Raw genomic sequence first — 121,896 nt, forward strand, 5'->3', positions numbered from 1 at the left:
TCTTTCTTTCTTTCTTTCTTTCTTTCTTTCTTTCTTTCTTTCTTTCTTTCTTTCTTTCTTTCTTCTTTCTCCTGTGGTATCCTTGTCTGATTTTAGTATCAGGGTGATGTTGCCCTCAAAAAATGAGTTCGGAAGCATTCCTTCTCTTCAGTTTTTTGGGAGAGTTTTTTTTAAAAAGGCTAGGTATTAAATCTTCTTCGAATGTTTTGTAGAATTCACCAGGGAAGCCTTCTGATCCTGGACTTTTGTTTATTGGAAGGTTTTTGATTACTGATTGAACCTCCTCACTAGTAATTGATCTATTCAGATTTTTTACATCTATCTTTATGATTCAGTCTTGGAAGACTGTATGTTTCTAGGAATTTATCCACTTCTTCTAGGTTGTTCAGTTTATTGGCATACAATTGTTTGTAGTAGTCTCTTGTGATCCCTTGTATTTCTTCGGTATCAGTTGTAATTTCTCCTCTTTTAATCTGTTTCTGGGGAGGCTTACTGAAGATGTAGGTTGCTGAAATATCTCTTAAGTAATCTTCCAGATTTTTAGGACAAACTTCTAGCTTTGTTGAGATTGGCTTTTTCTGTTGCGTGGGAAAAATGTGGCCTGAACTTCCTTTTTCCAGACAGATGGGGCAAACTTCATCAAAGCAGCAGACTGAGCAGTTTCTGGAATGTGAGAGGACTTCCTGGGCTTGGTTGCATTAAGTGGGATGACCAGACTGGCAGGTGCCTGCAATTAATCTTCCTATTCCTCAGTAAAATGCAGATGACCCAATGAGATACATAGATCTCTAAATACCCTTGGGCTAATCCAATCCTGGCCAACAAAATAGTCACTCATTATTGTGAAGGAATACCAAGAACCAATTTCACCTCTGCTAGGAAAAATTACTTCCTCTTTCTTCCAGCAGGCCTCTCACTTATCCCTCTCCTCACCGACTTTTCTTGCAAGACTAAAAGTTGCTCTTTGGAATCTTGGGAGTGGACCTTGACACCTCTGATTCACAGCCATTTAATCCTGTGGAATTTGACTAACATCTCTCTTATGGCCAGCTGTCATCCATTCATCTCTCCTTTGGCTTTGTGCCTTCTTTCAGCTTAGCTGCAAAGTGGGAAACAAGAGCAGAGCAGAAGGTAGAGCTTGTATGTGTGGAGTTCTATGTACTAAGCACTATATTGGGTACTTCACATTATCTCATTAAACCTCACAGTAATGGTAGAAGATGATAGATAAATAGATAGATAGATAGATAGATAGATAGATAGATAGATAGATAGCTGGATCTTGTAAGCCAGTGAGTACTATCTGAAGTTTAAAATAATACCAAATAGCAGACTCCTGGTGCAGAGTCCTAGAATATAGCATTATGAGGCTGGGCGCCCACTGAGCGTGATAATGTGTCTAGAAGATCAGTATAGGATAATACATATCTAACGCACAGATTCTGTTTTTCAGATGGATCCTCAAGAATCATTGTGACCCAGGCAAGACTTATTCTGCCTACGTGACTTTAATCAAGACTAGTTCTGGAAAAGACTCCATATTAATGACTATCAGCCACAGTTTAAGTGTCTATCATGAGCCCTAAAATATAGGTATGGGAAAAGATTTAAAAAAATGCGTCCCTCTTTCAGAGAATTTATATAGTCTAGTTAGGAAGATAAGGTTAACATACAATACACTTTTATGGACATTTATTATTCTTTCTCCTGTTATAAAAGCAATACAAGTTCACTATATAAAATATAAAAAAATTAAATAGAATAAAATAAAAATCATCCCAAATCTCACTACTCAAATTAACCATAGTTAAAATTCCAAATTATAAATCTTTACACACATACATCCCCTTCACCGGCCCTCCACAAACAGGCATACTACCTCTACTCTTGCCTCACACTTAGTCATAGGAGGAGGTTCTTATGCAAGTGGGTCATAAATTCTGCCATTTCCTCTTTCCCTTCTAGAGATGTCTGCCTGGGAATGTGATTTGGCTTAAAGTACAGAGAGAGTTTTTTTTTTTAAAGCTACTTTATGTTCTCAGTGTATCCATCAGTCAACTGTCAGCTCTGTAAAGTCTCCTGTTTCTTGTGCAGGTAGGCATCTTGGGCTTATATTACCATTTAAGGTGAGGGGGGAAAGGAAGTGACTGACATAGTTCTGCACCAACAACATAAAGCTATTCCCATTTGGGCAGAGAAGGTCAGTAAATACTATGTTGCATATGGGGAAATGGTTTTCTTCCATAAAGTAGCTACAAACTGGGCGCCTGGGTGGCTCAGTTGGTTGGGCGACTGCCTTCGGCTCAGGTCATGATCCTGGAGTCCCAGGATCGAGTCCCGCATCGGGCTCCCTGCTCAGCGGGGAGTCTGCTTCTCCCTCTGACCTTCTTCCCTCTCATGCTCTCTCTCTACCATTCTCTCTCTCTCTCAATAAATAAATAAAAATCTTTAAAAAAAAAAAAGTAGCTACAAACTACATTTGAGAGTTAACATTAGTCAGGTATGCATGCATGCATGTGTGTAAGGCAGAGAGAGAGATTCTGGATGACTAAGAAGAAATCCTCATTCTGTATTTCTCAATGGCGGTGAGATCTTTAAAAAATCTCACAGCCTGCTTTAGACTCATCTGCTGAAGGGAAGGCCCCCTGTGGTGGTAATCTAGGCTAGAGGTCCTAAACTAGGAGCCGCATACAGTGTTGGCCTGTACAGTGTTTAAAGTTTAAATTTGTAGTCAGTGTGAAACCACCAGGAGATATCACATAAAATGTAGGATTTCCAGCTTTTTTTGAAAGAAAGAGAAGTAAATAAATAAAAAAAGATCTGGCAATCCTGGGCTTTTTTTTTTTTTTTTTTAATTAAGGAGATTAGCCCTTCTGGGTATCGTACTTTTCCCCCAGATTATTGTCTTTTTAATTTGTTTTTGTTTTTTTTTTTAAGATTTTATTTATTTCTTTGACACAGAGAGAGAGTACAAGCAGGGGGAGCGGCAGAGGGAGAGGGAGAAGCAGACTCCCCACTGAGTAGAGAGCCCGATGTGGGGCTTCATCCCAGGACCCTGGGATCATGACCTGAGCCCAAGGCAGATGCTTAACTGACTGAGCCACCCAGGTGTTCCTTGGGGGGGTTTTAAATTGTTGCATGTTTTTATTTTTGTGCAGAAATTTTAAATGGTTATGTAGTCAAACTAACCAATCATTTCTTTTATGGCTTCTGAATTTCGTATCTTGATGAGAAAGAATTTAATTTCTTGTATTTATTGCTAGGGCTGTCGTAACAAAGCACCACATAGACCGTGTGGCTTAAACAACAGAAATTTATTTCCTCTCAGGTCTGGAGGCCAGAAATCTAAGATCGAGGGGTCAGCAGGGTTGGTTTCTTCTGAGGCCTCTCTCCTTGGCTTGTAGATGGCGGCCCCTTCCCTGTGTCTTCACATAGTCTTTCTTGTCTCTGGGTCCTAACCTCCTTTCTTCTATGGACAGCAGTCAGATTGGATTAGGGCCCACTACAACGACCTTATTTTAACTTCATTACCTTTATGAAAACCCTATCCCCCAAAATAGGATCTGATTTTATTTTATTTTCTAGATAGTAACTTAATGTCCCAACTCTATTTATTAATCATATTTTCCCCCAAATTTTGAAATTCTTTTCTCTTACAGTCAATTTGTGTGTATACTTGGGTCTATTTCTGGATACTATTTTATACCACCAATCTGTCTATTCCTGTGCCACTACCAAACTTTTAATTATAGTAATTTTATAATCTATTTTAATTTCCTAGGGCAAATTTTACCCTGTTATTTTTCTCTTTCAGAATTTTCATCACTATTTTTGCATATTTGCTTTCAATATTTACTTTAGCATTACTTTGCCTTGTAAAAAAAAATCTAACGGCATTTTTATTGTGATAGGGTCAAAGATATAGATGAATTTAGGAAAGACCTTACATGTTCATATTATTGAGACTTTACATGTCTATATTATTTCTTAGCATTGTATACTTTTTTGTACTGCTTAAATTTTTAACCATGTACATGTATTCTTTTTTATAACCAGAAAAAAGTTCATTTCCATTCTAAAAAAAAATTAAAAAAATAAAAGAATACAACAGGGGTAAACAATGATTAGCAGAGATAAATTTATCTAGAGAAGCATTTGGGAGCTCTTTAAATCCTAAACCCCACAATTCTATCTTCCTTTCTGTTTATGGACGTCTTGCTTTCTCACGGTTGGAACAGAATAGATTCAGCAACACAATTGACATAGTCGGCTTGTTATACTAATGAGAAATGTTAGTTCTCCCTTCTGCTCTCATTTCTGCAAATTCAAAAGATATGCTACTCTCTCCAATGTTGTCTAGGCTGAGAGAGGCAGACCGTAAACTTGGCAGGCATCCCTAACATTCCCCAGCCAAGGCCGTCATTGTCTGACTAAACTGAAAAGTGTCAGGTTTCTAGTGACAAAGGGGCAGCTTTGGGTCCTGCTCCGGCCTCACCGGCAACCAGCTGCTTTTCTCTGGTGAGCTCAAGTGTCTTCCCCGCCCCTCCTGAAGACATGCACGCCCAAGGAGAGACCTGTGGCGAGCAATCAAGCACCTTAAGTGGGTCATTATGCCTTTTTAATGTAGTGAGAAAGTGATCAGGTGTTACACTTCTTTTTAAGAGATCGTTTCTAGCGTTGTTTCTTGGTTTCCCAGTTAAGTGAAGGCCTCCTAGTTCTATTTTCTTTCTTGCCCCGTTTTCTTTCATTCATTCATTCATTCACTCATTTCAGCACATAGTGAGAGTAATCATTCTAAAATATGTCAGAACCGTGTCACAACTCTGCTCATAACCCTCCGCTGACTTTGTACCTCACCTGGAGTAAAAACCGAAGTCCTTACAGTGGCCTACTTTGGGCTCTCCCAGATCTAGTCACTGATTGCCAACACCTAGGACCTCATCACCACCTTTTCTCCCTATCATTCACTCTACTCCAGTCACATTGATCTCCAGCATGCTGTTCCCTTAATGCTGGAACTCTCTTATCTCAGCTGGCTACCTGGGTCACTCCCTTACCTCCAGTGCTTTATGCAAATGTTACCATATGGGTGAGGCATTGTCTGGTCACCCCACCTAAAATTGTAAGCACTGTACTCCCAGCCCCCCTCCTGGCTTAATTTTCCTTCCTCGAGCTTACCACTATCTAACATAGTATAAACTCAGTTTTTATTTACTATCTATCTCCTAAATATAATACTAAATATAATACTAGAATATAAGCTCCATGAAGACAGGATTTTTTGCCTGTTAGTTTTATTGTATCCCCAGAGCCTGGAACAATGCCTGCTACAAAAGCATTCACAAACATTCGCAGAATGAGTGAACAAATTAGTAATCACTCTAGGTTGGGATCAGGGCATTCATCCACCTTCCAGCTGCCTTTCCCCAAAGCCACAGAGGTTTTGGAGTCTCTGGTTCTGTCTCATAGAGCAAGAGTTTAACTTTCATGGAGCCATTATATTAAGATGTGGGGATTCCCAGAGGCACCACTGACCTTAGAATTTTTTTCAGCGAAATTGCTTTATTTGCAGAGTAAATAATTAAGATCTCTTCAAAAAAGAAAGATAGGGGCACCTGGGTGGCTCAGTCGTTAAGCGTCTGCCTTTGGCTCAGGTCATGATCCAGGAGTCCTGGGATCGAGCCCCGCATCGGGCTCCCTGCTCTGCCAGAGACCTGCTTCTCCCTCTCCCCCTCCCCCTGCTTGTGTTCCCTCTCTCACTGTGTCTCTCTCTGTCAAAAAAAATTAATAAAACATTAAAAAAAAGAAAGAAAGATAATAAACAATCTAACTGTGCCTACATTCAAAACTTTCTTTGGTTAATAGGAAGAATCTCTTCTAGCATTTAGTATTTATTTATTATGTAGTATTTAGTATTTAATAGGAAGAATCTCTTCTAGCATCTAGTATTTATTTATCATGCATTCATTGTCATTCGATACACAGCACTACCGAAATCAATTTGCTTCTTAGTTCCCTTAATGAGGGTGTGGGGGACGGTGCTCAGATACTCTTTATTTAACAAATATTTATTGAGTGTCAACTAGAGCAGAATCAGTCTACAGTGCTGGAGATAATTCTTTTCTTCATAAAATTTACAGTCTAATAGGGGAGATAGACAGTAAACTGATTAATAAATATATAATCACAAACTGAAGAAAGCACACTGAAGGTAACAAACAGAGTACTGTGCTAAATGATAACTAGGTGGACCTTCTCAGATACAGGTAGGGAAGGCTTGTCTGAGGAGATACTATTTGCGTGGCAATTTGAGGATAAGGAGCCAGCCATAGACGTCCATGGAGACCGAGAGCTGGTGTGTTCTCAGAACTGAAAGGAAGCCAAGGCGGCTGAAGCAAAACCAACAAAAAGAAAAAGGACCCCAAGGATGTTGAAAGGATATGGCTAGATCACGCTGAGGAGCTTAGATTTTTTTTTTTAAGATTTTATTTCTTTATTTGTCAGAATGAGAGAGAGCGCGCACAAGCAGGGGGAGCGGCAGGCAGAGGCAGAGGGAGAAGCAGGCTCCCCGCTGAGCAGGGAGCCCGATGTGGGGCTCGATCCCAGGACCCTGAGATCATGAACTGAGCCGAAGGCAGATGCTTAACCGACTAAGCCACCCAGGAGCCCCTGAAGGGCTTAGATTTTATTCCAAGTGCATTGTGAAGCCATTGAGGAGTTATTAAGCAGGTGATGACCTAACCCAACTTACTTTAAAAAGATCGCTCTTGGGGCGCCTGGGTGGCTCAGTCGGTTAAGCGTCTGCCTTCTGCTGAGGTCATGATCTCAGGGTTCTGGGATCAAGCCCCTTGTAGGCCTCCCTGCTCAGCAGGGACCCTGCTTCTCCCTCTCCCTCTGCTGCTCCCCCTGCTTGTGCTCTCTCTTTCTCTGTCAAATAAATAAATAAAATCTAAAAAAAAAAAAAAAAAAAAGTCACTCTGGCTCCTTGGAGTATGATAGCCACTAACCACATGGGGCTATTGAGCACTTGAATTATGGTGAGTCCAAATTGAAATAGACTATAAGTGCAGAATATACATTATTTTGTGTACTTGAAATTTTTCATTTAAAATCACATTAAAATGTAAAATATTTCACTAATATTTATATTGATTACATGTTGATATATTTGAATACTTCGGCTAATTGTCGAAATTAATTTCACCTGTTTCTTTTTAATTTAATGTGGCTACTAGAAAATTTGAAATTACATATGTGGTCACATTATATTTCTATGAGACAGTGTTGCTCTGGTTATTTATGAAAAACAGGTTGGAGGGAGAGCAACAGAGGAAGCCGGAAGACCAGGGCTGAGGCTATTGTCATTTAGAACTGATGGACTAGTTGGATTAGGGTGTTATCGTGGGAAATGGGGAGAAGTAAATACATCTGAGATATGGTGGGGGTTTCCATAGAATTTACTGATGGATCAAGGATGATTTCCACATTTCTGAATTGAGCAACAGGTTACATGATGGTGCTAAATACTGAGATGAGGAAAACGAGGGAAGGACTGGCTTTGGGGTGGCAAAGTCATGCCAAGCCCAGTTTTGGACCTACTAAGTTTGAGCTACCTGTGAGCCATTCCAGTGGAGATGCCAAGCTGGCAGATAGTCATCTGGGACTGGAGCTCAAAGGAGAGGTTTGGACAGGACTAAAGAGAAAATTCTGAGTTCTCAGCACATACATGGTATGGGGGGTTAGGAAGATAGTGTCAACAGAGAAGAGAAGAGGCCCAAGGACTGAGCCCTGTGTGGCTTACTTAGCTCATGTGCCCCACAGTGACTGTTGGGGGGTGAGTAGGAGACAAGGGGCCTGCAAAGGAGAACAAAAGAAACACAGACCTAAGATCAACACAAGGAAGAGATGGTGTCCTTGAACCAAGAGAGGAGCTTGAAGAAAGAAGAGTTCCCTGCTATGGCAAATGTTGCTGAGAGGTCAGAGAGATAAGCACTGAGCAGTACTCACAGGTTCAAGCCACAAGGAAGCCATATACTAGGGATAAGCACGACAAAAGCCATTCCTCCCTGGCAGGTGGGAAAGGAAGCAAGGTAGTAAATGGAAGGTGAAGTAGCAGTGTGTCAAGTCTTCACTCTTTAAAGAAATTTGGCTCTGAAGAGAGAAGAGACAAGGAAGTCACCCAGAGAGAGATGAGGAATCAAAGGGGAGACAGGAGTGTGGGAATGGTAACAGATGGAGTGAGTTTAATGACGAAGGACAAGAAAGGTATAACCAGAGGAGCAAAGTCCTTGGGAGCTGAGAGGAGTTGAGAGCTGGGACAGGGGTGCAGGGAGAGAAGGATTTACCCCAGAGCTAATGAAAATGAAGCCTCAGGGCTCCTTACTTGCATGGTCCTCTTTCAAGACCTAGTTTGTATTTGTAATTTTGTATTTTATTTTCTTACAAAGGGGCTTCAGAACCCCGCTACCCCCAATCTGGTTTTGCTCTGGCAAGGAAGGAGTGACTTTGGTTAGGAGGAGAGATAGCCCCCAGTGTTTCCCAAACTTGAGTGATGACAGTAAAGTAAAACAATGAAACAAAGTCTCAATACACCAAAAAATTTATCAGAGGAACCACAGGAACTTGTGTTCCCAGCTTGAGAATCACTGATCCACTTGAGACATTCACATAGGAAAATAAGAATCTGAGCTCTGTGTCTGGCTTCATCTATGCCATGTGTGGGGCTGGCTTCATGGGTATGTGACCTATACGGTCACATTGGGCCACATGCTTAGAAGGACCCTGTGCTTGGGTTAATGTTCTGCTGTCACCATCTTGAAATTCCTCATAGTATTTGAATAAGAAGTCCCACATTTTCCTTTTGTATTGGGCCCTGCAAATTATGTAACTGGTTCTGGCCAAAGGTTGACATTTGACTTTTTCTAAAAATTGAGATATAATTCACATACCATAAGTACTTTACTTATTTGTGCCTTGGTTTCCTCATCTTCAAGTAACCATAATAATTCTCACTTAGGTAGGTGTTATGACAATGAATGCAAAGTTCTGTGAGTTCCTCCAATGAGGTGAATCTTTCCGTTAGGTAAACTATCATACTTGTTTTGCATTCCACTACTTACCATGCCTTGGTTTCTTGCAGCTGCAGCTGAGACTTTCTTTTTTTTTTTTTTTTTAAGATTTTATTTATTTATTTGAGAGAGAGAGAGAGAGAGAGAGAATGAGAGATAGAAAGCACGAGAGGGAAGAGGGTCAGAGGGAGAAGCAGACTCCCTGCTGAGCAGGAAGCCCGATGTGGGACTCGATCCCGGGACTCCAGGATCATGACCTGAGCCAAAGGCAGTCGCTTAACCAACTGAGCCACCCAGGCGCCCTGCAGCTGAGACTGTCTATCCTTAACCCATACCGATAGGATTTTTTTTCTTCCATTTCACACCAACGACCTTTTCCAAATGAGATTTAAATACATTGATCACAGCATCTTCTTTCTGAAGCTCTCTCTGCTTGGTGGGGTTTGGATCTATCAGTGATTGTCCTCTGTGGAAGGTATAAGCAGATACAAATGCAAGAGTTGGTTAGGCAAAGTCAATGCTTTTATCCCCATCTTACGAGAGTGCTCAAGATAGCAGATCAGCAAAATTAATGAGAAAAGGGAAAAAGAGAGGCTGGTCTGTTTCTGACATTTGCTGGGCCCGAGGCACAAATACAGACAAGGAAACACACTATAGATTTAATATTTAAAATTTATAATTTATGGTAACAAACTTAAAAGTCATATATCCTTCTACCTTGACAAATATATTTTTATAATGTTGGTTTGGTTTAAATAGAAAATTTGGACTCCTTGGATTTCTTGCTGGAACACAACAGTGTGAGGTGAGCCAGCTTCCAGTCCTCCCCATGTTTTCTTCCTATTTCTGGCTCAGAAAGTTTTAGGGGCTGATGGAGCAGTAGCTACAGAGGGACTGGAGGCAGAGGACATAGAGAACTTCCCGATCTCGTCCTTGAGCTGAGTTGAGCATGTGAGGAGATCCTAGTTTTTATTATCATTAGGGATTCATTTCTCAGAATTGGAAAAGATGTAGGAATGCTGGGGTCAACTGAGGACAGAGCTCAGGTTGTGTGTCCTAGCCAATGCCCTGCACACTATTGGGTTTAACCTTACCTACCACTTGAGGTCCTCTCCCACGAATGGCTGTCCAGCAGTACCAGGCCCCTTTCCATTGGGCTTGACAAGATCAAATCAAAGGTACAAATGGAGATAGAAATGCATGGCAAGGAGTTGTAAAGAATGGGTCCTGAGACACTGTATTTTCTAATCATCCTACAGCATATGTTCCTTTACAAGCACAGGATCAGGTACTTGCAGTCTGAACATGCAGTGCAGGTTGGTGCACCAAGAATTTCTAGAGGAAGTGGTGGTGGGGAGAAGTAGTGGCAACTATCCCTTTTTTTTTTTTTAAGATTTTATTTATTTATTTGAGAGAGAGAGAATGAGAGAGAGAGAGAGCACATGAGAAGGGGGAGGGTCAGAGGGAGAAGCAGACTCCCTGGCAGAGCAGGGAGCCTGATGCGGGACTCGATCCGGGGACTCCAGGATCATGACCTGAGCTGAAGGCAGTCGCTTAACCAACTGAGCCACCCAGGCGCCCCAGTGGCAACTATCCCGATAGGTGGATATCTGGACTCCGAGAGTATCTCCAGAGTTTCCATCCAGATAAGAAAATAAGCTTCAGCCTGATGTTAGGCTCCTTTGTCACCAGTAGGATGGTAAATTGAATTTATCCAATCCTGGTAGCTGCCTTGCTTTCTAGTATTTATGTCAAAGAAATAATGAGAAGCAAAGGGAGCTGCCAAGGGACATGGTACTGCCAGGTAGAAAGAGTCTTTCTGAAAATAGAGTCAAAACATGGGGTGCCTGGGTGGCTCAGTCAGTTGAGTGTCTGCCTTTGACTCAGGTCGTGGTCTCGGGGTCCTGGGATGGAGCCCCACGTCAGGCTCTCTGCTCAGCAGGGAGTGTGCTTCTCCCTCTCACCTCCTCTGTGTTCTCTCTCTCTCTCTCTCTCTCAAATAAATAAATAAAATCTTAAAAAAAAGAAAAGAAAAGAAAGTCAAAACATAAAACAGAGCCAACAGACTCAGGAAGACAGTGAGCATGAGCAAACAATGTGATGACCATGGACCCAGCCTTGCCCAAAGCTTAGGAACTAACATTTACAGCTGACAAATTCCTCCTCCTTTTTCCTTTCCTTTCCTCTTCTTTTCTTTCTTTTTTCCCTTTTTCTTTTTTTTTGCATGAGTTACTTTAAGTTGGCTTTCTGTCATTCACAACTGGAAGAGTCCTGACTAACCCCCAGAGTAAGGCCCTATATTCATGAATGGAGAGTTGAGATGAGTTGATTAGTACAGGGAAAATATTTCCAAATTGTTGCCAGTCCATAAGTGTGGTTTAAATTGGATACATTACTTTGAGTAAGAACTGATAAACATTCTCTGGGAATCTGTATAAGCACTTGACCAGAAGGATTGGGTAAGCCATTCTCTGTAATCCCACTCCTTACATACAATAACAGTTGCCTGAATTTTTCCAGAGTGGAAAGCAAAGAAAGCAAAAAAGCCAGATATATCTGTAAATATCCACCAACCAGCTACAATAAGACTGTGTTTGCTACTGACTCCCATGATTAAGTCCATATTGTCTTCATTATGTGATCACACACAAATACTTGAGTTCCTACTAGGTGCAGAGCATTAGGATCAATATGGTGGCAGATATAAGGAAGTAGAAAACATTGGTCCTTCTTTCAAGGAGTTCATGAAGTTAATTGGGAGATACAACCTAAATAGTGTACATATAAAGTTGAAAAAATATGAGTGTTTGGAAAAGAGTTTGGCAGTTCCTCAAAAAGTTAAACATGGAGTTACCATTTGATTCAGCAGTTCAATTTCTAGGTATTTACCCAAAGAGAAAGAAAACACATGTCCACACAAAAATTGTACATGAATGTTCGCCGCAGTACTATTCATAATAGCCAGAGGTGGGAACAACCCAAATGTCCATCAATAGAGGAATAGATAAACATAAGTGGTATACCCATAAACTGGAATATTTATTCAGTCATAAAAAGGAATAAAGTATTATGGTACAAAAAGAAATGTAGATATGGTCTTTTTTCCTGGTTCCTGGCACAGAGCTCCTAATACCCTTGGATTTTCCTATGTGATGGGGTGATAGGAGAGTCTTTTGTTATTCATAATAAACGCCTTTCAACTAACCATACCTGAGTTCATACTAATGGGGTGACTCTTGGTGGGCCCCTAGATAGCTTCATGATGGGAGCTGGTTGCAAGCAAGATTAGCCATGATTAAAGTTGGAAGTTTCAGTCCCACTCCCAACATCCAGGGAAGAAAAAGAGACAGAAGCTTGAGTTCAATCACCAATCGCTAATGGTTTAATCAATTAGTAATGAAATGTCCATAAAAGAACCCTAAACAGCGGGGTTCAGAGGGCTTCCAAGTTAGTGAACACATCAAAGTGCTGGCATGGAAATTCTGTACCTCCTCTCACGATATTTTCCCCATGTATCTCTTCCATTTGGCTGTTCCTGAGTTGTATCTTTTATAATAAACTGGTAACAATAAGTAAAGTGCTCTTGTGAGTTGGGGTTATTCTAGTGAATTATCAAACCTAAGATGTGGGTTCATCTTAGTTGGCTGGGCAGAAATATGGATAGCCTGGGCACCCCATTTGCAGGTGGTGTCTGAAGTGGTGTTTAGTCCCACAGGACTAACACCTTAACCTTGTAAAGTCTGATGTTAACTCCAGGGGTTAGAGTCAGAATTGAGCTGAATTGTAGGACACCCAGCTGGTAGCAAGGAACTGGTCCATGTCAAGAAGAAAGGAACTCAGGAGCACTGACGCATGCTACAACATGGATGAACCTTGAAAACATTATAGTAAGTAAAAGAATCCAGACAGAAAAGGCCACATACTGGGGCGCCTGGGTGGCTCAGTTGTGAAGCGTCTGCCTTCAGCTCAGGTCATGGTCCCAGGGTCCTGGGATGGAGCCCCACATCGGGCTCCCTGCTCAGTGGGGAGCCTGCTTCTCCCTCTCCCGCTCCCCCTGCTTGTGTTCCCTCTCTCACTGTGTCGCTCTCTGTCAGATAAATAAATAAAATCTTAAAAAAAAAAGAAAAGAAAAGGCTACATATTCTATGATTCCATTAATATTAAATGTCAAGAATAGACCAGTTATATAATCAGAAAGTAGATTCATGGCTGGCAGGGACTTGAAGGAAAGGGAGAACTGGAAGTGGCTGTTAATCAATATGGGCTTCTGTTTGGAATGATAAAAAATGTTTGGGAATTAGATAGTGGTGATGATAGCATAACTTGGTGGATATACTGAAAACCACCAGATTGTATGCTTTAAAAATAAACAAATAAATAAACTTTTTGTTTAAAAGAGCAAGGGGAAGGAGTGTGACACGGTTATACGTGAGAACTTATCACACCAGTTCTCCCTGCATAGAGCAATGCATTGTGAAGGAGGCACTATAATGACACACAGGACAAATAATAGCTTCCAGTCAACTGACAGTGACTTCAAAATAGCTGATTCCATAATGGCTATTTTCAGGCTATTACCTTAGCTTAGCCTAATACAGAAACCAAGAGTTTCTATCTTAATCACATAGCCAAATCTTTGCTGACTCCCAACATCTACTTTCTTCTTAGTCTTTTTTAACTGGTTATAAGAAATCAATTGTTATTTTCAGCTAAAAATAGATACAAGAGATCTCAAAAGACTAAGGTTGATGTATTAGCCCATGTTCTTCCTGGAAAGCAAGGATTGAGACCAAGCCTCGAGTAAAAGTATTTGGGGGTCGGGGACAGTAATCCCATAGAGGTAGGGAGAGTAAAACAGGAAAGGAGAGAAAACCAATAGGTGTAATCTCAAAATGGTTGTTATCGGAAGCTGCATTTCTATCTCTTTCGGGCTTTTTGAGGAGCTATGTGGAATGGCCTCAGAATTATCCACCTTAGAGCAGGAGGGATTGGTTCTTGATCACATTGTCAAGGTTTGCTTTGTGGGGCACAGATTCCCCTGCACTTCTAGGTTGTGTATGCATGAGTGCCTGGTGGATTTTGTAGGAATTCCCTCACCTCAGACTGAGTTCTGGGGCAGAACATAAGAATTAGGCCAGAGAGGAGTTGGTTGCTCCTCCATGGGACTTACACCATTGGTTTTCCTGGTTTTTAGGCCTTTAGATTTGGACTGAACCTACACCACCAACTTTCCTGGGCCCCCATCCTGCACACAGTAGATCATGAGACTTCTCAGCCTCCATAATCGTATACTCCCTTTGATGATACTGTACTAGAGGACCTCAAATGCATGTGACATCATGCCTAACATGGATCCTTAACTTGAAGTTAAGAGAGTAACAGTAAGCTGTCCAGCTACTGAGAGATCGTAGGAACCTCTTTCTTGGTCTCTTAGATTACTCTCTCTCAGGATAGCTGACCACCATATTGTGAGGATATTCAAGCAGCCCTATGGGGTAAAGAAGACCCTATGGGGAAGAGCTGATGCTTCCTGCGAACAACCAGCATCAATCTGTTAGCTATGGATAAGGTGCAGTCTAGGAAGCAGGCCTTCACTGAACACTGAAAATGCTGATCTTGAACTTTGCAGCCTCCCAAAACTGTGAAAAATAAGTTTCTATTGTTTATAAGCCAAAAAAAAAAAAAAAATTGGGGCTAAAGTAAGAGGTGAACCAATTAATAATTTTAAAAATATTACAACACCTTAAATTTACACAATGTTAATGCCAAATATATTTCTGTAAAAGAATTGATGCAAAATTTAAAAAATATTATAGACAATGAAGGCTAAGAGATCAATAAAAGAAAGAATCTTTTCAGGTTGCTGACATATGGATTATAACAGGTGAAACTTGGATTTGTAACATTAACATAGTTCTGTATCATAGTTATCGGGTTTTATTACCATATACTTAAATATATTTTACTTATATATTGCCTACAATTTAAGTAGTTCTCACTTTCTTTACCATGCGGGGAGTCTAAAATCGTGTAAACATAAAAGAAAATAAGATGGGGAAGGAAGTCTTTTAAACAAATGGTGCTGAAAAAACTAAATATACACAAGCAAAAGAATGAAGTTGGACCTTTACCTTACACCGTATATAAAAACTAAAAAAAATGGATCAAAGACCTACCTATAAGTGCTAAAACAAAAAGTGCTTAGAAAAGACTTTTGAGAAATTTCCATGACATTGGATTTAGCAATGTTTTCTTACATTTGACACCAAAAGCACAGACAGCAAAAGAAAAAGCAAATAAATTGTACTTCATCGAAATTAAAACATCTAGGGGTGCCTGGGTGGCTCAGTCGTTAAGCGTCTGCCTTTGGCTCAGGTCATGATCCCAGGGTCCTGCGATCGAGCCCCGCATCGGGCTCCCTGCTCCGCGGGAGAAGCCTGCTTCGCCCTCTCCCACTCCCCCTGCTTGTGTTCCCTCTCTCGCGTGTCTCTCTGTCAAATAAATATATAATCTTTTAAAAAAATTAAAACATCTATGCATCAAAGAACACGATCAAGAGAGTGAAAAGACAGCCCACAGAATGGAAGAGAATATTTGCAAATCATTTTTCTAAAAGGATTTAGTATCCAGAATATACAAAGAACTCCTACAATTCAGCAACAACAAAAGACACTACCCAATACAAAAATGGTCAAAAGACTTGAATAGATATTACTCCAAGACGGATAACTAGATGGCCAGTAAGCACATGAAAAAATGATCAATATCACTAGTCATTACAAAAATACAAACCATATTAAGATACCACTTCATACCCATTAGGAAAGCTACTATTTAAAAAAACTAAAACAGCTGAGAAAAACAAAAGTTGATAAGGATGTAGAAAAATTGGAACCATTGTACTTTGCTGATGTGAATGTAAAATAGTGCAGCCGCTATGAAAAACAGTTTGAAACAAAACAAAACAAAACACATTTTGGCAGTTCCTCAAAAGCTAAACATAGAATTACCATATGATCCAGCAATTCCACTTCTGGGTATACACGCAAAGAATGGAAAGCAACAACTCAAATAGATACTTTACATCCATGTTATAGCAGAATTATGCACAATAGCCAAAAAATAGAAAGAACCATGTGTTCAAAATATGAATGGACAAACAAAATATGATATACCTATGATGCAATATTATTCAGCCTTATAAAGAAAGGAAGTCCGTACAAAAAGAATGAACCTTAAAGACATACTATGTGAGGACAGATATTGTATGAATTCACTTTTATGATGTACCTACAGTAGGCAAATTCATGGAGACAGAAAATAGATAAGAGGTTACCAAAGTCTGAGGAGGGAGGTATGTGGAGTTATTGTTTAACAGGTGCAGAGATTCTGTGTGGGGTCACAAAAACATTTTGGAAATAGATATCGGTAATAGTTGCACAACACTGTGAATGTAATTAGTGTCACTGAATTGCATACTTTAAAATGATGAATTTTATATTACATGTACTTTGCCATAATAAAAAAGTACAGTAAGGAAGGGAGGAGGGAAGGGAGGAGGGAGGGAAAGGAGGAAGGGAGGATGGGAGGAAAGGAAGTAAGGAAGGAAGGAGGGAAGGAAGGAAGGAAGGAGGGAAGGAAGGAAGGAGGGAGGGAAGGAAATAATACAAAAAGTTCTTCAAAGGGACCCCTTTGGTAACATCCAGGGCAAATCTGTACCATCTTAAATTAATAAGACCATTTTCAGGGGTCTCTGGGAAAGACAAGCAGGTGGATTTGAGCAGGACAGGTAATTCTCACCTGCGTGTCAAATAAGGCACCTACCACCGCTGCAGAGCTGGATAGCAACAATGCTTTGAGAAAAGTAGTTTCAGGCTGGGCAGTTGGCTAGCGTTACTCAGAAATCGAAGCCCTACAAGGTTTAGCTTTCCTTTCCACCTGTTTGTTTGGCTCCTCTTTCTTTGTGATGAGCCAAGGTCATGAGCCAAGTCCAGATAACCACCTGGCACCCAAGGATTCAAGGGAGACTTTGATGCGCTATCACAGCGTCTCTTCAGCTCCTGCCATGGGCTGCCAGAATCCTCCGTCTGATACCCTATCTGTCCTGCACTGCCATCTTTGCTTTTAAAATGTCAGTCTTTGAATCCTTCTAGGCATTTATCCCCAGAGTTGCTGAATGGGGCTCAAGAACTGTTTTTCTGGTTCTTCCTGTTTAGCACCTGCCATTATGATTGTCTTCTGAGATGCACAACAAAAGGTTCTTCCTAGCAGTTTCCTCTGGCTGTGGTATGCAACCAGCTCCAGCTGGTTTGGAGCCATGAACCCCCGCCCTCTCTCCACTCTCTTCCTTATTCTGCCTTCAGATCTTCTTTGTGGGACCCAAGAAGTGCCTGTCCCTGCAGCCACCACGTGTCAAAGCTTGTGGCAGGCACTCCTGTATTTGGCACCATTTCCCCTGAGAACTTCCTGCTTGTTCTTTTCCAGGATTCTTCAAGGCTTTGTCTTTCTCTGCTTGACTATACTTTCAGGGATCATTTCTACGGTTTGTCTTTCTCTGCTTGTATCCTGTGGGGAAAATTTACCTCTCTGCCTCAAAGGCTTACACTGGGCAGGATCTCAGATCTATGATCATTTTCGGAGAACTGTGTACACAGGAAAAGTTTGAGCAATGTTCTCTTCAATGCTGCTCTACCAAAACTTAATTTTGACATCTTACCACATAAAAATTTTCTTTAACTGACATAAAATTTACCATAAAAATTACCATCTTTGGGGCGCCTGGGGAGCACAGTCAGTTAAGCGTCCAACTCTTCGTTTTGGCTCAGGTCATGATCTCAGGGGTGTGCGATCAAGCCCCATAGCCACTCCGCACTCAGTACAGAGTCTGCTTAAGATTCTCTCTCCCTGGGCACCTGGGTGGCTCAGTCGGTTAAGCGTCTGCCTTTGGCGGCGCGAGTCATGATCCCAGGGTCCTGGGATGAGTCCTGCCTCCGGCTCCCTGCTCAATGGGGAGTCTGCTTCTCCCTCTACCCTCCCCCCCGACTCGTGATATCTCTCTCTCTCTCTCTCACTCTCTGTCTCTCAAATAAATAAAATCTTAAAAAAAAAGAATATTCTCCCTCTCCCTCTGCCCCTCCCCTTCCTCTCTTTAAAATAAATAAATAAATCTTTTTAAAAAGTTACCATCTTAGCCATTTTTTAGGGTACAGTTCAGTAGTGTTGAGTACATTCACATTGTTGTGCAATCTCCAGAACTCATTTCATTTTGTAAAACTGAAACTCTACCCATTAAACAGCAACTCCCCTGTGTCCTCCCCACCCCCAGCCCCTGGCAGCCACTGGTCTACTTTCAGTCTTTATGAATTTGACTACCCTAGGTACCTCACATAACTGGAGTCACACAATAGTTGTCTTTTTGTCTTTGGTCTCTTTTGCTTAGCGTAATGTTTTCAGGTTTCATCCTTTTTCTAGCATGTGTCAGAATTTCCTTCCTTTCTAAGACTGAATAATATTCCACTGTATGTGTGTATTTCATTTTGTTTATTTATTCATCCATCAGTTTTGGATCTTGTGAATAATACTGCTATGAACATGGGTGTATAAATCCTCTTTGGGACCCCGTTTTCACTTCTTTTGGATATATACCCAGAAGCTGGATTGCTGGATCATATGGTAATTCCATTTTTTAATTTTTTAAGGAATTGCCATATTGTTACATAAAAGTTTTAGAGGATAACAAAATCTCTCAGAAATGATGAATGGAAACTTGGTCTAAAGTGATGCAAGATGAGGAGCGCCTGGATGGCTCACTCAATTAAGTGTCTGACTCTTGATTTCAGTTCAGGTCATGATCTCAGGGTTGTGGGCTCGAGCCCCACATCGGGCTCCCCTCTAGGCATGGTGCCTGCTTGGGATTCTCCCTCTCCCTCTGCCCCTCCCCCCCGACTTGCATGCACATGTGCTCTCTCTCTGTGTCTCTCAAAAAAAAAAAAAATTCATGCAAGATGATAAGTCTGGAATCTTTAAAATTTATCATCAATATTTTCTTTGTTCTTAGATTTTCCATAAGTCTGCCTCTTTCCTTTCATTTCAGTCTACAGAATGAAGATTATGTTCTTTTTCATGTGCCTGAAGCCTATGGTAATGATCTCAGTTTATTAGAGAGTGTCTTTGGGATCAACAACTGAGGATGAAAGGGGAAGGAAGTAAAATTGAATAGAAGGAGAAGCTGAGTTGCCATGCAGGCCTGATGACAGCCACTTCCCAATCTACATGGAAGTGTAGAACTAAGATGGCTTATCAAGTAATTCGATGTTTGACCAAAACAGCAGTCTTAATACCCTTCTTGGTCATTGGATAGGGGCTGCCTGAGAAGAACATGACCTTGAGCTAGGCTCAAGAGAGTTAGGCTCTCTGCAGTTGAGATAATCTCCGAAACCTGTAGCTGTCGGTCACATTTCCAATAGCTGGGGCCATTAATCCATCTTCGAAGGGAGGTCTGAGCAGCATACCACCACATCCATCACAGTAGTTTTTGTGAAAGCCTGCTGAGGGAAGTTTCAGAAGCACAGAAAATCATGGGCCACAGGCACCAGTGAGAATGTGGCCGTGCAGTGCTAATAGAAGCTGTGCCATTCACTGTAAGAGAGTCTACGTGTGGTGGCAAAGAGGATGGACTCTAGAGCCAGAATAGCTGGTTTGAATCCTTGGTCCTATACTTCCCAGAGAGGTGAACTTGGTCAGGTTACTTGTCCTCCCTGTGCTTTAGTTTCCTCCTGGGACTAGGGGTCTACTAGAATCTATCTCATATACGTATTATAAGAATTAAATGAGTTAATGTGTATAAAGTGCTTAGGATAATGTCATGCCCAGAACAACTGTTATTATAACATATTATAGACATACAAAGTTTTATAAAAACTTTGAGTGACCACAAGGGTTTTAGAACCAAGAGAAACAGTGGGAAGGGAAGTTGAGAGATTCAGAGGGCTGGTAAAAAGAGTAACAAAAACGAGCAAGGAAGAACAAGAGGTTGAGAAAGGAGACACACCAAGAAAATAATAAAAATGGGAAAAAAATTGTCCAATTGAATATTAAATCAAAGGGCAACAAAATAAACAGTTTGAGAACATGACGGGGGAGTTGGTTCTCTGAATACTCTGAATATTTAAAGGATCTTACTTTCAGCAAAATTGCTTCTGATTCCCACTCCCTCTTTCCAATCATCCCACCATACTTTACCTTCCTCCTAGTCACTTTTCAAGTCCCAACCCCCTCCTGACCAGTTATGAGGAACAGTCATTGTAGGAATATTTCTAATGCAAACATAGTGCACTCTATTAATAGAATGTGAATGTTGCCATGAAGCAGGTCAAGCAAAAGATGAGACAAGATCAACACACGAAAGATGAGTATAAGCACATCATTCCATCATGTGGTGGCTAAAGGCAAAACAAATGTACTGTAAGAGAGAATGGAATTTGAACCCATGATCCTAGGGGCACCCGGCTGGCTCACTCAGTGGAGCATGCAACACATGATCTCAGGGTTGTGAGTTTGAGCCCCATGTTGGGTGTAGAGATTACTCAAAAATAAAATCTTAATGGGTGCCTAAGTGGCTCAGTCGGTTAAGTGTCTGCCTTTGGCTCAGGTCATGATCCCAGGATCCTGGGATCGAGTCCCACGTCGGACTCCCTGCTTGGCAGAGAGCCTGCTTCTCCCTCTCCCTCTGCTCATCCTGCTTGTGTTCTCTATGTCTCTCTCTTTCCCTCTCTCTCTCTCTCAAATAAATAAATAAAATTTAAAAATAATAATAAAATAAAATCTTAAAATAAAAATAAACCCACAAGCATAATGTTAGGGAAATAGACACTCCAATCCCTTTCACACCATGCCATCAAGTAACCCAGAGGAGAAGCTGTACCTAGTTGGAGCATAATAGAACTGCCAATAGCACACAGAATCTCTCTTGATTCTGTGACAAACTGAAGACTGATGAAGTATATAAAAATCACACATTTTTCAAGCTAGAACATATAAAAAAAGAGTACCTTGTATACTTAACTGAAAATGATCTTTAATTGTTCTGACTCAGTGACAGTCCTGTCACTGTCTCATCCATGTGGCTGGAAGTCTCTTCCCCAAACATTTCAGTCCTACTATGCTTATGCAGAGGACTGTGGGATTACATAGAGCTAACCCCACCCAAACCTCTGAGAAGAGAGTTCTCTTTGTTAAGTATGGTCTGAGTTTTAGGCCAATTATTTGCACTTTTCGTGTGTGTATGATTCTGTGTTGTATTGGATACTAGCTTTCTCTCCTGCTTCCCAGCATAACAGCACATCTTTGAAAAGTGGCCAAGCTCCTGAGAAAACTCAGAATCAAAAGCCAGGAGCAGGAACGGATCCCCAAGTTCAGAGCTCCATCTTCAGCTGCTCTACCAACAATGGAAGTATTATTCTCATCTCTCCATCAGCAGGATCCATTGTTCTCTGGTTACAACAGGAGTGAGATAAATAGCAGCTGTAAGCCCCTGCCCTTCTTCCTCCAGGTCTGGGTACTGAATGTGAGAAGCCTGGCATTAGTGCAAAGGGTTCTGACAGTTCTCGAAAGACAGAGCTAATGAAGATGTGGGCATAAAATTCACTCTTTAAACACCATATATTATCTGCAAGGAGACAGTAGGAGAAGGCTGAGATGTTACAAAACTATCATCACTAATATTTTCCTATATGCTGCACATGAAATAACTAGAGAAACAACATAGTTTTGTCTGTAATTCATATACATATATTTGCATTTGCCAAGCCTTACATAGTCTTCGAGCCAATTTTCAAGCTTTTCTCCTTCTTTTCTTGCCTTGATTTTTATGGTTCCTTCCTGCACCTTACCACCTCAGATTCCTTACAATACACACTCAATTCTCAGTTTTCATGGTACTTATGTTCTATGAAGTCATTGTGAATGCTGAATTAGTGAATACTGAACCATTGCTCCTAGGGGAAATACAGGGTTCTGTTCCTACAAGTCTCTAGTCACAACATTTGCACTAACTGATCATTCATGTGTGTTTCTGTTTAAAGACATCTTATCTAATATATATTATTGATTCATTAACATTGAGCTTACAGCCAACAGCCACTATAATTCATGCCTGAATAAAGCTTATCTAACACATTTTTTCTCTGTAAGGCAAGTCATATTCTTCTTGCACTTAAAAACACTAGACAGCACTTCAGCACTATACTTGCAGGTCTTTTAAAACAACAAAATCACCAACAAAGGGTACAGAACCGTGAAAAACATGGCACTACATGGACCTTGAATAGGACATTTATTTACCAAATGAGAGCTGAAACAAGAAGGCGGAACTTCACATCGTTTGACCTCAGTTGGGAACACGCATGTGCTTCAGGCAGCTCACATTTTTCACAGCTCTACATATGTGTACATATGAACTCAAAAGCATTGCTAGAGGGGCACCTGGCTGGCTCAGTCGGTAGAGCATGCGACTCTTGATTGCAAGGTCATGAGTTCAAGCCCCATGTTGGGTGTGGAGCCTATTAAAAAAAAAAAAAGCATTGTTAGATTGATTTGGGGGATTACAGATCAATTTTAGCAGATAGACAAATTCACAAGGACAAAATCCTGTAACTGTACACATTAGTGAATGAGAATGTTTTGTTGGTGAAATCTTGCCATGGAATCAGATATCAAGAAAACATGGTTCTTTAAGCTTTCCGACTATGGAGAATTCTAAGTCCACTTTGGGATGTGTCAGCCTTCCTATAGAAGAATGACACTGGCACATGCCCTAACTCCTGTCATGAAAACATATACTGGGAGATGTTTTTCCACTATTGGACATGTATTAACTCTAAGCCAATGATTCTCAAGTACTGCCCAGGATGGACTGGCAGCAACAGCATCTCCTGGGAATTGGTTAGAAATGAAAATTCTTGGGCCCCACTCCAGATGTGCAAAATTGGAATCTCTGGGGGAGAGGTCTAGCAATCAGGGTTTTGAAAGTCCCTCCAGAAGACTCAGCTGCACCCTCAAGTTTGAGAGCGCTGCTCTAAGTCTTGCAGTTTATATGGTCTGCCCCCCCACCCCCACCCCCACCCCTCCACAAGGTAATGGCCCATTGTCCTTTGGTATAGAAAGAGCCAGGGCTTGATAGTCAGAAGGAGGGGTCAAATACCACTTCTGCCTTTTATTGTGGGGAAACCTGAAGTTACTTAAATACTCTGCCCTCTAGTTTCCTCATCTGTAAAAATGTGGAGATTAAAAGAAACAGTAGTAGATGAAAAATGCTTAGCACACAGAAGGCCCTCAGTAGACATCAGCATTCTTTTATTTCACTCCCTTTATTATTCATTCCTGAATAAGACAAGAATGGTGAAGAAAAAAAAAAAATCCCAGAGAGACAGTTTTCTTTCTTTAGAATAGAGTAGAGCTTGGGGTTTTATCTCAGAGAAAACAATGATCATTTTCACCATGCTCTGTCCTCCATCTCTCCCCCCTCCCTCCCCACCAAAAGCTGGTACTCTGGTCTCAGTGTAGCCACAGTGGGGGAAACTCACTAAAGTCCTTCAAAGAGAACCCGGACGATTTCACTGAGTTCCTGTACCTTGATATACATCTAAAAAGTAAGTCGTCTGGACTCATTCCATTCTATTTTACTTCTATCTTCTACTTCCATCCGGAGACTTTTTGTTCTACTCTTCCTTTAGCCTAAGACACAAAGATTTCCACTCAGTTGGCTTGGTAGGATCCTCTGAAGACTTTCTTTGAAAAACAGATGAGTATGGGCTACTGCCAACTAGACTCCTGACTCTCCCCAGATACAGCTGAGGGACCACTCGTGGTTCAACCTGCCAGCCCTTCATCTTGAATCATGCAGTCATTAAAATCAAAACAGAGCCCAGCAAATTGTTGTGTTCAGAGATTGTAATTCTGCATATTGTAAGAATTTTTTCTTTGAAATTGCCTGTTTCGCTTCCTCCCTAGAATTGTAGTTCATCTTCTTTGGTTGCCGGCAGTGACATTATCTTCCTGTTGTTAAGGTCTACTGGAGTCATCTTGTAGACCTGCAGTTGTTGCCAATGCATAAAAGAGTTGTCCCAATCTTGAATCCCTTCCCCTGAGCAATTGGTAATGTTCAAAGGGTTCATCAACATTTATGATGAGGAAGAGAGACCACCAATCCTGGAATTTTAATGGGAAAAACCAAGGAGAATTTAATGGGAAAAACCAATTGCTCTGTTCTATGTCAGGGAAATTCCTTAATATGGGTTTCAAAACACCTCATCAGCCTTCCTCCACTCCAACCCACCTTAACTTTTTTAATACTCAACTCAGACTCTTGTTTCACCTAGACAAACCCGAATGCCATTTCCTTCCCTGTGAAATTTTCTTCTTTGAAAAACAGAGCTGGAAGAAGTTGAGACCCAGAAAAGAGAAATGATTTATCCAGATCATAGTTGGTCCAGGGCTTTTTATCCAGGATTATACTTCCCTCCCTACTCCTAAGCCATTATCCTAGTCATTCCTTGTTACCCCAAACCTTGCTTTTTCCTTTCTACCAAAACCTGTGTTCAAACTTTTCAACTCTTTCTGAAAATTTATCTTCTCTAAGAACCTAAATCTTTCTGGTCTTCATCTGGCTCTAGTCACACCATTTCCTCCAAGAATTTTTTTCTCCTCCAGGGATAGGATTATAGACTGTAGGGCCATAGAAATTTCTGACTTAGATGGCCATCCTAGTTTTTATAGATAAGGACCCAAACTAGCTCAGTCATTAGTCTGAGATTACTAAGCTAAAGAACAAAGCCAAGCCTTTGAGTCCTTAGTTCAAAAGTCTTCTTTACTACATGATAATATCTATTTATGCTTCTTCTCTCTATCCATATTCTTATGTCTTTTCATGAGGTTCATACTTCTGATTTCTTTTTTTTTTAAGATTTTATTTATTTATTTGAGAGAGAGAGAATGAGAGATAGAGAGCACGAGAGGGAGGAGGGTCAGAGGGAGAAGCAGACTCCCCGCCGAGCAGGGAGCCCGATGTGGGGCTCGATCCCGGGACTCCAGGATCATGACCCGAGCCGAAGGCAGTCGCTTAACCAACTGAGTCACCCAGGCGCCCCCATACTTCTGATTTCTTTTGTCACCATTACTATCACCATAATCATAATCGTCATCACTCAACAGGCCCCCAGAACTCCTTGCACAGTGCCAGTGGGTACTCTATACCAAGTACTGATTGTCCACCTCCTTAACTCTTTTTCCTTATATCCCAGATGATCACAGCTTTATCACCTTGTGCGTGTCCATCACCCACAAGCCTCAAGGAAACCAAAGTTGGTACAATGAAAGAAACATTGCTACTGATGCAGGAAATCCACTTGTTTCTTAGAAACACCAAGTATCAAAATAGAACTAGCTGAACTAAAAGAGCGGCAAAGATGGGGGCCACAGGACATATAATTTCATGGATGTTGACCCAAGTCTTGTCTATTAGAATTCACAGGACCCGATGCCAAGTAGTGCAGAGATGCTGGATTTCAGAAGAGCCCCTGATACCTTGGCAGCAATGAATACACTGGACACAGTGGATGACAATGAATTCCTGATTCAAGCTGAGCTGACCCGATTCTCTTATGGCAATTTATTAAAAATTTTATTCATTTGTTGACAGATAGAGATACAGTGAGAGAGGGAACACAAGCAGGGGAGGTGGGAGAGAGAGAAGCAGGCTTCCCGTGGAGCAGGGAGCCCGATGCGGGGCTTGATCCCAGGACCCTGGGATCATGACCTGAGCCGAAGACAGAAGCTTAATGACTGAGCCACCCAGGTGCCCCATTATGGCAATCTTTTTTAAAGATTTTATTTATTTATTTGAGAGAGAGAGAAAAGTGAAAGAGATCACAGAGGGAGAAGGAGAAGCAGACTCACCGCTGAGCAAAAAGTCCGATGCAGGGCTCAATTCCAGGACCCTGAGATCATGATCTGAGCCAAAGGCAGACACTTAACCGACTGAGCCACCCAGGTGCCCTTCTTGTGGCAATTTATAATTAAGACCTAGAATTACTGGTACTTGTCCTTTAGGAGCAGAATTGTGAAGGATATAAGGCTAGAGCCCAGATGGTCATGAATGATGATGCTCTCAAAGAGAGAGGATGAAGCAGAATCTCAGGGAAGCAGAGATGAGACCCTCACAGAGACAGACAGCAGTCTTGGGTCCTGATCATCACTCCTGCTTCCATTTCTTTGTGGTCTCTAAGAAACCCAGTCAATCCACCAAACCCCTCTGCTTATACTTCTTCCTCTTTTTCCCCTTGGCTTGAACCATTTGAGTGGGTTTCTTTTGCAACCAAGAAGTGTTAACTAAAGGCTTCTTCATAGAGACAACTGCACATAGTTGGGAGACCTGCCAGGCACCTGCACGTAGTTGGGAGGTCAGGGAGAGGGTTGCCAAGGATTCGAAGGCATTGTTTCCTTCTCTGTAGGAGGCAGTACTTGTCAGTGTGTGATTTTCTGTGATTCAGATCGCACAATCATAGATATTTTCCTTGACCCCACCCCCACCCCCACCCAGGTAAACACAGCAGCCATCGCCATCCTTCAGCATTCACAGAACATCATTCCCTGGCTTGCACTTCCTTCTGAAGAACCTCCAGGACACTTTTGTTTGGGTGGAGACAGAAACAAGCTCAAAGCCCTGTTGCAGTGAATCCCACTGATTTTTGGCTTTTTGCCTCTAATGTCTCTGTTGGGAGGTAGAAGGGGATATTGCAGAGATTCTCCAACATCTTATGATTTCTGACATTTCCACATACCACCTATCATATTAATATTTTTTAAAATATACACTTTTTATTTATTTATTTATTTTATTTTTTTTAAAGATTTTATTTATTTATTTGAGAGAGAGAGAATGAGAGACAGAGCACGAGAGGGAAGAGGGTCAGAGGGAGAAGCAGACTCCCCACCGAGCAGGGAGCCCGATATGGGACTCGATCCCGGGACTCCAGGATCATGACCTGAGCCGAAGGCAATCGCTTAACCAACTGAGCCACCCAGGCGCCCCAAAATATACACTTTTTAAACTTTTTTGCTTATCCTCACCTATAATATTCATTCAAGATACCATGGGTTTGCTATGCATATTGTATTTTTCTAATATACATTAAAATGCAAAACTATTGCAATAAAAAATATCTTTTAGTACCCAAGATCATCTCATGTGTGCCACTTAAGGAGACATGAGTGGAGCATGGGCTCTGGAGTCAGACAGGCCTGTGTCAGTTCTTAGCTGGGCCGCTCAATACCTGTATGACCTTGGACAAGTCACTTAATCTTTCTAAACTTCAATTTTGTCATAATGAATATGTCATCATTGGGATTTTGGTATGGATTAAATAGGATAAGTTTAAATATAGTTGGTTTCAACTGCGTAGCACAATACCTAGCACGTGGTTAAGTACTCAACAGATGTTAATCTTCTTGCTGTTGCCATACCCTCTATTTCTTGACTTTATCTACCCCCCTTTACTTCCCCCTTCTTCTCTTCTCCATATGTGTTTGAAACAGGCACCAGCATGAAATGGGTTTGCTTGCTAAAGTGTATGGAATTTCTATAAATCCTTTCAGAGACCAGGGTGGAAAGCTAAGTGTGAAGCATCTGCTAGGTCCAGATTTGTTGTAGCTAATGATCTGACTTATTATCCTATTGTGCTGATGTGGCTGAGATAATGGCATTGTTTCTATAGAACCTGGTTTCCAGGGTGTTCAAAGCCTTCATGGACATTATTTAACTTTTCCCTGTTAAATGTGGACAAGTGTTATCTTCCTCAGTTTTCAGGTGGTGGACTCAAAACCCCAACAGGCCTGGCCCGGTTACTCAGCAACACGGACAGACCACACAGCAGAGGCCAAGCTATTGCCTTAATGCAGCATTCCCCATCTGACGTGGAAGAGGTAAGCGCAGAAAGTGTTCCATTCTCAAGTAAGATTTGTACAATGAATCCGGTGTTGAACAAATAAAACCACTTTCTTTTCTGCAAGACTTGTCAACCTTTAATGCCCTAATATGTATTATGATTCTCCACCAGAGATGCAGAGAACATGTACTTTTCCAGATTGACCACTATGTATATGTACTTAGCAATTCTTAAGATCGTTTTCTTCAGAGGACTAGTTTGGAAACAGGGCCTTCGTTGATCCTATTGGCATGAATTCTACTCCACTAATTCCTTTCCGTTATAAAATCAAGCTGCTCTTGGAATGCTGAAAAATAACCGTTTCTGAAGTTATTCTGCCCCCACATCACCCTTGTCCCACCCTGGAGACTGAGATTTCTTTCCTGTATCACAAGCCATTACATGCCTGAGGAACCAATTTCCTCCACAGCCTGTCTTCGATCACGTGCTTGCTCATGTGTCATATTTTAACTCTTTATTTGGTTCCTTGGTTCTTTCTGAAATGTGTATCATTTTTTAAATTTTGAGACCTTAAAATAATATAAGAAAATAATTATTTCTAATTTTTTAAAATAAGATCCTGAGAGAAAGTAAGAGTTAGAATTATACAGGAATGAAGCCAAATCCTACCGCAGCCAAGTCACACAGCAAAAGCATCGCAGTCCTAGAAATAGAAGTGAGTTACCCCGTTTCCTGACACTAGGCTGTTTTTCACTACTGATGTGATTCCTTTACTTACAATGACGGGTTAGGTGTCTTACTGAGCCCTTCGAATTATCTTGATTCTGTGTTTCCCATTTGGATGTTTAGTATAAACTACTGTGTGGGAAGGAGAGGAAGAGATGGTAGTAGAAACACCCACTTTAAAAATATGAAGTAGACCCAAAAATATCTACCCACAGAGAGAACCTCCCAAGTGGGAGATCAGAACTAATCCCAGGTGATAGACTCATCTTGGTTATACTGGACTTTTACTTAGCATAGTAGTTGTGTAAGGATTGATGAGGACACTTCTCCTGGGGTTCCCTGGGTTGGGGTTCCCTTGCTGTGGGAGAAATAAAGCACAGTCAACAGAAAGAGCCCAAAAAGGAAGAAATCTGACAAAGAGAAGGTTCATGCTTTAATCACTTTTGTTTTCTGAAGAGGTTTGAGATAGCTTAAACAAAGGATATGCATACAATAAAGTTAGTATCAGGATTGTTTAAAGTAAAAGGAAGGTTTACTTCAAAAAACCAGGAAGGCGACCATGCATACTGAGGACACATTTGTCTCTGAGCTTCCTGGCAACCATAACCAAAAGGGAAACAAGTTACAAAGAAAGGTGGATGCCTACCAATTATCCATAATAGAGAAAGATTTTCCTGGGGGCGCCTAGGTGGCTCAGATGGTTAAGCATCTGCCTTCGGCTCAGGTCATAATCCCAGAGTCCTAGGATCCAGTCCTGCATCGGGCTCCCTGCTCCTTGGGAGCCTGCTTCTCCCTCTGCCTCTCTCTCTCTCTCTCTCTCTGTCTTTCATGAATAAACAAATAAAATCTTTGAAAAAAAAAGAAAAGAAAAAGATTTTCCTGGAACCAAATTTTAAAAATTATTTTTCTCATATAGGACCTTATTTTAGGGGCTATTACACAATCTAATGGGTGATGTCTTGGATGCAGAAAATCTTCATAGGACTATTTCCTGTAATAAGCTTGGATTGGAGTCAAGATTATTATAGCAAGACCTAATGGCTGTGGCATTAGATTGGTCTTTTTTTTTATTTTTTTAAAGATTTTATTTATTTGACAGAGAGAGAGACAGCGAGAGAGGGAACACAAGCGGGGGGAGGGTCAGAGGGAGAAGCAGACTCCCCGCTGAGCAGGGAGCCCGATGTGGGACTCGATCCCGGGACCCTGGGATCATGACCCGAGCCGAAGGCTGTTGCTTAACCAACTGAGCCACCCAGGCGCCCCGGTTTTTTTTTTTTAATTTCAAGTTTTTTGTTTAAATTCCAGTTAACATAGAGTGTAATCTTAGTTTCAGGTATAGGATTTAGTGATTCAACACTTACAACACCCAGTGCTCATCAAAGTGCACTCCTTAATCCTCATCACCCATTTAACCCATGTCCCCCCCCAACCCCTCAGTAACCATGAGTTGTGTTCTCTATAGTTAAGTACTTCTTTCCCTCTGCTCCCCCATGTTCATCTGTTTTGTTTCTTCAATTACACAAATGAGTGAAATCATATGGTATTTGTCTTTCTCTGACTGACTAATTTTGCTTAGCATAATACTCTCTAGCTCCATCCATGTCATTTCCAAATGGCAAGATTTCATTCTTTTTGATGGCTGAGTAATATTTCATTGTGTATATATGTGTATTTTCTTTATCTATTCATCAAACCATGGACATTTGGGCTCTTTCCAAAATTTGGCTATTGTTGATAACACTGTGAAGAGTAAGATACTTATTATTTCTAGGCCTCAGTTTCCCCTTCTATAAAAGGGAGGAACAGCCTTATACATCAGAGAATAGGTTAGGGAAGCATTATCAAATTCATCCGGAGTTTTTTCTTTTCTTTTTTTTGAAGATTTTATTCATGGGTCACCCGAGTGGCTTAGTTGGTTAAGCATCTGCTTTCAGCTCATTGTCCCAGGGTTCCGGGATGGAACCCCACGGAGGGCTCCCTGGTTGGCAGGGAGTCTGCTCCTCCCTCTCCCTCTGCCATACCCCTATTTGTGCTCTCTCACTCTTCCATGCTCTCTCTCTCAAATAGATAAATATAATATTTTAAATATTTTATTCATCCATTTGAGAGAGAGTGAGCACACAAGCTGCACACACTCATACTCAAAGTGAAGAGCTGTTAACATTTAGTTACATGTTCTTTAGACCTTCAAAGTAAAAAGAAGAAATAAAACATTACAGGTAAAGATGAAGCCCCTGTACCAGTTAGGATGGGCTAAGCTATATTGCAGTAACATACAATCCCACCCTTTTAGTGACTGAAAACAACGAAGCTTTATTCCTCAATTGTGCCTCTTGTTCACTGTGGGTCATTTGGGAACTCTGCTATGCATTGTCCTCACTCCAGGATCCCGGCTGAGGAAGTGGCCTGAAACAATGAAATCTGAAACATCACTGGTCATTTTAGCAAAAGGAAAAAGAACAAAGCAAATTCTACAATTGGTTCTTAAATCTTCCACATCCAAGTAACACTACTCACATTTTATTGGTCGTGCCCAACTTCAAAGAATGTAAGGAAGTACATCCTACCATGAGCATAGTAGGAAAGCCAGAACATTCATGAACAAACCCAATGACTATTATAGTTCCCTATGCTTCTCTCCCCAGATGGATTACCCTCTCTACTCAGAGGTGGCCACTATCATGAGTTTGGTGCATATCTAGACCTTATTTTGTATTTTTACTATGAAACGAGCACTTATAAATAATATATAGTATGAGTTTGTGCATTTTATAAAATGTTTGTTAATGAAATTATCCTTTTATAATGTCCTACAATTTTTTAAATCAACTTTTTGTTTCCAAGATTTAGCTATGCTGAATCATATCCCTGGTTCATTTATTTCAACTGCTACATAAAACTCCATACTATAAATATGCTGTGATTTATTTATCAATTCCTTTACACATAAACAAACTATTTCCAATTTGTTATTATTACTGGTAGTGTGGTATTGTAGATGTTTGAGAGATTCCTTGTCAATCTTTCTCAATTGGATTTAACAAGATAAATTCCAATGTCATAATGCAAACACAGTATATAACGAATTAACTTCTCTCCTATGCTTCTAGTATGATACTAGTTATGTACCTTCCTTGGGAGAGTTGGTAAAATTGTTACTCAAATAATTATCTGTGCTCTGTAGTTCAGATGAAGGCTCTCATTTGAGAAAGGATGCTTGGAGTATAACCTAGAAGTAGATTGCAAGGTTTTAAAATATGGACATTTTCTACTTTTCTAGATATTGCTGAATTATTCTCTAAAACATATCTTGAAATTTCCATCAGATGTGTTTGAGAGTTCTCTTTTCCTTACATCTTCACAGCACTTGCTATTGTCAAACATTTTACTTTTGGCCAATCCCATGGGTGTGAAATAGTATCTTATTTTTGTTTTAAGTCGCATGTCCCTGATTATCAGTGAAATGGACTGTTTTTTTTTTCCATAGGTAGCAACTGACTTTCTTTTTTTTTAAAGATTTTATTTATTTATTTGAGAGAGAGAGAGAGAGAACAAGAACAGAGGGAGAGTGACAGCGAGAAGCAAGCAGAATCCCCACTGAGCAGAAAGCCCGGCATGGGACTTGATCCCAGGACCCCTGGGATCATGACCTGAGCCAAAGGCAGATGCTTAACTGACTGAGCCACCCAGGTGCCCCAGCTACTGACTTTCTTTTCTTGTGTATCATCTCTTAAAATTCTTTGTCTATTTACTTTCTGGGTTGTTTGTGTTTTTCCTGTTCATTTATAGTAGTTCTTTATACGTTTTGAATCTGATGGTCTGGGGCACCTGGGTGGCTCAGTTGTTAAGAATCTGTCTTCCGCTCAGGTCATGATCCCAGGGTCCTGGGATCGGGCCCCGCATCGGGCTCCCTTTTCAATGGGAAGCCTGCTTCTCCCTCTCCCACTCCCCCTGCTTGTGTTCCCTCTCTCGCTGTGTCTCTCTCTGTCAAATAAATAAATAAATAAAATCTTTAAAAAAAATGAATCTAATGATCTGTTACACATGTAGCCATATGTAATCCAGATAACCCTGGTATATCTTCCACCTACATATCCCTCCCCACCACCAACACCACTAATGTCATTTCTATCTCTAACATTTTATGTATCCATGTCATGACTCCACACAAATATAAATACACATCCAAGCCTAGGAAATTTTAAACCAAGCTAGGAAGAGTTCTACTAAATATATAGATGCATTTTATATAGTCTTCTACCCCTAAGTAAACTCTTCCTTGAACAAAGGACATATTCTGAATTAGCCTAAACTGCAAAGAACTTTTGAATGGTAAGATCTGGACAATGCTATGTTTGGGTAAACACAGTTATTGTTACCCAAAGATCAGCCAGTCCAAATGGTCTCCTCAGAGAGACCTTCTTTGACCTAGTGGGCAACAGAACTGTTTAAAATAAGCTGACCAGGGGCATCTGGGTGGCTTAGTCTTTAAGCACCTGCCTTTGGCTCAGGTCATGATCTCAGGGTCCTGGGATCGAGCCCCGCATCGGGGTCCCCCTGCTCAGCGGGAGGCCTGCTTCTCCCTCTCCCACTCCCCCTGCTTGTGTTCCCTCTCTTGCTGTGTCTCTATCTGTCAAATAAATAAATAAAATCTTAAAAAAAAAACTTAAAAAAAATAAGTTGACCAGTCCTTTATTTATTTATTTATTTTTTAAGATTTTATTTATTTGACAGAAAGACAGCGAGAGAAGGAACACAAGCCGGGGGCATGGGAAAGGGAGAAGCAGACTCCTTACAGAGCAGGGACCCCGATGTGGGGCTCGATCCCAGGACCCTGGGATCATGACCTGACCCGAAGGCAGACACTTAACAACTGAGCCATCCAGGCGTCCTTAAAAGACATTCTAACTGCAAAAATAGTGTAGTAATTACAGGAGTAAATGGAGAGTCAAATTTTTCCTAAAACATCATCATTTTTAAATTGCCTATGTATAGGAATGTGTTAAGATCGTGAAGTTATGGGGCGCCTGGGTGGCTCAGATGGTTAAGCCTCTGCCTTTGGCTCAGGTCATGATCCCAGGGTCCTGGGATCGAGTCCCACATCCACTCCCTGCTCAGCGGGGAGCCTGCTTCCCCCCTCTCCTCCGCAACTCCCCCTGCTCATGCTCTCTCTCTCTCTCTCTCTCTCTGTATCTCTCTGTCTCAAATGAATAAATAAAAAAAATCTTAAAAAAAAAAGATCATGAAGTTATTTATGGTATTTTCCCCTTCTCTCTAGTGCCTAAATATTCTATAATAGAATTATACTATATTAATAATTACAAAATCATAATGAGAACCAAAATCAAAATGTAACCACTGTGATTACAAGGATTCTCAGTTTCTCAAGTAGGCGTTCACCCCGAGTAGGGGGAGACATCAAAGGCAGAAAAGTTTAAGGGTCTTTCCTATCTGCAAGCTTTTCAGAGTAAATTTGAAAGTGCTAGCAAACTGCAGACTTATCTAGGCTCAGGGGAGGAAGTGGCCAAATGCTTTGACGAATGTAGAGAGAAATAACTGGTGATGGAGTGGGGAACAGAATGGAGCAAGGAAGTAAAATGGTGGCTCAGCCAAGTTCAGAGGGATCCGCACATGGTCTTCCTTTTAACTACAGTTCACGTGTGGGAAGAAGTGTGTACAGTGATAGGCCTTACTCCTTCCCCAGTTCTTGATCCCAGGGACCACACACATGATTGAAGTTTTCATTGAGGAATTAAGGCCTCCAAAGAAATTTTAATTTGCAGTAACAGAAGGTTGGTTCTTGGCTTAGAAATCCCTGGCTCCGAGAAAGACCTACCTACTATGCCCTTTCTTTATTACGCTACCGAAGTAGCTCTTGAGCTCCATGTTACAGATGTGGCTATTGAGACTTAGTGAGATTAAGTAAATTTCCCAGAATATGGAGTGGTATATAGTAAGGCTGTTAATATTAAGTTCAGAACTGTAGCTCCATGATTGTTGAGGGGGAGAGGGTGAATGCACACTCTCTATAGGGATATTTGAGTGTGTGTGTATGTGTGTGTATGAGTGTGTGTGTCTAAGAGGGAGGTTGAAATATGCAAAGAAATCTTCTCTAAGGTGGAGGACATTCAGAGCAGGGGGAGTGAGGTGTTTATATTCCATTTATCAGATGGGGGTGGTTAAGTCTCTATGGCTACACGTTCCTGCTTTGGCCCATTGGTGCTTTATATTTAATATAATTTTGCAATGGAATTATTCTCAGTTCTTTGTCATCTGGAACTTCACTATTTCTCACAAGTAGCCACTATTTTTCTTCTATATTTAATGCCATAGTCTATGATCTGAATGTTTGTGTCCCCCACCAAATTCATATGTTGAAATCCTAACTCCCAAAGGTGATAGTATTAGTAGATGGGGCCTTTGTGGGGTGATTAGTTCATGATGATGGAGTCCTTATGGATGGGATTATTGCTCTTATAAAAGCACAAACCTCCCTAGCCCCTTCTGCCATGTGAAGATACAAAGAAAACTCTGTGGCCCAGAAGAAAGGCCCTCACCCAACCCTGCTGGCACCCTGATCTCAGACTTCCTGCCTCCACAACTGTGTGCAAGAAATTTCTGTTGTTCGTAAGCTACCCAGTCTGTGGTGTTTCCTTATAGCAACCCAAATAAACTAAGACGCAGAAGGGAAAAAAGCATTCATGATATAAAATGGAAAATAATGCAATATAAGATTTTATATATATTATAATCTCTATTTTATTTTTTAAAAATATTTTATTTATTTATTTGACAGAGACACAGCAAGACAAGGAACACAAGCAGCAGGGGTGGGAGAGGGAGAAGCAGGCTTCCTGCCGAGCAGGGAGCCTGATGCGGGGCTCGATCCCAGGACCCTGGGATCATGACCTGAGCCGAAGGCAGACGCTTAATGACTGAGCCACCCAGGCGCCCCTATAATCTCAATTTTATTAAAATTTTTTTTACTAGTTCATGTTAGTACCAGAAGCAGTGCACTGTAGTTGGAGAAAGCAAGGGCTTGCAATCAGAAAAACTAAGGTGTGAGTATGATCTCTGCACTAGCTATATAAATTCAGCGAGTCTCATCTGCAAAATGGAGGGAGGTGGGGAAAAGAATTACATTTATTTTAGGGAAGCTGAATTAAATAAGAACTAATTCAAGTAAAATACTTGACACATGGAAAGCACTCAATAAATGATTTGATTACTATTTTGAGGAGGGAGTATAACGAGCCAGCTTCATGGTTGTATGACTGTGTAGTCACATAGGATATAAAGCAAATTGCTTGCCTGGTCCTTGGAAGGGCTCTGTACCTTGCTTGAATGCTCAGCTGTTGCCACCTTAAAATTTGTAATAACTTTTGAACAAGGGGATCTACATTTTCATTTGGCAATGGGCCCTGCAAATTATGTAGCTGGTTCAGGGAAAAGACACACACACACACACACACACACACGTGTGCACATGCACGCGCGCGCATGCACACACACACAAAAGAGATTGAAAAGCAATAAAGCAAAATGTTAATAGTGTTTATCTTTGAGTGATTTTTTTAAAAAGATTTTATTTATTTATTTGACAGAGAGAGACACAGCGAGAGAGGGAACACAAGCAGGGGGAGTGTGATAGGGAGAAGCAGGCTTCCCGCGGAGCAGGGAGCCCGATGCGGGATGCGGGCTCCATCCCAGGACCCTGGGATCATGACCTGAGCCGAAGGCAGACGCTTAACGACTGAGCCACCCAGGCGCCCCTATCTTTGAGTGATTTTACAGATTCTTTTTATTTCATCCTTTATTCTTCTGTATGTTCTACATTTTTCATACTTTAATCAGAAAAAAAAGTGAATACATGTTCCTTTAGAAACTGTTCTCCCCATTTTGCAGATGAGTGAAACCAGAGTAACAGATAGGAAATGAGTCACCGAAGATCACAAAGCAGTCGATGTCGCATTATGACCAGGGCTCAGGAAACTGCACTTCCAGTTCTGCACCCCACTGACGTGGGTCTGAGTTACCCAAAGTTTTTCTAACAAGAATCTCTTTGGGCGTCTGGGAACCCAACAACAAGCACACTCTGCAGAGAGGGGACCCCCTCCAAAGCCTGGAGTCACCCACTCTGTGCTCATCTGCATGGGCTGACTACCATGGGAGGTTCAGAAGTAGAAACCCCCATCCCTGTTCTCAAACGGCTTATAGACTAGTTGTATAGGAAATAGTGGTATCAATACACTTGTGCGAACTCCAAATGTAAGAAGGCCGGGGCGGGGGGGGCAGGAACTGGCTGTCAGAGGGGAAACTGAGATCATTTAGCACAAAATCATTTCAGTACAGCTGTTTGTTCACAGAGCAAACATGAGGCGTGCTGGAGTTTTGCTCCTTTTGATTTCCCCCAGCTACTCTCCGCAGGGCTTTCCAGAGGCGAACAGTGTGAGGAGAGGATCTAAATGCACAGGATAATTTGGTTCACGTGTTTCATAGTTCACGGGATTAAAGGTCTCTTTGACAAACTCCCACTGAAAAGGACTCTTCATGTCCCCTTCACAGTAGCTCAAGCGACAGCTCACCCTGCACGTTGAGCTGATTTTTCCCTTCTGCGCTTTCTCTTGCCCTTCTGCTTCTCCCAATCAGAGCCTTTTGTTCTGCGGCCCACCTTGAGGCTTCTGCGAACATCCACACGTTTTATCCCCGCTTCACCTATCCCTTCCTCCTCCAAGAACCAAACTTAGCATTTAAGTTCCTCTCAGCAGCACAGAACATCTTCATAGCTGAATGCCTTTTACCAGCCTCTAGGACTCACCTCTGGCCGAATTATGTAGTCCCAGACTAGAGGTTCTGGGCTGAGATAAAGGAACTCAAGAGAAAGACTCAGAAGTGTCATACAGCCAGGCTTATAATGACGATATTCATAGGAAATTTAATATTAGCTCCATTTTTAAAAAAGATTTTTCTTTTTAAGTAATCTCTCCATCCAACATGGGGCTCAAACTCACAACTCCAAGATCAAGAGTCGCATACTATACCAACTAAGCCAGCCAGGCACCCCAATATTAGCTCCACTGAATGAGTATTTCTTACTCTGCTCCAGACAGGCAATTTCCTTTACATCCATGATCTGACTTATTTTACTCCTCACATGATCTTTATAAATGAGATACTAAGATCCCCATTTTTACAGGGAGAAAGGAGGCCAAGTGACTTGCTCAAAAATACAGCTCGTCCAAAGCCATAGAGCAAATCCTAATGTACACTCTGGACTTTGGGTGATTGTAATGTATCTATGTAAGTTCCTGAATTATAACAAACATACCATTCTGGGCCCCCACACTGATGGGGGGAAACTGTGCATGTTTAGGGGTATGGGGCGTTTGGGAACTCTCTGTATTGTCTCCTCAATTTTGCTGTGAACCTAAAACTCCTCTATAAAATAAAGTCTATATTATAAAACACACACAACTAGTAAATAGCAAGGCTAGGGGTAAAAACTAGGTCTGTCTCCTTGGGTTGATGATGAATTTCTGTCATCAACAACATACTCAGCCCCACAGCATGGGCAGCAATAGCAATAGGGTGTGTGTGTGTGTGTGTGTGTGTGTGTGTGTGTGTGTGTGTGTGTGACATCTATCGTACATCACACTGGTGTATCACTGTGGGTGGCAGGGGTTGGGGGTGTGTGTTAAGTAGTACCATGTGGAGGAAAAAGAAAGGATTGGAAAGAAGAAATCTTGAATTGAGTCTTCACTCCATCACGTGGTGGCTGAGTGATCTTGGGCAAGTTATTTTGGTTTTAGTTTTGTCAATTGTAAATTGCAACTGGGTCATTGTGAGGGATAAATGAAATCAAATATGTACAGAGTTCCTTGAAATTCTAAGCCACTCTTCCCATGTTAGTTGTCGTTCACACACTCCCACACTCACATGTATGCACCCCTGTGAATAAAAGGGTAACCAGGAAATTCAGTTTCTATTTCTCTAATTTCACCTTCACCACTAAGCTGCCTCTGTCATCGGTCAGGTGAAGTGCTGGGACCGCGACCTCCATCTCAGAGGGTTTGTTCCGTCCCTGAGCTCTGACTTTCACTCAGAACCCCCCTGCTGTGCCGCCGGAGCCTCCTGCCCCGCCCCCTCCTCCAGGCCTCGGAGCTGTGTGTGCCGTCCTCATGCCCCTTCCCCCATGGCACCTTCCAGCCTTCATCCTCCCCACACACCCAAGCCAAAGTCCTTTGTGCTCTTTGGGAAATGGCGCAACAGCAACTCTCACTTCGCAGAACCCTGTTGGCTGAAAAGGCCCCATTGGCCAGCATCCCATGTGCTGCTAAGGTAAGCGGCCATAATTTTGACAGTGCTTTTTAAATCTTCTTCCTATGCTTTTATTTTTTTTTAATATGTCATTTCATGTGACCTAGGATTGCCCAGCCCTAATACACCCAAAGGCCTTTAGAGGCTTATAAACTATGCCACCTGCCCGAGGATACCAGTGGTATCCAAGAGGTCCCTTAAGGGATAACTTGAGAAATAGCGGGTGGGACAAAAGTGAATGTGACTCCAGGATCTGAGCAGCTTCATTTTAACCTGTCTTTTTTCTTTTTAGGGGTGGGGAGGGGTAGAGGGAGAGAGAGAATCTTAGGCAGACTCCACGCTTGATCTCCCATGACCTGAGCCGAAATCGGGAGTTGGATGCTTAACCGACTGAGCCACCCAGGCGCCCCTAACTTGCTTTATATTAACGTCCGCATAAGATTTCATTTTAAAAAGTGAAAAAAGAGTTCCTTGCTTTAAAAAGTTTGAAAACCATCAGTGTCTCTCCTGTTACTAAGAAGAGATCAGCTAATAGCCTCCCTTAAGCCACCAAGAAAGTGCCGGGCACCTTTTAACTTCATCACAGAGGTGAGAGGTGGCCAGTGTTCCATATCAACATGAAGAGTCTCCGTTCTTAATCATTCATCAACGAGTGAGTCACAGTTAAAATCCCCCTACCCTGAATGCAAAAGAACAAAGGGAAATTTTACTCACCACAACCAAGAGCATCCCCGGGGCTCATGGGGGCATTCCCATGAGAGCTGTGTGCCCTGAGTTCCTATTTATGTCAAATCAAGCTTTTGCTTAATGAACATCTATCAAGAGATGAGTGGCCAGAATGGGAGTGTTAAATATGTTATGGCCAATGTTAAGCAATGTGTTAAATATACTGTATTTTGGCCTCGAGCTCCATTGTCCAATATGGGAGCTGTTAGCTATTTAAATGTAAATCTATTAAAATTAAATGAAAGTTAAACTTTAGATCTTCAGCCACACCACCACATTTCATATGCTCCATACCTACATATGGTTGGTGGCTTCCAGGCTGAACAGTGAAGATGAAAATGTTCTTAACACTTGGGTCATTGCAGAAAGTTCCAGTAGACAGGGCTAACATCACCCAATCTAATTCTGAATTACCATTTGGCCAACCTGGGCCCCTCATCAATCCCTGAACTGGTAGCTCCCCAAAAGTTTCCCTTTCCATCCATCTTGGCTCTAGGGTTCCTGGAGCTGAGTCTGGAAGTGGGTGAATGAATGTGTGAATGAGCATAAAGGATTTTGTAGGCATATTCTGAAGTGTGCCTTTAGTCTCACTTCTGTATCTTGTTTGTTCTATGTCTGCCCTGCCTGGTCTCATTAGCAGAGGTAACAGGGGTCATTTTTCCTAATAGTTTTCTTTTTTTCCTAATAATTTTCTAACTATATAAGTACTCCATTAGTGATCCTTAACTTTTACATATCAAAATTCAGACCAGGATCTGAGATGTTATATTGTCACGCAGGAAATGACTAATAGTATTAATAGAAACACACATTAGAAACAGACTTTTAAGAGCTAAAGGCATCTTAGGACGCATCTTTTTTGACAGCTTCACTTTTCACAAAGGAGAATATAAGACCCAGAGAAGTCGAGTGACTTGCCTAAGAACACACAGTGCCTCAGAGCACACAGAGGAACCTATGTCACCTGGGTTTCACCCTGGGGTTTTCCTCACTATTCACCATTGAGGATCTTCTTATTGCTGGTATCTTCAGTACACTGCCATTCTTTGCTCCTCCTACCTGGCAAGACACCCCTAGGGTCTCACTGTAGATCACGCATTCCATGACTACTTTCTGAGTCGCTCTGCTCTGAGTGTTTATGCCTCTATCTGTTCAAACATACTCTAAAAAATATCCTCCCCAAGAGGCCGTTTCCCTAAAAATGTCCCCTGGGCTTCACACTGCAAAAGTCACCCTAGCAATAAAGAACAGCAGAAACCTTTCCTATCTAGATTGGATAACGTCCAGGTAGGGAGAGTTTCAGTACCACAGCCAAATGTCAGAGCACACTTCACAAAGGTTAACTTTCCATGCCTGTGTCTCACAAAGGCAGGCATTTTGTGATTTTATATCCCCATAGTTAGTGTTTAACATAGTATCCTTACAGTAACAGCTCAGCTTGACCTCTCAAGTGGGAATCAGGTTTAAAAAAAAAAAAAAGACATGGTCTGAAAGACTGGACATTGGTTGTGATAATTAGACCTCCAGATTCTCTTTCTGTTTATATTCTAGAACAGAAGTCAGCAGACTATGACCTGTGGGGCCAAATCTGGTCCACTATCTGTTTTTGTAAATAAAGTTTTATTGGAACACAGCCATACTCATTTGTTTATATACTGTCTATGGCTGCTTTCATGCTACAATTAGCAGAGCTGAGAAGTTGCAACAGAAACCATTTGGCCACCAAGGTTAAAAAATATTTGCTCTCTGGCCCTTTACAGAAAAAGTTTGCTGACCCCTCCTCCAGAGTCACAGTAGATCAACCACTTTCCAAATCCAAATTTACTTCCAAATGATACTTATGAGGTAGGGAAAGGTCCAAATCTGGAAAGGCCAAATCCAAGCAGTTTCCTTTTAAAATCAATAGGAAATTGGGGCGTGGGGGGTGGGATGGGAATATGTTCAGATGCTTTTCTGTTTGGCATTTTCTCCTTCTGATTTCCTCTCTATTTAGCCAGATGCATCCATATTATCTAAAGGATGATTGGGATTATCACAACGGGAATGCAAAGAGAAAGAAAGAATTGGTATTTTGCTTCTGACATCGAAAATGAGGTTTTCCAGCAAGATGATATTTTGGTTGTGTTTTGTCAAGAATGAGAATTTTGTCAGGTTTTGCTGAGAATGGGGATTTTCTAAATTTCTTTATTTCCTCTTAGAATTATTACCATAACGTTCCATATAAGGCATGTCCCAACCAAACAGGAAGGGAAGGAAGACAAAGGCCGCCTTTTCTGATTCTGGATTATGGGAATTATGGGAAGAACTAAAACAGAGAAAGAGAAAGCAGGTATTCAGACATGTGTCTCAGTCTCTCTTCTCTGAGCCAAAATCATGGATAAGAGCATGGGCTCTGAATACTAACTGCTTGGGTTTGAATCTCGGTTCAACTTCAGGCAACTTAACCTCGTTGTGCTACCGTTTCCTCATCTGTAAAACAGGGATAATAATATTACCTATCTCGCAGAATTGTTATGGGAACTAAGAAAGTGATGTGTGTTAAAGTGCTTAGAATAGCACTTACCACATGCTGTAGTTTTGGGGGATGGGAGTGATGGTTATTACCCGTAGATCTTTGAAGGAATGCTGACAAGAGAGTTGGCTCCGTCTGTCACTCTTATTTTGGAGTCTAGAAAGAGATCACCTTAAAGGCTACGCTTGCACTAGCTGGAGCAGCCACATCAAAGCAAATTCTTTACCAGAAATGAGGTTGAGCTTGCCTCTCTCCAGTGTCAGTCAGCAGCTCTCAGTTCCCATGTACCTAAGGGAGAAGAAGAGCTGTAGCCCAGTGTCTGTCTGGTAGGAGAGTTTAGAGGGGATCGGCTTAGAGGGGTGCTCCACTGAGCTGGTACCACAGGGACGGGAACACATATGAGTCTTAGCAGATGTCGGGATGGTCCGCATCACCATGGGAGCTGAGATAGGGCCAAGTCAACAAGGGAGCCCACAGGGTCCTGACGAGCAGAGAGAGAACAGACCATGAGTTATCCTGGCCACAGACATCAGCCGCCAACAGGAGTGGGAGGCCCAGGAACAGGCCCAGGAACAGTGTCTCCCCAGCAGTCACCAACTCAGGGGGCAGCCCAGCCCCATCCAGCAGCTCCATCGCAGAAATTAGCAGAGGCTCCAGGGTACATCGAAAAGCCATCACCCCTCCACCTCCAAGTCTATATAAACCATACCCCTGTTCCACACACCCTAGATGCTTCTTTGGGGGAGAGGAGTGGAAATTGGAAAGGCTAAGCATTCTCTCTAAACTGGACTGTTTACCGTTTAAATTAAATCCAACTGTGTTTATCAGACTAGACTGAAATGTGATCCTCATCACATTTGGTTGGTCCGTTGACCAACCCTCCCACTCACCACATGTCTAGCAGGGAGGGGACATTACATCATTTAATAGAAACAAAGAATTGCACCCCCCCCCAAAACACACATCTTGGGCAGCACATTTAAGTGTGGTGAGAGTCAATTTGTGACTCTGCTACTCTCCTTGCTCCCTTGAAACTCTGAATTGGATTATTCCCACTTAACACTGCCCCCACCCTGCCTCAGTCGCAGACATACCACGCCCACACGTACACAAGCTCGTGTCTAAAACTAGCTTCAGGAACCAGCCAGAAGAGTTTTAGGCTCTAAGGTAAACAAGAGAAAGAAAACCTTTCCAAAAAAAGACTCACTCCTGGTAGCTTTATTTTAAAAGTAAGGAAAAATGCAAGGACTTGCATAAACAGAATTTGAAGGTATAACTTTTCCTGCTCTCTTTCTATTCAATCAAGGGAGAAAATGAGGACATCAAATAACCTGTCAATAAAAATGTATTGCTTACTCTGTAGAATAAGGCTTATGCTTCAGAGCCTATTAAGTCAACTACAATTTTTTTTTTTTTTTTAACTTTCAGGGATAAGGGGAACGAGAGGAAGAAGTCTCTAAGCCTCAGTCTTGGGAACAGGCTGGAATCCACCCAACCTTGGAGACTGGCAACCTTATTCAGCTCCACCAGTGTGAAGTCGGACAGCATCCTCAGGCTGTTTTTCAATTTCCTTGATAAATCCACAGGGTTTCTATGCCATTAAGTAAAACTACTAACTCAAAGCAGGCTGAGTGACCTCGGCTGGCCCCTCTGGGGCTGGAGGGGCATTGGCACCACTAGAGAAAACAATGCTGTCACTACCAACTCAAAAGGCCACCTATCAATGTACCCCATGCCACCCCCAGGAGTGCACATGCATGCACGCGCGCACCCGCACGCACACGAGCACACAAGTGTATGCATGTGTATGCTTCCCTCAGGGGCTGAGGCCGGGACAGGCATCCCACATCCGATGGATGAATAGCAGGTCTGTCCCGCCAGCTGTGTGCTCTCTCCCACCCCAAGAAAGCAGGCGAGACTCAGACAGCAAAGCCGGGAGTAGCCCACGCAGTCTGTTAGCAGCGCCGGTGCGTGTGAAGGCACTTGAGGGCAGCAGGATGGAATCAGAAAGAGAAATCATCGACCTCCAAGTAAGTTCTCTCTGGGAGAGAGCAAGGAGAGGGTGGAGATGGGGAGCAGATGTAACGTTGAAGAAAGGAAGGATTAGTATTTTGGTCACTTGATATTCTCCCCCTACCCCCCCTTTCTTTCTTTCTTACTCACCCCCTTCTCCAAATGTTCCCTAGGCTTTGTCTCTTTATTCTCTTTCCGTTTCTCTGTCTGGTTCTTTGCTTTGTTTTGAAATATGTGAGAAAGGGATTGTTTAAATCCCTCTTGGCCTCTGCTTCCTCTTGTCAGTCAAAGAGCTAATTAGATTCGCGTTACCAGAAGATGATTTTACATTCGGCACAGATATTTCCTCCAAACCCCAGCACAGTCGAGACTTATTTGAGAGCTGCCGGGCGGTTCTCTGGAGACAAGGAAAGATACGAGTTTTAGAGTTAAAAAGAGAGGCAGCTGGCCAACTTTGCCTTTTACAGGTTGGAAAAAACTGGAACCACTCCTCGGCTCTCTCCACAAAGCTCTGCTGTGTAGGACAGAGTGTCTTACTTCGCCAGGGCAAAAAAAGGGAAGCCAGTATAATCGGCTAGAAGGAGGCAGAGATGTGTGTCCCTGGCTACCTGGGACAGGCTTGGAGGGCAGCAGATGTTCCGATCCATCATTGTAGGGGAAGGCAATGGGTGGTTCTGGTGAGAGAAGAGACAGGTCCCTGGAACTGGCATTCCCTGACTCTGTCTAGTGGATGAAGTCAACCCTTCTGTAGGAATCATAGAAGTTGTACGGTAAAGTTTCATAGAGCTGGACAATTACAGAGTGGAGAAGGACTTCTGAGACCAAGGTTTTTGATCATGGCATCTGTCCTTCAGGCAAAAGCTTCAACAACACCTCAGTGTATGCTTCAGGTGGAAAAGGAGATGCTGTGTGTGTTGGGCAGGGTGATGCGGGCCTGGCAGAGCCTCCGCCCCCAGCCCCACCACCCCTGAGACACGACCAGGGAAGTCCTAAGATCACCCGGAGTACTGTGTCAAAACCACTGGTCCAGGACAATAGCAACACAGGGTCATTTTCCCTGACTGTCAGACAGCCCCAAACGTGGTCCCAACTCAGGGCTTGCTGGTCCTGCTGCCCAGGATACTCTTTCCCTTGGCTGGCTCCTTCTAGTACATTCAGATCTCAGCTCAAATGTTACTGTCTCAGGGAGACCTTCCCTTCACCCTCTGTAGAGGAACCCTCCTTTCAATTTGTCTTTATCACTTGCTTTATTTCTTCCATAGCCCTGCTCACTATTTGAAGTTACATTGTTTGATTACTTATCCAATCTAATCAATCTCAGAACAGAAATGCCATTAGAGCAGGACCTCCTCTGTTTTTTCCACTGCTATATCCCTAGTGCCCAGGGCAATGCTTGGTACACAGTAGTTGCTCAGAAAATAAGTGTAAGTGGTTGACTTAAGGAAACCATGAGTTAGAGGGGATCCCCTGACTCAGAACCTCAACCCAGGTCTTCTGACCCTGGGGTGTATTTTTTTTTTAAAGATTTTATTTATTTATTTGAGAGAAAGAGAGAGTGCGTGAGCGCACAAGCAGGGTGAGGGGCCGAGGGAGAGGGAGAAGCAGATTCCCCACTGAGCCGGGAGCCTGATGCCGGGCTCCGACTTGCTCCACAGTCCCAAGATCATGACCTGGGCCCAAGTCAGACGCTTAACTGACTGAACCACCCAGGCACCCCCCTGCGGTGTATTTTCTTTTTCCTTCCTCTAGTTCTTGTCTCCATTGGATCCTTAGTAGCTAAGGAAACAGTATTGCTCATTTTCAGTCTCTGAAGTACAAGTTTCTTGTGCGCCATGAGTTAAACAATCCTGAGTTATTGGGCTAAGGACTCGACATTTGAAAGAACGGTTCAGAAAGAAAGAGGTAGGTGGAACTAAGGAGGAGACAATTGCTGGCCAGGCCTTGATAAATGTCTCGATTTCTGGCAGGTAACTGAAGTGTTAGGGTGCCCTTCTCTTTGCTAGAGTTATGCTCTCTTCTCCTATTACACTCTTTTATTCTGGTATCTTATTCCCACCTTCCTTTGGTCATTTCTTTGGTTGGCCAGAAGGTCATCCATGAGTTTCCACATCTTCTTGTCCAGCTCTCTGGATCCGATTAAGTCTTGGACCCTTTTCAGGAACAGGCACTTCGATCTTCTGGGAAGAAGGCACGTGAGGATTAAGGAGAGGCGGCAGCACCTGTCCCCTAGTAGTATGATTTTACCCTCTCCTCACGTGGCAACTACCACAGGAAATCCAGAGGAAACACATATATAAAGACCCTAGAATATTATGTACAGAGTAAATACTAGTCCCTCTGTTTCTGAGAAATGTTTTCCAGGGATGGTAAAGATATATTGACTGTAGCTAAGCCATTTCATTAACAGATATTTACTGATCAATGACTCTAGCTCCCTCTGTGCTGGCTAGTATGGAAAAGTGTTCTTATTTCATGAGGTCATTATGGTGGGTTGAATTCTGCATGAGCTAAATAGTGTTACTCTCTTTTAAAGCCCCAAGACTAATTCTTAAACTTGCAAATGTATTTATTATTTACCCCAGGAAAGACAGCTAGAAAGTATGTGGATGATTTACTGTTTTCCACCCTGAACACCTCAAAACCCAAGTCAAAATAATGATGGCACAGTATTTAAACAGGGACAACTCTCTTTACCGTATAAATATCGATCTCCCTCTTATAATCCTGATCTTGGAGACTTCATTTATGTTTAGTATATAGATTAATTCCTATTCCTCACCATCCCATTACCCAGACGAACCAAACCAAAGGGAGAACAAATATTTATTGAGCTTCAACACTCTACGAAGCACCCAATAAACTATGATACCTGACCTTTGAAAGCTTATAATTAAGCGGAAGAAATATATACAACTTTAATATAGAGAAACTGTTCAGATAAAACAGTATTTCCCAAAAATGTGGTACAATACCACCAATGGGGACTACCACTGGCTGAGAATTTTTTATTGGAATGGCCATCTTTATAGTTTTCGTGAGTATTACAAAAAAGGTAATGAATCCATCAAACCTGTGATTTCAAAATTTTTATTGCTCAGGTTGAGGCTAAAATAAGTGGCATGATAGGTTTTAAGACATTATTCAGACCTTGTGAATGTCATGGGCACACCCTGAACGTTTTAATAATTGTATCTGCCTTAACTGTTCAGAAGTGTCACTGGCCTGGATGATATGAATCCCAGGTGTGTGTGTGTGTGTGTGTGTGTGTGTGTGTACAACTGACATTTGGGAAACTCTAATCTAAAAAACAAAAACAAAAACAAAAACAGCAGTTGAACCCTTTATAATCAGTGTTGGAGGTGTTTCCGAGGTCCAAACCTGTGAGACTGGGATGGCTTCCTCTCCTTCCTCGCCCTGAGGCTGTGGCCTCCAAACTTCTGCCCTCTCTCTACCCTGAGTGGCAGCCCTACCAGGGGGCTAAGGTGGCTCCTCTTCTAGGCTCTATACTTGACTAGTTTTCCATCTTTCCCCCACTCCCAGAGTCTGGATGTATAAAGGGTGGAAGACAATCGCTTTCTTCCCCTTCAACCAGTGTCGCAACCCCACCCCAAAGTAGGGAGTTCAAGCCACTCTCCTTGCTCCTTCCCAAAATGGAGCTCTTCTTCTGCTGACAGATTTACCTAAGTAGATGCAGTCCGCTGGCCCTTTGCTTGCTGGATGTTGAGGGTCACATGAAGATGGTCAAAGATGGCCTCTTGGGAGGGGAACGAAGACTTGTACACACTGAATGCAAATTCAAGGTAGAAAGGGTTAAGTACAGCAAGAGACAATGCAATGGGAGTGGAGGTAAAAATTACGTATGAGTAGAAGGAGGGTGATAGAAAAAGTACTCTGGAGGTATTTCCAAATGGAAATTCCAGAAAACAGTTCGGTAGTGTATATCAAGAGACTTAAAAATGACCCAGAATGGGGCACCTGGCTGGCTCAGTTGGTGGAGCATGTGACTCTTGATCTCAGGGTTATGAGTTCGAGCCCCCATCGGGTGTAGAGGTTACTTAAAAAAACACAATCTTTAAAAAAGAAAAATGACCCAGTAATCCCACTTCTAGAATGGGCCTAATAATAAGACATGTGTTCAGATATATAAGGATGTTCACTGAAATATTGTTTATAGCAAAAAGGAGTATCTAACAATGAGGGGATGATTAAATAAATTTTGGTACATCTGTAAGGGGATATCATGAAATAATTTTTTCCAGTGTTTGGCAATAATATTTAAAGGAATACCAAAACGTTAATCATATGTAAATCAAAAAAGTAGGATACAGAAGTATATAAACCTTTTATCCCAATTTCCTTTAAAAATTACATAGAGTAAATAATGTTCAGGAAAACTAGTTACAACAAAGACACCAAAACGTTAATACCGGTTATTTTTGGGTTATGAATGACTTACTTTCTTCTTTTACTTTACTTTTATTTTTACTTTTTATTTCCTTTACACATTTGCACCAACGCATATATTTAGAATAGGAAAAAAACCCTGTAGTTTAAAAAAGAAAATTAGAGAAGCAGATGTGCCTATATGCAAATGAGTAAATCTGTGACTATGAGCAGATATATACACACATATATATTTATTCCCGACTCTGATTACCATAGAAAATAAACAGCTGACTAGTCTTTTGTGTAAGTAGGCATCTCCTTGTAAGTGGCCATCCCTCTTTTTAAAAGTTTTACATAGTATCTCCACTCTTGTTTTTTATGTCTCAGCATGCTTCAAGAACAGACTTTAGGAATGTGAAATCCAGGGACAAACCTGCAGACCACTGAGTTTCTATGCAGCCCCTTCAGAGGGACAACATCAGATACAAGTAGGGGGTGAGGTGGTTGCATCCTGATTGAAGTAGATCTCATACCTGACAACTGCAGTAACTTGTCCTTCTATCACCTGAAGAAAAATATACAATCATGTGTATTCAGTAGAGACACAGAATCAAAGATAATAGCTAGCTAACTAGCCGGATGGCAGAAGGATCTGGGATGACTTCTTGGAGGAGGTAGTCATTGCTTAAACTTTGAATAGGACTTTGACCAGTAGAAGATATTCTGGTGGTGAGAACAGCGACAACAAAGGCTGGAAGCAGAGCATCACAGGGTGTATTTGGGGAAGGACGAGTAGTCCAATTTGCTTAGGCTCCACGGTGAATGGAGGAAGAACAGTGGGAAATATGATTATAAAGGTACGTGGGAACCAGATCATGATGGACGGTGAAGGCCACGTTACTCTCCTCAAGGATGAGCTGACCAGTGACTCTGGTGACTGATGTTCTTTGCTCCGCCGAAGCACCTGAGCTTGCAGGTGGGGGTCCTGGAAAGGGGTGGGCAAGGAAAAGGGATGAGGCTATGCCTCCCAAGACCTAAGGTGCCTCCCAGTGTTGAGCTTCTTCCTCTGTGGGACCTGGAGGGGTCATTAGTCTAGTAGACCAAAGGCCTTATTTTATAGAAGAAAAAACTGAGTCCGGAGTTGTGATGTTTAACTAGGTCTTAGAATCCTCACATACAATCTGCCCAAAGTCAGCCATGACATTGGGCAGAATAGGCAATGGACAACAAAATCCTCAATCTATACTATATTTGTTGACTAATTCATAATTCAATTTGCCGTGAACAATGAGAGGCTCTTCCAAATACATGATGGAATCTAATCCTCCTAACAACCGTCCAGTGGTCCTTACTCCACCTTTAATGGAAGAGGAAGTGAAGCTCAAAAAGGTCAAGTACAAGATAGCAGAGCAAGAAAGTGGCAGGGCAAGGACTCAAACCTAGTTTTTCCATTTGCTATACTCTAGCTCCGTGGTTTTCTTTTCTTTCTTTCTCTTTTCTTTTTTTGAATTCTTGAATCATTTTTTTTAAATTCAATTAGACAACATGTAGTATATCATTAGTTTCAGATGTAGTGTTCAGTGATTCATCAGTTGCATATAACACCCAGTGCTCATCACATGATGTGCCCTCCTTAATGCCCATCCCCCTCCGTGGTTTTCCAACGTGGTCGCTGGAGCAGCAGTACCCCATCATGTGGGAACGGGTTAGAAATGCAAATTCTCGGTTCCCACTCCAGACCTACTAAGTCAGGAACCCTGGCGACCGGGGCCCAGCAATCTGTATTTTAACCAGTCCCTTGGTAATTCTGATACTCTCCGAAGTTTCAGAACCACTGCCCAGAAACATTGCTGACTCGTGTGGGGGGTTGGGATGGAGGCTCCAAGCCTGGGCCTCCTTCCTCCCAGGCAATCCTAGATAAGCCAAGGAGTAGCACTTGTGCTGGACCTGGAGTAAGGCAGGGATCGGAATCAGGCAGGGTTGCCGGCAAAGCAAGAGGCCCAGGCTGGATGGGATGCCAGGCACGAGGAGCTCCCTGTCACTTTCTGAGAGCACAAAGGATCTGAGTCCCTTGTTTCAATATGGGGGCACTGCCACCCTGCCACATACCTGTGGGGATTTCTACCCACTTGATGAGAGATGGTGTGGGCTGACTCCAGCCTGGGGAAGAGCGTGTTAGACAAGCCTCGGGAGAGAGGAAGCGGAATGAAGGGCCCAGGTGAAGATGGATGTTTCTGTCCTGTCACCTGGCCTTGCCTCACACGGAGGGAGAAGAGCAACCGTGGGCAAGGGTGGGACTTGCGCACAGGGCACAGACACCCGGGGTGGAGGTGAGGGAGGACTCCCTTCCTGTAGGGGTGGAGCAAAGAGCGCACAAGAATGGCGGGGGGTTGGGGAGGGGGCAGCCGCCAGGTGGGACCTAGCTGCATTCTGCAATCTGGAGCGTCGGACGCGAAGGCTAACCCGAATCCTAAAGCCGTGAGCCTCAGAGCCGGCGGTCCACCAGCCTCCACGCCAAGGGAACGGAAAATCCTATTCCGTTTCCAAAGCCCGGTGCAGGGAACTGGGACTGCTCAGCCCCAGGCGCAAGACTCAGGCCTTGTCTCCCAGGCACTGAGCCCAGGGACCCATCTTCTGCCTGGGCACCCATTTTCCGTCCTCATCTGCACACAGCTGGGCTGGTGTCATTGCCGCAGTCACGACCTCCACTCCCACCGCCCTTCAGCGGCAGTTTCCTAGAGATGTGACCGCCCCGTGATTGGATTCAAACAGGGCTGGGTCCCGGCCGAGGGAGAACAGGGCAGGGCGAGGCAGGGCGGGCAGTGTTGGGCCTTTAATGCCGAGTCCTGTCTGTGTCTGCTGCTTTTCACAGCTGTCTGTGTCCTTTAGTGCTCATCCACATGCCTTGCGCTGAACTGCCTTCAACAGGGTTTGGGGTGGGAGTGGGGAGCAGCTATCCTGCAAGGCCCGGGACTTGTCCTGGTTGCCACAGCAGAACCTCTGGGAACCGGATCCCGGGCTGCTCCCAGCAATCGCTGCCAAGCCAGCACCTTCCCAGCCCCGTGGAAACTTCAAGCCGCAGAGCTCGGTGCTTTCAGGCCCTTGAGGAGCAGGAATTGGACAGGAGCCCCAAATCCTCTGTCCAAGCTGAGATCTCTCCTCTCTGCATAGGAAGACATATCCCGCTGGTTGTGGGGGTACCTGAAGAGGAGGCCGGATGGGACCGAGGAGAACTAAGGGTGAGATGCGGTTTCCAGTGGCGTCCCAAACCCCAAGAGTTAAGTGTGGCCTGTGGGGTCCCCACGTGCTTTTCCCAAGAGTAGCCACTGAGACCTAGAGATGGAGAGATAGAGAGAAGCAGACAGATAGAGAGCAGCCCTGTTATTTTGTTTTCCACTCTCCACGTGATCTGCAGTACTTTTCCTCCTTCCCATTAGAAGTCGGCCTCCTCCCCTACCATCCTGATGTGACCTACTTATCTACTCCCTTTAAAGGGAGGTACTCTGGAAGGCATCCCAGTCTAGGGCGGTTCTGTCTGATTCGCAAAGAGACAAGCTGTCTCTTTAATAAGGGAAATCCAGAGGCGGTAAAATCAGGGGTGGGGGCGGGGTGGGGGTGGGGCAAGGTAGCAGGGAGGTTAGGGAAAGGGGAAGAAAGGCAATGGTGGAGCCCCAGGAGAGTGGCTCCGCGGTGTGGCTTTGGCATCATGACGGATTTGTGCCATGACTAAGGGAAATGGGTTCTGGACCGGTTAAAGACTGGTGGAAGCAGCAGATGTTGACGGCTGGAAAGAGTGCGCACAAAGAAGTAAAAATAAAACAAAATTCCAGCTCTTGCAGGTTTCCCACTTTCTGCTGCTAGTTCACTGAGCTGTCTAATCTCTGAGCCCCAGTCTCCTTATCTGCAAAATGGGGATAATAATTTCTACCACAGAAAATGGATGAAAAGATGAAATTATTTATCCCAGCCTCTGTTCCTGCCTCACGAAAACCCAACCAGGTCTCAGAATAATGGCACATATATGATTAACAGCTGCCTCTTGTTTAAAAGTACCTATTCTGTGGGAGGCACTGTATATAAAGTTTAAATTCCATGAGGAATGTGTTATACCCAATAAGGAATCTGAGGCTCAGAGAAGTTAAAGCACTTATGCAAGGCCACACAGCCAGAAAGTAGCGGAGCCGAGGCAGTCTGCTTCAAGTGTGTGCTCTTAACACACCTCCCCCAGACTGTAACAACCCTTAGTGAGAAGGGATTTGTCCCCAAATCTTAAGTAAATCTGGAATGCTGAGTCAGATAGGGGCTGGAGGAATCAAACAATAATTGGGTTGTATAAAGCTATCATTTTATGCTAATCTTGGCACCAAGCAGAGATTGTCTTGCAGTCTGGAAGTCTATAAACGCCTATCTGGTCTCCAGCCACTGGCCCTCCAGTCTGGCCTCCCTCGGATCCATTCTCTTCACTGTAGCCACAGAGAACATTTTCCTGCTTCTATCAGTGGTTCCCAGCTGCCCCCAGGATTACATCCAAACCCAGTGTGGCCAGGGCTATCTTGTCCTTAGTAGGCCCTAGGCTTGGGAGGCCCTACTCCATTTTTATCAAATGTATTAAAGTAGACCCCTATCGTTCACTAAATATGATTTTTTTAATGTAAAAATTTTGAAAGGGTTTTTAATGATTTGAGTGTTGAAATGACTCACTTAAACGCTCAGTTTTCGCATGTAGGTGCCAATACATTTTTTTCAGTTCTCAAATATTTGGGGCCTTTGGAAAGCTCATGAGTACTACACACATGGTGTCTAACAGGTGAAGCAGCCCTCGCTGCAGCCCCTTGCCACTTTCCCTGCGTGCCAGGCTTTTGTAAATACTGTTTTCCTTGGCTTAGAATTGGGTTTCTTCTTCCACAACTATAGCTGCTCACACCATTCCCCCCTCCCTCATTGCCCTGCAGTTTATTTGACCTTAGTTCATAAGTGCTTAACCTCTCAGCTTCCTTGTGTATAAAATAGGAATAGTGATACCTACTTTATAATGCCTTTAAGAGGGTAAAATCAATTAACACACCAAAGCCTTGCTATGCAAAGTATGATTCCTGCACCATCACAGGGGAGCTGGTTAGAAATGCAGAATCTCAGGCCCCACCCAGATGTACTGATCAGAATTCTCCAGGTAACAAGAGACCCAGGTGACTGGAATGCACATTTAAGTTTGGGGAGCACTGGACTACAGCACTTAGAACGATGCCTGCTACATGATAAACAATACATACTAGCCATTGTTATTATTATTGCTGTGCTTCTGAAAGGTCAATTTTTTATAGTTGTCTCCAGTTTCCCTTCCGACCCTACTTTTAATAACCTCCAAACTCTAGTTCAGTACTTTTCAAATGGAGCCCCTTCTCCACACTTGCATCCTGGGAGCTGGACCACGCCTGGCAGGTCAGCCAAATGCTGAGAATACAGTCAAGATCTCTTTCCTACTACACTCAGGTAGCTTCCCGCCCTCTACAGAGGGAGATAGCTAAGGAAATTGCAACAGGCGGTGTCATAAGGACTACCAAAAAAGGGTTACAGGGGTGCTGTCAGGGGCAGATGACTTACACTTACCTAAGACTTAAAAGGGGAGTTGGCCAGGGGTCTCCACAGTGGACTGACTGCTCCTACGGGGTAAAAAGGGCCTGAAAAAGTTATCTTTGCTCTAGGGAATATCTACGGCCCTTGCCGTTTGCTCCCCCAAACAAACAAGGGAACCCATGGGGGTTTGAGTCTAGACACTACTTGGCGTCCTGGTATGAAGCCCAGTCACGTAGAAAAAAACTATGGTTTCGTTGCAAACCAGACCTTCAGAAGTTGTACAATCTCTCTCAGAAACTTGGTTTCCCCGTTTCCAGAACTAGAATAATACCACCCCCTCTAAGGGGGGGGGAGGGGGAGATTGTGAGGATTAGGCGAGAGGACAAAAGTCAAGTTGCGGGCACGTGGTCGGGGCGGGATCAAGTGTTCCTTCTCGAAGAGAAGGCGGATTTAGGCCTGAGGGCCGGAGCTTCCGAAACCGTAAACAGTCCTGATACTTGCAAATAACCACCCTCCCTTCCCCTCCTCCAGCCCGGGCCTGGAGACTGAGGTCTGCTGCGAGCGTGTTCCGTCTCCCGACGGCGGAGTTGGCCCGCAGCTGGAGGGGACGGGGTCAATTAGGGTCACAGGTGGGCTGGTTTGGGAGGGAAGAAAAGGCGCAGTGTTTCGGGGCAGCCCTCGGTGGATGCTCTGAAAGCTCCAGAACAGAGCCGGCACAGTGTGGCCACGGCGAGCCTCGGGGCAGCCGGCCTGCCCTTAAGAGGTGCGCTCACTGGCAGAGGCCGCCCTGGGAATGTGAATATTCCTTTCATGAGTAGGAGACCGCGTCCGTGAAGGGACCCCGGGAGAGCGCGCCGTCCCCTGCCCCAACTGGCCCGGGGCAGTGCGGGGGGGGGGGACGCCTGAAGAGGCCGCGCGGCCAGGCGGCCGCTCATTGGCCGCGGGGGGAGGCTCGCGCCGCGCGGGGCCGCGGGGCCGCGGCGTTGGAGGGGGCGGGGCCGGGGGCGGGGCGGGCTGGCGGCGGCGACCGCAGGTCAGCTGACTCCCGCCGCGCCGGCGGAGAAGGGGGAAGCCGGTCGAAGGGCTCGCTTCCCCGTCCGGCCCTGGGCCTGTTTGGGGGGACGGCTGGCCTTGAGCTTTTGTTAGGTGGTTGTCCCTCTTCCTTCCCCTGCAGAAGGCCGAGGGCCGTCCGCACCCTTTGCTGAAGCAAAACACCCCCCTGCCCACCCCGGCTCGGCCCAGCCTCCGGCTCCGGTCCTAATGGTCCGGCTGGCGTCGGGTCCGGGGAAGGCCGAGGGGCCTCTTCCTGCTTCCCCCCCTCCCCGAGCGCACTTGCGGATCGCGGTGGGTGGAGCCGCGTCGGGGCTTTTTCGGTTCCTTCTTCGCCCGGAGTCCTCGGTTTCCTGCTGAGTTTCCCTTAGGCATCCCTTAGTTGCTAATAATAATAGCTACCGTTTTCTGAGCACTTCATATCAAGCAGGCACTTTACATACTTATTTTTCTATTTCAGAGCAACTTTGTAGTTCTCATTAACCCCAATTTACAGATGAAAAAAACTTGAAGTTCAGAGAAGTTAATTTGCTGAAAGTCACAGCAAGCAAAGCGTTCTACGGGGTTTCACATCCTAGGCTGTCTGACTCCATCGCTGGGCACTTACCCCCCCCCCCCGTCATGCTCTCCGGGTGAGGCCTTTGGCAGGAGCATGTTGAAAACTGATGGTGGGCAGCCAAATTCTACCCTAAAGTCACATTGTCTTCAGAAACACTTTTGGGGGCTAGACTAGGAAATAACCTAGCCCTGGGGCAATATTAGAAAAGATTCCCCGAGAGCCTGTCTCTTCAGCACAGAGATCTAATCAAAACTAGTGATCTGGAATTCTTTCCTGACTTCCGTGAGAGGCATCCTGGCTGAGGGCACATTCCTCCACCCTTGCGCTTACCCCTTCTCCCCTTCATCCTGCCGAGAGAGAACAAGCCATTGCCTTTGTCCAAAGCCTCTCCACTTGGAACTCACCCGTAAACCAAGCATAAACAAAAACAGTCTTGAGAAGGGGAAAGTGAGGCACCGGGAGCAACTCAATACAATCGTCTTCTGGTGCTCAGAGTGCTTGAGAAGGACAACAATCTCCCGGGTCCCATCCTCCTTGTGCTCCTCAGACTACACACATGGCTTGTCCTCAGAACAACTCCTTCTCAGTGAGAGGGTAGGACTGTTTGAGAAGCAGCTTTGAAAGCCAGAGAGCATTATGAAAGACAAGGATTTTTGTTTTGATGAGACATCAGTAAGGCAAGGGCTGGTGTTTAGTATTTTAAGATAGAACAAGCAAATTGTCAAATAATTCCACCTCGTAAACATAATTACATAAGAGGGAAGCCTGAAACCCACCTGGAGGACCTATATCAGAAGATCCCTAGACACAGGGCATGCAAACAATTTATGAAGATCACTTCTCACCCCCATTTTCAACCTATAGCATCCATTCCTCTGCTACTGAAATTAGAACAAGTCTGCAGCAATGAAGCCACAGAAGGGGGGCGGTGGGGATGATTTTTTTTTTTTTTTACATATGAGTAAACAATACAAACAGGTCATTTAAAAATAAGGAATACCATTGAAAAGGGAGGAAGCGTTACTGACAGTAGCTGAGCACAGAAGGTTCTGGAACCATGAAAAGGGAGGTCTGAGCCAGCCAGCAGGGCTGTTTCTCTATAGTGTATTGTACTAGAAGAAATACATTTTAACTTTTCTCCGGCCAGGAGCCCTGATATTTAACCCTTTTTAAAGCTTCAGTTTCCACATTTGGAAAATAAGGACTTTGGATGTGAGGGTTCCTAAGCTGCCCCCAAGTTTGGAAACTCCTGATTCTGCAATACCCAGATATTTTCATTAAGTGATGCTCAACTCCTCCATCTCAATAACATGTTAATCATCTGACTAACTGCTCAGCTTTCCGGCTTTATGAGATCATCACTGCCATTTCCAAGTGCATTTGGCTGCCAGAGAGCAAACATTCCATGTGTGAACTGGGGATACATATTGCTGTGATAATAGCTGGCAAATTTGAAGCATGCTGATTTAATCTGAAACAGCACTAAGCTCCAACACACACTGGGGACCTGGGCCTGGAGCAAAGCGTCCTAATTTGCTTTCAGGTAGCATCCGTCAGAATGCCTCACGGCTTTGAGAAGGTAAAATATGCCTACCTTCGATCCTCAAAAAGTTATCTGGTCCACGCCCCACCTTCCATCAGGTAGGATTCCTTACACCTGGACCATCATCAGTCTTGCCTATGAGGCTGAGGTTCCGCCTGTGATGATCCAAAGTTGGGACTACCACCGTCCTCAGGAGGCACTTGCCAAGGAAACCTATGTATATCGCATGACTCAATACAGACATGGCAAATGGTCGTGATCTCTCAGTAACAGCCCACACATAGTTTCCAGAAGGCATCAGTACCTCCTTATAGGTACCTCGGAACCTCAAATCCATAGATGAGGCCATAGGTTAAGGTGGGGGAATGGGATTTTTTTTTTTTCCTTTCCAGTTAATTCTCACACAGTGATCTGAGAGCCATCGTTGAGACATACCAAAGATGTAGAAACACAGAGAAGGTAGGAGAGGGGTGGGGAAAGAGGCCATTGATCGGACACCTTTAGCATAGTGGTTAAGAATAGAGGCTCTAGAGCTGGACTGCTTGGGTTCGAATCCCGGGTCTTCCAGTTCCTCGGTGTGCTGTCTAACCTAAGGTAAATTCCTTAACCCCTCTGTGCCTCACGTTCTTACAGGACTATTAATTCCCGTAGAACACTAAGAACAATGTCTGCTTCGTGTCCGTGCTACATAAATGTGACATTATTGCAGCAAGTCCCATGTTAACTGCCTTATTAACATTAACAGCAGTTCTTTTTGAAAAGGAAATTGCTGAATTCTACTCCACTAGTTATAACAATGTCTTTGGCCAGGGGAAAAAACGAGGAAGGAAATAAACAGATATGTAAACCAAACCCTTGTTTCTTCTACTAGTCCCTTCTGCATAAAGGGTTTCATACTGTACCTGATAGCTTTTTCTCTTTTTGACACATTAATATGAATTGGAAGTCTCTCCATGTCGGAGAGATTCTTTTTAACTTCACTCTTTTTCACTGCTGTGTGGTAATATGGATATAGAACAGATTATTTACACAGTCCCATATATTTCTTGTGTATCTCGTGTTTACTGTGTCCAGTCCAAAATGTGGGAGGGACGCATAGGTGGTAAAGTAGAATAGACTGTAGTTCTCCAAGAGGCTGGTGGGGAAATTCGGGACTCAGACGAAATAATCACAGACCCAAACAAGAGGTTATGTAATAAAATACTAAATGGAATTCAGAACTAAGTGTCAATGCTTGTGATTTAATAGGAAATAACAATACATTGTATATCACAATGGAGCCTAGAGCCTGCCTCCTGGCTGGGGTAGAGAGGAAATTCACCCATTAGTTCTCATTCTTCTAGCCTCATTGAAAAATGACTCAAGACGAGAAAGACAAGTCTACACTCCCTTAACAAGCTGCAACACAGCGGAACACGGGTGTCTCAGCTAGAGGTGGAATGCGGCAGGCCTACACGTTCTCTTGCAACTCGCTGGGCATGTGGGCAGAGCCTCCCTAGAGCAGTGCAGGGGTTTGTTCTCACCTCAGCCTCTGGTAGAGGCTCCTATTGTTCTCCTTGAATCCCAAGTGGTGCAGATAAGCTCTTTAAGGCACAGCGACTCTGCTCAAGGAACCCACGTGAAAACTTTTTTTTTTTTAAGTAGGCTCCACACCTGGTGTGGGGCTTGAACTCATAACCCTGAGATCAAGACCCGAGCTGAGATGAAGGGTCAGATGCTTAACCGACTGAGCCACGCCCGTGCCCCGAGAACTCCCTTTCTTGAGATCCTCAGTCCTTTGTTTGGCTCCGCTTCCTTTGGAAGAATTCACAGGGTTGTGAGAGCAGTTGCCCCATGGGGCCTAGTTAGGGACATTCTGTGCTTAGGTATTCATAAGCTTTAGCCAAGGCTGTATTTCTTTTACCCCACCCCTAAGCACCAATCACTACCTAAACCAGTAACACCTGGTTGCCACAGAGAATTAGACTGTGTCAAAGCCTATACTTGATATTCCTTCTGCAAGGCCCTACCTGGCATCATCTTAAGACCTTGGTTGGGATAAACCTTTTGCCTCTAGCCTTGACCACCTGTACTTCCATGCTTGCCTTTCTGTCTATATTGATGGGATAGTGGATAGTCAATTAATAGAAAAATATTTCTTAGGCGGTTTAGCTCCGTACAAAGCATGGGGTTGGGCATGCTGGCAGAGGGAGTGTTCTAAGAAAAGTGAGACGGGACGCCTAGGTGGCTCAGTCCATTAAGCATCCAACTCTTGATCTCAGCTCAGGTCTTGATCTCAGGGTCAGGAGTTCAAGCCCTGCACTGGCCTCCACACCAGGCGTGGAGCCTACTAGGGAAAAAAAAAAAAAAGTGAGACATGGCCTGGGCTTTGGGGGCTTAAAACACAAGAATGCAACACAGTAGATCCTGAAACGGTCAAGGAAGACAGCACAGATGCTATGTGCTTTGGGAGGGCGGAGAAGCAACCCCGGAAAGGAATGGAAGGCCCAGTCAAGAGTCACTGTTGTTGGGGCACCTGGGTGGTACAGTCAGTTAAGCGTCTGCCTTTGTCTCAGGTCATGATCCCAGGGTCCTGGGATCGAGTCCTCCATCGGGCTCCCTCACCGGTGGGGAGCCTGCTTCTCCATCTGCCTGTCACTCCCCCTGCTTGTGCGATCTCTCTGTCTAATAAACAAATAAATAAAACTTAAAAAAAAAAAAAAAAGAGTTGCTGTTGCCAGGAGCATCTAGTCTCACCTCCCAAATACTCCATGCCAGCTTCTTCTGGCAACCCTGGGGAGTCAGTTCAGTAAAATGGAATAATCCACTGTGGCAAACAGATCAACATTTTGCTCACAGAGTCACAGAATGTCAGTGTTACCCTGATCATTTGGGCACCACATGACTAGACTATATTTTTCCTGTAATATTTTATTTTCCAATAAAGAAAAGTAGAAAAACTGGACCAATGAATATTTGTAAACTCTTCCCCTACATTCATCAATTTTGCTATATTTACTTTATCTCTTTTTATAGATGCACCCTCTTCCCCATTAGAAAGGAAGTTGCAGACATCATCCTTAAATACTTTAGCATGTATCTTCCAAGAAGGGTATTCTCCCACCTAAGCCCAATGTTAATCATCATTCTAGAGAAATTTCACATTCATACACCGTTTATATTCACTTTTCCCAATTGCCACACAACAATGCCCTCTAGAGCTCTTATACAATCAAGGATTAGTCATTGCATTGGGCGTCTTTAATCTGCCACAGCACCCTACTCCCTTTTTTTGTCCTATCGTCATCTTGACATTTCTGAAGAGTGCAGCTGAGTCGTTTTGTACAATGACCCACATTTTTTTTCTTTTCAAATTTTTTATTTAAATTCTAGTTAGTACCCATCTTTCTATTATTATTATTTTTTAAAGATTTTATTTATTTATTTAACAGAGAGGTAGAGAGAGAGAGCACAAGTAGGCAGAGTGGCAGACAGAGGGAGAGGGAGAAACAGGCTCTCCACTGAGCAGGGAGCCCGACGCGGGGCTCCATCCCAGGACACCCGGGATCATGACCTGAGCCGAAGGCAGCCACTCAATCGACTGAGCCACCCAGGCGCCCCACTACCCAACTTTCATCTAGCCCATCCCCCACCCACCTCCCTCCATCAACCCTCAGTTTGTTCTCTGTCATTAAGAGTCTCTCATGCTTTGTTTCCCTCTCTTTTTCTTTTTTCCCCCTTCCCCTATGTTCATCTGTTTTGTTTCTTAAATTCCACATATAAGTGAAATCATACGGTCTTTGTCTTTCTCTGACCTATTTCATTTAGCATAATACACGCTAGCTCCATCATGGCATTGCAAATGGGAAGATATCATTCATTCTGATGGCTGAGTAATATTCCATTGTATATATACACCACATCTTCTTTATCCATTCATCAGTTGATGGACATTTGGGCTCTTTCCATCGTTTGGCTATTGTTGATAATGTTGCTATAAATATCGGGATGCATGTACCCCTTTGAATCTGTATTTTTGTATCCTTTGAGTAAATACCTAGTAGTGCAATTGCTGGGTCATAGGGTAGCTCTATTTTTAACTTTTTGAGGAAACTCCATACTGTTTTCCAGAGTGACTGTACCAGTTTGCATTCCCACCAACAGTGTGAGGGGGTTCACCTTTCTGTCACTCTTCGTTCTTGCCAACACCTGTTGTTTCTTGTGTTGTTAATTTTAGTGATTCTGACAGGTGTGAGATGGTAGCTCATGGTTTTGATTTTTATTTTTCTTTTTTTTTTTAGGATTTTGTTTATTTATTTGAGAGACACCGCGAGAGAGAGGGAACACGAGCAGGGGGAGTGGGAGAGGGAGAAGCAGGTCTCCTGCCGAGCAGGGAGGCGGATGCGGGGCTCGATCCCAGCACCCTGGGATCATGACCTGAGCCAAAGGCAGACGCTTAACGACTGAGCCACCCAGGCGCCCCTTGATTTGTATTTTTCTGACAATGAGTGATGTTGAGTATCTTTTCATGTGTAAAGATTTTTTTTAAAAGTATTTTTAAATAATCTCTACACCCAACGCGGGACTTGAACTTACAACTCCAAGATCAGGAGTTGCATGCTCTACCAACTGAGCCAGCCAGGTGCTCCTGAATGACTCACAATTTGGGCTGATTATTTCCTCATGGTTGGATTCAGGTGCTATTTCTTTCTTTTTAAAAATTATTGTGGTAAAATATCTGTACCATGAAAGTTATCATTTTAACCACATTTAAGCATACAATTCAGTGGCATCGAATACTTTCATAATATGTACAACCATCACTACTACCTATTTCCAGAATGTTTTCATCATCCCAAACAGAAATCCCATACCCGTTAAACAGTAATTTCCTGTGTCCCCTACCCTCAGCTCCTGGCAACCATCATTCTACTTTCTATCTCTCTGAATTTGCCTATTCTAGGTATCTCATATAGTAACATACAATACTTGTCCTTTTGTGACTGGCTTATTTCACTTAGTATAATGTCTTCAAGGTTCATCCATGTTGTAGCCTGTGTCAGAATTTCCTTCATTTCTAAAGCTGAATAAGATTCCTTTGCATGTATATACCACATTTTGTTTACCCATTCATCTTTTGACAGACAAATGGGTTTCCTCTAACCTTTGGTTATTGTGAATTCTGAATACTATGAACATTTGTGTACAATTATCTGTTTGAGTCCCTGCTTCCAATTATTTTGGGCATATACCTAGAACTGGAGTTGCTGGATCATATGGTAACTCTATGTTTAACTTTTTGAAGAACCATCATACTGTTTTCCATAGCGGCTGCATCATTTTACATTTTTACCAGCTTCCAATTCTCATGAGGTTTCCCATTTCTCCACATCCTCACCAATATTTTTTCTTTTTCTTTCTTTTTTTTTTAAAGATTTTATTTATTTATGTGAGAGAGAGAGAGAGAGAGAGAACACATGAGAGGGGGGAGCATCAGAGGGAGAAGCAGACTCCCTGCTGAGCAGGGAGCCCAATGCGGGACTCGATCCCGGGACTCCAGGATCATAACCTGAGCCGAAGGCAGTCGCTTAACCAACTGAGCCACCCAGGCACCCTTTTTTTTTTTTTAAATAATAGACATCCTAATGGGTGAGAAGTGGTATCTCAATGTGAGTTTGTTTGTTTTTAAAGATTTATTCATTTATTTATTTGAGAGAGAGAGAGAAAGAGGGAGCATGAGCATGAGGAGGGGGGAGATGGAAAGGGAGAAGCAGGCTCCCTGGAGCCCGATGCGGGGCTCGATCCCAGGACCCCGGGATCATGGCCTGAGCCAAAAGCAGACGCTTAACCTACTGAGCCACCCAGGTGCCCCCAATGTGATTTTGATTTGCATTTCCCTAATGACTAATAATACTGAGTATCTTTTTATGTGCTTCTTGGCCATTTGTGTATCTTCTTTGGAGCAATGTCTGTTCAAGTTGTTTGTCTGCATTTGAATTGGTTTTTGTTGTTGTTGTTCTTTAAGTTCCAGAAGTTCTTTCATGTTTTGTGTATTAGTCCCTTATTAGATATATGATTTGCAAATATTTTCTCCCATTCTGTGGATTCTTTTTCACTCCCTTGGTAGTATCCTTTGCACAGAAGTTTTAATTTTGATGACGTCCAAATTGCGTATTTTTCTTTTGTTGTCTCTGCTTTTGGTGTCATATCCTAGAAGTCATTGCCAAATTCAATGTCATGAAGATTTTCCCTTATGTTTTCTTCTAAGAGTTAGATAGTTTTAGCTCTTAAGTTTAGGTCTTTGATCCATTCTACCTTAATTTTTGTATATGATGTAGATAAGCATCCCATTTCATTCTTTTGCATATGGGAATATCCTGTTTTTCTAGCACCATTTGTTGAAAAGACTGCCCTTCCCCCATTGAACAGTTTTGGTACCCTTGTCAAAAATCAATTATTTCTGGCTTATTATTTCTGACTCTATTCCATTGGTCTATATGTCTGCTCTATTCCATTTTAAGAAATATATGGTTTCTTCCAAACTCTTTCTTATCCTAGTACCCACTCCATCAAGGAGGGAATAAGGAGGAAAAGTCTTTTTTTTTTTTTTTTTTAAGATTTTGTTTATTTACAGAGAGAGACACAGCGAGAAAGAACACAAGCTGGGGGAGTTGGAGCGGGAGAAGCAGGTTTCCCTGCAGAGCAGGGAGCCCGATGCCGGGCTGGATCCCAGGACCCTGGGATCATGACCTGAGCCAAAGGCAGACGCTTAATGACTGAGCCACCCAGTCACCACCAGGAGGGAAAGTCTTAAACGCAAAAGAATTAATTAATTAATTAATGTTATGGTGCCCTGGATTTGAATGCTAGGAAGAATGCAAACATTCTGGAGGTGCCCAATTTTCAGACTAGCATTCAAATTGTCAGTGTTGAACAAGCATTTTATTCTATTTTGAACCCATCCCTTGCTCTCTTAGGCACAACCATTCTTTACATTTTTTCCCCTGTGTTACCAAACCTAGAGGACCCAAATATGTTTGCAAGTTATGCTGTCTTGAAATCCCATGTGATGGGAATGAGACTGATTCTGTGTGTGCATTCAGCCTTTAATTCATGAAAGAAGAATTGCTATTAATCAACAGTTATTCACTGAGCACAATTTATGTGGGACACTGTAACATAAAATTTATATCCATTGTGGCTTTCAGTGTAATTGGGGAGGCAAAGAATATACAGATATAGATATAGATGATATAGATAGATAATCACCTAGAGATGGAAAAGATGAAAAAGGAAATCGCTGGCAAAATCTCCAAAAGTGGGGTCTTTCCGAGATATTTAAAGAGGAAGAGTAAGTTCAGGTTCAGAGGTTGAAGGGGAGGAATACAGGTATTAAAACGAAGGCAGGAATGAATAAGCCATTTGGGGACAGTGAGAAGGCCAGCCCAAGTAGATCAGAGGGTGTGTGGGGGAGAGCACTAGTGGATAGGTGGGGTGGGGCTAAATTATGTAGGATTTTTAAATAACCAGGCAAAGGAGTGTGCGCTGGATTCAGTAAGACAATAGGATACCCTTAAAAGTTCTTAAATGACATGATTAATTTTTAAAATAAAGGATGGTGGTTCTATTTTAGGTAGATTTGTCCAGGAGGGGATGTTTTTAGAGGAGAGGAATTGATTCAGTTATCATAAGACTTCCCTGGAAAGAAAAGTAGATCTTTGCCCCAAGTCCAATGTCAGATTGAGGTGTGTTTCAGAACCCTTGTTAATTGAAATTCACTGTTAGAAAATGCACTGGATCTAAAATCCTGTCAGGTCTTGCCTAAGTTCAAGTAGACCCACTAATCTTCCGTGTTAATGGCTTAAAATTTCCACTCTTGGTTCTGGTTTGGTTTGGCGCTCTACCCAGATTGCCTCACTGTGGTGCCATGTTTCCAAAACTACGAAGCTACAGGCAGGGCTGTAATTTTAGTTTCCTCGTTTTTACAAAAGGTCAAGTTTTCCAGAGCTATGAGTGGATCAACTAGAATTTGTGTTGAAAAGGTACACAAGGGCGCCTGGGTGGCTCCGTTGGTTAAGCGACTGCCTTCGGCTCAGGTCATGATCCTGGAGTCCCGGGATATGGAGTCCCGCATGGGGCTCCCTGCTCGGCAGGGAGTCTGCTTCTCCCTCTGATGCTCCCCCCTCTCATGTGCTCTCTCTCTCTCTCATTCTGTCTCAAATAAATAAATAAAATCTTCGGAAAAAAAAAAAAGAAATGGTACCCAAAAACTGGGGACCCCTGCAGTTGACTTTTAGAGCTTTCACCCCACCTCCATTCCCCTAGATGCTCAGCAGGACCTAGCACTTTCTCTTCACTCAGCGCTCTCCCACAGCAGCTGAAGATTACCTGTGATGCGCACAAGTGGTTCAAGCTGCTCAGTCCCAGACAGGAATGTCGAGCCTTGCCAGTGGCCATATTGGGGGTCACAGGAAACGAGAGGATAAGCAAGAAGTGTCTCATGCGCTAGAATCATGGGATATGCAAGGACACCCCGTGAACATTCCAGAGCTCCGGGCTAGACAATGGCATCTGAGGAGCCATTAGGCTGATTTCCCCTGTGGTCAGAGGTTGGCTGCTTTTTTATCCTCCCTCCCCTGCCTGAACACTCCCGACACTGGAATTTCTTCAGATGGCTACTGTGTGCGGTTTTCAACCAGGACAAACAAACAACAAAAAAAAAAAAAAAAAAAAGGAGAGAGAGAGAGAGAGAGAGAGAGAGAGAATTTGTTTTCCTGTCTGCTTTTGCTGAATGGAATCTCTGATTCTACTTACTGGTCGTGCCTTGGATACCCTGGGGCCGGTGAGGACTTTAAACCCTGAGCACACAGAACTAGCTTTACTGACTGCTTTACCACAGCCTGAGCCTGAGCACAAACTTCATGCTCCTCCTCCCCCACAGCGTCCCGTCAAACTATGGGTAATTCTGCAGCCAATTCCCAGCTAATATTCCACCCACAAATTGCTATTTCAGCTGAACTTCCCCAACTTGAGCATCCTTACCAAATATTTTGGGCTTTCTCACAATCGACTTTCTCATGTGCATACCTTTCTGGTATAATTTTGGAAGCGATGAAAAATTTCCCCTCATTTTTAAAGGGCATATAGTGGGTGGCTGGGTGGCTCAGTTGGTTAAGCGTCTGCCTTGGGCTCAGGTCAGGATCTCAGGGTCCTGGGATCGAGCCCCGCATTGGGCTCCCTGCTCAGCGGGACGTCCGCTTCTCCCTCTCCCCCTGCCCCTCCCCTTGCTCGTGCGTGTGCCTGTGTGTGCGCACACTCTCTCTCTCTCTCTCTCTCAAATAAATAAATAAAATATTTTCATAAATAAATAAATATATAAATAAAGGACATATAGTAAGTTCAGCCCCCCACACCCCCGGCAAGAGGTGTGGCAGAAATCTGGAGTTCTACCCTCTTTATACTTAATTCCAGCCTTCCAGGAGTTTCAGTATAGAATTTCTCAAAACCTTTGTGCTTCGGTGTTTTGTTTTTCACCTCCTTTTTACCCTAACTGAAAATGGGGTGAGGAGCAGGAGAAGGGATTGTGGATCACTGTGATTAAAAAACAAAACACAGAGACAACTCAAGGAGAGTCTTGGCACTTCCTGTTTCTAATCCCAGGGAGCAGGAGGTAGAAGCAACTCTCAGGTGAGTAAATTTGCAGATGCCCATGCATGTCCGGAACATTCCCCAAGGGTCATTAGAGACTGTCCAGCGGGGGCGTGGAGGCTAGTCTTCCGTTTTGGTTTTCTTTCAGAACTTTTGTCCAGAGAGCATCCTGTTCTGTTATATGCATACCCACAGCTGTCTCCAAATTGCTGGGTGGAGTACAGGACTCAAGTCTTGTACTTGAGTACAAGTGCCTGGCATTGGGTTAGAAAGAAAATGAGCTGGCAAGACCCCGGTCCCAAACCTGTGATGGGCTGTTGCTGAGTCCTCCCCGACAAGCCCTCTGTACCTCGCCTTTCCTTCTTCCCCTCCAGAGCCCCAGGGCTCAACCCCTTCCTTGCTCAACAGTTGAAGACATTTTACAATGTTTTCAAATACACCCTTGATCCCTGCACACATTTAAGAAGCAGCTGCTTCCCCTCCGGAACATTAAGCAGAAAACTGACCCTCTTCCTCCTCCCTGTCTTCCCCAAGAGGGGACATGCCTGAGCTGGGGCCTCTCAGAGGGGAGACTGCGGCCCAAGGTGCACACACCAGCCTTTGGGCAGGAAAAGCCAATGGGGTGAGGGGGCTGTGCCCATTGGGGATTTGCATTTTGCAGGCGAAATTTTATTTATTTATTTATTTAGTTAGTTAGTTAGTTAGTTAATTATTTTTAAGTGAACTCTACCCCCAACATGGGGTTCGAACTCACAACCCTGAGATCAGCAAGAGTTGCATTGCAGGCTATACTTAGAAGCAGCTGTCCTGCTTGTAGAAAGCAGTGGCCCACTCTGGCTATAATTATCTTTTCTTTCTTTCTTTCTTTCTTTCTTTCTTTCTTTCTTTCTTTCTTTCTTTCTTTCTTTCTTTCTTTCTTTCTTTCTTCCTTCCTTCCTTCCTTCCTTCCTTCCTTCCTTCCTTCCTTCCTTCCTTCCTTCCTTCTTTCTTTCTTCAGCCACATTCTTTCAGAAACTCGATTGTCAGGTGTTTACCATTTTCTGTAAAATGGGAAAAAAAAATGTTGCCTTACAGGCACGTGGCCCCCAGTGCATTCTCAGTGTCCTGAGGAAGGAATGGGGAGCAGTTTGGTAAAATTTCACTCGATCTTAGAGTTACTGGAGGATAGGAACTGGGGTGAGGCTTTCGGGACGGCAGGGACTCAAGTTCTCGTTTTCATCCCCTAGACACTGGTGGACCGATTTAGAAGACAGGATTCCTGGGTTGTGTCCCCACTTTCCCCTCATCAGACCCATGCTACCTCCATCCAGGTAACAGCATGGTGGCCAATGGAGCCAGACTGCCAATCCCACATTACTGGTTGTAGGACCTGCTTACTAGTTATGCGACCTTGGACAAGTTCCTTAATAACAGGATCCGCCTCATAGGATTTTTTTTTTAAAGATTTTATTTATTTATTTGACAGAAAGAGAGACAGTGAGAGAGGGAACACAAGCAGGGGGAGTGGGAGAAGGAGAAGCAGGCTTCCCGCAGAGCAGGGAGCCCGATGCGGGGCTCGATGACCTGAGCCGAAGGCAGACGCCCAACGACTGAGCCACCCAGGCGCCCCTCTGCCTCGTAGGATTATTGTGAGCATTAAGTGCAAGGTGTGTAGCCTAAGGACTGGCATATATTGTGGAAGCATTCTTATGATTATGGGCTTTCTCCTCTCCTTGGCTGTAAAATGAGGAAGTGCTCAAAACTGTCATGTCAGTCGTTCTGCACTCCGGACAGGAAGAACGTCCACTGTGTGTGAACACTCACTGTAAGTATCATTCTGAGCACAGAACCATTTGGCTCCTACCCTCTGGGAGGGGAAGAGAATCCTCAGAGAGTTTCTCAAAGAATACTCAAAAAGGGAAAAAATCTGCACCCTGCTTTCCCTTGTGGAAAGTGTCATGACACAGAGGCCTGTCAGAGGCTTGGGGACAGTGGTCACTTCTCCTGGCAAAGCAGTTTGTCAGCTGCGCCTGGGGATCGAAGGAAGCTGTGGAGGGATCATGCAGGCCTCTACAGGCTCAGCCTCGATCCTTGGACTGCAGCTCCCCATCTCAGTGCCTGGCCTGTCTCTGTGGACGTCTTCACACCCTGAGGCCTCGTTCTGGAACAGGATGTGAAAGAGGAGCCGGAAGGACAGACAGGACTCAGATTTTGGCCAGGATCCCTTGAGCAGCTCGTGAGCTCCGCCACTAGGCCCCAAATCTAGCCCCAGGGGATTCTGGCTCCCCCTCTGGGCCTAGCCCCACACTCAGAGCCCGGGTTCTGGGCACACTGGCGTCCTCCCTAGTGCGCGTGGCGTGCCACGGCTGTGCTCTCCCAGTCTCCCCTGCCTCTCTTGAACCCCCAGCCCATTCTAGGCTTTTAGAATCAGAGTCCTCTTCACTTTGCTTTGTCCATCCCAAGCCGCCCAACCTGCTAAGTTTCACTTCAACCTCACCTCCTCCACGAAGCTTTCCCTGACCCCACTGTCCTAGGGTTCCTTGTAGCGGAAAGTAGAAATGCCGTTAATTATATTCGCCCCAAATATTTGAGCACCTGTTCGACTGCAAGGCACTGGGCGTGGATGTTGGGGGGAATCTATAAACATGAAGGACAGGATCTTCTTTTATCGAGAAGGTCAAACTCTAGGGCGCCTGGGCGGCTCAGCCGTTGAGCGTCCGCCTTCGGCTCGGGTCATGATCCCAGGGTCCCGGGGTCGAGCCCCCCTCCCCAGTCTGGCTGCTCCTGCTTGTGTTCCCTCTCTCGCTGTGTCCCTCCCTGTCAAATAAATAAGTAAAATCTTTAAAAAAAAAAACACAAAAAAGAAGATTAACTCCAAGAGAATGGCCTGGAAAATCCCCTATTGCCTTGTTGCTTTTCAGGTCTGTTGTTATTATTTAACTTAATAACAATAATAATAATAAACCATTCGGGGAATCCTCACTCTGTGCCAGTACTGTGCCAAGAAGTTTACCTGAACTCTTTGATCCTTAATAGTACTCCTGTAAGGGAAATGCTATTATTTGAACCAGGCAGCTCAACTCCACTGTTTCTACTCTCAGCCACGCTGCCATATTTTCCCATGTTTTACCTTTTCTGCTCAGCGAGTGTGAAACTCTTTTGAAGCCGGGCGCCTGGTCTCGCCCTTCCTCAGCCCCTGCAGCACTTAGCGCGTCGCTGCCTTTGGAGGTGGGCCGCACACGGAGGTGGTGAGTCGTCAGTCAGGATCCAGGGATGCCGCGGTGAACAGGCCCTGTGGCCGAGAGAAGACATTGCCCCAGGTTTCTTAGTTCAACAGAGCCGGACAAAGAGATGGGGAATCCAGGGTCCACATCCGCAGTGTCCGAACTCTCAGCTCACTCGCTGCTTCCGGGCCTAGACCAACATTGCCAGCGAGGCAGGCAGCTAGGCACTAGGTGGGCTTTATCTGAAGACCTCTGTACAGCATGCACGTAGGTCCATTAGGAACAGGCCCAGAGGTTGACACTTAATGTTTACCAAGACCAGGAAGTCCCCAACATTGCCTAGAACTAAGAATGTCCTGTCTTGAGGACAAACTCGTCTCATCTTCGAATCTACAAGCCTCTGGCCAACCTTAGGGTTTCTTACTGTATCTGCCGAGGGAGAGTGATTGTAGGTCTGAGAGCAGGGGCGCTTGGAGCAAGAGAATATCTGTCCTCATTCGAGGGGACAGATTCTCTGATGTTTAATGAAAATCTCACTCCCGTTCTAGTTACTCATCTATCATGTTATCTATTTCTTTCAGAGTCACTGATGGCCTAGTTAGTACAAGAAGCTATGCAAGGGGCGCCTGGGTGGCTCAGTCGGTTAGGCGGCTGCCTTCAGCTCGGGTCATGATCCCAGGGTCCTGGGATAGAGCCCCCTCCATCCCCCCTCCTCCAGCTCCCTGCTCAGCGGGGAGCCTGTTCTCCTTCCCCCTCTGCTGCTCTCTCCCTGCTGTGCTCTCTCTGTCAGATAAATGAATAAAATCTTAAAAAAAAAAGAAGAAGAAGAAGAAGAAGCTATGTAAGCACTGAGGGCGCACACCACAAAACTGGTTTCCAGCCCTCCAGCAGCTAATAATCTCATGAAGGAGATGATTCTAGCTCTACACACACACGTATCTACAACACGAATCATATGATAATGATTATCATATCAAGCATTTATTAATTGCTTACCTTTTGCTGCTATGCTAATAATGTTTTGCAGATGTAATCATGTTGAATCGTTATAACAAATCTAGACATAATTATTCCCATTTTATGTATGATGGATAAAGCTCTGAGAAGTTGATTTGTAACAGAGCTATCATTCAAGCCTAGGTTTGTTGGACCCCAAAGTCGGCTTCTAACAACTACTAACAACAGTACCGCTCCCCTTGAAAGTTCCAGACGGTGAGTGCCAGTTGAAAACAGAGATCAAGGTCACTTTGGGCTCAGTTAACCAGAAGTCTCCTCCTCTGAATGATGCTTCCCACTGCCACCGTTCAATCTTTTGTTTCATCACTTTTGCCCCTATCTAGCCTCCACAGCACTACCAAATTAGCCTTTCTTTCTCTTCCTTCCTTCCTTCCTTCCTTTCTTCCTTTCTTTTTTTATTTCTTTCCTTTTTTAGAAGGGTGGGGGCAGAGGGAGAGGGAGAGAGAGAATCTTAAGCAGACTGCACTCTCAGTGCGGAACCCCGACGCGGGGCTCGACGCAGGGCTCAAGACCCTGAGATCATGACCTGAGCTGAAATCAAGAGTTGGATGCTTAACCGACCGAGCCACCCAAACACCCCCCAAATTAATCTTTCTGAGATACAGCTATGATCACCATGAACTCTTCCACTTAGAAAGCTTTAGCGATGCCCCTAAAATCCCGACCTATGTTTAAGCCTGACATGCAAGGTCGTCCACTGGCCAAGCATATCCTGGGCTTTCTAGCCTTCGCTCTTAATACTTCCGTTCCCTATATTCTTACCAAATAGAGCTATTTGCTATTCTGCATGTAGGTCCATCACTATTGCTTCCAAGTTTCTTTCCATGCCTTCTATCTAGAACGCCTTTTCCTCAGTTTGTCTCTCCAACTCTTACCCATTCCTCAATGTCCAACTTAAATGTCACTTGCTATGTGACAGTTACTAAGCTAGGGCTTAATATATACACCTCCATGTATTGTGTATATGTATATATATTATATATATATATATAATATATATACACACACACCTCCATGTATTGTGGCTTATTTTTGAGTCTTATTTCCTCTACTAGACAGCAAGTTCTTTGAAAGCAGAATCCAAATCTCATTCTTATATTTTCCCATATCCCAGTACCTAGTCTCCTAGTACTTCTTTATGTACCTAGAACATCTTTATGGTCCCTCATAGCCTCCATATCCTAATTAAATACATTCTCCCATATCCCCCATGTCCTAACCTAACTAGAGGTCCATAAATATTTATTGGATAAATTAATTTTCAAAATCACAGGATAAAATAATTAAGTGGAAGGATTTGGATGTATAGCGCTTTCCTCTGCCCATCTTCCTTCGAAGTGCTCATACCCTTACACAAGCTGTGAGGATAGTCAGACAGCTAGAGGTTTGGAGTCCTAGAAAGCCGAGATAAAATTGAACCCAACAGGGTAAGATTATAGAGAACAATGGATCATTTGCGTAGTATATTGTAGAGGAAAAGGGCAGGACATAGAGTTCAGGGTGGTGGGTAGAGGAAGGGCTGTAATAGCAATGAATTTCATTCTTTGAAATATTGCCCAACATCCTGGTATTTGGAGAATTTACCTCCCTTGCCTGGTGCACACTGTGGTATCCTAGCCAAGCCTGGCAGCCCGGACTCTCATTGGTGGTACCTGTTGCTTCCCCACTCCCAACCCCCACCCAGCACCCCCAGATGTACTGCCCTCTCTGTCTTCCCAGAGCAAGTGTTAGATGCAAACTAAGGTTTAAGGATGGATGCTCTTGGGCCAACTGAGCTTGGGCTCCAGTTGGTTAAAAACCACTGGACTGGGCACCTGGGTGGCTCAGTTGGTTAAGCGACTGCCTTCGGCTCAGGTCATGATCCTGGAGTCCCGGGATCGAGTCCCGCATCGGGGTCCCTGCTCAGCAGGGAGTCTGCTTCTCCCTCTGACCCTCTGACCCTCTTCCCTCTCGTGCTCTCTGCCTCTCATTCTCTCTCTCTCAAATAAATAAATAAAATCTTTAAAAAAAAAAAACCACTGGACTTTCAGAATCAGAATGATGTTCTAGGTGGATGGATAAATCTTCCTTGATTTTGGCTTGTTCATTCAGGGACTCATAGGACTAAGCAGGCTGGGCAGGTGGCCTCAACAGGAGGATGAGCCCTCAGACAAGGCACCTGAACACAGGATGAGAAGGCGGAAGAACAGTGGATAGGGGGCAGGAGGAGTGGAAGCTGGAGATCCTTCCCAGAGATGAGAGCAGCTTTCCATTTCAAGGACTACAAGTCTGCAGGTCCAGAGTTCCTAGACAGATGCTTGTAAAAATGGTCCTGTCAGGAGAGATTCTTGACTCTTAGGTGGCCTCTGTTCCTAAGCCCCTTTTGTGCTTCCATTCACCTTATTCCAGCTACCCATGGGAGCTAGCGTTGAGAGGAGGTCTCCATGTGCGATGCTGCGATGCTCTGCCTTAGAGCATGCAGCTTTTTTTCCGAACCTGTCTTCCCAAGTCTAGGGGGCCTGTAGCAGCTGGGAAGTGGGACACTCAGAGGTCCCGTTAAAAGTCTGGTGAGACTTTTAGAGCTTCAATCTATAGAACACTAAGAGAAGGTAAAATTAAATTCATTGACAACAACCGGCACAAGAGCAGGATTTCCTGACCTGAAGTCTAGAAATGCCCAGGGAGGTCCGTGGTGAATTCAGGGGGTGGGGAACCTGCTGAAATAAAAATTATATATGCACGTGTCGGTGTGGGTACCTTTTTTTCCGGTCGAATGAGGGCCCTTAACCTTTATCACATTCTTAAAGGGTCTGTGACCTCCTGAAGTTAAACAAAACAAAACAGAGCGTTTTTCTAGAGGATAAAGGTGGGAACTGGGTGTCAGGGGAATTTGGAGGACATTCCAACTCCTCCCACTTCCCATGTGCTGCAAACATGTGTGCAGTGGGAAACAGTGACAAATATAGGGAAGTGACAGGTCACTTTTGTAAAAAAGCCCTTCAAGCTGCTAGAGTCCTGAGGATTTCCCCGATTTTCTTATAAAGGTTGTCTTTCTCTTACATGAGGCAACTTGCTTACCTGTCCCTCTTTCTTCCATTTTGTCTTCACTGTCACAAGAGCACCTCTTCTAGTGGCTACTATTTGTTCAAGGGGATTGAGGCTAGAAGGGGAGGCTTCATTTGTCAGGCTGGAATGAAGAGCCACAGTCCAGGGAAGGTTGAGTGTCCTTCACCTGATCCAGTAGGAGCCAAACTTGTCAAGCTTGTACCTCTTCAAAACTTCTAAAATGCTTTTGGATTCCTCCAAGTAAGTGTAATTGTACTTTTAGGGTCCCTGAATGAAAAACTGCATGCTGATAAAAAGCAACAGTATATGCGATATTCCTTCAAATATGTATTTTTAAAAATGACAGCAGCATCTCTGTGTATTTGAAAAGTAGCTCAGCACCTACATGCGAGATGAATTATTTATTGCGTCCATAGGCAATGATCGGTGAGCCTCTGGATTCAGGAACCCCATACTGTAACTGAGGACCTTCTCCTCTTCCCACAAAGTGTGAGTCACCGGCCTAATTTAAGGTCTTCACTTTATAGATGAGGAGACTGTGGTCTAGAAACATGAGTCTCCTAGCGAGGTGGGTGGAGCACCTTCCAGAACCCGGTGGGCTTCCTTACTGTCTCCGAGGCTCTTTGCAGGACTCCTGTGCGGCCGCAGAATGCCCTCAGAGCCTCCAGTCTCCCACTGGCCCTGGAACTTTCCTCTCCCACACCCACACCTCCCACACCTCCCCTCACTGAGAGGGCCACCTCTCTGAAGGGCACCTGAGGGAAGAAAGGACTCTGGCCCTCTGACAGGACCTTGTTGTTGCCATCCAGCACCCGAGCAAACTGCAGGATGGGCCCTTTTATGCAATTTGACAAGCAATCAGATTCTCCACAATCCCTTCAGATTACCAGACCTGGGACACCATCAGACAAGAGAGTCAACCAAGCCGCACCAGGCCTTGGCAACAACCCAGAACACAATGGCAGCCATGGGCGGAGGGGCCGGCCAGGGGCTAAGCCCCACCTCACGTGATCCTTACCACACCCCTGTATTATTCTCATCCTCATTTTACAGATGAGGAGACTGAGGCTTGGAGAGATTAATGGCAATACCACACACTTACTAAGGGCTTTGGGGACGGGCTTCAGTGCCAAGCCTAAAGCCGGAGCCTACAGGGGTAACCTCTATGCAGTACTCTGTTATGCAAGGCTGACTGGGCCCGGGATTCTTGGGTCCTCGTTAGGACTAAATGATTTTGCCACCCCTTTACTCAAGGAATCATTCTAAAGCCAGCCAGAGTTCACCAGTAATGTGGAGGCCCTTCTCTTCCAAGAGACTGGAAACCTATTTGCCACATCTTCCAGGGACCCAGGCGGACTCCACAAACAATGCTCATCCGTGAGGACAGAGGCACTTAATCTTTAAAATTCCAATTCTAGGGCGCCTGGGTGGCTCAGTTGGTTAAGCGACTGCCTTCGGCTCAGGTCATGATCCTGGAGTCCTGGGATCGAGTCCCACATTGGGCTCCCTGCTCAGCGGGGAGCCTGCTTCTCCCTCTGACCCTCTCCCCTCTCATACTGTTTCTCACTCTCTTTCGCTCTCTCTCAAACAAATAAATAAAAAATAAAATCTTAAAAAATAAATAAATAAAATAAAATTCCGATTCTAGCTCACAGCTCATGCACAGAGGAGGTCAGAAAAGGTGAGTTCCTGTGCTCATTCCCGCCTCTGTCCAGGCTGTGCTCCACCCTGAAATGCTCCCTCCCCGTTCACTCACCAACTAAAGCTTCTAGGCTTACACAAAGATTTATTTCCCTACTCCATGAAGCTCTTCAGAACTATATGAATCCACGCTGATTTGTCTCATTCTTTTTTTTTTCCCCCAAAGATTTCATTTATTCAACAGAGAGAGACACAGCGAGAGAGGGAACACAAGCAGGGGGAGTGGGAGAGGGAGAAGCAGGCTTCCCGCTGAGCGGGGAGCCCGATGCGGGGCTCGAACCCAGGACCCTGGGATCATGACCTGAGCCGAAGGCAGACACTTAACAACTGAGCCACCCAGGTGCTCCTGATTTGTCTCATTCTTTCTGGAGTATTTTCTCTTTGGCCTAAACACAGCTTCTGCCTTTTGTCTCTTTTGACCCATGTGAGAGCCTTATTCCCCCAGCAAGCTCCTTGAAAGCAGGGGCCAAATGTATTCTGGGTCCCCTGCCCCGAGCACCCAGCACACTGCAGACTGCTAGTTAGTACTTACTAAACTGAATGCAATGGTCCTGAGAACAAACTTCCTCCCTCCTGGACCATTCATGCTGGTTACTTCTCCCCTCCAGAGACATTGCTGGCTCCCCACCCCTTACCTAATTCCCTTGAGGCTCATGACCTTTGAAAGTGCTGGGATTTGTTTTTCCTGCCTTGTCAGAAAGAAGCCTTGACCTTTCTGAGAATCTTTTGTCTGTGGTACCCAAGTGGCTGGGCCTGGAAGATGTGAGACCAGTTTTTCTGCCCCTGAGCAGGGCTCTCATCGAGTTCTAAGAGGCCATTCAAGGCCTTGGCAGCTCGGACTTTTAAAACCACCTGTGTCCAGACAGTGGGTTAAAGCCAAGGTTCAGAGAAAGGTGTGTGAGTTTTCTTCTCCACTAGTGTCTCTTTCTGAAGGGCTCTTCTCAACCAAGTGTGTTTGCCTTTCGCTATTCTGGGAGGCCGAGAGCCTCTTTTCCTCTGCAGACGGAGACAGAAGTTCTGGAGCAAGAGACAATGGGTCAGCCAGGACTGCTCACTGAAGCCTGCTGGGAGCCTTGAGCCAGCAACACCCCTCTCTGAACCTCAGTGTCTTTATCTGTAAAATGCGGAACGGGGCTGGGCATTGATCACTGAATCCCTTCCTGCACCAAAACAGCACAGCATTCTCAACGCTTTCCCTGCCTCCACCCCACCCCCACCGTGCCACTGACTTCCCACAGGATTTTGAACCACACTGTGGTCAGGGCTGCACCTTGGCCTTGCCCAGCTTGGAGTTCCTATAGGTTGGGAGAGTCCTATCGACAGCACAGGGCTCCTGCCATCCAGCGTCCTGGCAAAATGCAGAAGGGCACAGAGGGGTCTTTTATGCAGTTTGACATTAAATCAAGAAATGCTAGTCTCCCCTACTTACCTTAGGAAATGCTTTGTCCCTTTCAGATTACCAGCGTACCATTTTTCACTGAATAATTTTAATGACAATAATAATATCTGAGATTTTTACCTGTTCTTTACAGTTTATGAAATGGTTTTATATCTATGATCTTTTTTTAAAAGATTTTAATCATTTATTTGAGAGAGAGAGACGGAGAGCAGGAGCAGTGGCAGAGGGAGGAGAAGCCAACTCCACACTGAGCACAGAGCCTGATGTGGGGCTCGATCCCAGGACCCTGAGATCATGACCTGAGCCAAAATCAAGCGTTGGATGCCCAACTGACTGAACCACCCAGGCGCCCCAACAATTGCTCTCTTTTTTTTTTAAGATTTTACTTTTAAGTAATCAATACACCTAATGTGCAGCTCAAACTCACAACCCCAAGATCAAGGGTCTGCATGATCCACTGACTGAGCCAGCCAGGCGCCCCCATACAACCCCATGTAAAAGACAGGGATTATTATTCCCATTTTGCAGACCAGGTAAATGGGATGATCTACCTAAATTATCCAACAAGAATGATAAAGCTGAGAATGAATGTACTGTGTCCTGCAGAGAAACCACAGGGACCTAGAAGCCAGGAGCAAATGCAGACCTGCTTAAGGATGTTTACCTTATCATGATAGGACTCAGTGTGAACATTTGAAGGAACAATCTCTAATATATGCAAATAATATGTAAATCTGCCCCTGGAGATTTTGAACCAAGAGCTTGCTTGGTGCTTTGCAAAGGAACACAACAGAACTCATTTGATTCCTTCCCTCAAGCAAGAGCCCGAGAGAAAGCAGAGGAGATCGTGAGGGCAGAGGATATTGGGTGATTTCCAGCCTGCTTTGTTCTTTGATAATTTTTGTGGGGGAGACAGGGGGTGGGAAAGGAGGTAGAAAAAGGAGTAAAGAGCTCCCCGTGTTTGGTTCCATTCCCTTTACATGCCACAGCTCTTGCTCAGAGCTAGGCAGGATGAGAGAACCCTCTTGAGACCCAAGCTCCCTTCCTGCAGCCCCAGGGCCTCCCCCTTGGGAAGGGTAGTGATGAAAGCGCGCAGTGGGAGGGAGACGCAGGCTGTAATCTCTCCCACACGTCCCACCTCTCTGATTCATGTAGGTCATGCCCTGCCGTGGTCTGAGGCTCCTGGTAGAAAGTGGCAGAGTGTAATTCTTCTCTCCAGAAAGGAGAGGCTTTGAAAATGGTACCCAAGTTCAATTCGATCATCATCCTTCAACTGGGCACAGGAAAACAAGGCAATCCTTAAGAAGGTGAAACGAGAGCTTTGTACCCATGGCATGGTCTTGTCTGGAGAAGTCAATCCGTTGCGCCTCAGACACCTCTCCTGTCACTTTGTAGTCTGTCCCCTGGGCTCGGTCAGAAAGTGCAGCTACCCTGAAGCAGGAAAGGCACTGGGTCAGGCAGGAAAAGCCATTCATTTGGGCTATCCAAGGAAGGCTTACAGATCAGAATCCAGGGCCATTGTGGACAATGTTTCTCAGAAAAGGACACCACTTGGTTCGCACTTACCAAAGCCGAGGCACTTTGAATAAATTCTCTCATTTGATCCTCACATCACCTCTATAGGGGAGGAACTATTCTGAGCCTCATTTTATATGGGATGAAGGTCAAGGTCACACAGCAAGCCAGTGGCAGGTCCAGGATTCATGCACATGGAGGGTGACCCCGGAGTCTGCACCCCTGACCAGAGCATGACACTGTCTCTACCGGGGTGCCGGGTGTGGACAGGGGTGTATGAGACCTCTGAACAGCAATGCCCGGAGAAAGAGTGACCAGAGTGCCAGGGAGGGGAAGCTCTGGAGACCACGTGACTTCAGACCACCTTGTGAAGGAGCAACCCTTTCCTGAGAAGCTGGGCCCTGGGCCTGCTGCCCCACAGTCATTGCCTAACCTCTGTGGCTATACAAAGAGAGCTGAGGTGAGGAAATCAGAACATCCTGGGGAAGGAGCAGAGAACAGAAAACACACGGACGCTGCGGGGCCGGGGGTGCCCAGGGACCAGGGCACCCTGTGAGCCTGGCTGAGGGCTCTGGGGTGGGAGCCACCTCGCTCAGCTGGCCGTGTGAGCCTCCACCGGCAATAACCACCTTGGAGAGCTCAGGGAACCGTGAGAAAAAGCACAGGAGCCAGACAGTTCCTTTTATCCCAAGGAGCTTGAGAACCTCACAGACACCCCTTAATTACAAGCCCAGGAAGAAAGGGAGGGAAATGGTGCTTTGGCCGGGACACTTGCCTCATCAGCTATTGTGGAGACAGGTCTGGGAGGCCAAAGGAGGTAGATGCAGAGAGGCAGGCATCTGCAAGAGTGTGTCTCAACCCAGGGCCAGAGGTTTCATCGGAGACAAGAAGCCTGCAAAGCCTCAGCCAGACACACCGTGCTCCAGCTGCTGCATGCTCTCCCCTGGTGTCTTTCTGCCCATGTGCTCTTAGTTGGCACCGGTCTCCACTACGACAACCTTGCTGACGTGAGGGCAGGGGGCACCGCCCAACAGCAGTGGGTGACTACAGCCTTGTAATGAAATGCGGCCAATTTCTGCATCGTGTGTGCCAGACACTTGCAGCATTTATTCTGGAAGGTAAAGTAAGGGTTAGTAATCCTTTACCGGCATAACTGGGGACTCTTGTCTCCAGAATCGGGTCACCTAAGGGCTGCCGTATGGAAGAGTGTTCCATTTTGGACAAAGCTTAAAGGTATGAGAAAGGAGATTGCTATGCAGTTTCCTTGTACCACACAGAAGTCTGGCTTCTAATTTATGAGTTGGTAGATAGACCCCCTTCATAAGTCCCTGCTCTTGGTATCTTGGCCTCCTGCCTATTTGGAGAGGGGGTGGGAGTGCCTTTCCTGATGAAAACCCCTAACACCGTCCTTGTCATTGTCCCTGGGCCTGGAGCGATCACGTTTCACTGTAATGACACACAGATGTTTTCTGGCCTTCCATCCCTTGAAAACCTTAGGCTCCTATCACCCTCAGCACAATGCAAAAAATCTTGAGGGATAAACCATAGAGCGCTGAGTAATTTATAGGTACACAGTCTGGTTACTCCATGCAGGTTGACAGCTAATCCCAATAACCAGGTTATTACCATTGCTTCGTTCCCTTTCCTCCTCTAACTTCCATTCCTGGTGAGGTCCACGTCTGCTCTTGCAGCTTTTTGTCTGTAGGCCTTTGTCTTCAACCTAGGCCAGGCAACCAATCAGAAAAGCAGGGTGGTCTTGGTTTCCCACCCTCAGAAATTTCCAGGAGCACCTGCATGGCTCAGTCAGTTTAGCGTCTGCCTTCGGCTTCGGTCATGCTCCCAGGGTCCTGGGATTGAGTCCCGCTTCGGGCTCCCTGCTCAGCGAGGAGCCTGCTTCTCCCTCTCCCTCTGTACTTCCCCCTGCTTGTTCTCTCTCTCTCCACCTCCTTCAAATAAGTAAATAAAATCTTAAGAAAAAAGGAAAGAAATTTCCTTGAACCAGTCCTTTACCTTCCCAGGAACTTCCTCTGCCCCCAACAAATTCTCACTAGTTCTTTCTAACCAATTGACCTTTAGCCCATTTAAAGTCCTCCTCTCTGAAGCCCTTCAGAGTAGATAAAAATCCCCTGTAACATAGACCCTCTCAGAGAATATTCCTCACTTTTCTCTTCTGTCCTTTCTTCCCACATGCTTCCTACACCAGCACCACCTCTCTGCCAGTCAACAGGATCTTCTCTCGCCTGTCATTCGACCCTGAAATGGGTACAGGAAGTCATGTGAGGCACATTTCCCGTGCTCGCAGGGGAGCACGCACCCCTGGGGTGACAGTCTCTCACGTAGCCCTCGGTAATAGCCCATGGTACACGCTGTACTAGTGGGATGAACCAAATGCTTTGGGAGAACTGAGAAAGAGCGATCAATTTAGCCTATGGGGCTGAGGAAGGCTGCCCAGGGCTTTAAAGAGTAAGTAGAATTTCTTCAAGCAGAGAAAAGAATGGCAAGCAGTATGTCTTTTGTATGGGCGGAGTCTGTCCTTTTAAAAAATCATGCTCCTTTGGATAAATGTAAAATGTTCTCATTGATTACTCTGGTCCCCGAGATTTGATGAAACTTCCTAGTGGGGCCTGCACTTTTCCTCTGAGAATCACTCATTTACCGGAAGTGAGAGATAACTATAGATTATTGTTCCTACAATCCCCAACAAACCAGAGGTTTCCCTGCACGCACCCTTGTACACATTCACATGTTGAATTCACCCTCGATTCCTCAGAGAGACCGTGGAAGTGCGGAATCTTTCTGGAGTTCCGGCAGGGCCTCTGGGCGCTGTCAGGGACTTGAGTTTGTGTGCTAGATGGCGGAGGTCGACACCTCAGGCTTACGGACGTCATCCGCAGCTTCCCCAGGCCTGGCAGCTTCCTCGTCTTTGCACGACAGCTGTTTGTTTTCTAGAGGGTGCTGACAATGCTGACAACGCATGCCACCTGGCATGTGAAGACATAGTCCTGCCCTCAGACCTCTGGGAACCTGAGCTAGAGACTCGGCTCTGGGTGCAAACACAGCTTGAAAGGCAGGCAGGCTGAGCCCGAAGGTGTGAGGCCTTTGTTTCCTTCTCTGAGGAGAAAAAGAATGAGCTGCCTAGATGAATTCTCTGCAGAAGGGAGCACACAGGAGTACCCAAGACCTCCCTTTGTGGAGGGTAAGAGGGGAGGCTGGGGTCGCCTCAGTGCCCAGGCACTAAAGACTGCCTAGGGATGGAGAAGGGAAACACAAGCCTGAGGCAAGTGGGAAACAGACGGAGGCCAGCAGTGAGGGAGGACAGGCCCCAGAGGGGGAAAGAGAGGCCACCCTGTGAGAGGAGTGCCATCTGCTGAGCCTCCCATGGCCCCACAGGTCTCACCCGGCACGCCGCCCCTCCCCCACTAGGCCTGGGGCTCACAGCCCCACACCCACTGACCTAAATCAAGCCCTGCTGAGCAGGTGCCCATGGAGAAAGCTGGAAAGTAAAGGCCGAAAGGACTGCTAAAGATGGAACTTCAGGAGGCAGTGTGACATCGTGTCAAAGACACAGGGTTTCGAGCCAGCCCAGCCAGGATTCCTTCCCTAGTACCATTCCTACCAGCTGTGTGTCTTGGGCAAGTTGCTTATTCCTTCTCAACTTCACTTCCGTCTCCTGGAAAATGGCTTCTTATAGGGTTTAAACGGAATAGCAATAACGTGCCGTGCACAAGTCCTGGGTACGCGGTAGGGGTACGCTCGTTACTCCTTCCATGGATGAGAAGATGTTTATTCTTTAAAATCCACAGTGAGATTTAGAATTAGAAAGAATGACCCAGAAAAAAGAGAAGAGGATCATTTTGCATTTTTCCTTAGGAGCCACAGAAAGGGCAGTTCGGACACAGCTGTCTTAGGGAGTTTGCTCATCAGCATGCGGGAGCTATTTCTGGTGTGTCAGAGCACCCCCCAAATCAATCAGCCTGATGGCAGGGGAGGTGGAATAAGCCTGGGGGGTCCAGGGCCAGGCAGGGTTCCAGTCCAGGCCCTGCCACTAAACTTCCATAGCCACACTTTGCTTGATGCTTTTGGCCCCTTTCACTCCTAATTCGGTGATTCCACGAGGCCTGCTTAGCGTCCCTTGGAAAGTCCATGGATTGACCTGCTAACCTATCAACCAGGCAATTGATCTATCCATCCATTTATTTCACCTCAGACCCATTTATTATAATGATTAAAGGATCCAGTATGTCATGGAGTGGGCCGCAGAGGCGTGGGCTCCCTGGCTTGCAAGGATACATAGGTCTTTACAAGGATCCAAAGACACTTAGACACTTTTGGTTAGAGGTAACAGAAATGAACCTAAAGTATCTAAGACCAAAAGGGAGAATTTATTATAAGATGTCAGAGTCTTTCCTAGGAACCATGGGGAAAATGATCAGGGAGGCCATACAAAGGCCTGGAACCAGAAACTAGGAAGCCAGTACCCCAACCTAGGCAGCTTCTTTCACTCTGCCTTTCCAAGGATGACTGGCCTTTCATTTCTGCTTCTCCTTGTGTGTCTTAGTTCATGTCATCATCAGTGGTTGGATAGCAATAGTGAATCTCATTTGCAATTTTACGGGAGACAGAATCTGATTGGCCCTGCTTGGATGGGATGCCTATGCCTGGTCCACTCAGCCAACAGCCAGATGAGCCAGGCATTCATAGATCACCATGATAAGCTTTCATAAATAGAACTCACTAGGCTGCTCCTGGGTGAGTAGAGTGGGGGAATCTCAGAGAAGGGGAGGTTGTGACTGCCCTTGTATCCCGAAGGGTGTTGTTTTAGTAAGGACACAAGTTTGGCAGCTCCGTCAAGACCCGAGATAATAAGGGCTTAGACAAGATGGAAGTTTATTTCTCTCCTGTGGGTAACAGTCTGAGTGCAAACACTGCAGGGATAATATGGTGGCTCCCCAATGTTAGAAACCCAGGCTCCTTCTAACTTGTTACTATACTCTTAGGATATTCGTCTTATGCACACTGTTGAGGATGGCTCACCGTAATGTCCAGTCCAACTGGACTGTCCTTCCTTTTAAGTTCATGATTGTTCCCGCTAACTTATTTTTTTTAAGACTTTATTTATTTATTTACTTATTTATTTATTGGGTAGAGGGCAGAGGGAGAGGGAGAGAGAATCTCAAGCAAACTCCTGGCTGAGTGCAGAGCCCAACTCGGGGCTCCATCTCATGACCCTGAAAGATCATGACCTGAGCTGAAATCAAGAGTCAGACGCTTAGCCAACTGAACCACCCTGATGCCCCTCTTGAAGATTCCTATTAGCTAGAACTTGATCACGTGGACATAACTGCAAGAGAGATTGGGGAAGGTTGGCTTTAGCTAGGTGTTCATGTGCCTGGTCAAAAATCCTACCACTCTGTAAGAAGGTCAAATATATATTGGGGGATGACCTCCTACAACAAACAGTGGCCTTGGTTCCTGGAAGTTCACGGAAGTTTTTGTCCCTCCTGACTCTGGCCTGGGAGGAGGTTCTTGCCCGGGAAGAGATATGGCAGGCATGGAAGCATGGACACGGGAATGGAGAGGAGGATGCAACAGGACGAGTTTAGACTAATAGATGTCTAAAGCCCTTTGCACTCTTACGCCACTTCGAGAAAGCTTGAAGATGATGTGCCTCTTCCTCTCTCCTAACTTAGGGGATAGAAACGGAAGTTCTTGGGACAGATTGCGGAAGTGAATTGTATAACACGGCGTTCTTTAAAGAGCACACATCTTCAGTGCTGCGGTTCTCCTGGTCATAGCTCAGCCGTGCTAAACAAGAGGGAGTTGAAATCATTTCCTTTAGGCACTAGACCCACATATTATGCTCCTGCCTAGCAACCCCATCCTGCAGCTGTGCTGGGCGGAGCAGTTCAGAACAGCTAATCCACCAGTAATGCTGCACTGGGCACCTACTGCTTGCAGTGCGCTGTGCTGGCTGCCGCAGGAGAGCCCGGGGCAGGGGAAGGTGTGTTTAACAGAAGCTTGCGCTCACTAGCCCCTTCCTCTCAGCCACCAGACTGACCTTATCTTTAGCTGAGGACTTCCTGCGCACCATAATTACTTGACGGGGCAAGAGGCTTCAGTTCCGAGTCAGCGGATGGGCTCATGAGTCATGATGCATATGGTAGCTGCGGCTTTGCTGACTGTGCACTCACCCTCTCAGCTCTGTGCTTTGGGCTCTGCACGAGAAAGGAGGGCTGCCAGAGGGGGGCTGATGGTCAGCTACTGGATAGCATTGACCCTGCGTCTTTCGGGGGTCCAGCCTTGTGTGTGTGGGCGCGCGCGCGTGTGTCTGCGCTTGTCAGGATGGGGAAGGCAGAATGGAGGTACAAAATGACTGGGGGAAGTGAGGAACTCAAAGAGGACTTTGTAGCTTTTAGTCACAGTGATGTCAGGATGAAGTGGGAGGGTCGGGAGCAGAGAGGGCCCCGAGCTAAGAGTCGCCCTGCGGTCACACTCTGTTTGGCTACAACTGAACTGAGTGTTCAAATATCATTTCCCCCATTTAAAAAAAAAAAGGGGGTAATGATGGCCTTGCTCAACTCCAAAGGAATTCTAAAATGAAAGGGAATTGGCCCGTTTAAGGTCTCTACTTCATTTGTCTGTGCCCTTCAGCACCTGGCATAGCGCTTTGTGCACCTAGTACATCTCCAGTGAGTATTGTCTAGACCCAATCACTGAAGTCACCTGTTCCACCTGATGTGTAAGGAAACCGACATCCAAGGAGGGACAGCGACGGGAAGATCAAACATGGAAGGCACCCAGTACCTGACCTGTGTTGAGCATTCAATCAACGTAAGTGTTCTTCCTTTTGAAATGGCAGTGCCAGGAGTAGAATACAGATCTTTGACCTCTGACACCTCTGCTCTTGCCCCTCACTGTGTTGCTCTGAGTTATCTGGCTAAAATCAGATCGCTTGTTTAAGGGGGAGGTGGGTTCAGTTTGCAGGAGAGCTGTTGCAGACACCTGCGCCCATGGTTGGTCTAAGTACGACGCATGGTTAAAGAACAGGGGCCCTGGAGCGGGACGGCCTTGGGTTTGAATCCCAATTCTGCCATTTACTACGTGACCTCATTTACTCTCTTTCTGCCTCAGCTTTCTCATCTGTACAATGGGGGCTGACATTGTATTTAAGCTCGCAAGGTTGTGTTGAGGATCAAATGAATTAAAATACGTAGAGTGCTTAGAAAAGTGTCTGGCACATAGTAAGTGCGTTATCGCTGCTTTTCATGGGAAATGTTAGGCTTTTGTCACTGAGATGGTGGCTGCAAAGGCGGTGCCTACACTCAGCCTTCACAAAGACAGCCATTTGATGATGGTGGAGTTTGCTATTTCTGAATAGGATAAGATTCCCGTAGATGTTTTAAAGGACTGGACACCCTACTGTGTAATTTCTTTGAGGGCTGAGGGTGCTTCTGCGGTAAGGACTCTCAAGGATTGAGTTCGGTGCCATTCAGTTGGTGGGCAATTAGGACTCAATGATCAGTAAGAACTCTTGGGGAGGTGTGGATCTGGGGTCATCACGCTCTATCCACAGCACACTGACGGCTGAGTTAGGACACGGGTTTTCTGCAAGCACATCTCCTTCCCTTCAAATCTCTCCAATCCCAGGCTTCACTGAGATTTGCTCAGCATTAGAAAGTCACTGGAACCCCCCCCCCCGCCCCAGCACAGAGAAGGTGGCTGAATGCCAAAGGACTGGAGCCAGGAAAACTATATGAGAGGCAGTCTTGCTCCTGCCAAGAATGGGATGCAATTTCCTACCCTTACCCCCGCAGTGGGCCCCCCAACCTCCTGTCATTCCCATTCCCCATCCTCCCCCAGTCCTACGAGCCACAGATTTCTGCCTGAAAAAGCAATTCAGTGCTGCTCACTTAGGATATTTCCTCCTGACCTACTTCCTGAGTGCTGGGGCAGAACGCTTGCCCTGCTGAGAAAGGCAACGTTAGCTCAGCATTTCCCCTGCCAAATGTCACCCAGATGATGAGTGTCTGTCACTCACTCCCAGCCAATTGCCACACTTGATTTTTTCTTTTGGTTTTTTCTTACTGGTTTCCCATGTTGACACCTGGACTGACTAACCTGACAGGTTCCCTGAAGAGAGCTGAAAATTGTTTCCTGGTAGAAACGTACTTTTGCCTTTTCTGTTGTGTGCCTGTTTTTGTAATTTGGTTCAGAACCACCATTTACCATGGACGCAGGGACTGGGACTGTCACTCCTGAGTGTTTCTAGTTCCTTCTTCTTCTTCTTCTTCTTCTTCCTCTCCTCCCCCTCCTCCTCCTCCTCCTCCTTCTTCTTCTTCTTCATATTCAATACCTTACAGAGTACCTACTACATGGTCAGGTATTCTACATATTACCTCTACTATGCCCAGTAGAATATTACCATAATTCTACATATTACCTCCAATATGCCCAGTACTCAACCTTGTGAGGTAGGTATATTAGGACAGTGCTTCTCAGACTTTAATGTTCAGAGAGAATCTTGTTCTAATGTGATTCTGTTGAGTAGGTCTGGGAGACGGCCTGAGATTCTGCATTTCTAACAAGCTCCCATGTGATATTGATGCTGTTGGTTCTAACTCCTTGCGTAGCAAAGGTATCCTGGCACGCACTTCATTGCTTCATTCTCCCTCCTTCCCTTCCTTCTTTCCTATCCCCTCCATCCTGGTTAGGGCCAAGGCAACTTTACCCACAGTCTTGTGGATCCTATGTCTTCTGCTTCCTTGATTTACTGCCTTGGTTTGGTGGTGCATATCTTCCAGTAACTTCCTGGGAAAGAGAGCAAAGAAAGTAAAATGTTACTTACTAACATAACTGAAAATGTCTTTACACTGGATTGATAGTTTCCCCATGTATAGAATTCCAGCTTCCAGAGGGGCTGTTGTAATATCCAATACCATGTCATACCTCTGTCCTTTCTATCTCACTTCTGAAAGTTTTTAGATTCTTCTCTCTGACCTCCAGTGTTCTGGAAGTTCACAATGCTGTGCCTTGGGATGGTTCCTTCCTCATTCATTATACTGGGCATTTGATGGGTCCTTTTGACCTGGAAACTTATATCCTTCTGTTGTGGAAAAAAAAAAAATTCCTTTGATTATTTCTTTAATTATTTCTTCCTCTCTCTTTTTTTTTTCTGTTCAGTCCATCTGGAGCTCCTGTTATCAGGATGTTGGATCTTCTGACCTGATCCTTTGATCTTCCTCGCTTCTGTATCTAATTTCCCATCCCTTTATCTCTCTGTTTTACTCTGTGGAAGATTTTATAAACTACTTTTTCTAACTTTTCTAGTTGAATTTTAAATATTTATATTTTTAAATTCTCAGAGTTTTCTTTTGTTGTTCGTTGAATATTCCTTTTTCTAATAGGCCACTGTTCTTTCACGGGTGTAACAGCTTCTCTTCTCTCTCCAGGGCATGATTCTTTTCCTTTTCTTGAACTTTCTTCTCTCTACATCCTTTTCTCTGCACTTCTTATTCCTTTAACTTGTTTTCTGTCTTTCACGTAGACTTTCTATTTATATTAAAGGCACTAAACAGTTTACCAGAAGGAAACGAAGAAGTAACTGACAGAAGACTCTTCATTGTACCCTTTTGAATCTTTTGAATTCTGAACCATATTAGTATAAAGCCTATTTGAAAAACAAAAGGAAACTTTTACAAGTTTATTTTAAGCTTTAGGTGCGTGGATATAGCTTATCCATTGAAGAGCTTTACTGTAGTATGGTGACTAACATAACATAATAAAATTAAATTAAATTTAAAAAAAAAAGAAGAGCTTTACTGTAGAGATATTGAGATGGGGTGTCAAGCAGCTTTTTACCTGAAGGGACTTCTAAATGTCAGCATTTAAAAGTCTCTCTGGGACATTAAGTCTTTTCTGATAGGAATCTTCTAGACTCGTGTCTGGGGAGAGGTGTTGGGGGAGGATATAAGCCTACCCGCCAATTTTCTTGAATGAGTGTGGGAGGAAAGCTGGATAGCCTATTGCTGAAAATGGAGCTTTTTAACCAGAAGCCCCAACCCTCTCCTAACTATACATACAACGGAGTCTGTCAGCCTCTAGAGCATGCTTCTCAAGCTGTCTGTGGTAAAGGACCAGTTTTTAAATTTCCGATCTGTCAGGGACCCACATGCAGTTCTAACGCACATGGCTAGTTCATATCTCCTATCACACATGACTTCCAATAGGAGTTCAAACATCCAAACTGGTCTATATCCTGTTGAGCAAGAAGAATCCACTGAGAACTCACTTGAATGTTGAGGCAATTTCAAATTTCTATAAAAATTCTAAACACTTATTCTTACTTTATATGCTTATCTTATTAGAGCCAGTAACAAAGTTTGTGGGCCTAAACCAGTTCATGAACCACGATTTAAGCGCACTGCTCTAGAATAGAGCAGATCTCTAATCTCTTGCCGTGAGGCGAAGCTGTCACCAGGCCTTGAGGGGATGTGTGGGGATATCTGGAGTGTTGGACTTCTCTGCAAATAGACTTTTAGCTCATCCCCCATCTCAACTCTGCACTTCACTCCACATTCCTTGGTACCCTATGTTTCCAAACCCAGTGTCTTCCTGAACTTCTCATGTCCCATTATTGGTTCCTTTGTGCAGGCATCAGACCACAGCTTCTACTGCTTGGTCAAATCATTTACCCCTCCTTACTCTACTTTCTTCTCCCATTCTCTTTGTCCTTGCAATTTATACTTTAAAAAATCCCTTTCAAGGGTGCCTGGGTGGCTCAGTTGGTTAAGCATCTGCCTTTGGCTCAGGTCATGATCCCAGGGTCCTAGGATCAAGTCCCGAGTTGGGCTTCTTGCTCAGTGAGGAGTCTGCTCCTCCCTCTCCCCAACCCCTACACCCCTACTCACGCTCTCACTCGTTCACTTTCTCTCTCTCAAATAAATAAATAAAATCTTTTTTAAAAAATGCCTTTCACTGGCTTCTCAGGGCATCTGGGTGGCTCAGTTGGATAAACATCAGACTCTTGATCTCAGCTCAGGTCTTGATCTCAGGGTTGTGAGTTCAAGCCCTGCATTGGGCTCCACATTGGGTGTGGAGCCTACTTAAAAGAAAAAAAAAAAGTCCTGCTGACTTCTTTACAGAGTTGATCCTAAAAATTTGGAATTTCAAGGGACCCAGAATAGCCAAAACAATCTTGAAAAAGAACAAGTTTGGAGGACTTACATAGCCCAATTTTTAAACTTACTGCAAATCTATGGTAATCAAGTAATCAAGTGTGATACTGGCATAAAGACAGACCTACAGATGGATGAAATAGACTTGAGAGTCCATAAATAAACCTTCAGATTTGTTTGATCTTTGATAAGAATGCCAAGACAACTCAGTGGGGGAAAGAACAGTCATTTCAGTAGGTGGTGCCAAGACAGCTGGAGATCCACACGCAAAAGAATGAAACTGAACCCCTACCTCACACCACACACAAAAATTAACTCAAAATGGATCATAGACCTAAATGTAGGAGCTAAAAATTTAAAACTCTAGAAGGAAATATAAGAGTAAATCTTCATGAGGGAAAGCTTTCTTAGGTGTAATACCAAAAGCACAAGTAACAAAGGAAAAAATAAATTGGACTCATGAAAATTAAAAACTTTTGTGTTCCAAATGACACCATCAAGAAAGCGAGAAGAGAACCTTCACAAGAGAAAATATTTTCAAATCATATATCTGATAAGGGACTTGTATTCAGAATAGATAAAGAACTTTTACAATCTATAATAAAAAGGCAAATAACCCAATTTTTAAATGGGCAAAGGATCCAAATAACATTTTTCCAAAGAAGATACACCAATGACCAATAAACTACATGAAAAGATGTTCAACATCATTAGCCATCAGAGAAAGACAAATTCAAAACTACAGTGAGATACCACTTGATACTCACTAGGAGGCTATTATCACAAAGATAGATAATAACAAATGCTCTTAAGGATGTGGAGAAATTGGAACCTCACATTGTACTCATCGGAATGTAAAATGGTGTAGCCGCTTTGGAAATCGGTTTTGCAGTTCCTCAAAAAGATAAACATAGACAATAGGACCCAGCAACCCCACTGTTAGGTGTATATGTTCACACAATGAATGAGTGTTCAAAGCAACATTATTCATGATAGTCAAAAAGTGGAAACAACTCAAATGGTCATCAGCTGAAGATGGCTACATAAAATGTGGTATATCCATACAATGAAATTTTATTTAATGATAAAAAGAAGTGAAGTACCGATACACACTACAACATGAATGAATTGTGAAGACATTATGCTTAGCGAACGTCCCAAAGTCACAAATGCTTCCATTTACATAAAATGTCCAGAATAGGGGAATTACACAGAGAGAAAAGAGATCAGTGGTTGCCTAAGATGGAGTCCAGGGGATGGGGAGGAGATGGGTATGGAGTTTTTTTCAGGGTGATAAAAATGTTCTGAAATCGATTGTGGTGATGGTCGCACAACGCCGTGAATACACTAAAAGCCACTGAATTTTGCACTTTGGATAGGGAACTGTATGGTATGTGAGTTACATCTCAATAAAGCTGTCACAGTGGGATTTCTAGAATCAACCCAGCATGTCTAACTGCAAGTCTCCAGCATCATCACTCTTGGAGGTGGAAGTCTCCAGCTTATCTTATGCACAGTGCTCTCAGTTTATCAACACATTAGATCAAATCTGAGGTGACACATTTCCTCTCAATCTGATGGTGACTTAAGGGATTGTTGTTGGCTTCATTAGGGGATGTACCGATATTGAGTCAGACAAATTAATAAACTGTGCCTAACTTGACACTCTTATTCCATAGAAAATAATTTCTTTGCTTTTTAAAAAGATATGCCCTGGGGCACCTGGGTGGCTCAGTTGGTTAAGCGTCCGCCTTTGGCTTGGGTCATGATCTCAGGGTCCTGGAATTGAGCCCCATGTCGGGCTCTCTGCTCGGCGGGGAGCCTGCTTCTCCCTCTGCCTGTCGCTCCCCCTGCTTGTGCTCTCTCTCTCTCACTGTCAAATAAATAAATAAATAAAATCTTAAAAATAAATAATAAAAAATAAAAATATATCTCCTTTTATTAACAGCAAATAATACAAAAAGCACCTCCCTACTTGCAAGCCTCAGAATGTGTTCTGGGGGGTGCCTGGGTGACTCAGTCGTTAAGTGGCTGCCTTCGACTCAGGTCATGATCCCAGGGTCCTGGGATTGAGCCCCGCATCGGGCTCTCCCTGCTCGGCGGGAAACCTGCTTCTCCCTCTCCCACTCCCCCTGCTTGTGTTCCCTCTCTCCCTGTGTCTCTCTCTGTCAAATAAATAAAATCTTAAAAAAAAAAAAAAAGAATGTGTTCTGAATGAGGATGCAAACCCAGTTTGTTCATTTATTCAACAAATATTTATAGAGCATTCACCATGTGCTGGCTGCTCTGGCAGGTTCTGCAAATGCAATAAATGGCAGACGAATTACAGAGAGGAGAGAGCTGAATATGTGGCCCTAAACCAGTCTGTCCTGAATCTCAAAGGACAGAGGAATTGGTGGTGGTTAACTATTGAGGGATTCAGGGAAATGTCTACAAATCTTTTTTTCTCTTGTCGAACTCAGGGTGGGGTTTTTTAAATTACATAAATATTAGAACAACACTAACGGAAATGGGGAACAAAAGAAAAGAAGTTTAACAACAGTTCTGCCCCCCACCCCTCCCCCAATTGAACTCATTTCAAACCGTGTCTCTGCCCCACCCAGTTTTGAAGATTCTAGCTCCACCTCTCCCTAACTTTGGCCACCGCCATTTCATGCCTCTCAGAGGACCCAGTTCAAAGGACCTTCCAAGACTCACTTGGAGAAAGTCAGACCTGAGGTGTTGAAGCTTGGTGGCAGCCAGGACCCCCCCAGTTGCTCAGGAGGTTGGGGGAGGAAAGGAGTAGATGTGAATCCCAGTGTCAATTTGCTTCGGGGCACATTCCTTGAGACTCAGAAGCCAGGCAGGGGAGGGCTGCTGAACATCAGGGCTCTGCTAGTCTGGCAGAAGGAGGGGGGCCACTGCCTCAAGGGTGTAAACCTTGGCATTGGAGGTGTCCTGTGTTCAGAGACCCGCCGTGTGAAAAGTGTCACCAGTTGGGGACATCTTAGGGAGGAATGTGAGCCCCCACTCAGGCGTGCTGGGCTGCAAGCCTGACCTCTCTGAGGAGGAGAGGCAGCAGGCCAGCCACCCCCCTGGGGGGGGCACTTTTCCACACTCTGGGGGTGCTGGGGTTCCTAGTGCCCAACCCTACTGCCGAGTGTTGGGTCCAAATGCCAGCAAAGCTAGAACATGCTGTGAGGTCTTGATGTGTCTCTTCACCTCTCTGAGCCCATTTATTCATCTGTAAATGGGGATAATAATCCTCACCTTGAGGAATGTTGTGAGGGTTAGCGATGGCAAGAAGCTTAGCACAGCTTCTTCCTCTCAGTGCGTGACTTGCCATTGTGTCTAGGACACATACCTATTCTTGTGGGCTACGAGCCCCCCTAAATTTCTAGGATTTAGCTTTGTTATTCTCATCTCTCAATAAATAGAATTTTTTAATATTAAAAGACTTATTGTACAACATGATTACAATGTAATACGCTTATTATAGAATCTTTGAAAATTTCAGAAAGACAACCCAAAATCAAAATAAGCCAATAATCCGACCCCTGAGAAATAACCACAGTTAACATTTTCATTTTAACTCTCAGTCTTTTTTTTTAAAAGCTTATAATTTTAATAGTGGTTCCAATGTAGTAATTACTTCACTACAAAGGTACAGCAATATAAGATATATCAATATCTTCTTATTCTTAAAACGAAGCAATCAGGAGCGCCTGGGTGGCTCAGTCAGTTAGGCGTCTGCCTTCGGCCCTGGTCCTGATCCCAGGGTCCTGGGATCGAGTCCAAGTCAGGCTCCCTGCTCGGCAGGGAGTCTGCTTCTCCCTCTGCCTCTGCCCCTGCTCCTAGTCTCTCTCTAATAAATAAATAAAATCAATAAAAATTAAAAAAAAATTTTTTTAATGAAGCAAATTCAGAATTTGGAACTTTTTTTTCAGTTTCAGAGGTAGAATTTAGTGATTCATCAGTTGCCTATAACACCCAGTGCTCATTACATCAAGTGCCCTCCTTAATGCCCATCCCCCACCTCCCTCCCCTCCAGCACCCTCAGTGTGCTTCCTAGAATGCAGTGTCTCTTATGGTTTGCCTCCCTCTCAATTTTCATCTTATTTTATTTTTCTTTCCCTTCCCCTATGTTCACCTGTTTTGTTTCTTAAATTCCACATATGAGTAATCGTATGGTATTTGTCTTTCTCTCACTGACTTATTTCGCTTAGCATAATACCCTCTAGTTCCTTCCACGTTGTTGCAAATGGCAAGATTTCATTTTCTGATGGCTGAGTAGTATTCCATTGTGTGTGTGTGTGTGTGTATATATATATATATAACATCTTTGTCCATTCATCTGTCAGTGGACTTCTGGGCTCTTAAGAGTCTCCCAGTCTTTTGATTTATGTAGTAGGGTCATGAAGTACACACATTTAGTTACTGGTTTGTGTTCTACTCTAAGTATCTGTCATCATAATTCTCATATAATAACATTTAAAGTAATTAGCATTTAAAATACTAATATCCCATAGTATGATTATATCATAATTCTTTAACCAACCCCCTATTGTCAGTTATGTCCTGTTCTCACTGTTTTAAATGGTACCACAGTGAGTATTCTTAAAGTAGTTCCATTTTACCTCTAACAGGAAGCACATTTTTAAGGCTTTTGAGACCCACTGACAAATTAACTACACAGGAACGACTTTTTAAATTTGTGTTTTATCTATTTACTTTAATATTTCTCTTTTTCTGCTTATAAAACAAATACAGTCTTGTCAAAAAAATCAAACATTGTAGAAATATATATTAAAAAGGATTTTAAATTTCCCTTAATTCTATTGTCCAGAGATCATTGCTATTAAGTTTGGTGTACATTAGAAGTACCTCGAATGACTCCAATTAGATACTTAGGTTCAACTGATGACCATTTTTTAATCATCTGCCTCCCTTTCTCTTCATTTCTTACAAGCCCAGGCTGAGTCATGAGTGAGCTCCTTCTTTGAAGGTGGCCTGTGGCCAGGTCTACACCATTCACACCCTTGGCACAGCCCAGTCTGGTTATCACGGGCAAGCTGAGGCAGCCACCCCAGCCTCTCTCCAGAATCCACTGTGGGTCCCCTCTCCCTGGAGAGGAAAAGCAGGAAGGGGGCACCAGAATGTGGTTGTAAACCTAGGTTCTGGCACTCACCCTCTGGATGCCCAGGGGGATGTGAGTGAAAGCACCTGTGATGTAGCCAAGTCTAGAATCATCCTTGGGCATTCTAGAAACAGGTCATTGGCAAAGTACTATCTGTACATAGCTACACACACAGCGAACAAATGTCTATGGGCTCACACACAATTCAGTGCCTAGATTCTGTATGTCAGCAGCTGTCTCTGCATCCATGAACAAGCTCAGTTCTCTACCCAAGCCTCATCTGCAGATGTTTGTGAGATGCGTTTACATGTGAGAGATTTAAGTTGTCTCTGGAGGGGACCTCCCACCTCCACAAGAGCCCAGAATTACAAAGAAAATCCTATTGGTGATAGCAGAAAGTCCCTTATAGTTGAAGAGTTCAATGGTATCCTAGGGGGGTACAACAAGGCAGAGGCCTTGGGCCCTCTGGCCCTTAACAGCGCAGCATTCCTCCCATACTGACCACACCCCAATCCATCCACACCTTCCATTCAGATTTAGCTCTGTTTTCAGAGAGGCAAGCTCCTATGACACTTCTTTTTTTTTTTTAAAGATTTTATTTATTTATTTGAGAGAGAGAGAATGAGAGATAGAGAGCACGAGAGGGAAGAGGGTCAGAGGGAGAAGCAGACTCCCCGCCGTGCAGGGAGCCCGATGTGGGACTCGATCCCGGGACTCCAGGATCATGACCTGAGCCGAAGGCAGTCGCTTAACCAACTGAGCCACCCAGGCGCCCTCCTATGACACTTCTTAATGCTAACTGTTAATGGGAATTCCAACCAATAAATTCTCTTCTGTGGCTGCTAAGATCCTTAAAAGAAGATCCATGAAATCTTCTTGGCCAATGGCAAGAGAAGTAGGAATTTCACTTGGCCTTATTTCATCTCAAGATACATTTTTTTTTTTGAGACTTCAATTCATCACGTCTAATAACTCCTTGGCTTTATGTAATGTGAATAGTATGCATTATCTTTATTCATTGAGTTGTCAGACCTATTTTCACTTATCCGATCCTTATAACATTTAAGTCTGCTGGTGTCAGACAATGTTCTCATGGATTACAATCCTTAATATCCTGGCTCACAAAATGGAAGCTCCAAAAGCCCATCTGTAAGGAAACATATGATAATAATAGCAATACTGGGATTTATGGAACGCGGACTACATGCCAGTCAATGTTGTAAGCTCTTTGCATGCATCAATTCATTTAGTCCTCACAACAATTCTGTCAGGAGGCCACTATTGTTATTTTCAGTTTACATGTGAGGAGCTTGAGGCACAGAGAGGTCACTCAGGTAGTAGAACCCAGACAGAACTCATAAGCTCACAGCCTGTAACTGCCAGCATTTTGGTGTTTAGCATTCTGGTTTCTTCCGTGTGTAAAGTGCCTTTAGGCACTTCATTTAGCTTTAGAAAACTGAGGTCATGAATATATTTAACGCACATTAAGGGTGTCTTTGTTCAGGATATAAATTTGTGGCATAGCTTTAGATTTTATTTATTTATTTATTGAGAGAGAGAGTGCACGAGCGCACAAGTGGGGAGAGGGGCAGAGGGAGAGAGAGAATCCCAAATGGACTCCACACTGAGTGCAGAGCCCCACTCAGGCCTCCATCCCACCACACAGAGATCACGACCTGAGCTAATATCAAGAGTCAGATGCTTAACCAACTGAGCCCAACCGACTGAGCCACCCAGGCGCCCCATATGCCTTTTAAGAAGTTTTACAAGTGGCCAAAGTTTAACATTTGTGATGGCTATTAATCTTTTCCTTGGTGATTTCTGTCACTTTTTAAAAGATCTTATTTATTTATTTATTTGAGAGCGAGAGAGAGAGAGAAAGCATGGAAGCAGGGGGAGGCACAGAGGGAGATGGAGAGCGAGAACCTCAAGCAGACTCTGCGCTGAGCTCGGAGCCCAACTCAGGCTCGATCTCACCACTATGTGATCATGACCTGAGCCAAAATCAAGAGTCAGATGCTTAACCAACCGAGCCACCAGGCACCCCCACATTTTTTATGTTTGGAAAATCCTTCCCCATTACAGGATCACTATCTTGTCTACTGATTTTATTATTTCTTTTTTTACCTTTAATTATTATTTAAGTTATTTGAAATTTATTTGATGAATAATGTATCCCTTTCCCTGATAAGTCTGTATTTCCTTAACAATCATTACGTTCTTATTTATTCTAAGATCTGTTTCAAAGTTGACTGATCTGTTTATTTAATAGATGTTATTTTCTAGAGCATGTCTTCCCCCTTATTCTTTTTTTATTAACAACCATGCCTTAATATTTTGCCAAATAAACAATAGAATTATTGCATCAAGCAATATTATTGGTGAACCTAACAACTTAATTTGAGAAGTTGATATATTTTAGATATTCAGATTTCTAATTTTTTCCATTTTATTTTATTTTTTAAAAGATTTTATTTATTTATTTATTTGAGAAAGAGAGAGCACAAGCAGGGGGAGCAGCAGAGGGAGAGGGAGAAGCAGGCTCCCCACTGAGCAGGGAGCCTGATGCGGGGCACAGTCCCAGGACCCTGGGATCATGACCTGAGCTGAAGGCAGCAGCTTAACCGACTGAGCCACCAGGTGCCCCTAATGACAGCATTTACCTTTAATACAGCTTTTACTACATTCCATAATATGTTTGATTCCCAAAATTAACTATGAAATCTGTAATTGATTTTTTAAAAAAACAGCTTTTTTGGAATATACATGTATACCATCAAATTCACCTGCTTAAAGTGTACCGTTCAATGGGTTTTAATATATTTAGAGAATTATGTAACTATCACCATCATCTGTTTCCAGAATGTTTTCATCACTTTTAAAAGAAAACCTGGGGGGCACCTGGCTGGCTCAATAGAAAGATCATGTGATTCTTGATCTAGAGGTCATGAGTTTGAGCCCCACGTGTTGTGTAGAGATTTCTTAAATAAATACATAAGTAAATAAACTTTTTTAAAAAAGAAAGAGGGGCTCATGGGTGGCTCAGTAGATTAAACATTTGACTCCTGATTTCAGCTCAGGTCGTGATCTCAGGGTCGTGAAATTGAGCCCTCCGTTGGGCTCTGCACTGGACATGGAGCCTGCTTGAGATTCTCTCTCTCTCCCTCTGCCTCTCTTCCTCCCTGTAAAAAAAAAAAAAAGACAGAAAGGAAGAAAAAGAAACCCTGTACCTATCAGCATTACTTCTCATTCCTCCCTTCCCCTAGTCCCTGGCAACCACTACTCAACTTTCTACCACCACAGATTTACCTATTCTAGACATTTCATATAAATGGAATTCTGTAATATGTGGTCTTTTGTGTCCGGCTCCTTTCACTTAGGATAATGTTTTCAAGGTTCATCCATGTTTTCCCATGTATCTGTATTCCATTCCTTTTAATCACTGAATAACATTCCGTTGTACGGATATACTACATTCGATTTGGTTTTTAGGCCAAATGGACTGAGGGACATTTGGGTTATTTCTGCTATGGCTGTTATCAATGCAATGCTGCTATGAACATTCATGTACAAGTTTTTGTGTGGATATATGATTTCCTTTCTCTTGGGTAGTATCTGGGAGTGAAATTGCCAAATCATACGGTAACTCTATGTTTAACCTTTGAAGATCTGTTAAGCTGTTTTCTAAAGTGGCTGCACCATTTTACATTCTCACCAGCAAAAAGATTTCCAGTTTCTTCACATCCTCAGCGACAGTTGGTATTTCAATGGTTTTTGTTGTAGCCATTCTAGTAGGTGTGAAATTGTACTTCATTTATTTACAATGATAACTAATGATGATGATTGTGCTGAGCACCTTCTCATGTGCACTGTGGCCGTTCATGTAGCACTTTCAGAAAATGGTCATTTTTAATTGGATCATTTGTCTTCCTATTTATTGACTTGTATGAGTTCCTTATATGTTCTAGATATTAACCCCTTATGAGATACATGATTTGCAAATCATGTTCTCCCATTCTGTGAGTTCTTTTTTTCACTTTCTTGATGGTGTTATTTGAAACACAGAAGTTTTTAATGTTGATGAAGCTCAATTTATTGTTTCTTTTATTGCTTATGTTTTTGGCATCATATCTAAAATCCATTGCCTAACCCAAGGTCATGAAGATTTACTCCTATACTTTCTTCTAAGTGTTTTACAGTTTTAGTTTCTTAATTTAGGTCTATAATCCATTTTGGGTATTTTGTTTGTTTGCTTTAAGTTGATTGACTGATTGATTGATTTAAGTAATGTCTACACCCAATGTGGGGCTCAAACTCATTACCCCAGGATCAAGAGTCACATGCTCTACCGACTGAGCCAGCCAGGTGCCCCTCTATGATCCATATTGAGTTAATATTTGTATATGGTGTGAGGTCAGGGTCCAACTTCATCCTTTTACACATAAATTTACATTTGTCCCTCATTTGCTGAAAAGATCATTGAATTGTCTTGGCAACCTTGTTAAAAATCAATTAGTCATAAATGAGCATTTATTTCTGGACTCCCAGTTCTTTTTTATCCATCTATATATCTATCCTTATGCAAGTACTATGTAGTCTTGACTATTGTGTATTTGAATTTTTAGTTTATTTTTTGGAACATAAAAGTGTATTGAAAGCATATTTTTAAACTTTCAAGTTTTGAAATTTTTTTTAGATTTTATTTACTCATTTATTTTAGGGAGAGAGAAAGCGTGAAGGGTGGAGGAGCAGAGGGAGAGGGACAAGCAGACTCTGCTGAACACGGAGCTTGACGTGGGCCTCAATCCCCCAACCCTGAGATCATGACCTGGGCCAAAATCAAGAGTCAGGCACTTAACCATCTGAGCCACCCAAGCGCTCCTAAACTTCCAAGTTTTTAGACACTTAAGCTTTAATATTCAGTTTTATGACATGTGGTCATTTAAGCCTTAATTTATAGTTTTATTGCACTTTGGTTAAGAAAAAATAAAGGTAAGAATTTCATAAAGTATGCAGCCCAGTGTGTAATTGTTAGGCTTATGAATTATAATATTTAGAATTGCCCTGTCTAGTACAGTAACCACTAGCCACACGTGACTCTTGAGCAACTCAAAATGTGACTAATGTAACCAAGGAACCGAATTTTAAAATTTTATTTGACATTTTCATCACCCTCAAAAATTTCTTCATGCCCACTTGCAATCATATTCCATTCCGCTCTTGTGTCAGGCAATCTGCTTTTTGTCTCAATAGACTTGTCTAGACGCTCCTGGTGGTCTAGTGGTTAGGTTTTAGTGCTCTCAATAGATTTGTCTATTCTGGACATTTCATATAAATAGAATCATACAGTTTGCAGTCTTTTGTATCTGGTTTCTTTCACTTAACACGGTATTTTTGAGGTTCATTCATTCATGCTGTAGTATGTATCCAGACTTCATTCCTTTTTATTGCTGAGTAGTGTTCCATTATATGGATATGCCACATTATATTTCTTCATTTACCAGTTGATAGACATTGGGATTGTTTCAGTTTTATGTGATTTTAATTAATTTAAAATTTAAATACTGAAGCAGGTAAAATAGCTCTCCTTCAAGCCCAACTTTATTGCATTGGGAAGACTACATTTCTCTTGAACCTCTGAAAATTTAGTACCTGAATTAAGATGTGCTGTAAGTGTAAAATACACACTGAATTCTGCAGCCTTAGAATTATTAATATGCTTAAAAACATGAAGTAAAAGATTAAAAGAAGGAAGAAGGAACAGAGACTATCAAAATAAATTTGAAAGACTAACAAAAATCACAAATAGAGTTTCTAGAAATGGGGAGGGCGGGGGGAAGCATTAGAAACTCACCTCTGAATACTCCAGGGCTGAAAGTGTCCCCTTGTATTATTTACAGGCACTGCACTATTTTACATGTATTCTCTCTTTTCATCTTCCCAGTGACAGAGGTGAGGTAGGGACTATCATTTGTTCCTATTTTGTGCTTGAGGAAACCAAGGCTCAGAGAACTTAGCTTGTCCAAGGTCACCCGGCTAGCAAGTAGGAAAGCCAGATTTGACACCATTCTGACTTCAAAGACCACATTTGTATCCATTATAAAGATCAATGGAAAGTTCATCAAGAATGTGAACCAGATATGTGTTTGGCTCCAGCCTGGCCTTTAGTTTTCAGGAACCGTTGGCACAATGAGCAGAGCAGGAAAGGCAAGGGGATGACTTGGTAAAAATAGGGGTCTCTTTGCTCAAAAGTGACAAGTTACTTCACGTACCACACCTGCCACCAGCCAATTCAGTCTTTCAGAAGGCTCTTCTGTTACACTGAGGCTCAGACCCTGCCCCCTCATCCCTGAGAAATTCTGGAGAAACACACTTGGCCTTCAGAGGCGGCTCCCACAAATCCCGGCAGCGCCCCCAGCCCAGCTGCTCGATAAGATAAGATGCCCAAGGGACTGGGGAAAGAAGCTAGCCTGGTGACGCCCAAGAGCTCCCTTGGTGACGTCTGTCCCCAGCAGACACCATCCCTCCAGGGACTCCAGGCTCAGCTGAGAGGCCTCTGGTTTTAAGACCAGCTCTATGGAGCTCTCATAACACTGCCCTTCCAGAACCTTCTGCAATCAGAATGGCCCCCAGCCTTCTGACCAAGCGTGCAGCCCAGTCAGCATTCAGTCCCAGGCAGGGGGTGGGGGTGGGGGGGATCCTGCATTTCTTAGCAGTACTGAGCAAGAAAGGTTCTTGCCTTCAGAGAGTCAGCAGCCCCAGCCTGCTGACATGTGCGGGCCTGGGCACTGTGAGTGTGACGGGGCTATTTTTGCCCCGAAGAGCACTGTCAGCAGGCAGGAGGTGAGGGGTGATGCTGCAGGGGTTGAGAGCTGGGCACAGTGCCGCTTGAACCTTGCTAAGGGATGGGGCCCCACCAGCCTGCAGAACCTAAAACCGCCTTCACTGTTGGTTCACAAGAACACTGGGAAGGTGAAGGGCCCTAACGACTGACCCTGGGAGCCATCACACCATTTTGAAAAGAGGCATCAGGGGCGCCTGGGTGGCTCAGAGGGTTAAGCGTCTGCCTTTGGCTCAGGTCGTGATCTCCAGGTCCTGAGATCTCCATGTTGGTTGGGCTCCTTGCTCAGCGGGGAGCCTGCTTCTCCCTCTCCCTCTGCCTCTCCCCCTGCTTGTGCTCGAGGTCTCTTTCAAATGAATAACTAAAAAAAATAAAAAAGAGGACCTCATGAGGACCTCTTTTTCTCACCACTTCGCTGTAATCTTGATCGTAATGCATTACTCGCCACCTGCTTGGAAGAGGTATTATCCTGGGTTATGCTCAGCAGTAAGCATCAGTCAGGGAGGACTTTTGGCCGGGACAGGCTTCCAAATGCCCTGCAGCAGTGACCCGGGCAGCCTGTTGTAATGGGCACTAGGCAAATAGACCCGTGCAGAAGATTACCAGTGGTGCGCTCCCTTTATGCAGGAGCCAGATTCCTGGAAAGTTGTCGTCAGGTTGAATCCTCCCGGGGCAAGATTCCAGACTGTGAATGTATAGGAGTTGCTGCCCTGCCAGACACACAGATGTCACCCTTTAATTAATTTTATCTTTGTATCTCTAAATATTTTATCTACATTTAATTTTATCTTTACTTCTGTTTTTCCTGATTATAAAAGAATGACCTTTTGGTTGTCAAAAATTCAAATTGAGGGGGCACCTGGCTGGCTCAGTTCGTAGGGCATCCAACCCTTGATCTCCGGCTGGTGAATTCAAGCCTCACCCTGGGTGTAGAGATTCCTTTGAAAATTCAGATTGGGAAAACATATAACTTCGAAAGGGAAAGTCCTTATCGTGATACAAATTCCTTCCATATTTTTTCCTATGCTTATACAAATGTATAGTAATCTAAAACAGATACTCTGAATTTTTTGTTTAATTTGTATCAGTATAGGATCATAGTCATATTCATAATGACTTTTTCCTCCATTTTATATCTCCTGCCATATTTATGCATAAAGGTCTAACTCATCCTTTTTAAAGACATACACAGTATTTCATCGTGTGGATGAAATGCACTCCGGAGAACATGTTCTATGAGAGAAACTCCCAGAAATGCACTTATTAGGTAAATGGATGAGAATATTTTAAATTTTAATAGATAATTGCTAAATTGTCCTTCAGAAAAGATTGTAGTAATCTGGGTACATTTGGTAATAAATTACATTTACATTCCCACCAAGTGTATGAAAATGTTTGTTTATCCACATCGTCACCAAAATTGAATATTATCAGTCAGTTGAATCTTTGTCGCCCATGTAATGGGGACATGCATTTTTCTGCATGGGATTTTTTCTGTTGGGTTCACTTTAAAGACCTCTGTGTATATCAGAGAAATCAGTCTTCTGTCCCATGCGTTGCCATCTTTTTTCTCATTTGTCTTTGTCGTCTGACATTTATGGTGGCAGTGCAGGGAGTGGCTAGTGCACGGGGTCTGAAGGCCAACTCCAGCTTCCTCTCTAACAAGCTAGCCGAATGAACAGAATTTCGTTACTCAACCTCTGGCTCCCCATCTGTAAACTGAGGAATCAGAACAGCACTTAGCTCATGAGATTGTTACAAGACCAAAATGAGTGCAGGCATATAAAATGCTCAGCCTAGTGCTTGCATGAAATAAGCACTATAAGGGTATATGCCATTATTATTATTATTATTATTATGCATTCAAATAGTTTTAATTTTATGCGGTCAAATTTATTGATCCTTTATGGTTTCTGATTTCCTGTCATGCTTATGAAGGCTTTTCTCCATCTAAGATTAGAAAAATACTCAGGGCACCTGAGTGGCTCAGTGGGTTAAACAGTGGACTCTTGGTTTCAGCTCAGGTCATGCTCTCAGGGTTGGGAGATCGGATCCCACTTTGGGCTCATGCTCAGTGTGGAGTCTTCCTGTCCCTCTCCCTCTCCCTCTGGCCCTCTCCCACTCTCTCTCTCTCTCTCTCAAATAAATAAATAAAATCTTTTTAAAAAAGAAAGAAAAATATTCACCAAGGGTGCTATTGAAAGGAGTCTTTCAATATGAATCCCCCTCCTCCGTTTTGCTCTCTTGTAAATTAATTTGCTGTTCGCATACCAGGATTTTTTTTTCAGGAAGATAATTTAAATTTTTTTTTAAAGATCCATTTATTTATTTTGAGAGAGTGAGAATGAGAGAGAGAGAGAGAGTACATGAGGGGGGGAGGGTCAGAGGGAGAAGCAGACTCCCCGCTGAGCAGCAGGGAGCCCGATGCGGGACTCGATCCCAGGAGCCCAGGATCATGACCCGAGCCAAAGGCGGTGGCTTAAACAACTGAGCCACCCAGGCGCCCCAGGAAGATAATTTAATTTAATTTTGCTTAAAATGGAGGCTAAAAGTCCAAAATCAAGGTGTCAGTGGGCCTTGCTCCCACCAAAGTCTCTAGGGAAGAATCCTTCCTTACTTCCTGTATTGTCCAGGGGGTGCTAGCAATCCTGGGCATTCCTTGGTTTGTGATGGCATAAGTCCAATCTCTGCCTCTGTCTTTACATAGCCTTCTTCCCTCTGTGTGTCTAAGTCCCTGTTTTTTCTTCTGCCCCCACCCAGTTTTATTGAGAAATACTTGACATACATCCCTGTATAAGTTTAAGGCATACAGCATGGCATGATGGTTTGATTTATATACATTGGGAGATGACCACCACAATAGGCTCAGCTAACATCCATCCTTCCAATGCAGTCTGTCTTGGTCTCTGTGGTGCAGGGGGGTGCTTCAGTTTTACCCCATGTCTTATTCTTGAATAGTTGTTAGCTGTTCTTCTTGGGAGAGCGAGTGAAGTCAGGAAAAACCTAGATCGCCATCTTGGTGACATCACTCCTCAGGAGGCTTTTAAAAGGGGAGACCTACAGCATTTAGAGCCTGTGCAATGACCAGGTCGGGTTGTCATTATGGTGCCTTGGTTTGGGGAATGGACTGTGCTAGCTTGCAGTTTTATGTCTAAAGAGTGGGCCTGGCAGGTCATACCACCCCTCCCTCATAAACTAAACAACTCCTACTTGTCAGAAGGGCCAGCTCCATGCCAAGGTCCCCGCCCTGAAGGAGTTCACAGTCCAATGAGAGAACAGAAGAGTCATCAGAGGGAAGGTGTCATCAAAGGCCTTATGATGGAAATAACACCTTTGATGGAAGAAAGAGCTTATTGGGTAGATAGCAAGGAGGGGCACAGAGGACATTCCAAACAGTGGGGACAAGACGTTCAGTCACTACTCTACAAATATGTACCTGCCTCCAAAGCATCAGACTCCCTTGCTACCACTCCACAAAGGCACAGAGATCGGGAGGACCACCTGTAGCATTGGAAAGAGGTGGGGGATGGAGAGTAGCTAGAGGCCAGATCACAGAGCATCAGAGTCAGAATTCTTGTCCCAGTTCTAGAACTTGACTAGGCAGGTAGCCTTAAGAAAGTGGCTTCCCTCCTCTGGGGCTCATTTTGCTGGTCCTTAATGTGCAGCCTCAGCTGATGTCCTTAGGCAGCCATGGAATTTCTGTAAGATTACGCATGTGTAAACGTTCTGTCCTGTGCAAAGTAAATATTTGACACCCTCAGGGCACTTTGAGCCGCTAATTAATAACTGGAGTGTTTCTTACCTGGGGGCTTCGCTGTGGGTTCAGCCTGTCTGCATTCCCTGGGGCCCCTGCACCTGCTTCCTGCAGAGAGGACAGCTTCCAGCTGGATCCCAACCTCCTTGTCCACAGCCCGCCCTGGTTTCCTGAGTCTTGATTCCTGCCTCTCCTAGTCTTTTTGTTGACCCAGGTCCCGACTCCAATACTCTTTGACCTTGACAAAGATACTCCACAGGAAGGTCTGAGCCTCCTCCCCTGATAGGTTGTTTGTAGCAGATTAGAATTTGCCCCCCCCCCCAGTACCTACTGTGTCCCTTTGGCCTGTTTTTCCCAGACATTTGTATAGGCACCTCTCCATCTCTGGCAATTCTACATCTGCCCATGAATAAGAGTTAAAGACATGCAGGTAGGGCAGATGAGCATCTTCCAGCCAGACCTCAACTTCTCTCCACACCGCTAGAGCCCAGTGAACTGCATCCTCCTAGAGGTCTGAAGACCACTGCAGAATGCAGCACCCTGCAATCTTAGTCCTGTGCAGAGAGCACGGAAAGGCAACTGGCCAGTAGGGAAAGGGCCCTTGATGGGAGTTAGGGAAAGTTGTGCTCCACTTTCAGCACTGTCTAGTTGTGGGAACTTGGACAAGTCCCTTGCCTACTCTTGGTCTTCAGTTACCCCGTTTACAAAACGAGAGGGCTGGCCATAGGGCTGTCCTGTTACAGACGGACGTTTGCAGGGTTTGAAGTTGAATGTCTCTGGGCGGGGCTGCACTTCCCCGGGAGAAGCATTTCCCACCACTTTTACCACTGAAGGCATCTGAATTTGTGTTCTCTGTTGCTCCCCAATCCTGGCTCTTGGGAAAGGAGCCAACAGCCCCTGGCCTTTTTGGCACCATTATTTAAGAGGCAGAACCCTGCACCGGCTACCAAAGGGAATAGGTAAGTACAGAACAGATCAGGCTAAGTTAAACTTTTGGAGGTCCACCTTGACCCAAGATGCAAACGGTGAAGTAGTCACTGGGTTTCCCAAGGCCCGTGGTCCTCATGGCAGCAAGAAATCTTTCATCCTTTTCTCCCACACTTACTAGGAGGCTGGCCTGGCTTCACAGGACCTGCTCAGAAGGACCCAGCACCACAGAGGGTCCCCACTTGGTTTGGTGCTCTGCTGATGCCATCTTGAAATTCTCAATAATTTTGAACTTGGGACCCCACATGTCCATTCTGTACTGGGCCCTGCAAGTTACTGTGGGTTACATTATACCCATTTGGCAACCTTTTATCATGTGTCTACCAGTCTCTCCCTTTAGGGTACTGGTTCCTAAGACAGACTCTGTGATCACCAGAGGAAGAACATTCTGAAGGATTTTTCTTACCCTCGAGGTCCAGCTGAGATGGCATTGAAGCCCATGAGGTCTCCTCTGACGTCCCCAGGGGATGCTCTCCTACTTTCCCACTTTGTCTTTATCTCCCATGGCACCCATCCGTCTCTACAGTTTATCACCAACTCCCTGTCGGAATGAGTCATCTCCACAGTATGCCCTCTGGGCTTTGACTAGCTCCCAACAGATGCTCAGTAAGTGTTTGCTGACTGACTGGAAAGCAAACAGAGCTATCTCCTCGGTACAGAGTACGGGGCACTGCACACAGTGGGTGCTCAATGTTGCTGACTCATCCGTGGAGCAGGCCAGGTAGTTACACCCCATGGCCAGGCCTCTGTGAGTCTACACCATGAGGCTAGAACCCACGAGCGGGACTGCCCAGTTACAGGGTCTCCTGGTGTGGAGGTGGGAGCAAATTATCCCCTACCCACCCCTGCTGTTCCAAAGTGCCCGCAGGTGCCATTGTATTAAGAACCCCAGACATTTGCAAAGCACTTCAAAGTTGGCAAGCTACTTTCATAGACATTATCCTCAAACCGTCCTGTAAGTCAAGACAAACACTTCAATACCAATGATGTGATTGTTTTAACATTTTTTTCTTTTACTGTTCATTGTTCGTTTTCTTTTGCTGTTCATCTACGTTCATTGAGGAAAAATAAAAAAACTCAGAGAACACAAAAAGGGAAAGAATACTAGAGATGACTCTGTTCATATTTAGTCCATAGCTTCTCAGATTCACCTAAAAATAGGATTAACACTAGCACTGTTTAGCAATCACGTGATTCCCATTTTTCACAGGTGGCTAACCGAGGCCCCGGGGCCCAGAGTGATCGAGGGGCAGCGCTGAAGCCTGACTCCAGGGGTCCTCAGAGGCCAGTATCCATATCCTGGAACCCAGCTGTTGTTCCAACTCCAAAGGGGCCGGAGAGATTCATTGCCCCTATTTGATGGCTGTTAGGAAAGGAACCCCAGCAACAAAGTGATGAGGGGAAAAGACACCAAAACTGTCCCGCTGCCCCACAGTTCAGCAGGGGTGAGGCTGGGTGGCGCCTGGTGGCCCCAGAGCTCCTACCGCTGCAGAAGTGGACTTTGCCTTGCAGTAAACAGTCCCAGGGATGACCCGCGTCGGCTCTCGGGCAGGGGGCCCGGAGGGAGCAGGTGCCAAGTGGCAGGATCGAGCCCGTATACGACTGACCCCAGACAGCAACTGGATATCTCTTTGGTAGCCTTGACCAGCCCATGTCCTTTGTATTTTTAGAAAGGGAGCGAGGGCACAGTGGTGACCCAGCAACCCCCTCATTGCCCTGGGGCATTGCCCCGGGCTGTCGAAAGGGTCCTTCCAGGCTGGGTCTGGGCCCACGGCTCAGGGCAGGGATAGCCTGCTTGCCTGCCGGCCTGCCTTTCCTCCCTCCTCCTTCTTTTCTTCTTCCTTCCTTCCCCAGCACACACCACCGGTCAGATACTGTGTCTGGCACCAGAGGAAAGGTTTCCTCAGAGATCCGGCCTTCCAAAGCTAGACAGGAGGCTTACAGAACAACACAGTGGTTAAGAGTTAGATCTCTAGACTCAGACAGACCTGGGTTCAAATTTGGACTCTGTTCTCTCTAGCTGTGTGACCCCACGCACGTCACCTAGTCCCTCCGAGCCTGCGCTTCTCCCGTAAGGCTTCTACGAGAAGGGAGGAGATGCATAAAAATGCTCAGAAGAGTGACTGGGACACGGTGAGTTCTGAACAGATGCAGCTATTAAGAGAGAGGCTGCGAATTGGAAAACTTCCGGAGTTTGGGCCGTTTAACACATTCAGCACCCACGGTGGATCTAGTTCTAGAGCATGTCGGGGGGGCTGGGTGAGAACCGGCCTGGACCCACTGGACATTTTTGCTAAGGGTTTGGCAGAGTTTGGCAGAGGTTCATTCCTTCCACGTCTGTAGACTAGACAATGCTCTGGCTCCTCACAATTGGGGGAGGGGGTCCTCTCGTTCTACAAAGGAGGAAGCTGAGAAACAGGGAGGTTGCAGGACCGGCCCCAGGCCGCAGAGAGAAGAAATGGCAGCCAGGCTCAGTTCCGATCCAAGCTCAAGGCCAACCATTTCCCCAGCCCCTGGCCCATGGCGTCAGAGCCGTCGCTCAGAGTGGAGATGGGACCGTGAGAATGCGTGATTTTGCACCTCCCTTCCACATTCAGATCCTGAGGACGGAAGGGAGAGCCGGTGTGAGGCGCCAGGCGGGGTCTGCAGGGTCTGAGGGGCCTGGTGGCAGAGCGGGGCTCCGGGGGCTCGGGCTGCAGCTCTCCCCGGCGGGCTGGCAGGCCAGAAGTGAGGCCGCCACCTCTTTGGACTGGGTGACGCCGTCAGGGGGCAGTGACGCAGGGCTGGCGGACCCCTGATGGCAGATTCTACCCTGGCTGCGGTCCCTGGGACTCTGCCCCAGGGACTCCTGTCTATCCAGATCGCATCTGCCTCTGGGGCTGCAGTGAGTGTAACAGCATCATTCCCTGCCAGCAGCCAGTCTCATCTATGCCAGGACCCAGGCACTGCGACCGCAGGGACAGTAGACACACACACACAAGCACACACACACACACACACACACACACACACGTGTGCGCTAAAGCTGTAGGGAGGACGAAGGGGGTCAGGAGTCGACATGCCCATGTAAGGGGCTCCACAGAAGAGAGAAACCTGGGGAGCACAGCTCACCATGCTTCTGCCTCTCAAGCCCCATCTGAATGAATATAGGGGTGACAAGTGCATCATTCGTTCATTCAGCCTGCCGGGCTCTGGGATACAGCAGTGAACAAGACAGAGTCCTCGTTCCCATGAGGTTGATCTGCTGGGGTGGGATTGAAAAGGTCTTTTTATCTCCTGGCTCCCCCCCCCCCGCTTTATACACTTTATTCTCTGCTAAGCCTTGTCATTTTAGGGGATTAGAACAGGGATACGGGGAAGACAGGGATCTCTGCACATGGTAGGGACCGAAAACATGTTTGTTGAACTGAACTGAGTAGGAATCTTGGCAGGCTTTCCCGGCAGGCCTGGGTGGGGTGGGAAATGCACCACCTTCCCTTTTCCCACCTCGCTGTCAGATAGGATCTGCTTCATGAGGTCTCCTCACCTGGACTGTCGCCAGAGATTGTGGGCTCAGCTCTTACTGCTTCTTATTCTAATTACCTGAAATCCCAAGGAAATCATCCTCACCTTTGAGAAGCGTATCATCTAGTGGGGACAGGGGCGCCTGGGTGGCTCAGTCGTTAAGCGCCTGCCTTTGGCTCAGGTCATGATCCCAGGGTCCTGGGATGGAGCTGCACGTCAGGCTCCCTCCTCAGTGGGGAGTCGGCTTCTCCCTCTCTCTCCTTCTCCCTCTGCCCCTCCCCCTGCTGTGTGCACTCTCTCTCAAATAAATACAATCTTTTAAAAAATGTATAATCTAGTGAGGACCTTAAAAACTCACACACACCGTCATGTGGAATGTTGATATTTTGCTTTATGATTCATGCCAATGCTTCCAGGGACTATATGGTGTCGTGGGTAAGCACCCAGGCTCCAGAGCCTGCCTGGGTTCAAATCCCAGCTCTAATACTTAACAGCTGGGTGAGCCCGGGCAAAGTTACTGGATCATTCCTAGTCTCGATTTTCTCCTCTGTAAAATAGGTGTTGTTAAAAGCATCCGGTCACAGAAACAATACAAAAGGGTCCAGCACTGAGCTCAGAGGACAGTAAGCACTAACCGTGGCAATTTGGTAGCATGGTGTAGACCAGTGGCCCTCCAGCTTGAGATCGCGGGAGAATCCCTTGAAAACACAGATTGCTGGGTTCTGCCCCCCACTTTCTGATTCAGTAAGTCTGGGCTGGACCCTGAGAATTTGCATTTCTCATAAGTTCCCAGGCGCTGCTGCTGCTTCCCGAGGGACCACCGTGAAAGAACCACCCGTATAGAAGAGAGGATATCAGTTTAGGATTCTGACACTAGGACCATCCCGTTGTATACGGGGGCTTTGGGTAGATGATCTCGTAGAGCCTTGATGACTTCACCTATAAAACGGGACTGTTACCACACACTTCTGGGTTGGGGGGGGTGTCTGGCCTACAGCATTATCATTATTATCGTTCACACTTTAACTCAATTTCTTGGCCCTTGAAAGACGAAGAGGCTTGCAGTGAGTGGAGATGGGTGGGGTAAGCCTGGGGAATGCTGTGGAGAACCCCAAAGTCAACGTGGGGCCTAGAGCAAATGCCAGATGGGTCTGGAAGCCCCAGAGCAAAGTGCTAATTCAGAAAGTACTCTCGTTGAGGGCATTGGGAGAGAGCACAGAAAAAATCTTTGGAAATTTCTATGTGGCAAAGCCATGATTAACTTTGGACTCTAACTGAGATGACAGTGTTTCCTGAAAGCCCCTGACAAGGTGACCTCTTCCAGGGTAGGTGGAAAATCCTTCCTAAGAAAGAGGAAACAGGTCCCGTTGGGGTTCCTATCACAACCCCTATGCCTTCCTGTCCCTCCCTGCACACTCTCTTCCTTTTATATATAGCCCCCTTTTGTTAGAAAGCAACCCTGTCACCTCCTGAACTCACAGAGGGATCAAAAGCACTTGGGCTCCTGGCCCCTGGCAGGTGGAGCTAACCCGGGGCTCCCAGAGCTATTTCCTGGAGTGGGGGGGCCCTGGTGGACAACAGTAGTACTGCAGACCTTCCCGGTTGGGGTACGGGGGCTCTGCCCACGTGGCCGGTGTTCCTGCCCTAAAGCCGGGGTTTGCAGCCTGGGCCAAGGGCTGGAGATTTTCACCAAGCCTGCACCCAAGGCTTGGAGATTTCTGGGTCAGCTGAGTATTATTATTATTACCGGAAGAGCATGCAAGACACCCCACCCGAGGTGGTTTAGAGACTGTTGATTTTTAAGAGTGATATCCACTGCTCTTGGCACGGGGAAGCCCTCGGTCAGAGCGCCTGCCCCAGATGGAGGCCTCAGGGGTCTGGGCCTTCGCAGGTTTTGGCCTAAATATCTGTGGCAGCTTCCAATCTGAGTCATTCACTCCCTGAGGCTGGATACCAGCCAGGGGGAAAGGGCTATCCCTGATCAGGGGCTTTTCTTTTAAAGGCAGATTCACTGTCCAAACACTACTCCCTTCGCCCAGAAGTCCTCGTGTGTGAAATCTCACCCTCAAACAGCCCTTCTTTTTACCTTTTCAGAAAAAAACTCAGAAAAGAAGTTCAATGTTATCATCCTTTACTGTGCATTGAATGTGGGGCAAGTCACCAAGCTAGGCACTGAGGGGACCCAGGTATACTGAAGATGAAATCCCTACAGTAAAGTAGGTGACTGGAGGAGCCATCTAGAGAGGTCTAAACAAAGCCTAGGCCAGTACAGAGCAGGGCAGCCTTTGCCCAGGGTCTGGGCAGAGCGTGCCCAGGGACAGGTTCTAGAAGGGAGGGGAGGCTTGGTGGGTGGAGAGGGCTTGGGAAAGAAAGGCCTTTCGTCCTAGAGCTGAGCCAGAGCAGGCCGGGAAGGGTGGGGTGTGTTCAGGGAACAGTGAGTAATCTGGTATGGCCCAGGGCTGCTGAGCATCACTGCGCCTGGCACGGGCCGAGTGAGCGATCATAAGTAAAGGTTAGCTCTCTGCCCTCTCCTGGGGGTGGGAGGAGGAGCAGGGCACCGGGCTAGAGAGACAGACGGGTAGACGGAAGCCAGCTGCGAGGGCCTGCCCCACTGAGTCCCAGCAGAGACCCCAGAGACCCAGCATAGGTGGGCTTGTCTGAGAATTTCCCTCCCTGACAGATGGGGCAGCTCGAAGGTGAGGCTCCCTGAGGTGAGGACAGAGGTGGCGGAGTGGGCAGAGAGGGGCATTTCAAAGACCCTAGAGGTGGCTGGGAAGACGAGTGATGCCTTCCTTCGAAATTTGGGCTGGGACAGGCCCTGAGTCACAACATAATTTAAAACGCCTCTAGGCCCACAGGTGCAAGTATCATCCTGAGTGGGAGAGACTGCTCTCTCATCTCTCTGAATACTTTACAGTTTTCAAAGCCCACTCACCCACTTTATCTCATTGATCTTTTTAACAGCAGCTTTGTGCTAAACAGGGCAGACATTACTCCCATTCCACAGATGGAGAAGCTTCTACTTTGTTTTAACCATTGGCCTTGTTACAGTGAATATTTGTTTTTGTCTCAAATTTATTATTATTATTATTATTTTAAAGATTTTATTTATTTATTTGACAGAGAGAGACACAGCGAGAGAGGGAACACAAGCAGGGGGAGTGGGAGAGGGAGAAGCAGGCTCCCCACTGAGCAGGGAGCCCGATGCGGGGCTCGATCCCAGGACCCCGGGATCATGACCTGAGCCGAAGGCAGACGCTTAACAACTGAGCCACCCAGGCACCCCTCAAATTTGTTATTATTTGTTAGACAGTTCAAACATTTAAATGGTTCAAAATTCAAAAGGTATGGATACAAGTCTCTCTCTTAACCCTACCTTCTTCCCCCCTGCCTGGGTCACCTCTTGCCAGTTTGAACCCAAGCCTTTTGACCTTGAGGCTAGTACTCTTTCTGCCACATGGTACAGAGGCTCAGGGACACTGCAGGCTCAGGAAAGCCTAAAGGCAAGTTTCACTTGCTAAGGGTGTTTTACCTCCTCTTAGCAAGGGTGCATATGTATCCTTGGGGACAAATTGTCTTCTTTCCTCTTAATCCACATCTTATAATTTTCCAGCCTAAACTCCTTGGGAAGCAGGAGGATGCCTTCAACTTCCGGGAGGTGGAGGAGTGGGGATTAACATTATAGGGTCTGGCACATAGAAAACTGGGATACGAACTGTGCCGTGTGAACTTGCGCAAGTTGCTTGGACTCTCTGAGCGTCCAGTTTTTCAACTACAAAGATCATGCCCTCACCAATTTCCCAGGGTTCTTGTGAGGACTCAGTAAGATGACTCATGTCCCACGTTCAACCCTGTGCCAGGCGCGAGGTATGCACTCTGTCAGTGGGAACAGGGAACTGAGTTTGTGCACAGTATGACAAACCCTAGGCACCCTTTCAAACTTAATTCTGACAGAGGACTAGGGATCTCGGGAACCTAATTAAAGGCACATTGACATAGTAGGCCACCGCAATCCAAACATTTGAGCAAATCATTCTTCCTGGGCTGGGATCCACCCTTTCCCAAACCAGCCTTCCAAAGGTCTGGCTCGTCCCCATCTGCTTTTCAGGAGAAGACGGGCCTTTCTGGATAGTCAGTCATTTTGAGACCAACAGAAGGGCCAATGGGCAAGGGCTCCTCTGGGCCCCTTTTGTCTGCAGCCTTGAGTACGAGCGGGTACACAGGAAGATGATACACACATATGGCTTTTCTCAGGGCTGACAGGAATGACTCACTGGAGGGTCACCAATGCCCTTGAGCTGCCTGGGGCAACGTGAACTCACTGGATCTGCCTCTGGGCCTTGCTCCACAGCTGCCTGCCTCTGCCTCTCGCAGAACGTCCTCAACCCCTGAGACTCTCAGACAGGGGGCTTCCCCACTCCTACATCACTCTGTGTTCAGAGGGACCCAAGAAATCACGTATTCTCACCCTCCACATCTCACAGAGGAGAAAAGCGGCCCCGTGGTGGCGATCAGCTTGCTCGTACCGCCAGCTTGTAGCAGACCCAAGATTTGAACCTGGGGCCCGGGTGCCCTCTGTGATACCCCCCTGGCTGCCACAAGGCCCTGCCTCTTGGCCTGCTCCTTCCCCGCAGGGCACTCCCTGCCGGCCTCAGGCTCCCGGTCCTGAACACACCATGGCTTTGTGGTGGGACCGTTACTTACCCCTTTGAAATCTTGTTTCTATGAAAGGACAGAATGATCTCTTGGAGCCTGTGGTTCCCACTGACCATGATGTCAATTAACAATGTAAAAATGCGTTTACTTTTCTGTTAAAAGAGGCATCCCTTTCCCATCCAACTCCAGTTTTGTAAAGCAACAAAAGTATAGGTCATCAAGGATGAAGGGACACAGAATTGTCTGGCAGAACGATGGCGCAATCGGTGACTTCCAGGGATGGGATCCACACCAGCCTAGGGAGCTGCAACCTGGCAAGACAAGCAGGGTGACAGGGCAGTCTGAGTTGGGACAAGGAAGAGAGAAGAAATGATTGTGCTGGGGCAGGCCCAGGAGGCGGGCAAACCAGGAAACCTATGGAGTGGATCTGGGCTGTCCCCCAAGCCCCGCCATTCCATCCCACCCCAGTCAGCAAACCCATGCCCTCTCGGTGTCCAGAACCCCATGGTGCTCCAGCATGGGACTCTGGATCCACCCCCATCTGCCCCCACGCCCACCCCTGCTCCAACTTCCTACCAACCCCAATTCTCCTGGTGTTCAGGTGTCATCGGCTGGCCGGATTTTGATGTGTCGCCTTTTCCACGGGTATCCTCATTTTAAACAGGGACTCTGGCATCTCTGGTCCCGCCTGTCCTCAAGTACAGGCGGAGGGGTTGAATGGGGTGGGATGGAATCAGACAGAAGATCCTGAGAGGGTCACTGAAAGACAGATCCCAGCCTGAAGGAAAACATAAGAGCCTGGAGTTCTCTTTCCTCTGGGGAGAAGCAAAGACGGAATGAGTTCCGTCTCCCCATAGCCTCCCCCGGCTCCAGAGAAGGGATTTTCCTCTTCTGCCATAGATGTGGAAACTGAGGCCCCAAGTGCCAAGCGCGGAGGCAGAACCGGGCTCAAAGGCTGAGAGTGCTAACCCCCAGGCCCTGCTCTGAGGAGCCAGATGAAAGGGACCAGGAGCTGGGGCGAGGGCGTGTGGGTTGGAGGGAGGGGAGGCTCGGACACACCGGCCTTGCAGGCTGCAGCAAGGGGCCAGGGGCCACCCCTGGCCAAGGCCAGAGGAGGGAACAGGCAAGAGCCAGGGATTCCCAAGTCCCAAGAAATGTAAATGACTCACGCTGGGTGGCTCTGCAGGCCGGCCCAGCCCACATTCCCGGGCCTTTGTTCCCAGCCAGCCTGGGCCCGGCCTTAAAGGGCCAGCTCCTAAGGCACCAGGCAGGCCACCCGGCGCCACCCCCACCCTCCTCTTTAATCCTGACCCTTCGCGGGGTTGCTCCTGGATGCTCCTGGACTCCGGGCTGTGGGTAAAAAGGGTGCCAACCCGCAGGATTTAGGGGTTCATCCAGCTGAATCCTCAAGCTGTAAGGGAGGGCCGTCAGGTCATTTCATCCATTCCTCTGCCTCTGCCCCTAAACTGGCCAAGAAGGATTAAGAAAATCCTTGTCCTGCTTTTAAAAGATGTTACCACGAGGGGACCCTTTTCAAAGCAACTTCTTCCTGAGTCTCAAAGCATCTCCCCTCTAACACCAGCCCCCAGGCTGCAGTGTGGGCTAGAGGCCCCTCTCCCCCCCGGGGGGGGGGTAGGGGGAAGCGGGCAGGGGGTGTCCCTGTTATTGCCCCACCCCACCCCACCCCACCCCACCCCAGGGCCCTGTCAGTATTGGTTTTTCCTTGAGCTCTCGACGCACGTGTTTGCTGGGCTTGGGGTTGGCCCAGCCAGACTGGCGAACCCGGCTCCCCGTGCCTGGCCTCCGAGGGGTCCGGTTCCGGGCCAGTCCGGTCTTGCCCGCGGATTCCTCAGAGGGAAACACCGTCCCGGTGCCAGCACCTCCGGGGTGCCCCCAGGAACTTCTTTGGACCTCGTACGCCACCATGTGGACACTCTGGGGATCGGGAGCCCTCTGCGGCTTGGAGGGGGCACCCTGCAGCTGTGCCCACTGCCACCCAACCAGACACTGAAAAAGCATCCTTAGCTAGAAAGTAGCACCGAATTAGCACAAATCAAAATAAGAGCAGGCCCTAGGTTAGAGAGGAAAAGACAGGCCTGCACCCTCTTCTGCTCACTGTGATTCATACATCCTCTATGAAACAAGGGCTTTCTTAGAGCCATTTAACAACAGAAGCCTAGCAGCTCTGTTAAAACTTAGAGAGAGCAGCATTTTTTGTTAAAACTTGGGAAGATCTTTGTGTCCCCAAGTAAACCACCCCCTCTATCCCCCAGCCCCTCACACACTTTTTGGGCAATGCTCAGAACACAACACTAGAGCCTTGGGTTTCAGGTTTGGTCCACTGTTCATAGGCAGATTTTAAAAGAAGGGGTCTCCTTTGATGCTTACGCAGTAATTTCAAAGTTTCTCAGATCTTGAACTGAGAGCCGGCTTTGGAGGGAGCAGAAAGTGCCATGCCTGTAGCTACTGGGCAAAGTGGGGGGCAGGATAAGGAGAGGAGGGGTGGGTATGGCCGACAGGAAAATCCATGGGCTGGGAAGTCTGCTCACAGTCGTCCCCCACTCAGAAGCACTTTGAACTGTGGTGAAGCCTGGGGGCTGCTCCACAGACTCTATCACTTAATAAGTGTCCCTTGTACCCAGGACAAACCTGTACCAAATGGGCTAGAACCACAGGCTGTGGTTTTGGGGCCTTTGTCGGGCACCGGCATTCGCATCCCTGGCCCTAATCAACCAGGCCAGCGGGCTCCAGATAAACCCAGCATCCAGAAGGAGCTTCCAGAACCCTCTGGGACTGCCCCATCCACTCAACCATCCATCCATCCATCCACCCCCCCACCCCACCCCCACCCCCGCCACTCAATAGATAACCTCTGTGGTCATCTGCGGGGTCAGTTTCCCTACCTCCAGGCTGTGACATCTTTCAAAACTCCCCCTTCCTCTCCTTTCTCGCTTGCTCGGGTTCAGTCCCTTGTCATCCCAACCCCAAATCAGACCATAATCTTTCAACGGGTCTCCCTGCTTCTGGGCCCTCCTGGGCCAATCCATCCTGAGTACCACTCCTAAATTAATCTCCCGACAACATACCCAAGTTCTCTTGAGTGACTGCAGATTGCCTGCAGCATCTGGTCTGAATTTCTGCACCCAACCCAGAGGCCCACTCCATGTGTTCTGTATCGTCACTCCATCTTTCAGAGTTGGTGACTGCTTGAGAATACGAGCTTTGTTTTATTTTTCAAAATCAAATCAAATGTAAATTACATGTCAATAAATCCTAGCCAAATAATAATTAAAAAAAAACAAGTTAAATGAGGTGCTTTTCACTAGTACACATTGCTGTATGCATCCATACACGCATCCAGACATGCATCGGATGAGCACGGCTGTGGTCTCAGTGCCCTTGGCCACGGGGTTGAGTGGGATCCAAACACAGCTCCTGACCCATTTGCTAAGCCATGCACCCCGCCTTGCGGCCTCATCATTTTGGGAGAAGAGATGCCTTTCCCATTCCACCCAAGCCTCGAAGCTCCTCCTATTGTCTTTGAGATGCTTTCCTCGCAGAGGAAAATCGACAGGCCTGAGGCCAGGCCTGGCTCAGGCAAAATAGAGAATGAAATGAGGGTGGTACCTCTTACAAGCAGCTGAGAACTCCTCCCCACCGCCCCCTACCCTTCTTCAGATAGATGTGGGAGACCGTAGGGAAACATAAACGACAACATACCATCATTTCAAAGTTCAAAGGTCCGTAAGGGCTTTCTAGTCCAACTCTTTTCTTTCGGGCCATAAAACTGAGGAGGGTGTTACTTGCCCTCAGTTCCTCACCCGGTTAAGGGAAAGCTCGAAAAGCTCTCTCCTCTTTCCAGTCTCGACTGCTTCCCTTCAGGAGCCTCCTAGGTCAGCCTGCGCTTTCTCTATTACAGCCTGGGAACCCCAGCTCCGGGAGGAGCCAGCCCATCAACCTGAACCACTATGCCACTAAGAAAAGCGTGGCAGAGAGCATGCTGGATGTGGCCCTCTTCATGTCCAACGCCACGCGTCTGAAAGCAGTGCTGGAGCAGGGACCATCCTCCCATTACTACACCACCCTCGTCACCCTCATCAGCATCTCTCTGCTCCTGCAGGTGGTCATCGGAATCCTCCTCGTGGTCATCGGTGAGGACCCTAGACCCGGAGTGGGCCTCAGTGGCCCCTGGTGGGAAGAAAAGCCCCGACTGCTTCCCTGCGCCCCACCCCCCTGCTTTTGCCCATGCCAACTTCTCAACCGTCTGCTAACCTGGTGGTAGCCCTCCGCACCTACAAATGCCCAGCTAACAACAACTACATAGTGAGAGCAGGCTCCCTGTCCTACATCCTGGTCTCCCACATAGTGGTCCCTCCACGACACCTGCTGAATTGACTCTCTTCACTTACTTGTAGCAGAGGTCCTTATGGCCTTTTGTGTGAGCATGTATCCCCACTCTTAAGACCTGGTATAAATGCCCAAATCCCGATTTCTTGATGTACAGTGTGGATGCCGGCACCCTGGTCAGTGAGGGAGAAGGTGGCTCAGCCCAATGCCTACCACCTCCCTTGCCTTCTGCCACACGGGGCTCCGAGGTGCACGAGGGAGGTTTTGGGCTGTGGCCCCGCGCTGAGCCTTCGCCCCCCTCCCCCACTCGTCCACAGCACGGCTGAACCTCAATGAGGTGAGAAAGCAGTGGCAGCTGAACCAGCTCAACAATGCTGCCACCATCCTGGTCCTCATCACGGTCGTCATCAACGTCTTCATTACAGCCTTCGGGGCACACAAGACAGGCTTCCTGGCTGCCAGGACCTCAAGGAATCCTCTCTGAACACAGCCTGGGACCCAGGTGAGGGAGGAAGGGAGGCCCCCAGGGCCAAAGGCTCCAAGTGACCCTTCTCCCAGCTCTGGGGGTTTGGGGTAGCAGCAAGATCTTTGCAAGTAACAGGGACAAGACAGATCTGAGGCAAGGAGGGGGTCTGAGAGAAGAGCTTGGATCCGGGCCCGGGAAGGCCCCTCCTGCTGCTAACGGGGGACTCTTCCTCAGCAGTCAGGCTGGGGTTCTATAGCCTGGGATGGGTGGGAGGCAGTGTGGTTAGTGCTTGGCTCTGCCCCTCTGGCAAGAGGAAAGATGCAGTATGGGATACCTCCCTGGCACTGCCCAGCCGTCCTTGCTACTCACACTGCGGTCCATGGACCAGCAGCAACACCAACTGGAAGGTTGCAGGAAACATGGGCTCTCCAGCCCCACTTCAGATCTCCTGAATGGGGACCTGCATTTGAAAAAGGTTGCTAGGGGAACTGTGTGCACAGTAAAAGTCTGAGGACCGCTGGTCTGGCCTGCCCTCCTCACCGTCTCTTCTCTGCTTCCCCTACAGGTCCCAGGTCTGGAACAGCTTCCGCCTCTTTCCTCCCCGCTCTGCTAGGCTGATGGACACTTTCCACAGCCCCTGGGAGAGCTCCGAGAAGGGCAAAGGAGATGCCCTTGCTCCCTACCCAGAGCATCTGAATGAAGACGTGCAATTTTACTAGTCTAAGTGAATCCCATCTTGGTCTGGAGTCCTGAGCTCAGACTGGGGTACTGCCAACCTTGCTTTCTGGTAGCATCTCCCGCACCTTAAGGCATGTCTACCTAAGGCCAAGCCTGCCCAGCTTCAGAACTTCTTAATCCACCTCATCCCTTCCCTCTGACCTGTCCATTCCCTCGGCTCCAGGCCTCAGTTTTCCCTTTTTGTAAAATGGAATGATCTCTATCTATAAAGTTTTCTGCAAATCCACTATGAGTCAATATTTATGCATCCGGGCTGCACTCTGGATGCCCTCTCCAGCTGTGTTCTGGAAAAGGCTTGACTGCCTCTCCTCTAGGTCCTGCTCTGAGTCAACTTTCTTGGCTCCATATGCCTTGAGCTAATTACCATCTGCTACATCAATGGCAGATTAGTCAATTCTGGATTGATCCATGTATATGCACAATCCTTTTTGAGAACCTGTCATAAACCTATCCTAGCTTTCAAATTAGCACCTTCCCTTAGGCATGTGTAAGGCATACAAACTCATTTTGATCTTTGCCTTGGCCAAATAGAACGAGGAAGATAAATTTGTACCTGTAAAGCATCAACCGGGCATCCCTAGCTCTAACAGAAATGATTTTTAGATTGTCTCCTACTTTACCACTGCTCCACAAACTATCCTGGCCCTGTGTCTAGCTTTCTTCCCCCAGCGCTTCCATCAACCCTTCTCTACTGGAACCACCAATCTGCACTAACCTGCTGAGCAGAAAATGCCCGTCTGCTCTCAGACGGTGAACTCCTTAGGTAGCTCCCCACAGGGCAGGCACGAAACGAATGGTAAATGGTGGAGGGTGGTGTGGGAGGGTCCTTGGCACATCCATCAGAGGCCTGACAACTGAGGGACAGAGATGCGAAACCTAGGTCCTCAGCCCACCCCTCTCCCATCTTTATGGGAGATGAGGAAAACACATGAGCCACTTTATTTTCTAAGAAGATGCTGTATTTAATGATTTCCCTCCCCCCCCCCCCCCCCATTTCCCACAAGGTAGGGTCCATACTAGGCCCTCCCCCCTTAAGGCAGATGGTGTGGAAGTTTAACAAACGAAGGCAGGCACTGGCCAGGGTCAGAGGAGCCGTGAGCAGGGCAGGGTAGGCTGGGTTGGCTCCTGTCATTAAGAGGATAGAGGTGGCAGAGCTGTTTGGGTTGGCTTGGGCCTACCAGTACCACGGCCAAGGGTGACAGTGGCCCCAGAAAGCAAGCCAGCACCCCAGCCAGCCAACTGTAGCTCTCACCTATTCCCTACAGCCCTTTCCCAAAGGTGGTGGGCCTGAGCAAGGGCCCAAGGGGCAGGTATGGAATCCAGAAGCCACAGCCCATTAACTGGAAAGTCTTTGTCCTTCCTGATTTCTTAAGAGTGGAGCAAGGGTTCTC

General features: G+C 45.2%; 1 protein-coding gene and 1 non-coding gene across 4 annotated transcripts; both read left to right on the forward strand.

Annotated features, from left to right (window-relative positions):
- The first annotated feature begins 22,548 nt into the window (after positions 1-22,548).
- On the forward strand, positions 22,549-22,621 carry TRNAK-CUU (transfer RNA lysine (anticodon CUU)). Its single transcript has one exon. It is a non-coding gene; the product is annotated as a tRNA-Lys (tRNA).
- A 21,510-nt stretch (positions 22,622-44,131) lies between these two features.
- NINJ2 (ninjurin 2) lies at positions 44,132-120,731 on the forward strand. Of its 3 annotated transcripts, none has more exons than XM_073886942.1 (4): positions 44,132-44,320; positions 118,874-119,105; positions 119,619-119,803; positions 120,333-120,731. In XM_073886942.1, the coding sequence occupies exons 1-3, from the start codon at positions 44,147-44,149 to the stop codon at positions 119,783-119,785; spliced, it is 573 nt and encodes a 190-aa protein (XP_073743043.1). In that variant the 5' UTR covers positions 44,132-44,146; the 3' UTR covers positions 119,786-119,803; positions 120,333-120,731. The 3 variants fall into 3 exon arrangements, with proteins under 3 accessions (XP_073743043.1, XP_025707780.1, XP_073743044.1); XM_025851995.2 differs by lacking the exon at positions 44,132-44,320 and adding an exon at positions 85,377-85,753; XM_073886943.1 differs by lacking the exon at positions 44,132-44,320 and adding an exon at positions 108,831-108,927.
- Positions 120,732-121,896: the final 1,165 nt, after the last annotated feature.

Source organism: Callorhinus ursinus, unplaced genomic scaffold (assembly GCF_003265705.2).
Source record: "Callorhinus ursinus isolate GAN/ISIS: 27379988/994484 unplaced genomic scaffold, GSC_fseal_2.0 scaffold74, whole genome shotgun sequence".
NCBI classification, from domain to species: domain Eukaryota; kingdom Metazoa; phylum Chordata; class Mammalia; order Carnivora; family Otariidae; genus Callorhinus; species Callorhinus ursinus.

What these genes read in the sequence shown, in the direction of transcription:
- NINJ2 (XM_073886942.1), top strand. Translation starts at nt 44,147, where the DNA reads ATGAATAGCAGGTCTGTCCCGCCAGCTGTGTGCTCTCTCCCACCCCAA. An exon ending in GAGAAATCATCGACCTCCAA is followed by an intron (nt 44,321 to 118,873) that starts GTAAGTTCTCTC and finishes TCTCTATTACAG; the next exon opens with CCTGGGAACCCCAGCTCCGG. An exon ending in AATCCTCCTCGTGGTCATCG is followed by an intron (nt 119,106 to 119,618) that starts GTGAGGACCCTA and finishes ACTCGTCCACAG; the next exon opens with CACGGCTGAACCTCAATGAG.